General features: G+C 43.9%; 3 protein-coding genes across 3 annotated transcripts; all 3 read right to left on the bottom strand.

Moving 5' to 3' along the window:
- Positions 1 to 21,843: 21,843 nt before the first annotated feature.
- Positions 21,844 to 22,806, bottom strand: LOC115460556 (mas-related G-protein coupled receptor member H-like). The gene has a single exon (XM_030190322.1). The coding sequence runs from the start codon at positions 22,804 to 22,806 to the stop codon at positions 21,844 to 21,846; it is 963 nt and encodes a 320-aa protein (XP_030046182.1).
- Positions 22,807 to 65,560: 42,754 nt separating this feature from the next.
- Positions 65,561 to 90,972, bottom strand: LOC115482578 (proto-oncogene Mas-like). The gene is made up of 2 exons (XM_030222479.1): positions 90,898 to 90,972; positions 65,561 to 67,602 (listed from the first exon to the last, which is right to left on the bottom strand). The coding sequence occupies exon 2, from the start codon at positions 67,450 to 67,452 to the stop codon at positions 66,481 to 66,483; it is 972 nt and encodes a 323-aa protein (XP_030078339.1). The 5' UTR covers positions 67,453 to 67,602; positions 90,898 to 90,972; the 3' UTR covers positions 65,561 to 66,480.
- Positions 89,868 to 122,298, bottom strand: LOC115482571 (proto-oncogene Mas-like). The gene is made up of 2 exons (XM_030222466.1): positions 122,253 to 122,298; positions 89,868 to 91,138 (listed from the first exon to the last, which is right to left on the bottom strand). The coding sequence occupies exon 2, from the start codon at positions 90,986 to 90,988 to the stop codon at positions 90,017 to 90,019; it is 972 nt and encodes a 323-aa protein (XP_030078326.1). The 5' UTR covers positions 90,989 to 91,138; positions 122,253 to 122,298; the 3' UTR covers positions 89,868 to 90,016.
- Between the last annotated feature and the right edge of the window lie 16,174 nt (positions 122,299 to 138,472).

Below are 138,472 nucleotides of genomic sequence, written 5' to 3'. Positions count from 1 at the left end.
TGAATGGGGGCCCAGGGCAACAACCCTGATGGCCACTCCCTAATGCCGGCCCTGACTTATGCTAAACATTCTATAATGGAATCTAGGCACACAGATGCAGAAATAGAATTTGCACATAGTGCCTGACATTTTGATGCCTAATTTTGGCTCCCTTTATAGACTTACCCCCTATGTAGGCAAGAAGAAACATCTTAAACCAGATATGTGAGGACACAGACTGCCAATGTTTGGAGACTAAGAAAGAACAGGAAGCTCTGGAACTCAATGCCAGAGGATGTGGTAACAGCGGCTAGTGTATCTAGGTTTAAAAAAGGTTTAGACAAGTTCCTGGAGGAAAGGTCCATAGTCTGTTATTGAGGTGGACATGGGGGGAAGCCATGCTTGCCCTGGGACTGGTAGCATGGAATCTTGTTATTCTTTGGGATTCTGCATGGAATGTTCTGCCAGGTACCTGTGACCTGGATTGGCCACTGCTGGAAGCAGAATACTGGGCTAGGTGGACCATTGGTCTGATCCAGTATGGCTATTCTTATGTTTTTATGAGGTGTGACATGGTTAAATTCCCTTTCTGAGTGAAGAAGTTTGACAGCAATGTTTTGCACATTTTGAAGCCTTTTAAAAGTACACAGTTTAGCAGCACTATAAAGAATGTTGTGAAAGTCCAATCAATTAATCATAAAAGCATTGATTAGGGTGCTGTGTGTCTTTGTCAAATAATAACAATCTGTTCCCCCAAATTTGCACACTGGCCAGTAATTTCAATGTTCTAATTGTGTGCTTATTAGATATTCCATCACTATTATGCTTGCATCATATTACATTTCTATTATTTGAATTTAAGTGCTGTTAGATGTGTATATTTTTGATCCAGTTTCATGGTAGTCTTATTATTAGGTTTCAGTTTGCTGTTTTCAGGTTTTCTTCTTTCATGGTATTTATGCTTATATTTGTACATTTTACTATTGTTATGCTGTTAACAGAATTGTAAGTTTGATGTTAAACTGTACCTACTGTACACTGCCTTGGGTGAATCTCTTCATAAAGGTGGTTTATAAATTCCAATAAATAAATACATAAATACATACATTTCATACTAAAGTTAAAGGACCCTTATAGTAAAACCAAATGTAGTATAACAAAAACCCACTAACTCACTGGCTCACAAATATAATCATCAGGAGGGGAAGTTATCAGCATGGGCTACCGTTAAGACAGGGTTATTTTGCCACTAATTCATGCTGTTTTATCACAGGTCCCATTTTTTTTAATGAGATCTAGTAACTATTAACCTAGGTTAACAGTAAAATAATCCATTTTAATAGTAGCCCACATTGATAACTTCCCTCCTTAGTCCTTAAAGTTCTTTTCGAATGTTTCACATTTATCAAATCTAAGCAACGTAGGCTGCCACCTGAGTGCTGTCTGCCAATGTTGTATTTTCTTAATTCAGAATCCATTGAAACATGGGCCTGTGTTAGCACCATTGCGGTATTAAGGGTATAAACAAAAAAACAGCACCACAGGCCTTTAAAAATGGAACACAGTTCTTTAATGAATAAGCCTTGACAAAAAGACCCGACACGGGCCGTGTTTCGGTGACTAGCACCTACGTCAGGGGTCACAGTGATGACATGGAAAATGGATACAGAAACTGAAAGTGCCTTGTTGCTTTGTAGCTTTTACTATATGAAACGTGGGGTAAGGAATAATATATTGTAGAGGAATATATTCGAGTTATTCCTCGAGTTTTCCACGTCATCACTGTGACCCCTGATGCAGGTGCTAGTCACCGAAACACGGCCCGTGTCGGGTCTTTTTGTCAAGGCTTATGCATTAAATAACTGTGTTCCGTTTTTAAAGGCCCGTGGTGCTGTTTTTTTTGTTTGGACTTTAGTTGGTATTAAGGGTATAAACAAATGGATTTAAGCTAGGTGATTAAAAAAACAAGACATATTTGCAGTGCATTTTTTCTAGCAAAAAAGGTGCCGGTACTCAAATGTCAGGTCACCCTTCAGGGGTGGGATAATCACTGAGGGACCCACCCCACAATAACCAGGCCCCTGGCAACCAGTCACAAAATCTATGACAAGGAAGAAATGACCTCTTTCATTAAAACTTGGGGACCATGGGTCAATTTTAGCAGACAATGGAAAGGTGTCGGTACTCAGTACCCCCAAGTACCTCCTAAAAAAAAGCCCTGCATACTTGCAAATGTAAAACTTTAAACAGAAAAACGTAACCATAAGGAACGATAATTATCTGTGAACCTCTGAGCTGGTGGCTTGTACCATAAGGGTGGTTTGGTTCTGATATTAAAGCCTTGAACCCTTTATTGTGAAGAAATTATGATTTTGAAATTATGATTTTGCAAAGAACAAAAAAAGTTTTAATGGAAATTAAATAATGATATGAGGCAAATAAAATATAAAAAGGAAACAAAATAATATATTGGATAGGACTTCATATACTGCCTTTCTGTGGTTACAATCAAAGCAGTTTATTATTTAGATTGTAAGCTCTTTTGAGCAGGGACTGTCTCTTTATGTCAGGTGTTCAGCGCTGCGTGCGTCTGGTAGCGCTATACAAATGCTAATAATAATAATAATAATATATTATATACAGGTACTTATTTTGTACTTGGGGCAATGGATGGTTAAGTGACTTGCCCAGAGTCACAAGGAGCTGCAGTGGGAGCTGAACCCAGTTCACCAGGATCAAAGTCCACTGCACTAACCATTAGGATACTCCTCCATCCATACCTCAGGTCATAACACATCTAGGGCCCTGTTTACTAAGCCGTGCTAGAGGCATACTAATGTTTTTAGCTCACACTAACCATTAGTGCATGCTAACTATGTAGACACCCATAATATTCCTATGGGCGCATATATGGTAATTTTTAGCACATGCTAAAAATGCTAGCGCACCTTAGTAAACAGGGCCCCTAATTGGTTAAAGTCCCTCTGTTTTGCCTATCATGTCCTAGGAAAGCTAAGGTTATAGACCAGTGATTAAGTTCCAACCAATGAATTCAGTCTGCCCTAACCAGAGCCACAGTTCAGAGTTTCCCAGAATTTTTTTCCTTTTTTTATTCACATTCACTAAACCAAAAAGCAAAATCCAATCTACCTCTCTCTGCTCTCAGTTTTTCTGGAAATGATTAAAACATGAAATAGCTTTTTTTTTTAAAAAAGTGTAACTTATTTCCTTAAAGGCATTTTTTGTCCAGATACTCCCTAAGCTAATTTGAAACATTCAACTCCCTTTTAATTAATCCACTAAACTATTTCTAGTCAGTTGACCATCTTAAGTAGAGGAGTGTGGTAGCCGTGTTAGTCCACTCTTATCAATAGAAATCAAACAAAATAAAACATGGAAAAGAAAATAAGATGATACCTTTTTTATTGGACATAACTTAATACATTTCTTGATTAGCTTTCGAAGGTTGCCCTTCTTCCTCAGATCGGAAATAAGCAAATGTGCTAGCTGACAGTGTATATAAGTGAAAACATTCAAGCATTACTATGACAGTCTGACAGGGTGAGAGGAAGGGGGTGGGTAGGAAGTATGCATGGGGACATCAAAGCATATCATTGATATTCTAACAGGGTGGGTGTGGATAGGTGAGGGGAGGGGAGGGTGATCAACAGAGACATACAGCTTTATGGTTTATAATGGGCTAGGAACCCCAGATCCTTGTTAAGTCCTTTCTGTTGGGTGTTAAAATATTCAATCATTCTGACTTCAAAGGTCTTGCGTTCTTGTATGGTTTTAAAGTTACCTTTGAGGATTCTCACTGTGAAGTCACTGGTACAGTGTCCTGGTCCTGTAAAATGTTGACCAACAGGCGTGGGAACCCTGCTGGCACCAGTATTGTTCATATGATGTCTATGTAAATTGAATCTTGTCTTAAGCATCTGGCCTGTTTCTCCAATATAGCATCTTCGTTACATTTTTTACACTGAATGATATATACCACATTGGAAGATGCTCATCTTCCAATGTGGTATATATAATAACGAAGGTGCCAGCAGGGTTCCCACGCCTGTTGCTCAACATTTTACAGGACCAGGACACTGTACCAGTGACTTCACAGTGAGAATCCTCAAAGGTAACTTTAAAACTATACAAGAACGTAAGACCTTTGAAGTCGGAATGATTGAATATTTTAACACCCAACAGAAAGGACTTAACAAGGATCTGGGGTTCCTAGCCCATTATAAACCATAAAGCTGTATGTCTCTGTTGATCACCCTCCCCTCACCTATCCACACCCACCCTGTTATAATATCAATGATATGCTTTGATGTCCCCATGCATACTTCCTACCCACCCCCCTCCTCCCACCCTGTCAGACTGTCATAGTAATGCTTGAATGTTTTCACTTATATACACTGTCAGCTAGCACATTTGCTTATTTCCGATCTGAGGAAGAAGGGCAACCTTCGAAAGCTAATCAAGAAATGTATTAAGTTATGTCCAATAAAAAAGGTATCATCTTATTTTCTTTTCCATGTTTTATTTTGTTTGATTTCTATTGATAGTCAGCTGACCCAAATACCTTGATTTTGTGTTGCTTTAGAAAAAAATAAGTTATAATTTTCTCCTCACAGCTGTCAGCTTTAGACTTGCTATGGAGAATCATAAAGAAATGGGCACCTTTGTGCCTTCTCTCAGCCCCACTGTCAGCTGATCCAGTAAGTTCAATGGACTTCATTCATGCTCAGACTCACTGCTGCCACTTTTGTGTTCACCATCTGGACCAATGGCACTCACCAGTTCTCTTCACCGATACTTCTGGATTTGCCTCTCATATCCCCATTGACTAGCTGATGAGCCGTATATTTCCTGGCTAAGTTACTGCCACTAGTGTAAATCAAAACAAATGAATATAAAATAATAACAAAATAAACTGTCTCTGCCTACATTTCAGTGAATCTGAGACAGGTACATGTCCTCCTCTTCTGCTTTTCCTCAGAGCTTAGTCTAGAAATTTGTTCTCTTCTGCTCCTTAGTAAGTACAGCCTCAATTCTCTTGCTCTGTTGACTCTCAGAAGAAGTAAGCATCATGGAGAGAGAGATAATTGCTAGCTGTCGCTTCCTTTCCAGCCTTTCTCCCTTCAACGAGAGCTGGTCCATATCTCTTCTGTCTCTTATCAGTGGCTGCACAAATCCAATTTTATCTGTCTTAACCAGTATAAGATTATTCCCTGTAAAAAGTTAATCAAGTGACAGTGCACTGCAAATAATCTATGTTTATGTAGATGTAACCCTGGTCTCACCTCAAAGTTCCGGGTACCAGATAGCTCTTTGGTTCAGGTACCTGAACCAGGGCCACAAACAAAAGTTTTATTTCACTGAGCTGGGTGCAGGCCAGGGCCACAATATGTCCGGTAGGCTGTAGGGTTTTAAGCCACAGTTTATTATTACTCTTTATCAGCTTGGGAGTAAAATAACTTCACTTGCACTCCAAACAAACTTCCCACTCCAGGTGTTTATAACAAAAAGCATTAAATGTACTGCAACAGTGCAACAGGCAGTTATCCAAACTTCATACTTCTCTTCAATAAACAGGTTGCTTTCTATCACAACAGTTTTTATACTAACCCAAGACTTTTGGTGTAAACATTAATAGACTCATATTAATCCTAGAGTATCTACACATTTACAGCTCCAACCAGTACTCCAGTACCCATCCTTTCTGGCAGAACCATCCAAGGCTATGGCTTCCTGCATTTTCTGCAATAAGCTGTCCCTCTGGCCTTTCTCCCATCCACTGGACTCATTCAGGACCAGACCATCTGCTGGACTCACTCAGGACCAGACTTCCCTGTTTGTCCTTTCCCTCCAGAGTGGCTCTTCCATGAGCTGCTGCCTCTGGCACCAAAGAGGTTCTTCCTGCTCAGGTCCCAGGCTGGGTTGACCCTTTCTACCCGTCCGGAGCACTCCTCACAGTAGTACTTTTGTTGGCAAAAACTTCCTCTATATTCAGCCTTAGGTTATTGAGCCTAACCAGGATACCTCCTCTCCTTACGGGTCCTGGCGGGGGTGAAGGCAACCAAAGGTCATGTACTCACTAATCCTATCACTTTTAGAACCTTCCTTCCACCCCAATTATGACCCATTGTCACTTATTCTCTCCTAGACCTTCCTCTGGACTGGGCTCTACACCTCCCACTCATGCTGTTCTCCCTCCCCTCAGTGAATCTGGAGAGCTCTATACCAGGTCTAGTAATCCCCTGAGGAAATTCCCAAACTCAATTTACAAGGAGATTACATAAGAAGTAATCACATTCTACCTTGCTTAGGAGTGTAGAGACCTCTAGAGGCACTGGAAAAAGGGGCAGCCATTGTGTCTGGATTGACAGCAGTGAGAGGAGTCATTCCCTAGAGGAAAAATTGGGGTTATAAAAATACCTAGCCAAGGTGATGTTCTTTGCCTTTGGCTCCTGCCAAGGGGAAGTTTTTTGTCTTTGGCTCCTGCTCCCTGGCCACTGCACCATTATGGCCGGAATCTATAAATGGAGCTCAAAAATGTAAAAGATCAGTGTTAAGCGCTATTCTATAGTACAGAATAGCACTTAAGCGTGGATCTCATGCATAACTTTAGTGCCAGACTCATGCCTGCTAAAACTTGGTGTAAATGCTGGTGTCCAAGTTGGGCACACTGAGCCATTATTCTATATGGAATGCCCCTGACACACCCATGTTCCTCCCATAAACACGCCCCATTTTGGGTTGCACGTTATGGGAGTTAGACACCCTGCATTACAGAATAGCGTACAGCCAGATGCATGCACTAATTCTAATTATAGCCAATTAACATCAGTAATTGGTTGTTGGCACCCAATTATTGATTGTTAATGGTTCATTAAGCTACAAAATTGTGTGCGCGTCTTAGAAACATAGGGCCAGATGCACTAAACCTAACGAGCCAATAACGAGCCATTAACGAGCAAGTAGTAAACCTTGGCATGCACTAAAAGCCATTTTATGACGACGGTAGCAGCTAATGAAACAGAATGCAGATGAGCAAATTGTGTAGAAACCGTATTGTAATCAGATGCACTAAGCTTTTCCGATTGCCTTAACGCTGGAAACTCTAATGAGAGGTCCATACCTCTCGTTGGGGCTGCGCGGGATTGAAAACTGATGAAAAACCGCTATAAAAGTCATTCCTCCACCCCCCTCCCGCCGCAATAATAAAAACAAAAGTGCAGTTGAGGCCGGCCATCGAAAACAGCCGTCCGTTTTCGCCGTCATTCACCTCCGCAATAATAAAAACGTCTTTTTTTAGCCGTGCTTCACTCAGCTGAGAGACTCGGAAGTCTCTGAGCCAATCACAGCGCGTTTAGCTCAGCTAAATGCGTTGTGATTGGCTCAGAGACTTCCGGGTCTCTCAGCTGAGAGCCTGCAGCATCGGAGCCAGGGTTACCTCGCAGGAGGGAGAAAATATGGACATTTGACCGTGGTAGCAGCAATGAACAGACGGGTTTGCTGTGCTTCTCACCATGGGGGTATCTCAGCTGAGAGCCTGCAGCATCAGAGCCTGTTTTTTTTTTTTATACTACAGAACATCCATAAATGACGCTCCTGACGAGCACTTGGCACTTGAGGCGTATTTGGCATGCACAGAGCAGCCAGCATAATGCTTTGCTGCTCTGCACATGCTTGACCGGCCGATTGGCCGACTGTTTTACGATGGAATAGAGAATGCAGGTGAGCTACAACGAGTAGCCAATTTGCATTCCCTTTCCTTGATGCATAGCCGTTCCCTACCAATTCGCTATGGAATTCGGTACAGAACGGCTCTAACGACAACTTTAGTGCACCCCCCCTAGAAACATGACGGCAGATAAAGGCCACATGACCCATCCAGTCTGCCCATCCTCTGTAACCCCTAATTCTTCCTGTTCCTAAGCAATCCCACATGCTTATCCCATGCCTTTTTAAATTCTGGAACAGAACACCCAAATTTTGGCACCCAACAAGAGAGCTGCACAAAAAAGGGGTTTGCAGTATCCTACAGGTATGGAAGAAGTTGCCAGGGGATTCCTGCAGGGATGGAAAAAGTTACCATGGAATGCACACGGAGATGAAAAAAGATTGCCATGGAATTCCTAAGGGAGTATAGTCAAAATCTCTCGTAACTCCAGAATGAGGTTTGGAATAGAGTGAAAGAAGCAATTGGAGCACCAGTAGGAGGCTTCAAATGTATGAAGAGGGGCAGTTGGAGCACCAGAATAAGGGTTGGAACACTCATAGCTTCAATGGTGAATACAATCCAAAAACCCATGGGAGGCTGTTGAGGTTGGGATGAAACAGGAGGCTGTGAGCAAGTAAATAATAGCGTTGTGGGGATGGAGTGGGGATGGAGGAGATTATAACACCTTTGTATCGGTCCAATTCTGGTCACTGCATCTCAAAAAAGATGTGGAGGGGCATAATTGAACGAAAACGTCTATCTCCATGGGCGTTTATCTCCGAGAACGGGTCTGTGAAGGGGCGGACCGAACCGTATTTAAAAAAAAAATAGACGTCCATGTTTTATTCGACAATTTGTGAGCTGGGCGTTTTTGTTTTTCAGTGATAATGGAAAATGAAAGCGCCCAGCTCAAAAACGAATAAATCCAAGGCATTTGTTCGTGGGAGGGGCCAGGATTCGTAGTGCACTGGTCCCCCTCACATGCCAGGACACCAACCGGGCACCCTAGGGGGCACTTTTACAAAAACAAAAAAAAGGTAAAAGAGCTCCCAAGTGCATAGCACCCTTCCCTTGGGTGTTGAGCCCCCCAAATCCTCCTCAAAACCCACCGTCCACAAGTCTACACCATTACTATAGCCCTAAGGGGTGAAGGGGGGCACCTACATGTGGGTACAGTGGGTTTGGGGGGGTTGGACGACTAAGCATTAAGCAGCACAATTGTAACAGGTAGGGGGGGATGGGCCTGGGTCTACCTGCCTGAAGTCCACTGCACCCCCTAACAACTGCTCCAGGGACCTGCATACTGCTGCCAGGGAGGTGGGTATGACATTTGAGGGTGAAAATAAAAAGTTGTGAAACATCATGTTTTGTGGTGGGAGGGGGTTAGTGACCACTGGGGGAGTCAGGGGAGGTCATCCCCAATTCCCTCTGGTGGTAATCTGGTCATTTAGGGCACTTTTTGGGGCCTTATTCGTGAAAAAACAGGGTCCAGGAAAAGTGCCCTAAATTCTCGCTACAAACGCATATTTTTCTTCCATTATCGGAGAAAGGCGCCCATCTCTGATCGCCCGATAACCACGCCCCAGTTCCGCCTTCACCACGCCTTCAACACGCCCCCATCAACTTTCTCCGCATCCGCGACGGAGTGCAGTTGAAAACGTCCAAATTCGGCTTTCGATTATACCGCTTTATTCGTTTTTGTGAGATAAACGTCTATCTCCCGATTTGGGTCGCAATATAGGCGTTTTTCTTTTTCAATTATAAGCTAGATAGTGGAATTAGAAAAGGTACAGAGAAGGGCGACGAAAATGATAAAGGGGATGGGACGATTTCCCTATGAGGAAAGGCTGAAGCGTCTAGGGCTCTTCAGCTTGGAGAAGAGTTGGCTGAGGGGAGATATGATAGAGGTCTGTAAAGTAATGAGTGAAATGGAACAGGTAGACGTGAATAGTTTGTTTTTCTAGAGGGCATGCGATGAAGCTACAAAGTAGTAAATTTAATACAAATCAGAGAAATCTTTCTTCACTCAATGTGTAATTAAACTCTGGAATTTGTTGCCAGACAATGTGGTAAAGGCGGTTAGCTTAGCGGGGTTTAAAAGGTATGTGGACGGCTTTCTAAAGGAAAAGTCCATAGACCATTATTTAATTGACTTGGGAAAATCCACTGCTTATTTCTGGAATAAGCATCATAAAATGTATTGAGCTTTTCTGGGATCTTGCCAGGTATTTGTGACCTGGATTGGTGTACTGACCTGGTTTTACAGCCTACCTCACTGACACAGACTACTCAGTAATTACTGTGGATTCTTTTGGATTCGTATTAGGTAAATGAGACTTTTATTAGAGGTTCTAAAATACACAATGATTAAGATATATACAAGGACCAGGAAAAGCAATAATACACTATAATATAAACAATACCTATCATTACATCACTGGGCCTTACATCATCCAGGCTTTTTACGTCAGCTGAGAGAAGCCCCTTTTTCAGAGAAGCCAGAGTCTCATGACCAGGAGTCTGATTCTATGCAATGCGTCCATCTATAGATGAGCTTCTGGTTTCACTGTAAGAGGCCCCCTCTTTTTTATTTGGCTTAGAACTCATGTTCAGAGTTAAGGAAAATTACAGAATGCTTGAGAATTTCTCTGTTTTGGTAAACAAGCCATACAGTGGGAAGGTGGTCACTTGTTTCTCAGTCCAGGTGGCCAGTCTGAACTCGAAAGAGACTCCACCTCTCCCTTCACATACCAAATTAATTACAGCTGTGTCTTATCTTCTACATTCCAACTTATTTTCAGACAATCAAAGTTAAACAATCATTTTAATAAGCAAGTGCACTGTTGGTCAAGGCAGATTTGAAAAACAATCTTTAAAATTCACTTCTATTACATTCAGTCCTTGATTTTCAACTCTGTCTAAACAACAGTTCATACATAAGTTATTACTTTATATCAGGTAAAACAACAAAAAAAAAGGAACAAGACAGATTATATAAATGGGTAATATACTGAGCACTAGTTTCAACAAACATACTAAAATTAGTATGAAGTATAGTCCAAGGGCAAATGGTAATAATGCTGCCCACCAATAACTAACCAAAATTCAGTATTACAAATAATAAACTATCTGAGTATAATCAAAAAAATGTTATCATATTGCAAAGTAATAAGTTGATTAATGTTAGTTCTAATACATATTGCTTAGGCTAAAGTTTCGCCATACCCAAAGACACCATATACTGATTCTTACAAGGATCTATGAATAAAGCATATAAAAAGATCGGTTATTCTCTAAGATAACACTTATTTGCTGGGACATAAGTCCATTCTTCTTGCCCAGATCGGAGGATCAAGACAGTATTATATTATGACTTAAAGCATATTGTTATACTAATTAGCCTTCTATTACAATTGGAAACAGGATACTGGGCTTGATGGACCTTTGGCCTGCCCAGTGTGGTAATACTTATGTACTTATGTAATTGTGGGGATGGGTGGGGATGGTATGGGTGGGGATGGGTTAGATTCCATTTGGGATAGGTGGGGATGGGTGAAATTTCTGTCCCCCTGCAACTCTCTATGCCCAATTCAGGCACCAGTTATCTCCCGCTGAATATCTGCGATTAGCAGCTAGCTGCTAACCAGCTATATTATGCAACTTAGCTGGTTAGGCGCAGATATTCAATGCAAAACCAGCTATGTTTACGGCCACATAAATATCATACCTATCTTTAACCACTACACACTTAACCAGTTAGTACTGAATATCGGCTTAACCAGTTAAGTTTCCGCGATCAAAAATGAAAGCGGATATTCAATGCCTGTTGACGGAACGGTCCAGCATTGAATATTCAGGTTTAACACTGGTAGTGGACAGCAAAAGCATTGCCTGCTGAATATCAGGGGAAAGGATTTATAGAGGCAGAGGGGCCCAGAGAGGGTGAGGCTGGAAGCGGACTGTGGCGGAACCTTTATTCAGAAAAAGTGTTCTCAAGAAAAACTCTACTAAAACAATATAAATGTTACAACATTTTTCCTACTGCTGTATATAGTTGGTACTAAGCATTTGTCTCACGTTTTGACTGAAGAATCAAAGTTATAGTAAATCTTTTTGTTCAGAACATATATTCTGGACAGGTCTGCTTTAATGAGAGAAAGGAGAATGCTGAGTGAGTGGATTAATGTGCCAATCAGTCTCCCACTGTAAACTGGTCCCATCCCTGACCCCCATTCAAACTGTAAAAAATATTTATTTATTTTTATTTATTTATTGGGATTTATTAACTGCCTCTATGAAGAGATTCACCAAAGCCGGTATATAGTAGGTACAGTTTAACATAAAACATACAATTTTGTTAACAGCATAACAACAGTAAAGTGATCAAATATAAAACATAAATACAACAAATAAAGTAAACTTGAAAACAACAAATTGAAACCTAAAAATAGGACCACCATGAAACAATATCAACAATATATACATTTAACAGCACTGAAAATCAAATACCAGAGATATAATATGATGTCAGCATAATACTAATGAAACATCTAATAAGCACGCATTAGAACATTTAAATGATATAATATGATGTCAACATAATATTAATGAAACATCTAATAAGCACGCATTAGAACTGAAAGAACTAAAAACACAGGTCAGAAGACTAGAAAGAGCATGGAGCAAAAAAAAAGACGAACACACACTCAAAGAGTGGAAACAACTACAAAGAAAATACAAATACAGCATTAGAAATACTAAAAGAGCATATCACAAAACTATAATAGGACCAAATTATAAGGGCACACACAAACTCTTTTCACTCGTAAACAATCTCATAAACACCACAAGAGTCACCACGAATAGCGCAGACACCCCATCAGCAACCAACCTAGCCAACTATTTCAATGAGAAAATCATAAAGCTCCGATGAATGATGCCAAGTAACACCACTGAATTCACAAGTATCCTCGAATGCCTAGACCCAACACCCGGGGAATACCCAGCCGATCGATCATGGACCAATTTTGACTTGATCTCAGTAGATGAACTCACACACTGGCTCAGAAAATATGCCAAATCTCAATGCAAACTCGACATTTGCCCTATCAACCTAATAAGAGCCGCGCCCAAACAATTCAAAAAAGACCTCACGAACCAAGTAAACTATAGACTCCTAAATGGCCTCTTCCCCACTAAAAATGGAAATATCCTACTCACCCCACCACCAAAAGATAAAAAAAAAACCGCAATAGACCTAACCAACTACCGACCAGTCGCTTCTATCCCACTAACAACAAAAGTAATGGAAGGTATAGTGACGAAACAACTTACAGAATACCTAACCAAACACTCAATTTTACACGGATCTCAATTGGGATTCCGCTCAGACCATAGCACTGAAACTGTATTAGTGTCTGCAATGAACTCATTCAAAACAACAATTGCAACTGGCAAGAACATACTCATCCTACAATTCGATATGTCTAATGCGTTTGACATGGTGGATCATGAAATATTACTACACCTACTAGAATACTTCGGAATTGGAGGCCGAGTCCTCAAATGGCTCGAAGGATTCCTCACTACCAGATCCTACCAAGTAACAACGAACATTGACAGATCACCACCTTGGACCCCAGAATGTGGAGTTCCTCAAGGATCCCCACTTTCACCAACCATTTTCAACCTAATGATGACACCATTAGCCAAACTCCTAGCCAAGCAAAACCTGAACCCCTATAAATATGCTGATGATGTCACGATATATATCCCATTCAAATGTGATCTAAAGGAAATAACTAACGAGATCAACCAGAGCTTCCAAATCATGCACTCCTGGGCGGACTCTTTCCGGTTAAAACTGAACGTAGAAAAAACTCAATGTCTAGTTCTCACTTCCCAATATAACACGAATAACTATCCTACCATAACTACACCTTACTGCACACTTCCAATCTCAGAAAATCTGAAAATTCTCGGAGTCACTATTGATTGAAACCTTACACTAGAGACCCATGTGAAGAATACAACAAAAAAAATGTTCAACTCGATGTGGAAACTCAAAAGAATAAAATTTTTTCCAAGAAACATCTTCCTTACTCTAGTACAGTCATTAGTATTAAGTCATCTGGATTATTGTAACGCTCTATACGCAGGCTGCCAAGAACAGACCATCAAAAAACTCCAAACAGCTCAGAATACCGCAGCCAGACTCATCTTTGGAAAACCTAAATATGAAAGTGCAAAGCCCCTAAGAGAGAAACTACACTGGCTCCCGCTCAAGGAACGAATCGAGTTCAAGATCTGCACAACTGTACACAAAATCATTCATGCAGAGGCACCTCTATATATGCTAAACCTAGTGGACTTACTGCCCAGAAACACCAAAAGATCAGCCCGCAAATTCCTCAATCTGAACTTCCCCAGCTGCAAAGGAATGAAATACAAACAGGCCTATGCTACTACCTTTGCGTACAAAAGCACACAGTTATGGAACGCACTACCTATGGTCCTGAAATCCATGGACAACCTACCCAGCTTTCGCAAATCCTTGAAGACACATCTCTTCAATAAAGCTTACAAATAAAACCCTTCAGGATCTAAATCATTCCCTACACAAATACATCAAAAACACCTCCCATATGACATTAACTTACACATCTCCACCTAAATCACCTCATACCTCAGCTTGTTAGTGACAGTATATAAGATCATGCAATGTACATAAGAACATGTAATGACTGATTCATAACACCACTCTGTAAGCCACATTGAGCCTGCAAAAAGGTGGGATAATGTGGGGTACAAATACAATAAATAATAATAATAATTTAAATGACATAGATATGATGCTAATGATTTTCTACAGCACAGCTTAAAATATATCCAAGGGGTCAAGTGCAGATATATATAGATGGGGGCAAGATGGGTGGTACCGAGTCAGTTGACATGAATAGATTGGTGGCTAAACTCCAAGCAAGTTCTTTATACATTTAATAATGATATAAGGAAGCGATCTAAGTTATAGTGTGTGTAGCAATGCTCACTTTGATAAATTGGGTTTAATTTTAGAGTTCTTTCTTTGACCTTCAAGACTGTATATGATGGTATACCAGGCTATCTTTCGACTTTAACGGTTCCTTATGTTTCACTCTGTTTATTTCGCTTGATAAGTGATCACAGATCAATTATTCTCAGTCCCCATCAACGAGACATAGTGCTTTTTTTCTAACCCATATTCTTTGGAACAACTTACCCCTTGATGTAAGATCCGAATCATAGTATAAACAGTTCAGAGCCAAACTGAAAACTCATTTATTTCAAATGGCATTTGCAGCGGCATAATCGAAAGAGAAGGACGCCCATCTTCCGACACAAATCGGGAGATGGGCATCCTTCTCTCAGGGTAGCCCAAATTGGCATAATGGAAAGCTGATTTTGGGCGTCCTCAACTGCTTTCCAAAGTTCATGGGGGCGTGTCGGCAGTGTACCGAAGGCGAGACTGGGGCGTGGTTAAGAGATGGGCGTCCAAGGCCAATAATGGAAAAAAGAAGGGCGTCCCTGATGAGCATTTGGCTGACTTTACTTGGTCCAATTTTTTTCACGACCAAGCCTCGAAAAGGTGCCCGAACTGACCAGATGACCACTGGAGGGAATCGGGGATCACCTCCCCTTACTCCCCCAGTGGTCGCCAACCCCCTCCCACCCTAAAAAAAATTTTAAAACATCTTTTTCCAGCCTCTATGCTAGCCTCAAATGTCATACCCAGCTCCATCACAGCAGTATGCAGGTCCCTGGAGCAGTTTTTAGTGGGTGCAGTGCACTTCAGGCAGGCGGACCCAGGCCCACCCCCCCCTACCTGTTACACTTGTGCTGGTAAATGTGAGCCCTCCAAAACCCACCCGAAACCCACTGTACCCACATGTAGGTGCCCCCCTTCACCCCTTAGGGCTATGGTAGTGGTGTACAGTTGTAGGGAGTGGGTTTGGGGGGGGGGGGTCAGCACACAAGGTAAGGGAGCAATTTGTGAAGTCCACTGCAGTGTCCCCTAGGGTGCCCGGTTGGTATCCTGGCATATGAGGGAGACCAGTGCACTATGAATGTTGGCTCCTCCCATGACCAAAGGGCTTGCATTTGGTCGTTTTTGAGATGGGCGTCCTCGGTTTCCATTATCGGCGAAAACCGAGGTCGTCCATCTCTTAGGTCGATCTAAATGTTGAGATTTGGGCATCCCCGACCGTATTATCGAAACAAAAGATAGACACCCATCTTGTTTCGATAATACAGGATGCCCCGCCCCTTCACGGCGACGTCTTCAAAGATGGGCGTCCCCATTCGAAAATGCCCCTCTTGGTAACTCTGGAGTACTGAACAGGGAGCAATGACCCCAACCAATGGGGCTAGTGATATTTTGTATCCCTCTAAGGGGTCCTATTACTAAGGTGCACCAACCAATTTATTGCACACTAAGGGCCCTGTTTACTAAGCCATGCTGTAGGCGCGCTAACTTTTTAGCCCACGCTAAAAATTAGTGCATGCTAACGATAGAGACATCCATTATATTCCTATGGGTGTCTCTAGCATTAACATGTACTAAAACGTTTGCGCACCTACAGCGCGGCTTAGTAAACAGGGCCCAAAATGCTAACAAGGTATAAAATGGGCTTCTTACCATTTAGCGGGCACTAACCCCTCCTTTTTACAAAGCCACGCAGCAATGCTGACATAGCCCATTCAAAGTATTTGAAGGGGCCAGGGTCGGTGTTAGGAGGAGGCAAACAGGGCAATTGCTCTGGCCCCTATACACTAGGGGCCCCCAAACCTGCCTCAAGCTAAAGGAGGCATAGGCTGAAGTCCAGCTTTTGGGCCCCCTCCCTGGTTTCTGCCCTGGGCCCCTGAATGTCTAACACCAGTCCTAAAAGGGGCCATAATACTGCATAGTGGTTTTCAGGGAACTGTTTTTGAAGATTTGACCCCTCAGGCAGGCATTTGTTATGCCAAAACGTGGCCTGTGTCGGGTCACTAATAAAGCACCCCTGTTCCATTCTTGAGGGTCCTTTGTGCTTTTTTTTCTGGACAGCTTGTGCTGCGTACTTTGACCCTCTCTGTTGTTTGTAGGACCCTCAGCAATCAGAAACACCCATAAATAGTGGACAAATAGGCTGCAGAAATCAATATCTCCAGTGTTAATATCCTTGTATCAAAAGAAAATATTTTCACTTTTTCTTCTTTTAGGTATAATAAAATAATAAAATAGATAATGTAATAAATTTCCCCAAATTAAGAAAAACACAGACCTTAAGAAAAACACAGACCTAAATTAACCTTGTGTATCATCCCCACTGCCTCAGGGGTCAAAATGTTCATTTTCAGGGTCAAGCTCAATTTCTCTAGCAGGACTATAGATGCAGGACTCCCGTTCAGGGGGAACAGTGGATGACTGTTCCTTCAGGGGCAAGGTGGAGGTGGAACAGAGCACAATAATGGAATATAACAACAATCCAATTTCTGTGTACATTTACCCCGATGTGCATAACATAGAGGGGCATTTTCAATATGACATCCAAATCCAATTTTGGACGTTTTGCTATAATCGTCCAAAAATTAAGTGGCAAACACAGAGATTTTTGAACCCAAAAAAGTATTTTTAGTTTCAAAAATGGACATTTGTTAGATGTTTTGTAGGCTTTTGTGCTTAGTGCATTGTTCTTTTGTGACCATTACTGGAAAAAAAAGCCATTCAAGGGGAAAACGCTCATCATTCTTAATAGAATGGCCACACAGACATTATAGCAGAGCAGTGGGACACCCTAGGGGGCACTGCAGTGGACTTCACAAAAAAGGACCCAGGTACACACTTCCTTATATTGTATGGTGAACCCTCCAAAACCCACCAAAAACCTACTGTACACCACTACAATAGCCCTTATGGCTGCAGGTGTCATCTATATGTGGGTAGAATAGGTTTTTGGTGGATTTTGGAGGACTCACACTTTCCACCAGAAGTGTAACAGTTAGAGTGGGATAAGGGGCTGGGTCTCTGTCTCTATAGTGTATTTCACTGACCACTAGGCTATTCCAGGAACCATCATAGAGGCTGGTACGTGTGTTTCCTTCACATCTTTTGGGGGGTGGGAAGGGGTCAGTGACCACTGGGGGAGTAAGGGGGGGTCATGTCAATCCAGTGATTGTCAAACCTGGTCCTGGAGGCACTCCAGCCAGTCAGGTTTTCAGGATATCCAGAATAAATATTCATAAGAGAGATTTGCATACCAAGGAGGCAGTGCATGCAGATCTCTCTCATGAATATTCATTGTGGATATTCTGAAAACCTGACTGACTGGAGTGCCTCCAGGACCAGGTTTGTGAATAGAAAGTTGCACGGGGACAGAAATTTCACCCATCCCTGCTTGATTCAGCTGGAATCTAACCCATCCTGTCCATCTTCACTGGAATCTCCTCCATCCCTGCCCATCCCCACAAGTTATCTCCTCCATCCCCACCTGTCCCCTGTTCTAAAATAACCCTACATGTGGTAAAATAACTCAGCTTAACAGTTGCCCGTGTTGATAACTTCACCTTTCAGTGCTTATGGGGATTTCAATGCTATCGACCATATTCATTAATTATTTTAGTGTTATTGTATTTGCCATGACACAAGGAAAAGATAGGTAGGCTGGCCTGGCACTACACTTCCACTGGAACCCTGCAGAACCTGTATCCATCCCTGCAGGATCCCCACAGGACCTGAGTCCATCCTTGCCGGAGTCCCATGGACCTGGAGTGGAATCCTGTGGGAATCCAACAGTAACTATGGGATTCCTGATAGCTCATTCTCATGCAGCTCTCTATTTGGGAACCACTGTCTTAATCCCTCCAGTGGTCATCTTGTCCTTTAGGACACCTTTTTGTGGCTTAGTTGTGATCGTACCCTGACTAGATCAAAATGTCTAACATTTAGCCCTTGATGTTTTTGCCTTGTTCCATTATGCAAGAAAAACATCCAAGTTCTGGGAATGCCCAAACCCCGCCCCCCCCCCCCCAACACGCTTCTAACATGTCCCCTTGTGACTTGGATGCACTGCAAACAAACTGCATAGAAAAACATCGTAAAAATTAGTTTCAAAAATAGCGATTTAGACATTTTGGCAAAAACAAAAGACCATCTGCCACTTTTGGAACCTTTTTCTGTTTCAAAAATGAGCCCCATCATTAATGAATTGGCACTAACTTGGCCAATAATTGGTGATAACTGCAAACAATTGGCATTAGAAGCACTTGTTGGTGCTAATTTGCAATTGCACATGTAATAGACTTATCTCAATATTCTATAAACAACCTATTCATGGAACTTGTAAGTCTCATACACACGGAGTAACATGGGCTGCACGTACTGTAGCAGGACATGTTTATCTGCTCCTACCCTAGCTGAGATAATATTTAATCACCTCTCTGACCTCATCTGCAACTTTCTTTAAATTAGTCCCCATATTTTCTATCTTTAGCATTTAGCACATGCTAAAAATGCTAGTGCGCCTTTATAAAAGACCCCCCTATATGTTCCATCTTTGCTTATACCTTACGCTGTCTATTAAATCATTTTATTGTGTATTATGTTGACATTGTAAGTAGTATATTATATCATACTTTGTATTGTTGTTTGAATATTTTTACTGCTGTAATTGTCAATTGCTTATGTTTGATTTATTTTTAGCGTACACCACCTTGACTGAATTCCTTCAAAAAGGTGGTAAAAAAATCCTAATAAATAAATAAATAAAATATAAAATAATGAGTGGAGTTGAACGGGTAGTTGTGAAGCATCTGTTTACGCTTTCCAAAAATACTAGGACTAGAGGGCATGCGATGAAGCTACAATGTAGTAAATTTAAAACAATTCAGAGAAACGTTTTCTTCACTCAACGTGTAGTTAAACTCTGGAATTCGTTGCCAGAGAATGTGGTAACGGCGGTTAGCTTAGCGGAGTTTTAAAAAGGTTTGGACAGCTTCCTAAAGGAAAAGTCCGTAGACCATTATTAAATGGACTTCGGGAAAATTCACTATTTCTGGGATAAGCAGTATAAAAGTTTTGTACTTTTCTAGGATCTTGCCAGGTATTTGTGACCTGGATTGGCCACTGTTGGGAACAGGATGCTGGGCTTGATGGACCTTTGGTCTTTCCCAGTATGGCAATACTTATGTACTTAAATAATAAATAAATAAAATTTAAACAGCACGCTTAACTTCTGTTGCATGCTAATGGAAAGGGGACATTAACATAGGAGGGGCATGGTCATATCAGGGTGTTCTGACTATTCTTGAGCGCATTTTATAGAATTGTTGCATTTAAGCGCCCAACAAACGCATTTAGGCACCACCATTTATGCCAGCCATAGACACATCTTTTTCAGTTAGCTTTTGCCAATTAAACTTGTTTTCCCTAACTGTGGGTCTGCATTAGCCTTTGGGGTCCTGTAAGATACAGCAGGTTTGCTTATTTGTGGTCTGTTTGGTCTTGTTTTCTATTCCTTCTATTGTTTTATTTTTATTGTTTTCTGCTTATATTGCTTTTACTGTAAAATTGTGAGACAAAATGTATTGTACTGTGTGATAATGCTTTTATTATATGTAAATCACTTAGACGGCATTGCCTTAGGCGATTCATCAAATAAACATAGCCTTGAACCTTGATGAATGGTCATGCCTAAACTTTGGGGCCTAAACTGCAGAATTGTGCTAGTATTATATAGCAGATATGGTGGACAACTCTGCCGTTATAAAATTACTACCTTAGTGCCCAGATTTTTAGTGCTTTTTAACACCATTTGCTATTTATAGAATTGCCCCATTAATATCTTTCTTTGTGCCCTTTGGCTTAATTCTTGGAGTGTTAGAAACATATCATATAGTGGCTGAAGATATTTCAAAAGACTGCCGAGGCTCAGAGACAGGCAATTGGAAACACGCAAGCATGTTTAAGAAGGGGAGAAACAAGGCATGTGGAAAAAAGATACTGAAACACCTAGAGCTATAGAGACAATGTGTATATATAAAATAAACATGGAATAATGTGCCTGCCAATATAAAATGAATTAACAGGGAACCAACAAAGCAGAGCTGCCAAGATACTCAATCCAGGCGGGAGATTTTTTTTGGCTGGTCCTGGTTTCAAACTTACATCCCAAAGCAGTGTGGTATTTGTAGTTCATGATTCTGTCCATTGAAATCAGTGCTGCAGGTCCCATAATGCATCAGGATGAGGTTCACAAAAAAATCCAGAATTGGCCATAAAGTTTCCCTCCTGGAATGGGTAACTTGGCAGCTCTGACAAAGCGAGATGCATCACTCCAAGATAATTGTTTCATTAAATATCAGTAGTTACTTATTTTGGTAGCAATAACAAGACTCAAAAAAGCACTGAGCCATGAAGATTCTTTTGAACAACCTAGGAACGTGAGAAAGTCCATGCTGGGTACTATTTCCTCTATCCTGAGAAGGAGTCCTTCAACTGCATTGCTGCCATTGGGGGGTGGTGATTCAATATTGTGTTTTCAGTCACTAAGGACATGGAGATTCCTAGGAATCTTGTAGAGCTTGCCGGTTCTTCATTATTCAAAATGTGATGCTAAAACAGCACCACCCACTGGAAGGACTGTAGGAGCAGGACTGCTGTTTAGCTTAGAGGGAAGAGTGATGCTGGGTCAGACCAAGGTCCATCGAGCTCAACATCCAGTCTCTGACTATGGTGAGTCCGAGTCACATGTCCGCTGGAGATCCCAAAGAACTAGATATGTTTATTGTAATAATGTACACTTTTGCAAATAGCTTTGGAACTTATCACCAGAGGATGTGGTAAAAGTGGTTAGCATATCTGGATTTAAAAAAAGGTTTGGACAAGTTTCTGCAGGAAGAGTCCATAGTCTGCTATTGAGAAGGAAATGGGGAGAGCCACGATTGTCCCTTGGATTGGTAGCATGGAATGTTGCTACTATTTGTGATTCTGCTTGGAAATTTCACCTCGATTGATCACTGCTGGAAGCAGGATACTGGGCTAGATGAACTATCGATTTGCTCTAGTGTTGCTATCATGTTTTTATGTTTAGGGTTTTAGAGTTAACACTTAAATGATAGAATTTTCATACTTCAGTCTCTGTTCCGTTGGAATCAGTGGTCTTCTTTTCTTCCACCTCTTGCTTGAAGACCCTCTGAAGAGCAACCTTGATAGAGCCCTGGCCCCTCTGTTTGCTCTGACTTCCTACCATAAAGTATACAAAGGGGTTGGCAGTACTGTTGATGACAGAGAATACGATAGCTGAGAGGATAAAAGTAAATGAAATGTAAGAACTACTGGTTTTTAAAATCAGCATCACCACCTTGAAGGGCAGAGCAAAGATGAGGAAGATGAGCACTGATATCACGATTACCACATAGAGCTTCAGTGGGTACTGGTGCTGGGAGCTCCTCTGGATCTTGATGAACAGAGTCAGGCTGGAGAACACCATGACTGGGGTGAAGAAAAGGAAGTTTAAAACACCAGTGGAAAGAAACACAGATTTTTCACAATTTAGGTACTGGTTCCAGGAGAGTGGCTTGCAGAAAAAATGTTCTATTCCAGTAACTGAGCATGACAGTACCCATAGGAGGATACATACAACAGTGGACTGGTGCTTTGAGCGCTGAGAGTGGTACCAGAATGGATATAGAGTGCACAGACAGCGCTCCAGGCTGATGGCTGTCAGGAGGTACAGCCCTGTGGTATATGCCAAGTCTTTGCTGACAATCAGGCTAATTTGGTGAAAATGAGCCGGTGTAGTCATTAACAACATAAATAGTACTATAACACAAGAGCAGAGGAGGGAGAGGAAGTCAGCCAGGGCCAGGTTCAAGATGTAGATAGTGAAATTATTCCTCTTGATTCGGAATCCGAGGAACCAGAGAACAATCCCATTCCCAACCAATCCCAAGACAGAGAAGACCAAAGTAAGAGAGAGTAGACTTATATCTAAGGTCAATAAATATTCAGTAGAACTGTAATTTCCAGTCCCATTTGATTCTAATGTCACTGTGGTACTGAGGGAGATTGTGCTCAACTCAGCCATGATAAAGTTTTTGTTAGGAATCAAGGAAATAAGTGGGGTGAACTTCTCTCCTAGGTCTTGGAAGTTCTGCTGTCAGATCTTTCTTCTTCTGTCTTCTAGGTGGTGCTGCAGCTCTCTCTGTTTCTCTGTCTGTGTCCCTCTATCCTGTACATTCTGCTGCCAGTCTCCCTTGCTCCCTCTTTCATCTCCAGACTGTACAGTTCTCCCTTTATGCTGTGAAAACATAAGGAAAAGAGTCATGTTCATTTTTATTTGAGACTCTAAAGACTTTCTTCAGCCATTGCCAACTTGAAGATGCAAGAGCCTTACAATCTCAAGTTCACGAAAACAGCTTTGTAAACAAATTACAAAAATATCCTTAAGTGGAGTGTTTGCTTAATTCAAGTGTAGCATCAGTGGAACATCACACATTTCTAAAGCCACTGTAAGACATAAACTCTTATGTCCATGCACTTGGGGTACTTTTCTGCTCTTCTGCAAGCTTACAGTAGGAATCTGGATAGACACTAATATGATACAAGTTTGCTCATTTTTCTAAAGGAGATGAGATTTAATGGAGAAAAGACTCTAGCAGTGATATTCTAAATCTAGATGGTAGGATGTGATATAAATTCTGTATCCTCTTTAAAGATTTTGGGGCCCTTTTACTAAGGCGTGCCGAAAAATGGCCTGCACTGGTATAGGCACATGTATTGGATGAGTGCAGGTTCATTTCTCAGCGCCTGCAAAAAAGACCATTTTTTTTTGGCTGAAAATGCATGTGCGGCAAAATGAAAACCAGTGCTCATCTATTTTGGGCCTGAGACCTTACTGCCACCCATTGATTTAGCAGTAAAGTCTCACATGTTAACCGGGCAGTAATCGTCCGTTAGTGTTCACTGACAATTACCACCCAGTTAGCGTCACGTGGTAGAAAATAGAAATTATTTTCTGTTGCGCGTTTTGGATGTGCGCCAAAGTTAGAATTACCGCCCGGGGCATGCGGTAGCTGGGTAGTAGTTCTAATTTGATGCCTATTGTACGCACCATAGTGAAAGGGCCCCTTTGTATTTATACGAAGGACTCTGAGTGTTCTGGACACAATGGTGAATGTTATTGCGATTCACCTTAAGTGAAGCTGATTTCATGTGTGTGAACGTTTGGGACTGGAGGATCACAGTCCATCTAGAGGAAGAAGTAATGGACTGAACTGTTTTCCGCTCGCTTGGCGTGTGGGTTTTGAAAATCCAGTCTCGGAGATCCTGTGGGAAATTTGTTTTTAATGTTTTACAGGGTGAAGTGGGAACATTATAGTGTGTAAAGATATAATTTTGTTGTTATTGAAGGATTTTATAGTGTGATTTACATGCATATTTGCAACAATTTATGAATTTAGTATATTGTTGTTTGTATTTATTGTTAACCCATTGTGATACTTATATCTTTAAGCCACATTGAGCCTGCCATGAGTGGGAAAACGTGGGGTACAAATGTAACAAACAAAAAAAAAGGTACTGGGGATATTTTTAGATGGGGATTCTTTATTTAACCCCTGAATAGGTAATGATATTATCCTTCTATTGCAGTTTTTTTTTGTTTTTCTGTTTATTTTTACTTGTATATCATAAATTCAAAAGTAGCTGGGTCAAATATTTCACTAGAACCCGTCACTTATCTTGTCTGTTTATGATGGACTCCAGCTTGCGCGTTGATTCCAACGGTCCCGTTTCGTTGTCTTCATCAGGGAACCACACCGCAAGTCTTTGACAATCAATGTTTATCACTGGAGAACTTGTGTGCATACAAATTCTCCAGTGATAAAAATTGATTGTCAAAGACTTGTGGTGTGGTTCCCTAATGAAGACAACGAAACGGGACCGTTGGAATCAACGCGCAAGCTGGAGTCCATCATTAACAGACAAGATAAGTGACGGGTTCTAGTGAAATATTTGACCCAGCTACTTTTGAATTTATGATATACAAGTAAAAATAAACAGAAAAACAAAAACAATTGCAATAGAAGGATAATATCATTACCTATTCAGGGTTTTTTTCAGTCGATGATGACTTTTTCTGTATGCCATCCCGAGAATCAAACAGGAGGCAGCAGTATTTGAGACTTTCCCCCTTTTCAAACATAGACACGGCTTTACTGCTTTATAGTTTTTTTTGAGTATACCAATATTCTACAAGCAGCTTTTTGATCAGTGTGAGGTTCTTTATTTAAGCCACATCTCTCTATATAAAACGCACCTCCAGCATTCTAATGAAGCCTCCACAAGTCCCAACGTTCTAAATCCGTGGTGGTGTAGATCAAATTTTTCCCATGAGTGTTCACCCCGCCCTCACGTCCAACGTGATGACGTCGAGGGCGGAGCACTGACAACCAACGAATCACATCGCTGGCAGCCATGTGGGGAGCTGCAGCGCTGCGCAAGTGGGAGAGGGGAGGAGAGACAGGCACTGGAGGGCTGCAGGGCCGTCGGCGAAGAGGGAGTCGGCTGTTCTGCGGGAAGGGGGTTGGCAACGCTGTTGAGGGGCCCAGCGAGACCAGAGTGGCGATTTCAGCGGCCGCGTTGGGGAGGCGGTTCGGAGGAGAGGGCTGCAGGGCCGTCGGGGAAGAGGGAGTCAGCTGTTAGGCGGGAAAGGGGTTGTCCACGCGGTTGCAGGGCCCAGCGAGACCGGAGCGGCGATTTCAGCAGCCGCGTTGGGGAGGCGGTTTGGAGGAGAGGGCTGCAGGGCCATCTGGGAAGAGGGAGTCAGCTGTTCGGCGGAAAGGAGAAAAGCAGCCTGAAAGAGGGAGGGATGGCGCGAGCAAGCCTGAACGTGGGAGGAAGGGATGGAGGCAGGCACGTAGGCAGGCAGCCTAAACGTCGGAGGGAGGGAGCCAGCCAGCCTGAACGTGGGAGGGAGGGAGCCAGCTGGAACGTGGCAGTGGGAGGGGGGGCACGACCCTGAAAGGCGGAGGGAGGGGGGCCACGACCCTGAAGCTGGGAGGGTAAGGGGAGGGGGAAGGAGGGTGGGAGATGGAGGGGGCGCCCCTACCGCACACTCTCATTCTCACACACACACTCTCACACAGACAGCCTCACTCTATGTCACACACTCGCACATTCACTCTGTCTCTCTCTCTCACACAGTCACTCGCACACACACTTGCTCAAACATACATACTATGATGAAAACCTTGCTAGCGCCCGTTTTATTGGTCTCAGTAACGGGCCTCTTTTACTAGTATTTCATATTTTGCAAAAATGTGTTCTTATAAATTGCACATGATATGATCAGTAAGGTTTCTCTTTACTGTGACTGCATTAAGAATGATAACTTTTTCCACAGTATTAAGTAATATTGATTACTGTAATTCCCTGTTGAAAGGAATTTGGGTTCTTGTCATGCGTTGCCTACAACAATTTCAAAACACTGCTCTTAGGTTAATGAAAGATTCATGTAAGTAGGATCATATTACTCCATTGTGTTTGAGCTTTTTAAAAAAAATTTCTGCGCACAGTAATTCAGAACAGAATTATATATATTTAATTGCCAGTTTGAACATATATAGGAGGCTAGTCTTTTGGTAAAATTCATACTGATTTTTTTTTTGAGCTGTAGTTTTTTTCTTTTGTAAAGTATTCTACTGTGTCTTTTTATTCTGCAGCTCTTTTTCCAGTTAAGATTGAAACCTGTGATAGTTCTGACCCCCTCTGTATAGGGTATGTTGTAAAAAGTCCTTGGTGACTTTTCCCTAGCAGTAAAGTCTCATGCGGTAACCGGGCGGTAATGATCTACGCCTTTAAAATGCTGATTACTGCCAGATTACTGCCCGTGTGCCAGAAAATAAAAATATTTTCTGGCGCTCATAGTGGGTGCGCACAAAAAATGAAATTACCACATGGGCCACGCGGTAGCCGGGTAGTAACTCAGAATTGCTGCTCGTTGGGCGCACGTAGGTGCTTACACGGCTTAGAAAAAAGGGCCTACATATGTGAAACTGTATAGAATTTAAAAAAGTAGACAAGCAGCTTTAAACCTGATTCTTTCAGGTATAGGAAGCCAATGCAATTTAACAAGATATAAGGAAACGCTACTATATCTGTTCAATTTGAAAATCAAGCTTGCTGCTGTGTTCTGTATTAACTACAATTTTTTGTGATATTGTTTCTTAATATCAAAAAATAAAACATTACAATAATCTAAATGTGGCAGGATCAGCATTTGGACCAATAATGCAAAAGCTTTCTGGTCAAAAAATTATCTAAGTAAGGGCCCTGTTTACTAAGGTGCGTGTAGGCACCTATAGGGATATTGAAGGCACGTACATGGTTAATGCGCATTAAGAATGTTACAAGCCTATAACGCTGCTTAGTAAACAGGGCCCTAAATGTAACTGCCTCATTTTAAACAAGGTTTTCTTCCATAATTGATTAATATGAGAGGAAAATGTTAGAGAAGAATCGAGAAATATCCCAAGCACTCTGGATTCTGATTTTACCATTAAACAAAGTTAAAGAAGATGGAACTTCAACCTCCTGGTTTCTAAACCACAGAATTTTTTTTTTTGCACATTCAGTTTTAATTTATTTATCAATGCCCAATTCTGAACAGCATTCATCCCAGCTGTTACAAGCGGAATCAGATCTCGATGTGAAGAAGCTACTGGTAGGAGAACCATAATATCATCAGCATTAGATAATATAAGTTCACCTAACTCAAACTGTATTGAACCAAGAGAAGACATAAAGAAGTTAAACAAAATTGGGAAAAGCGGGGATCCCTGAGGGACCCCACATTTCAGAAACCAGTAATTAGAAAGTTGTTTATTTAGTTTTACAGAATAACGTACCTTTTTGAACAAGTGTATTCCATTAGTGACTCTGCTGTTTAGTCATCCTAATTGCTGTTAACATTTTATCCTTATTCTACTGCTAAATTCATGTGCTGTATCTCTTAACTTTTGTAATTCATGGAAGCCACATTGTGTCTGCATTTGTGGGAAAATGTGGGGTAGAAATGAACCGTAAATAAATAAAATAAATAAACTTTTATTTGATAGGAATTCACTGAACCATTTAAAAACAGTTCCTGTTATTCCTATCTGATTCAACTGTTCTAAAAACAATATATGATTGACTGTGTCAAACGCCACAGAGATATCAAACAGAAGTAATATTACCTGGTCACCCTTTCAGAGATATTGTTTAACATAGGTAGTAAATCAAGCAATAATGTTTCTGTACTATGTGCAGTTCTAAAACCAAATTGTGGCCAATGTAAAATGGAGAAACGTTCAAAGTAGAAAGAAAATTGCCTATTAACATAGGCTTCTAACATCTTAGTAAAAAGAGGAATACTAGCCACTGGGCAGTAATTTACAGCTCAAGTTATTTTAGTACATGAGCCCTTCAACAAAGATGTGCCAATGTTAGGTGGGCCTGAGCCCAAAGTGGGTGGGTCTGTGCCCGCCTAGGCGCACCTGTGGCTACACCACAGCTCTAGGTTTACATCCAGGTAATGACTCCTTGAGGTACTTCCCTATCTTGACAAAATTGTTTTCCTGAAGTCTAGGACCTTTTCTTCGAATTAACCATCACCACCAGTAAACTTGAATCCGAGATAACCACTCACTATAACATCCCAGAAACACGATTCTTATTTCTAAGCACCAGGTACAGTATGTCACTCTCCCATGTGGGCTCCATGACCAGTTTCTGGAACAGCTCTCTCTGCAGAGAATTTAGGATTACTCTACTTCTAAATGACATCACAGCTAGTATATCAATCAACATCTGGCAGAATGAAATCATCTAGCAATAGCTCCTCCCCTTTCATAGCAATTTTGTGAATGGATCCTCAGGAGCTTAGTCGAGATCGGGTGGCAGAGCCGGTGGTGGGAGGTGGGGCTGGTGGTTGGGAGGCGGGGATAGTGCTGGGCAGACTTATACGGTCTGTGCCAGAGCTGGTGGCGGGAGGCGGGGCTGGTGGTTGGGAGGCGGGGATAGTGCTGGGCAGACTTATACGGTCTGTGCCCTGAAGAGCACAGGTACAAATCAAAGTAGGGTATACACAAAAAGTAGCACATATGAGTTAACTTGTTGGGCAGACTGGATGGACTGTACAGGTCTTTTTCTGCCATCATCTACTATGAGTAAATCATAAGACACAAGAATTTAAGCATTTCCATACTGGGACAGGCTGAAGATCCATCAAGCCTGGTATCCTGTTTTCAACAGTGGCCAATCCAGGTCACAAGTACCTGGCAAGATTTCTTTCCATTTTTCTGGATGAGAAGGAGATCAGTATATTACTTCTGTTGCTTTAGCATATCTTTTTTGTATAGTACCTCTCCTATGTTTCTTCCAATCCTGCCTTTCCTGAATAGTTCCAGTATAACTATATCCCAGTCATAAAAGTATTGCCATATTGGGTCAAATCAATGGTCCATCAAACCCAGAATCTTATTTCCAGCTGTGGTCAATCTAGGATACATGTACTTGGCAGGATCCCCAAAAGTAGCAAGATTCAATGCTGCTTACCCCAAGGGATGGTTCTTTGTTTACCATATCTCCATGGCCACCACTAAACCCAGAGTCAGGATTTGATTTTGGATACTATGAGAATTTGCTTACATCGCTATCCAAATGGTGCCCTTTTTATTCTTTCTTCATAAGTGTTTAATGCATTTGCTACATTCAAACATGCATGTGGGATAAACACAAAGGAATCCTGTTTAGAAGGAATGGATCCACGGAATCTTAGCGGAGATTGGGTGGCAACACAGGTAATTGGGAAGCAAAACCAGTGCTGTGCAGACTGGCCAGACTTCTAGGGTCTGTGCCCTGATAGTGACTGAATAGATATGGATGGGCTAGAGTAAATTCTAAGGGGCTTCAACGATAGCTTCAGAACTTTTAGTATAAGAAGAGTGCTGGGCAGACTTCTACGGTCTATGCCCTGAGAATGACAAGGACAAATCAAACTCGGGTATCGCATACCATGTAAAATGAGTTTATCTTGTTGGGCAGACTGGATGGACCGTACAGGTCTTTATCTGCTATCATTTACTATGTTACTATGATGGCTTTGCTCACCTATTCTTGATGCATTCAGGTTAAATCTCTCTCTTTTTTTACCTTAAGGGGTCCTTTTGCAAAGGTTCACTAGTGTTTTTAGCATGCGCTAAAAATAACCTTGCGCTAAACGTTAGAGATGCCCATATATTTCTATGGGTGTCTTTAGCATTTAGCATGTGCTAATGATTATTATTCACTAAAAGCGCTAGCGTGGCTTTGTAAAAGGACCCTAAGTAATTATTGAGATTTATTATTGCTAATGAAGAGGTGAAGTTCCAGGTATGATGTTTCAGGGTTAAAAGCATTGTGAAGGCTGGTTTGGAGTTCTGTAATGAGAGAAGATGTCTTTCAATGATTTAGTTTCTCTTCTATTACTGTATTGGTATTTCCTTTACTTGGCTCCATATTTCCTGTTTGTTTGGGTGGGGGTGGGGGCGGGGTTGGATAAATAATTTGGATTTTCTTCTTCTGCTGTATGAATTTCTCTATACATTATTGCTTTATTTCTGTAGTCAGAACTAAATGATGTGCATTTGCAATTTGCCCTCACTTTTACAAAGCCGAGCTGGTAGATGCTTTGTGGCAATGCCAACAAAACCCATTACCACACCAGCAGATGCTAGTACGGCTTTGTAAAAGGGAGCATTGGAAAGTAATAATAATAATCAGCTTGAAAAGCTCTAAATGCTTATTTTTTCACTTATGTGTTTTGTTTTTTTTAATCACTTGCACATGTCAGCACGTGGAGTTGGTCCAGGGGGCAGCTACAAAATTGGTAAATGGTCTCTGTCATAAAACATGTAGGGACAGGCTCAGGAACCTCAACATGTACACGCTGGAAGAGAGGCAGGTGAGAGGGGATATGATAGAGACATTTAAATACCTCAGTGGCATTTATGTACAGAAGGTGAGCCTTTTTCAAATGGAGGAAAACTCTGGAATGAGAGGGCATAGGATGAAGTTAAGAGGAAACAGGCTTAGGAGGAATCTAAGAAAATATTCTTTCACCGAAAGAGTGGTGGATTCATGGAATGGCCTCGCGGTGGAGGTTGTGGAGACAAGGACTGTGTCATCCTATATAATAATACTCACCTCCAATGTTCTAACCTGCCTGGGACCGTGGATCCCTCAGAGGTGGTCTGCTAGGCAGCTTAGAACACACTGACGTCAGAAATGTCACTGACAGCTCATTCCAAGGCAAGGGGAGGAGTAGGGAAACACGCGTTTCCCTACTCCTTCCCCTGCCTGGGAATGAGCTGTCAGTGCGCCACTCCCTACCACTTCTGAACAGGTGACAGGGAGCGGGGCAACACAGACCCCCCCCCCCCCGGCGCATCACCAAAGCACCCCCCCCCCCCACATCCGAAGAACATCAACACCCCCGCCCCCACACACACACGTCACTCCCTCCCTCCCATCCTGTTCAAGACTCCCCCCTCCCTCCGATTTTAACAACCCCCCTCCGCGTAACTGACCCCTGGACCCCCTTCTGCGACCCTCTCGACCCCCCACCTTTCCGCCGAAAACCCTCCCCCGCCGCCGTCACGTTCCTCTGCTGACGACAACCAAACTTCTCTTCTCGGCTGCGCCGGGGCGTTGCTTGATGAATGATCATCTGTTCAAGTTTCTGTGCGTGTGTCTGACATCAGACGCATGCACAGAAACTTCAACAGATGATCATTCAACAAGCATCGCCGGTGCAGACGAGAAGAGAAGTTTGGTTGTCGTCAGTAGAGGAACGTGATGGCGGTGGGGGAGGGTTTTCTGCATGGGGGGGTCGAGAGGGTCGCGGCACAGGGGTCCAGGGGTCAGTAACACGGAGGGGGGGGGTTGAAATCGGAGGGAGGAGTCTGGAACTCAGTGGGAGGGGCGTGAGGGGGCCTTGAACTGGGAGGAAGGGAGGGAGGGAGGGTCTGGAACTCAGAAGGGAGGGAGGCAGGGGGTCTGGAACTCAGAAGGGAGGGAGGGAGGAAAGGGGGTCTGGAACTCAGACGGAAGGAAAGGAAGGAAGGGAGGGAGGGGTCTGGGGAGGGGGGTCTGGAACTCGGGAGGGAGGGAGGGGGTCTGGAACTCAAAAGGGAGAGAGGGAGGGAGGGGGTCTGGAACTTGAAAGGGATGGAGGGAGGGGAGGTCTAGAACTCGGAAGGGAGGGAGGGAGGGGAGATTACCTTGCTAGCGCCCGTTTCATTGCCTACCGAAACGGGCCTTTTATACTAGTAATTTAAGAAAGCATGGGGCAGGCATGTGGGATCCCTTAGGAAGGGAAGAGTTAGTGGTTACTGAGGAAGGGCAGACTGGATGGGCCATTTAGCCCTTATCTGCTGTCATGTTTCTATGTTTCTTAGCAATTACTCAGCATATTTGCTGATATCCTTCTAGATATTTTACGAAAAGACTGCATGGTCAGCAGAGCCTTTTGTGAAATCCTGGGGGAAATAAGCATATCCTGACCAGTGGAGGCAGTGCATCTAAAATACAAGTTAGTTTCTTAAATCAGAGTAAAGAGATGTGGTAGCCATGTTAGTCCACTTTTAAAGGTAATCAATAGAAATAAAAGAAAATAAGACATAGAAAAGAAAAAAAGATATTACTTTTTTTATTGAACTAACTTAATACATTTTTTGATTAGCTTTTGAAGGTAACCCTTCTTCATCAGATCGGAAATAAGGAAATGTTGATAAATAACAGTATATATAAGTGAAACATCAAAGCATTCCAGTGACAGTCTCGCAAGTTGAGGGTGGGGTGGGTTAGGTGAGAGACAGGGACATATGCATGGTGAAAAGACGGTGACAAAGCAGTAGAATTTTATGGTTTCTAATGGGCTAGAAAACCCAGATCTTTGTTAAGTCCTGTGGATCTTCTTATTTTCCCCTCTACTTATAAAGATGCACTAGTGGCTGCCGTGTGGCATTGCCGACACAGCTCATTCAAAGTGAATGGACCATGACAGCAGTACTGCATCGCCAGCCACTAGCGTGGCTTTGCAAACTGGGGCCTTTGTATTTCATAGAAATCTGAAGACATGCTTGTTTAAAAAGTTATTATTTTAATTTCTTTATTTTATTTTTGTTTTGTTTTCTGTTTGTATATTAGTTCCAGTGATTTTTTTTATCTGCTTTGAACCTAATCGAGAGTTGCCAGAATACAAATGTCAGGTTACATTACATTACATGTAAATGTATCTCATGCATAGTCTGTCTGGATATCCTGATAACCAGACTGGCTGGATGTGTGTTAAGTCCTGGATTGAGAAGCCTTGCGTTAAGGGCACTCTGGTTCCCCTCTACCTCCTTCTCTTCAGTCCTCCTGACTGAGCTGCCAAAATCTTAATTCTGGTCCATGTTGAGGCAGACTATGAACTGCTTATCACCATCATGCAACAGGAAGTGGGGGATACTGCCCCCCCCCCTCTAAATACAGAGGCTACTGTGGAACACAAGCTTTGAAAGAATCTAATGGAGGCAGACAATAGCATACAGAAGATGTATCTATTTCTTGGTAAAGTCAATGTTCAGAATGAGGAATTGCCCTCTGGGCACAAATAATAGAGGCTGAGCGAAGTGATGCTACATTACAGTAGATTAAAAGGGCAGTGGAGGATATCACTGCGATCTTCAAGTGAAGAGCAAGAAACTGTCTTTATTGGTTCAAAATGAATAAGGATATAGATAGTTGATTATATTGGCCTTTGCTATGCATGTTAGACATTTTACCCAAGACAAACAAAACTTTTTCGATGAATACCCCCACTAGGTTTGTATCAAGTCACCCAAACACCTGCAGCAGCCACTAAAGACCAGAAGGTAGTGCGGGACCTCTTAGCTGTTTCTGTGGGAGCAGTAGCAATGTAGGAAGGAGGAGGTTGAGAGGAAGCACCCCCTGATTCCTGCAGTCTGTAGAAAACTGATTTCCTAGTCTGTCTGACTTCAGCCTCCCCCTGTGAAAGCCAGCCAGGCCGGCTGATGCTGGGCAGTCCTGAGCCAAAAGCCCAGGCCCTGTAGCCTCTAGCGTACCTAGGGTGGGGTGGTGGGGGCAGGCTCCCCCGGGTGCCGGCAGCAAAGGGGTGCATGGAGCAGGAGCGAGGCTGTCAGCTCTGCTGGTCCCCTGCCTCCTCTGTTGTCAACTTCCAGTTCCAGGGCAAGGGACCGGTAGAGCCGACAGCCACGCACCTGCTTCACGCACCCCCTTGCTTGGAAGAGGGAGTGTGCTCCACCAAGGGGGAGGAGGTTTGCATACTCCGTCCCAGGTGCCATATAAGGTAGCTCCACAAAGCCATGGCAAATCACCAACCTAAATTTATTTGGTCAGAAGACAGTTAGTGGGGTATCTTCCATGACCACAATCTCCAGTGCCGGATTTACATATAAGCTAAACAAGCTATAGCCTAGAGCATCACATTGCAAGGGGCCTCATGTTGAGAAACTCCTAAAATGTACTTCCTACTTAATTAAGGGGGGGGGGGGGCGAGGCTTTCACATATTACAGCTTAGGTCCCATAATGGACTAGATTCTATATATCACGGCTAAAAACTCAGCACCAAAACGAAATATGCCTAGGTGTATTCCATAAAGTACACCTAAATTTAGGCATATTTTTTAGAAAAGGCCTAAATTTCTACATGCTGAGCACCCGTCCACGTGACTAAATTTAGTCGCGGGCAGTTATGCCAAATAAAACTTGGTGTAAAAGTCAACGCCTAAATTAGGCGCAAACTTCGTGTATTCTATAATAACAAGCATAGATTTTAAAAATGCCCCATGACCCATCAATTGCATGCCCATGACCATGCTCCCTTTTCAACTATGCAATTTAGAATTTATGGCTATCATGTTACAAAATATGCTGAGACAATTGTGCGCGTAAATTAATTAATGCCTATTAGTGTCAATAATTGTAATTGGCAATTATCGGCACTGATTGGTTTGTTAAATAATTAAGTTGCACATACAAATACAGAATACACCTGGATTTGTACATAAATCCAGCCCTGCCTACTAGATACAGAGAAAGAGCCAATCACAACAAACCTCATATGAAGTATTCAAGAGTTTCCCACCTATAGAAGAGAATTTCATGGTGCACATTCAAGGATGTAAAATCCCGGGAAGGCTCTTAAAGGGTTCTTGAGAGACTGAGTACCAGATTATAAATGGTAAACACTGACTCAGAACACACATTCAGAGGAAACAGAAACTATCTCCTCCAGTAACCATCAGATGAAAACTCACTGATGTCAGCAGATGCAACTCAAGCACCAGAGTACAAAATGAAAGCCATCTACCCGACATCTGTTATTGCAGAAATCATGACTCCTACATCCATGACTGAAATAGCCAGCATGATGTTTGTGGCTAATGGCTCTGTCCAAAAGGACCACACTGATATCAGATATGGACAAGTTAGCTGCAAGCCAACCTGACTAACTGAAAGGTTCTAATTTAATGGACTTTTAGGACAAAAGTGATTTGGTGTGAGATTATGACGTAGTCCTTGGGAGAAACCCAACCAGTCAGGTTTTCAGGATCCCAATACATCAATGGAGGCTGTGCATACAAATTTATATCATACATATCCATTGTGCATATCTTGAAAACTGGCCTGGTGTGTCCCAGAGATGAGGTTTAGAACCTCTATTTTAGAATCATTGCCACTTGTAAATAGCAGCTTTTACATGTGAAAATTGGTATACACATATAAAAGCAATTTTAGAAAAAGGGCTGTTTCTTTGTGCTGATGCTCACCATCCTTACTTTACTAAGAGGTATGGTAAGCAAAGGGAGAGGGAATGGTTTATGTAGGCCTAACATATCAATGTGGATTCCCCATCTTACATTGGGAATTTACCTGTACAACAAAAAATCTGGATGTTGGCATTTACACTGCCCCAGGCATACATAAGTGCCTGCTTTAAGGGGCAAGTGTCCGCACCCCTCCCATGAATCACCCCTGTCAGCCTCTGATGTCCCCCTCACAGGATATCAGATCCCCACCTCTACCCTTCCAATACATCCAAATATCCCAGGTGTCTTACCCCAGAAAGAAGCCTCCCATGGCAATAAGAAACCCCCTAAAGCCTATCCCAGCAGGCCCCCTCCACCACCCATGGCCTTACTGGGATCCCAGAGAAGAACAAATCACCACCTATCACAGTTGTTGCTCACAGTCCACAGGACAAGGAAGAATTTAATTTGCCTTCTCTTGCAAAAGTTGTAAAAGAATTCTTCCATGATGATGATTATTCTTTTTTTAAAGAGAGTCAGCATTAAAAGTTCTTACTCCAAAGCCTGGTCTTGTTTCAGTAGAAGACCACTTGCAGGAAACAAGACTGAATTCAGAAGGAAAGGCATTGTCAAGAACAAGACAGTAAAGTACAAACTGGTTTATCTTCCAAGAGAGGAATACTACATCATAAGAAAAATGACTATTACTGTTGTTTACAGAAGATGCTCCCGGGATTCATAAGTACATAAGTAATGCCATACTGGGAAAAGACCAAAGGTCCATCGAGCCCAGCATCTTGTCCCCAACAGTGGCCAATCCAGGTCAAGGGCACCTGGCAAGCTACCCAAACATGAATCATATAATAACCTCTTTCAGAAAATTGAAGCTCTGAATAAGAACTCTCTTAAAAATAAGAAAGATGAATGTAAAAAAAAAAAAAAAACACCCAGAAAGCCATTCATCTCTCTTGTCTTTAAGAAAGTTCTCCTTGTCTTGAATTAATCCTGGGAGCTTCTTCTGTAACAACAGCAATAGCTGTAAACCATCGTGATCACATATGTCCAGGTGGTATAACAAATTTTATTTAACAATAAATGATAAATGACATTCTCATAGGATGGTTCTCAAAAAATCCAATTTCCTCAGCATACTTGGTAGGTATCGGTAATGCTAGTACCAGTACCAATGCCAATCCACAGACAGCAGTCCAGTAACGAGATTGCTACTACCTAGTCTTTTGCATTGAGTGCCCATTTTTATTTATTTTTTGAGGTTTATTAACTGCCTTTATGAAGAGATTCATCCAAGGTGGTGTACATAAAGGTATTCTACAATTAGTTTTGTTAACAGCTTAACAATAGTAAAATGACCAAATACAAGGCTACTGTGCAGTTAGTGTGTGCCAAATCGGCCCTACCCCTGGGGTAGCCCGGGAGCCAGTGGTAGTTCTGAACTTGGCACGCTCAGTTTCCCATGGTAGAAAACAATTTTCTATTTTCTACCACAGGTGACATTGGCAGCGTGGCCACATTGCCACGCACTTCCTGATTACCGTGGGATTAGCGCATGAGCCTTTACCACTTATTAAATAGGTGGCAGAAAGGGCTCAGGCAGTAAATGGCTACACGCTAATTTGAATATCAGTTCATGGACATTTACCGCCCCATTTAAAAAAAAGGCCTTTTCCCTACCATGGTAAAAAGTGGACCAGAGTGCACCAATTTCACGGACCAAAACTAACGTGGGTCACTGTTTGCTGCGGCTTAGTAAAAAGGACCCTAAATGAGGTAAACTTGAAAACACCAAATTTAAACTTAATAATAGGACTACCATGAAATAGTATCAAAAATACAGTTTATAGTTATTAAGATTTGCTAGATCGCTCTAACTGTCACAGCAGAGCAGAGCGGCGTACAATCTACAGTTTATTTAGAACATAGTAACATATAGTAATATAGTAAATGACGGCAGATAAAGACCTGTACGGTCCATCCAGTCTGCCTAACAAGATAAACTCATTTTACATGGTATGTGATACTTTATATGCATACCTGAGTTTGATTTGTCCTTGCCTTTCTCAGGGCACAGACTGTAAAAGTCTGCCATGCACTGTTCTTGTACTAAAAGTTCTGAAGCTAACATCGAAGCCCCTTAAAATTTATACTCCAGCCCATCCTTATCTATTCAGTCACAGTCAGGGCATAGACTGTAGAACTTTGCCTAGTCTGCCTAGCACTAGTTTTGGGTTCCAGACAGAGTACAAATTAGTTATAGGACTCTTCATAGCTTTTGAATAGTGAAATAAGGATTTTCATTTATTTATTTATACCTTGAGGATTTATTTACTACTACTACTACTACAAATCATTTCTATAGCGCTACCAGTCAGAAATTCACCCAAGGGAATGTTCAACAAGAACAATCGACATTTAGAACTTTATACACTGCCTTCATTTTTAAATCTAATTTTTCCTTTGCATACTTTGTTTGGCAATACATCATATAAAAGTGATTTTATGTGAAAGCTATCCTTTTGTTGAAAACTGTTTCTTTTTGAGCCTTTTGAACTATGAGTGTCATTGCAGTGAAGGCCTTGGGACATCCTGACTCCCAAATCCACTAATACTCTTCTACTTAGTTTTGTCCTTTCTACTAAATTTATCTTTTATATGTACCCTTCAAGGATTAACCCCACCCCCTTACTGAGAGGTGGCATCTGAGAAATCTTTGAGCAAGGTAAGAAGAGTTTCATTGGCTATGTGATTAGTTTAGACCAGAAGAAATCTTTGTGATAGGATGAACCATAGCCATCTTTAAGATGTTATTATATAATACTAGCTGACAGCCCTGGAGGAGACTTCAGTCCCTTTCTTTCTGCCAAGTCACATGCCTGTCCTCCATTCTGACCCCATCACCTCTATCCTGCAGATCTGGCTCCCTTCCACCCCAATCCCTGACTCCCAGCTCAAGCCTCAGCCCTAACACAAACGCAAAACAACATACTTTCCTTTCCTCTATGATTAGTCTGTATGCCAGAATAAGCCAGTATAGTAAATATGAATAAATAGCAATAAGACACAAACAGCTCTCTCTCTCTCTCTCTCTCTCTCTCTCTCTCTCTCTTTCTCCCTCCCTCCCTCCCTCCCTCAGTTCTCCCTTTTTGTCCCTACCGATAATTCTGTTTCTCTGTCTCCTCTCCCTACTTCTATCTCTCTCTCTCTCTCTTAATCCTTTTCTTCGACCCACCACTACTGTCTCTCTTCCTCAATCCCTTCTCCTTGTCTTCAGTCTGTCTTCCTAGCTCTCTCTCTCTCAACCTTCTACTTTCTGACTTGCTCATATTTGTGTCTCATTCAGTTATCTTGCTCTCATGAGCTCTTCTGATCTTCTGAGTCCCCTCTTCCTGTGCCCAGCAGCCTATTTTATTTCCTCTCTATTATGTTAAACCTGCTACCCTGTTCCTTTTTCTCTTTATACAGAATCCAATCCCTCCCAGCAGGCTTGAATGACCTTCTCTTCTTTTTTCATATCCCCCCATTACTCAGTACTCTATACGCAGTTCTTTTCTGTAAGACGCCGATGCACAAAAGTTCTCATTAAAAACTTGTTGCATTTAGATCCTTGGTAAAAGTTAACGAGCTTGAAATAGCAAACGATGCTCAAAGGAAATCTCATGCAAATGAACTGCTCGGTAGGGAAAGCACCAGCACATGCGTAAAACAGCCACCCGCTAAGTAGTGCATACAGTGGTGGAAATAAGTATTTGATCCCTTGCTGATTTTGTAAGTTTGCCCACTGACAAAGACATGAGCAGCCCATAATTGAAGGGTAGGTTATTGGTAACAGTGAGAGATAGCACATCACAAATTAAATCCGGAAAATCACATTGTGGAAAGTATATGAATTTATTTGCATTCTGCAGAGGGAAATAAGTATTTAATCCCTCTGGCAAACAAGACCTAATACTTGGTGGCAAAACCCTTGTTGGCAAGCACAGCGGTCAGACGTCTTCTGTAGTTGATGATGAGGTTTGCACACATGTCAGGAGGAATTTTGGTCCACTCCTCTTTGCAGATCATCTCTAAATCATTAAGAGTTCTGGGCTGTCGCTTGGCAACTCGCAGCTTCAGCTCCCTCCATAAGTTTTCAATGGGATTAAGGTCTGGTGACTGGCTAGGCCACTCAATGACCCTAATGTGCTTCTTCCTGAGCCACTCCTTTGTTGCCTTGGCTGTATGTTTTGGGTCATTGTCGTGCTGGAAGACCCAGCCACGACCCATATTTAAGGCCCTGGCGGAGGGAAGGAGGTTGTCACTCAGAATTGTACGGTACATGGCCCCATCCATTCTCCCATTGATGCGGTGAAGTAGTCCTGTGCCCTTAGCAGAGAAACACCCCCAAAACATAACATTTCCACCTCCATGCTTGACAGTGGGGACGGTGTTCTTTGGGTCATAGGCAGCATTTCTCTTCCTCCAAACACGGCGAGTTGAGTTCATGCCAAAGAGCTCAATTTTTGTCTCATCTGACCACAGCACCTTCTCCCAATCACTCTCGGCATCATCCAGGTGTTCACTGGCAAACTTCAGACGGGCCGTCACATGTGCCTTCCGGAGCAGGGGGACCTTGCGGGCACTGCAGGATTGCAATCCGTTATGTCGTAATGTGTTACCAATGGTTTTCGTGGTGACAGTGGTCCCAGCTACCTTGAGATCATTGACAAGTTCCCCCCTTGTAGTTGTAGGCTGATTTCTAACCTTCCTCATGATCAAGGATACCCCACGAGGTGAGATTTTGCGTGGAGCCCCAGATCTTTGTCGATTGACAGTCATTTTGTACTTCTTCCATTTTCTTACTATGGCACCAACAGTTGTCTCCTTCTCGCCCAGCGTCTTACTGATGGTTTTGTAGCCCATTCCAGCCTTGTGCAGGTGTATGATCTTGTCCCTGACATCCTTAGACAGCTCCTTGCTCTTGGCCATTTTGTAGAGGTTAGAGTCTGACTGATTCACTGAGTCTGTGGACAGGTGTCTTTCATACAGGTGACCATTGCCGACAGCTGTCTGTCATGCAGGTAACGAGTTGATTTGGAGCATCTACCTGGTCTGTAGGGGCCAGATCTCTTATTGGTTGGTGGGGGATCAAATACTTATTTCCCTCTGCAGAATGCAAATAAATTCATATACTTTCCACAATGTGATTTTCCGGATTTAATTTGTGATGTGCTATCTCTCACTGTTACCAATAACCTACCCTTCAATTATGGGCTGCTCATGTCTTTGTCAGTGGGCAAACTTACAAAATCAGCAAGGGATCAAATACTTATTTCCACCACTGTACATAGGACAGTCACTCACTAAGCGTTGACGCTATGCGCGTGCTCAGAACAGCGTGTGCTATGGGATGTGGCTCCACAGCGTTCCATTGCTACACGCAGCTTTCATTCATGCATATCAGCAATAAACCACCTGGGACATGAAAGTTTCTCTTTGTGGGGTTGTACGCCAACATTCACGCCCTGGGGGGGGGGGGGTTATTTTTTTATATGTGCGTGAATGAGTGTCTGTGTATCCTTCCCATGCATTCTATCATGGGCTTCCCATTCCTATCACCCCACCAGAACTGAAGCAGGGCCCCCAGTCTAAGGATAACATTGTCTCCAGAAAGTAGGCTGTCAGGAGATTGTTGCAGGTATATTCTGATGTATACCACTTCACTCTTCCCACTTGTGGTTATGGAGGACTCCCTCTGTTTCCATAATTGACCCTCAAGACTATTTTTATGCATACCTATTTTGTATTTATGTTTCAAACAAATAAAATAAATTATTCTCACACTGGATTGTTACTCAAAGCAAATGGAATCTGGTTTCAAGTGTCCTTTCAGTACCTGGCTTCTCTTACCATCTTAGTACCAGTCCCTCCAGTCCAGGAAGACAAAACCTTATATTGTATTATTGCCTACAACCTTTCGGGGGGGGGGGGGGGGGGGGGGGGGGGGGGCACAATTTATACTTTCTAACATTCAGAGGGCCAAAACACACATGTACACACACACTCATGCTTTCTTTCTGAGAATCACATATGTGCTCCCCCACCTTCACCCATTCTCTCTCTCTCATATGTACCCCCCCCCCCCCACCTTCACCCATTCTCTCTCTCTCATATGTGCTTCCCGCCTTAGGGTTACCATATGGCTCCAGAAAAAGGAGGACAGATTCAACCAGTCTGGGTTTTAATGGAAGCAAAACCCGGACTGGATCGATATGTCCTCCTTTTTCTGTAATGTATTATTATCATTATGACCCATTTTTATCATTGTTTTGAGTTAATATAATTCATTGTATACCATTTTAGGGACTCCTGAGGCAGGCCTGAACAGCCGAAACACGACTCGTGTCGAGTCCAGTTTTTTAAGAATAAACTCTTGCTGTGAACTTTTTCTGAGTCCAGTAGAAGTTTGTTTGGCATCATCCATCTTGTCACCTTCGCTGTGTTCTTTTCTTGGTTCTTCCTCCTTTTTCTGGAACCATATGGTAACCCTAACCCGCCATGACCCATTCTCTTTCTCTCTCTCATATGTGCCTCTCCCTCCGCTGTTACCTATTCTCTCTTTCTCCCTCTCTCTTATGTGCCACTTCACTGTCACCCATTCTCTCTCTCTATCTCAAATGTGCTCCTTCCACTTCTGTCACCCATTCTTTTCTCTCTCTCTCTCAAATGTGCTCCTTCCACTTCTGTCATCCATTCTCTCTCTCTCTCTCTCACTCTCTCTCTGTGCCTCTCCCCCACTGTCACCCATTTTCTCTCTCTCTCTCATATGTGCCCCCCAGTGCCATCACCAATTTTCTCTCTTTCTCATATGTGCCACCCTGTGCCTTCACTCATTCTCATTTTCTCATATGTACCTCCTGCCTTTACCCATTTTCTCTCTTTCTCTCATATGTGCCCCCTGCCTTCAGTTATTCTCTCTCTTTCATATGTGCAATGCATTTTTTTCTAGCGAAAATGGTGCCAGTACTCAAATGCCAGGCCACCCTTCAGGGGTGGGGTGATCACTGAGGGACCCACCCCACAATAGCCAGGCCCCAAGCAAACAATGGAAAAGGTTCTGGTACTCAGTACCCCCAAGTAGCCCCTCAAAAAAGCCCTGCATATGTGCCTCCCTGCCGTAACCCATTCTTTCTCTCTCTCTCTCTCTCATATGCTCCACCCTGTGCCTTTACCCAGGGGTGTAGCTACAGGGGGCTTGGGGGATCCAGACCCTCCCAATAATGGATCAGGCCTTCAAAGTTGAATGCATAGGCATACGGCCCAGTATCTCTCTCCCTCTCCACATGTGGCCTGGTATCTTGGCATTTGTCTCCCTTCCCTCCACCTAGGATTACCATATGGCTCCAGAAAAAGGAGGATAGATTGAGCCAATCTGGGTTTTACTTCCATTGCTTTCAATGGAAGCAAAACTCGGACTGGATCAATGTGTCCTCCTTTCTCTGGAGCCATATGGTAACCCTACCGCCACCCACCCACAGTCTGGCTTCTTCCCCTTTTCTCCATGCCCCCCGGCGCTGCAGTCTTCCAACCATTCCAACAATGTCACAGATTCAAGACAGCCTCATTGTCTGCTGGCCCGAAAGTCTTCCATCTGCACAACTTCCTGTTCCTGCATAGGCAGGATGATGCAGAGGGAAGAATTCCGGGCCAGCAGACAACAAGGCTGTCTTGTCTGCAGTGCTGCTGGAATGGTCAGAAGACTGCAGCGCTGGGGGACAGGGAGAAAAGGGGAATAGACAAGACTGCAGGCAGGTGGAGGGAAGGTTGTCAGATGCCGGGCTGTGTGTATATGTGATTTGGGGTGGGGTGGGAAGAGAATGCACCATGGGGGGGGGGGGGGTGCAGTGAGGAGGAAGAGAGGTCTGGGGGGGGGGGGGGGGAGAAATGGATAATGCAGCCAGAGGGGTGGGGGAAGAAAAAAGAAGTGCCAGATCATGGGGAGTGGAAGTGGGAGTGAAAGGAGAGGGCTTAAATGAGGGCATGGAGAAGGTGGGAAAAGATGTTGAACCCACAGAGGGAAAGAGAGAGAAAAATAGATAGGGAGGGGGCTGGGGAGAGATGCATACCTTGGAGTGGGGGATGCAGAAGACAGAGAAGGGGAGAAGCTGAACACTGGTATTTCAAAGGTATTTATCTGTTTTTTTAATACAGTCTAATAAGGTGTTTATACTTGTTATAAAGCACAATTGAAGGATATGTACCATTATAGTAATTATTTTGCAGGTCACTGTGATGTGTATTGACATGTTGACCAGACTCAAGTCTACCATGATAGCAAAGTTTAGGTTATGGGATACTGTGACTATATTTACAAATGCCATTGTTTTCAAAGTTTCCGTAAGTGTGCATGGGGTTTATGTTGATGCAGGACAGGTGTTGGGCAGACTGCTTACTCAGAAATCCATCATCAAGTGCACTCTAAGGCATTATATAGGAGTATACCAAGCACTACTCACACCTATATGCCTAATGTCCCCCCTATGTTAAGTCTGGGCCCCCCAAAATGTCAGGTCTGGCTATGCCACTGCCCTGCCATCACCATTCTCTCTCTCTCTCTTTCGCATGCAACACCCTCCCCTGCCTTCACCCCTCCCCCGCCTTCACTCCCCCCTCCCCCCCCCCCGCCTTCACCCTTGTTTGGTTCATTTTTCTATCAGTTAAGCATAAACTAGCAGAGGAAGACAAAGCCTAAAAAAATGAAGAATCGTCTTTTACTTTAGTTGGACTCATCATGCCTCATCTTTCTTCAGCTGCAAAGTCCTCCAGTGAGATCCCTGATTCCCTGCTACGAATCCTCTAAATTCGAGCTTGAGCCACTGGGCACTGAAAGTTTTGGTTGGTCTTGCAGTATCAAGTCTTGTGACAGGGAAGCAGGGATGTCGGAGGAATTTGTGCTTCTACTGAGCTTCTGTGGGCCAGAAAAATTTAGTTCGCGGGCTGAGTTTTGGCTGCGGGCTGTGGGTTGGACAAGACTGGTCTATAAGAGATTTAAAGGGAATTAATCTGTACTTTACCTGTTCAGTAATTTCTCCCATCACAGGTTTGGAAAGTTCAGTCAGACGTATTGCCAGAGAAATCAATATTTTTCTTCTATCTGAAGGAAATGTGGAGATCTGGCAACTTGTGTATCCTGCTGTTGGTTCATTTTCAGAGACATATCCTTCAAAATGGATTTGGAAAGGTATGTGCAACTGCCTGGAAAAGACCAGCGCTAGACTCAGCACTCATAATGGAGTGTGAGCGGTGCCCTGCCTCCTGTCCTATTTCTAGATGTGCGACTGAGCAGAACTATGTCCTCCAAATCTTTCTACATCCCAGGGGAGAAGTTACTGAATGCAATCAGATTCTCTTTCCCAGCATTATATGTAGTGGTAAGAAAGGAAGGGAAAAACAGGGACAAATGAGCTAAAGGGTTTTTCTCATTGTGTATCTATGAGAAAAATGCTTCACACAGTCAAAGAGACCAATAATGATACAGAGATATAATTTCCCCATGGGATATAGCAACCAATAGATACAGGAAGAGAGAACAGAGAGAACTTTGAAGAGAAAAAGGGAGAAATATAGTTATTATAATGTATTTTCCTTGCTGTGTCCGTCTTTACCAAGGGGTTTTACTGTAGGCCTGACTGAAGCCTGACATATTCACTGCTTTCCCAGCTAGTCACTTGGGTTTGTTCTGGATACAGGGTGAAGATAACCTTCAGGGCCCTTGGGTAGTAAAATACTTTACTCTGTTCAATGAAATAATCTTAAGACTGAACATGGACTTTCAACAAATACATCTTTTACTTAAGAATCAAGCAAGTAGTTATTCAAAATGATTTGTATGGCTAACTGCAGAATTAACTGCACAAATAACGAGAGCTGAACATTTCAGATTAACGTATAGCTTTTGGCAGGTCATGTTGACATCCGGCCAAAAATTATGTGGAAATAAGATGGTGAAGTAGGCATGCTGGATGTGGGGCTAAAAGATAAGCAGACAGAGGTCAATTCTATAAATGGATGCCTGAATTTAAGCAATTAGAGGGTGCCTATTTGGAATCTATTTTATAAAGGAAGATAGGTGCCTACTTTCCTTTGTAGAGTATTAGCATAACTGGGTTTATATACTCCTATGTGTTCAGGCATAATTACTTTCACCACCTATAGAGTGGTGTAAATGCTCACGCCAAGATTCAGGAGAAATAGAGGCCGACAAAAACTGCTTTTCTCAGTTTCGGCCAAAACCGAAACTGCAGCCAAAAATGTCAAAACATTTTTTTTCCGGCTCAAACCGAAACTGCCGAAACTTATCGTCTGGTTTCAGCCAATGCTGAAACCGAAAACTAAAGATTGATTATGTGAATGTAAACCAATAAGGCCCACTGGGTATTGTCAGAGCTTCTCGTCGGCTCTCTGCTAAACCCACAAGAGATTATTACCCTCCAGTCCCAGGAACTAAAGTACAGGCTAACAACTTAGGAGACGATATTCAGATCGTGGGAGGGATCCTGGCTAACTCCTGCAGTCGGCGATCAGCCTGAAAATTGAATGACAGGCTGTTTCAAGTGATAGGCATTGAATATCTAGAGGGTTGTTTGTTGTTTTTTTTTTTAACCGGTTTAAAGTTAGCGGGCTAAGGCAATATTCAAAGATAGCCAGTTAAAGATATGACAGTTATTTAAGTGTCCCGAGGTGGCTGCTTACAATAGCCGGATATGGATTGAATATTCAGGGATAGACAGCAATATCGTGTGATATAGCTGGTTATCTCCTAGGCGCTATCTGGTGATATTCAGCGCCTGATAACCGGCTATCCCCCCACCGGTTAAGTGCCATTTAACTGGTCAGGTGTCATTCCCGGCCGGTTAAATGGTTTTGAATATTGGGGGGGTAAGTTCCCAAGTCAATGAAAATATAGTTAAATGTCCTCAGAGACAGGAACTTTGTGAAAACATGTAAAAAAATAATGCTTATTATGCTACCAAAACTATACACACGTAATAAGTGAAAAGTAGCATTGTGATGTTTCCTGCTTTGTATTTATTTTTAAAACTGATTAAGGACAAGCGTGATATAGATATAGTCTGTAATGACCTGTTCCTTGCCAAATCCAGAGGCCACTACTCCATCCTCATCCTCCTCGATCTATCCGCCGCTTTTGACACTGTCAATCATGACTTACTTCTTGCCACACTGTCCTCATTTGGGTTCCAGGGCTCTGTCCTCTCCTGGTTCTCCTCCTATCTCTCCCACCGCACCTTCAAAGTTCACTCTCATGGATCTTCCTCCACCCCCATCCCCTTATCTGTTGGTGTTCCCCAGGGATCTGTCCTTGGACCCCTTCTCTTCCCAATCTACACCTCTTCCCTGGGCTCCCTGATCTCATCTCATGGTTTCCAGTATCATCTCTATGCTGATGACACCCAACTGTATCTCTCCACACCAGACATCACCGCGGAGACCCAGGCAAAGGTATCGGCCTGCTTATCCAACATTGCTGCCTGGATGTCCAACCGCCACCTGAAACTGAACACATGTGTCCAAGACCGAGCTTATCGTCTTTCCACCAAAACCCACTTCACCTCTTCCTCCACTTTCTATCTCAGTTGATAACACCCTCATCCTCCCCGTCTCATCTGCCTGCAACCTCGGAGTCATCTTTGACTCCTCTCTCTCCTTCTCTGCGCATATCCAGCAGATAGCCAAGACCTATCGCTTCTTCCTCTTTAACATCAGCAAAATTCGCCCTTTCCTCTCTGAACACACCACTCGAACTCTCGTCCACGCTCTCATTACCTCTCGCCTGGGCTACTGCAACTTACTCCTCACCGGCCTCCCACTTAGCCATCTATCCCCCCTTCAATCTGTTCAGAACTCTGCTGCACGTCTCATATTCCACCAGAACCGATATACTCATATCACCCCTCTCAGGTCACTTCACTGGCTTCCGATCAGATACCGCATTCAATTCAAGCTTCTCCTTCTTACCTACAAATGCACTCAGTCTGCTGCCCCTCACTATCTTTCTACCCTCATCTCCCCTTACGTTCCCGCCCTTAACCTCCATTCACAGGATAAATCCCTCCTCTCAGTACCTTTCTCCACCATCGCCAACTCCAGGCTCCGCTCATTCTGCCTCGCCTCACCCTATGCTTGGAACAACCTTCCTGAACCCTTACGCCAAGCCCCCTCCTTGCCCGTCTTCAAGTCTTTGCTTAAAGCCCACCTCTTCAATGCTGCGTTCGGCACCTAACCCTTACCTACTACTACTACTTAACATTTCTAAAGCGCTACTAGGGTTACGCAGCGCTGTACAATTTAACATGGAAGGACAGTCCCTGCTCAAAGAGCTTACAATCTAGGAGACAAGTGTACAGTCAATCTGATAGGTCAAGCAGATTTACCGTTCAGTGAATCCAGACTGCCCAATTTGACTGCCCCTATCGGACCGACCGTTCACTTGTCTATTAGATTGAAAGCTCTTTGAGCAGGGACTGTCTCTCTTTGTTAAATTGTACAGCGCTGCGTAACCCTAGTAGCGCTCTAGAAATGTTAAGTAGTAGTAGTAGTAGTTTAGATCAGTGATGGCGAACCTATGGCACGCGTGCCAGAGAGGGCACGCATGCCCAGCCACTTTCCCTCCATCCAAGATGTGTGCCTGGGTGAATTTTATGAAGTCCACTGCAGTGCCCCCTAGGGTACCCTATTGCTCTCCTGGGATGTCAGGGAGACCAGTGTACTAAAGATGCTGGCTCCTCCTACATCTCAATGGCTTGATTTTGTGCATTTTGCACTTGGACATTTTTTGTTTGAAAATGGACCAAAAAAACACAAAACGTCCAAATCACAAAACCTTGTATTTTCAAAAACAAAAGATAGACATTTGTCTTTTTTGAAAATGACCTTATTTCCTATTCAGATTTTAGATGTTTTTTGCAAAACGTCTAAAGTTGGACTTAGACGTCATATCGATAATGCCCCTCCATGCACCACATTTGGTCTGACAGCTGATGTCATATCTCCACAGTGAGGCTAATTCCTATGGAGTTTATAATCCCAAATTTAGGGACCTTTAAACTAAACTGCAGTAAGCAAGGAGTGGGTTTGGGGGGCTCAGCACACAAGGAAAGGGAGCTATGCACCTGGGAGCTTTTTCTGAAGTCTACTGCAGTGCCCCCTAGGGTGCCCAATTTGTGTCCTGGCATGTGAGGGGGACCAGTGCACTACGAATGCTGGCTTGGATTTGGTCTTTTCTGAGATGGGCGTCCTCGGTTTCCATTATCGCCGAAAATCGGGGACAACCATCTCTAAGGTCGACCTAAATGTTGAGATTTGGGCATCCCTGACCGTATTATCAAAACGAAAGATGGCCACCCATCTTGTTTCGATAATACAGGTTTCCCCACCTCTTCGCAGGGATGTCCTGCGAGGATGCCCTCAGGAAAACCTGGGCACCCTGTTCGATTATGCCCCTCCACGTACTCTCTTCTCCTTGTAGTATTAGCCCAAAGGTAATGAGGTGGCTCCCCTATTTCCAGCCCCACACCATAGGCAAGAAACAGCAGGTCAGAGGTCTGGGTGACACTTCGGAATCCTGTCTGTAAACAGCTTAAATGTATTGACTGGTATAACATTGTAAGTAGGTCTTTTGTATCTAAAAGGCTAGAGTCATCTTGTTGGAGGGCTCTCCCTCTTATATGGGTCAGGGACTGTGAGGCTGAGACCAACAGACAAAATTCAAAGCTAGGAGCTCCTTTATATATTTTTCTAACTTTCCCTCCAGGACTGAAACTCCTCCTATTTTTTGAGTTTTCACCAATAGAATTTAGGATGCTCCCTTTTCCCCCAATATTTAGCGCTATTTAACCAGCCAGGAATGGGAGCTGGCTGGTTAAATAGCGCTTAACTGGCTATCCATGAATATTCAGCTGGAGATAGCCCAGACTTACCAAGTCTCCCGCACTTCCGCCAAAGCAGGAAATGCTGAGACACACTGTCACCACAGCTTCTCCCAATGAGCAGTAGTGGCGGCAAAACAACAGAAAGCAAGCATGGAGCTGCAGCCTTCAGGCATACGCTGTCAGCTCTGCTAGTCCCCTGTCCCCGCTGATATCAACTTCCCGTTTTCGGGCAGAGGACTGGCAGAGCCGACAGCGTGTACCTGAAGGCTGCGGCCGCATAAGTACATAAGTAATGCCATACTGGGAAAAGACCAAGGGTCCATCGAGCCCAGCATCCTGTCCACGACAGCGGCCAATCCAGGCCAAGGGCACCTGGCAAGCTTCCCAAACGTACAAACATTCTATACATGTTATTCCTGGAATTGTGGATTTTTCCCAAGTCCATTTAGTAGCGGTTTATGGACTTGTCCTTTAGGAAACCGTCCAACCCCTTTTTAAACTCTGCTAAGCTAACCGCCTTCACCATGTTCTCCGGCAACGAATTCCAGAGTTTAATTATACGTTGGGTGAAGAAACTTTTTCTCTGATTTGTTTTAAATTTACTACACTGTAGTTTCATTGCATGCCCCCTAGTCCTAGTATTTTTGGAAAGCGTGAACAGATGCTTCACATCCACCTGTTCCACTCCACTCATTATTTTATATACCTCTATCATGTCTCCCCTCAGTCTCTTCTCCAAGCTGAATACTACTACTATTCTAAAGCAGCCCTACCAGCTTATTTTCGAAAGAGAAAAACGGCTATAGTGCGACCTAAATCGGGAGATAGACGTTTGTCTCGTAAAGCCGCCCAAATCGGTATAATCGAAAGCCGATTTTGGTGCATTTCCAACTGCACTCCGTCGCGTAAACAAATAAAGTTGATGGGGCGTGTCGGAGGCATGGTGGAGGCGGAACTGAGGCGTGGTTATCAGCCGAGGAGAGATGGGCGTCTGTAGCTGATAATCGAAAAAAAAAGGCGTTTTGACCGCGATTTTGGGTCACTTTTTTTTTTACCCTTATTTTTTTCACGAACAAGTCCCAAAAAAGTGCTCCAACTGCCCAGATGACCACTGGAGGGAATCGGGGATGACCTCCCCAGACCCCCCCCAGTGGTCACTAACCCCCTCCCACCAAAAAAAACCCACTTTAAAAACTTTTTTCCAGCCTGTATGCCAACCTCAAATGCCGTACCCACCTCCATGACAGCAGAATGTGTTTGATCCTGTCACAGCCTTTCCCTGGGTCAGATGTGGCTCTTGGGTGCAGTACAGGGTCACATCAGCATTGCATTGTGGTGGGTGTAGGGTATTGGGCTCTGTGATTTCATTAGCTTGTGTTACAGTCTCACGATGTTGGTAGTTGGTAGGCTCTTCTCCCATGGTGCTTTTCCCCCTGCCTACTGGGTCAGAGTGTGCCCTGTTGTGTTTCCTGTTGTAGTCCATGCGGTAGTGGCCATTTTTGTAAGCCAGTTTTAGTTCCCTTTCCTGTGTTAGCCACGTTACAGAACTTAGTTCTTCCCTTGAATGTGACTGAAAGAGGGCATTGTACAGCATTCTGCCAGCTCTGACCTACTGCTCATCTCAGTACCAGGGAGACTCATTGCCAGTGGGGCACAACCTCTGATCTGCAGTTAACTGTGAGTAAACGCAGTTATTCCAATAAAGGACGTTTTCGGAGAGATTAGTCTTCAGGTGTCAACTGGTGTAACAATGTTATATTGCAGCAACCAGTCCTAGAGACCTGCATGTATGCAGGTCCCTGGAGCATATTTAATGGGTACCGCAGTGCACTTCAGCCAGGTGGCCCCCTCACCTGTAACACTTGTGCTGGTAAATGGGAGGCCTCCAAAACCCACTGTACCCACATGTAGGTGCCCCCTTCACGCCTAAGAGCTATGGTAGTGTTGTACATTTGTGGGTAGTGGGTTTTGGGGGAGGGGGGTTGGGAGCTCAGCACCCGTGGTAAGGGAGCTATGCATGTGGGAGCTTTTTCTGAAGTCTACCGCACTGACCTAGGGTGCCCAGTTGGTGTCCTGGCATATCATGGGGGCGAGTGTACTACGAATCGTGGCCCCTCCTACGACCAAATGGCTCGGATTAGGACGTTTTTGAGCTGGGCGTTTTTAGTTTCCATTATCGCTAAAAAAAAACAAACGCCCAGCTCAAAAACGTCCATTTTTTCGAAAATACGGTTCGGCCCGCCCCTTCATGGACCCGTTCTCGGAGATAAACGCCCATGGAGACAGGTGTTTCCGTTCGATTATGCCCCTCCTAGCCTCCTTAATCTTTATTCATAGGGAAGTCGTCCCATCCCCGCTATCATTTTAGTCGCCCTTCGCTGCACCTTTTCCAATTCTACTATATCTTTCTTGAGATGCGGTGACCAGAATTGAACACAATACTCAAGGTGCGGTCGCACCATGGAGCGATACAACGGCATTATTGATGGGGAGAACTGAAAAAATAGACTTTTACTTCAGCAGATTTAGCCCATACGCAGCAGAGCTTTAGAAGTGTTAACTCCCATTTTTTTGTTCTCTCTCTCTCTCTCTCTCTCTCTCACACAGATTCTTGAATAAAAAAAATTCAATTACTCTCTCTTCTTTAACTTCCAAACAAAAATGATGTTTACTTACAGTTTCTTCAGATAACTATTTACATCATACTTGCAGTAGACATGGTAAAACTACTGAATACAAAATTCTGTCAGTTGGTTATCATACAGTTTGAAGAGAGATTGCTAACACCATCTTATGCTGACACAGACTGACTCACTCACAGAGCAACTAGAGTGACTCAGACACACCCACAAGACATTACACTATATCCAATGACATCATAGCTCATAGAATTGTTGACAGTTAATGCATGCAGCACTTGTGTTTCACATATTCCTACATACCCCTTCACATGCATTATTGTCCAACAATTCAATTCTTATATATATATATTTATTTATATACATACAGTCCTAGCTTTTCTCGTAGATTTTCAAAATTTCTTACAGCTAGCGGTTTTGTCAAGATATCAGCAATCATTTGGTCAGTTTGTTTATATTGCAAACTTATTACTCCTTGCCTTGACAATTCTCTGACATTATGGAATTTTGTTGCAATATGTTTTGTTCTAGACTGTACCCTGTCATTTATTGACAACCTTATACAGCTTTGATTGTCTTCAAAAATCTGTATCGGTCTCTGCTGTTCTATACCAAAATCTATACACAGTTTTTCTATCCACATTAGTTCACGACATGCTTCAGACACAGCAACATATTCTGCTTCTGTGGATGATAAACTTACAATGGTTTGTTTATGACTTGCCCATGAAATAGATGTTTTTCCATACATAAACACATACCCACTTGTGGATTTGTAATCTGAATGATCTCCAGCCCAATCAGAATCACAGTAACAAATCAATTTCTGATTACTATTTACCGGAATCACCAATTTACAGTCAATTGTACCTTTCAAATATCTTACCACTCTTTTTACAGCAGTCCAGTCAGTCTTAGTAGGCTTGTTCACTCTTCTACTTAAAATTCCTACAGCATTAGCTATATCAACTCTGTAAGTGGTAGTTAGATACAAAAGTTTTCCTATTGCAGATCTGTATAGAATGTTATCTGGTAATGGTTCCCTTTCAGTTTCATCCCTCTGAAAATCTGTGGTCATAGGTGAACCTACTGAGTGTGCTTCCTGCATACCCATACTTTCAATAAGATCATTAATCTTTTGTTTCTGACTTATTAAATAAGAACCATCTTTCTGTTTTTCAATATTCATACCTAAATAGTATGACACATTTCCAAGTTCAGTTATTTCAACATTCTGATTTAAACACTTTACAATGTCTTTATACTCTTTTTCACTTTCACTTGCTATAAGCAAATCATCTACAAATGCTAAAATGTACACACAATGACCTTCCTTTTGTCTAGTATACAAGCATTTATCTGCTTCTCCTTGCTTAAAATCTAAATCAGTTAACATTTCATGCATTTTCTCATTCCAGCATTTTGCACTTTGCTTTAAACCATATAAACCTTTGTTCAGTTTACACACTAAATGACTGTTATTTGTATCTATGAAACCTTCTGGTTGTTTCATATACAAGTCTTCAGATATATCTCCATGAAGAAATGCTGTTTTAACATCTATGTGTTTCACTTGCATTTTCTTTGATGCAGCTATGCTTAGGAGAGTTCTGATTGTTGTGTGTTTCACTACTGGTGCAAATACTTCATCATAATCTTCACCATATTTTTGAAGATAACCTTTTGCTACCAGTCTGGCTTTATATCTTTCTACTTGTCCTTGTGCATTTCTTTTCAACTTAAATACCCACTTGCATCCTATGGCCTTTTTGCCATGGGGTAATTCAGTTAAGTTCCATGTTTTGTTTTTATGCAACGCGTCGATTTCATCTTGTGCAGCTTTTTTCCATTCTTCTGCTTCTTTTTCAGACATCTGATCAATTTCAGCCCAAGTTAAAGGTTCTTGTGCATCATCAGAAGTTGTTAAATAAGATAGTCTTTGGGGTGGATTACCTCGATTTTCTCTGGATGAGCGTCTGACATTTTGTTGGTCTGACCTCTCCGTGTCATCTGAGATCGAGATTTTATCTCCAATCATTTCCCCTTCATCAGTGGTACTGTCTTCAGTATAAACACTTTCTGTATCTATTTCATTTTCCTGTTCCTCATTAGAATCAGAAAAATTATTATCAGACAATTCTGGTATGTTAGTGTTTATAATCACCGGGATACTGATTATTGGTTTCTTTTCATATTCTGGATGATAAGGTTCATTTGGAATTTTCCAGTCTTTATCAATTTTTTTATTTTCATCAAAATATGTGATGTGTTTTACACCAACAAATCCAGTGTTTAGATTCAGAATTCTATAACCTTTGTGACCTGAACCATAGCCCACTAGAATTCCTTTTTCTGTTGTGGAATCCAGCTTATGTCTCTTCTGTTTCGGCACATGAGCATATGCTGTACTTCCAAATATTCTTATATGTGACAGATTTGGCTTTTTACTATGCCACATTTCATGTGGGGTGCGATCAGTCCCTTTTGTAGGTAGTCTGTTCTGTAGGTATACTGCTGTGAGAATTGCTTCTCCCCATAATCTCTTTGGAAGATTACTATCAGATAGCATACATCTTGTCATTTCTACAAGCGATCTGAACTTTCTTTCAGCTACAGAATTTTGTTCTGGTGTATATGCAACTGTCTTTATGTGCTGAATACCTTCTTGTTCTAGAAATGTTTGTATGGTATGTGAAGTAAACTCACCACCGTTGTCAGTCTGTAGAATCTTTGGTTTTTTATCAAATTTATTGCTTACCAAGGCTACAAACTTCTTAACATATCAGCAACTTGATTCTTTTCTTTTAATAGATAGACCATACAGTATCTAGAGAAATCATCCACAAATATTAATGCATATTTGTTATTCCCTAGTGATGGAATATTAAATGGTCCACATAAGTCACTATGTATCAAGTCCAGTATTTTACTACTTCTTTTTCCTTTATATGATGGAAATGAGGGTCTTACCCCCTTTTGAGTAATACAATCTATGCATTTTTTCCATCTTACCATTACTGGCACTTATTTTTATGCCTGTTGCAAGTTGCTTACTTTGCAGCTCCAAGATCACCTTTGGATCTCTGTGTCCCATTCGACGATGCCAGGTCTCAAGATTACATTCTGTATTCTTCTTTGTTTTTATAAGATGTGATGATTCACCTGTAATGTTTAACTTATAGACATTGTTATTCATATAACCTTCAGCATAAATTTCATTACCATCAGAAATTGTACATTTACTATTTTCAAAATGAATTGAAAAACCTTTCTTGTCTAATGCTGATACACTGAGCATATTACAAACAGCTCGTGGAACATATAATACATCTTTTACAAGAGTTTTTTTGACTCCATCTGATACTATGCATTTTAAATGTCCATCTCCTTTGATCATTGTTGAGCCAGCATTTGCTGTGTGAAGACTACCATCTTCTGGTCTCATATCTGTGAAAAATTATTTATTATTGGTTATGTTTTGTGCTGCCAGAATCTAATATCCAACTATTTTTATCTGAAGTGTTCTTCATTATATTAAAAGATTTTTCTGTCATTATACAGCTCTTATTCTTACTGTTGTCATGGTCATAATTTTTTCTTTGACCATGCTTATTCTCCATTGGCTAGAAGGGGTGTGGTTTTTCTTGTTACAGTATTTTGATACATGTCCCTCTTTACCACATGAATAGCAAATCAGCTTGTTTCTGGGCAGGCTTTTTTCATTATAGCTCCGCCTTCTACTATGCATCGCTGAGAAAAATGTTTCATTCTGGTTAATCTCTCTTGGTGAACAGATCTCCTCTGTTATAATACATTCTTGTCTAAGCTTAGAGACAGCCTGTTCAAAAGATTGTCCCTCAATTGCTTCATTCACTGTCCTGAATACTTCAAAACGTTTAGACAGAGATGTAAACATAAAAGCTTTCTTTAAAGCATCGCAGATAGGTATTGTTTATTTTCTCAGAATCTGCCTTTGCTAATCAAGCAGCGGAAGCAGTGGCCCGTCTCATCTCTCTGGGCAAAGTTACATATGCCCTCCAAATATCTAGCTTTCCCAACCTTGAATCTGCTCATGGCAGTTCAGTACAGGCTCGGCCGTAGCTAAGTCTGTAATTAAAGAGGAACCCAGTTTCAATTAGTTAAAGAGATATAGTTTATTAGTATTAATTAGCATTGATACATTACCCAATAATGAGGATACCAGCAATTCAGTCAATCATACAGTGGAACAGAATCACACGACACATCAGCCCTCGGTGGTACTCTGTCTCTCCTTCTGCGCCTTACACTTCTCGGGGTGCTTCCTTTATACTGTCTCAACCCAATGGATTCCAATGGGATCCAGCTATGTCAGCAGAACTTGCTATCCCTTATCAGTTGATAAGGAACTGACAAGGGTGACTTCATTAGGTCCCAGGTTCCAACTATACACAAAAGGGGTGCAGAGCACAGGTGGCGAGATGACTTAATCAGTCATTCTGCTCTTCTCAGCTATTCTCAGCTCCCCCTCCCTCTGAGTACTCTCTAACTACGTACATCTACCCCTTTATCTACTTTCATTAGCCCAAAACATCTTTCATGACTCTTCACTGATGCCAGTCCCAGGCATGTTTATAAGAGCAAAAGACCCCCTCCCGTGCCAGCTCCCTGAGAACTCAGTTCAGCTTGTGCTGCAGAAAAATGTATTTTGTATCAGAGATGACTTTGGATTTTTAAGAGAAGCCCAGCTCTTATTATGAGCCATTTGCTTGTAGAGGCCTAGCTCTTTAGCCTGAGCCATTGACCTGTATTTTACTGAGAGCAAGGGCGGCCATATATATATACAGTATACCCGATAATTCTAGCTTCTGAAATAATGACATTAAATGTGTTATATGATCATTACATTTTTTCTTGTCATTCAACTTCAATTGAATTATTTCTGATAACCATATAGGCTGTTGTTTTGTATATGAAGTACCATACATGGTTTTCAATTTTTGCAATATTTCTTTTGAGGTGTCTGTTCCATCAATCAATATTGCCTGTTTCTCTGTCAGAGCTTCATATAGCATACTTCTGACATAACAGTCTGCAGTATTCCATTCTTCAAAATTGTCAGCATTTCTTACTTGATCCAAACATATATTTAGCTTCTTTGCTTCAATAATACATTTAAATCTCATCTCCCACTGAATATAGTTATATTCATTCAGTTGGGGCACTTTGAGAGAACATAGTAATGGTGCAGCTGCCATCTTGTCTTTTGTGTGGAGAGATAAAAAAAAAATTTCTTAATGTTTTTTTTTATTTTAGTAGTCTGGGCCCATAACCCAATATGATGGGGAGAAATGAAAAAATAGACTTTTACTTCAGCAGATTTAGCCCATACGCAGCAGAGCTTTAGAAGTGTTAACTCCCATTTTTTTGTTCTCTCTCTCTCTCTCTCACAGACTCTTGAATAAAATAAATTCAATTACTCTCTCTTCTTTAACTTCCAAACAAAAATGATGTTTACTTACAGTTTCTTCAGATAACTATTTACATCATACTTGCAGTAGACATGGTAAAACTACTGAATACAAAATTCTGTCAGTTGGTTTACAGCTTGAAGAGAGATTGCTAACACCATCTTATGCTGACACAGATTGACTCACTCACAGAGCAACTAGAGTGACTCAGACACACCCACAAGACATTACACTATATCCAATGACATCATAGCTCATAGAATTGTTGACAGTTAATGCATGCAGCACTTGTCTTTCACATATTCCTACACGGTGACCAGAATTGAACACAATACTCAAGGTGCGGGTGCACCATGGAGCGATACAACGGCATTATAACATTCTCACACCTGTTTTCCATACCTTTCCTAATAATACCCAACATTCTATTCGCTTTCCTAGCCGCAGCAGCACACTGAGGAGAAGGTTTCAGTGTATTATCGACGACGACACCCAGATCCTTTTCTTGGTCCGTAACTCCTAACGTGGAACCTTTTTCCCCACATGCATCACCTTGCACTTGCTCACATTAAACGTCATCTGCCATTTAGCCGCCCAGTCTCCCAGTCTCGTAAGGTCCTCTTGTAATTTTTCACAATCCTGTTGCGATTTAACAACTTTGAATAACTTTGTGTCATCAGCAAATTTAATTACCTCGCTAGTTACTCCCATCTCTAAATCATTTATAAATATATTAAAAAGCAGCGATCCTAGCACAGACCCCTGAGGAACCCCACTAACTACCCTTCTCCATTGTGAATACTGCCCATTTAACCCCACTCTCTGTTTCCTATCCTTCAACCGGTTTTTAATCCACAATAGGACATTTCCTCCTATCCCATGACCCTCCAATTTCCTCTGTAGCCTTTCATGAGGTCTCTTGTCAAACGCCTTTTGAAAATCCAGATACACAATATCAACCGGTTCCCCTTTGTCCACATGTTTGTTTACTCCTTCAAAGAATTGAAGTAAATTGATCAGGCAAGATTTCCCCACACAAAAGCCGTGCTGACTTGGTCTCAGTAATCCATGTCCTCGGATGTGCTAGCCTCTACCATTTTCCCCGGCACTGACGTCAGACTCACCGGTCTATAATTTCCCGGATCTCCCCTGGAGCCTTTTTTAAAAATCGGCGTTACATTGGCCACCCTCCAATCTTCCGGTACCACGCTCGATTTTAAGGATAAGTTGCATATCACTAGCAGTAGCTCCGCAAGCTCATTTTTCAGTTCTATCAGTACTCTAGGATGAATACCATCCGGTCCAGGATTCTATTTGTCGTTTTGTCGGGGCCACATCGAGAGAAGCAGCAGTGGCCAGGAAACAGAAGATACCAGGTGGAAGGGGAAGGGGGGCATGGAGAAAGGCTGAATGGAGAGAGGGGAAGAAAATTTGATAGAAGAGCGGGGTCACTGGATAGAAGAGGAGTAGAGGGAAAGAGAGTGAGAGATGATGAGAGGAAAGATGGGGACAGAAAGTGGGGAACATGATATATGGAAAAGGGCTGGACACAAGGTGCTTGGGAGAAGGATGGGGAGAAAGGGGAAGACCATGGCTAGAACATAGTAAATGACGACAGATAAAGACCTGTACGGTCCATCCAGACTGCCCAACAAGATAAACTAATTTTACATGGTATGTGATACTTTATATGCATACCTGAGTTTGATTTGTGCTTGCCATTCTCTGGGCACAGACCGTAGAAGTCTGTCCAGCATTGTTCTTGTACTAAAAGTTTTGAAGCTAACGTCAAAGCCCCTTAAAATTTACAATCAAGCCGATCCATATCCAGTCACGATCAGGGCGTAGACTGGGCTCAGCGCCGACCGCAGTCTGAATATCAGTCCCAGGTTCCTTTGGGATCAGACGAATAAATACTCTCCTGTTTGTCAGTGATGTCATCACTCTTCAGTAATATAATGGGAGTTTTGTATGCACAATGGCTGGGCAAAAATCCATAGGTTACTACATATATTCTGGTTTGGATATTATTTTGATGATTCTAAAGAATTTTCAGGCTCTGTTGGGTATGATGAAGATGCAGCGTTTTAATCAATCTTGAGGTGCAGAACCTGAACTCTATGAGAAAGGAACCTGCAGTGATTGTTTTCAAGCACAAGTACTGGTCAGCTTATAGTGTTAGTAGGGAATTGATAATACATGAAATTAAGTTTATATATTAGAAAATAATTTGAGAAATGTATTGCTCTTGATTATAATTTTTCAGAGCGTATAGTCCTCACATTCAGTAACATCAATGGGCATTTTTATTCTGGATCAGGCTGGTATAATGTCCACAGTGTAGACCAGTGTCTGGACTCCTTCACCCTATTTTAGTAATAATCTACATCATGCTTGTCCTTAATCAGTTTTGTAACTAAATATAAAATGGGAAACATCTCAATGCTACTTTCTCGTGTTACTTGTTCACATTTTGGGTAAGTATAAAAAGCTGGTAATCATTAATTTTTTACACATTCTCACAAAGTTCCTGTCTCAGAATAACTACATCTGCTTTGACTTGGGAGCCTAAATGTGCCAAACTTGATGAGAAGTCCTTGTTAAAATGGCTTTCCCAGTTGTCAGCCTGTGCTTGTAGTTCCTGGGACTGGAGGGAAGTGGCGTATGTATACAAGGTTCATGTGTTGCATATACACCGCCTGTCAGACAGTTTATGTGCATTCTCCATCCTGCCCTCAGAGGCAGGAGGGAGAATGCAGATAAGCTGTCATACATCTCTAACTTCCCTTCCTGGCAAAGCTCTGCAATTCCCCCTTCCCCCCCCCCTTCCCCGCTGTGTGCCTTCAAATCACCTGTGCTCCAGTCTTCTGTTGGCCAGCGGCATCAGCACTCAGGCTGCCTGCGCCTGCATTGCGATTTTCTCTCACTCTGAACGTCCCGCCCCTACTGACATGACTTCCTGTTTTGTGAAGGGCGTGACAGTTCACAGTGAGAGAAGTCTTGGTGCAGGCACAGACAGCCTATGAGTGCCACTGCTGATGCCCGGTCAAGACTGGGGTGGAGGTGATTTGAAGGTATGGATGGGGGGCAGTGCGGGGGGTGTGGGGGTGTCATGGGAAACACAGGGGGAAACACACCCCCTGTAAAAAAATTCCTGGACTCTGCGGACTGCAAGCTCTGACAATCCCCAGTGGGCCTCATTGGTTCACCTTCACACAATCAAACTTCAGTTTTTGGTTTCAGATTTGGCTGAAACCAGGCACTAAGTTTCATCTAGAATTTTGGTTTCAGCCGAAAATGTTTAGATAGTTTCAGTCAGTGCTTTTTTTGTAGGAAAAAAGGTACCGGTACTCATTATGGGCGGATTCACCATCTATGGCCCCACCCCTATGGTGGCCCCACCCCTATGGTAGCCACACCCACAGTAGCCACACCCCTTATACCAGCTATGGTGCATATAAACAGGTATCATTGAAAATACTATACCAGTATAGGAGAAAAAAAATCACGTGATTTTTTTCATTATAAATAATTTTTTTTAAGCTGTTACAAATCCAGTATACCTAGTGCAAAATAAGACAGCAGATGTACATTCTCAAATTGGATTGGGACTTTGCATGAGAGTGGTGGAGATTGCGTAGGTGCATAAAGGGCATTCCAGAAGGGAAAAGACCTAGGGAAGAAGGAAAAAGCAGATTCCATTTTGTGAGCAGTGTGGGCTATTAGGCCATGTGATAGAATGGTGTTTGAGACCTTCAGAGGAAGACAATTACCCAGAAGGGGTTGGGTTATGTGATTGTAAGGGACTCACTGTTAGTCATTATCCTTTTAAGGAGGAACCATTAATAATAGGGACTATGGGGAGGGAGGGATCTAAAGGCAAGGTCAGATGGCGCTAAGGGCGGGCAGGTGAGCGGGCCTTGAGAAAAAAGGTGCCAGTACGCTGTACCAGCGCGTACTGGCACAAAAAAACACTGGTTTCAGTAGTAGTTTCTAATTTGGCCTAGTTAACTCAAGGAATTCCATGGTGTCATTAAGAATTCAAGTCTTTTGCAAGTTCGATGCACTGGAGCGCCATCTTGTTGAAAAATAAAGTAATCAGAAATGTCTCGAATTTCAGGCAGATCCTGATTGCATAGGATGTTTTTGGAAAAATGTTAGGGGTCCCGTTTTTTCCAGACATATTCATTCATTCATTCATTCATTCATTCATTCATTTATTTCCATCCACTTTCAGTCAGTTAATAAAGTACCCAGCCTTGGTTAGAGGGTAAAAATGATGGAGGAAGGCAATGGCAAACCACCCTGCTAATAATAGTCTGCCAAGAAACCATCAGACAAGTGGTAGCTTCCATAAGTCATTCACAACTTACTACTTGCATACAGGGGATAACCTTTACCTATATGAAACTGTATTACTTTAGGACCTGAAAAATCACTTAAGGTAACAAGGTAAAAAACTGTATCACCCTAAGACCTGTAAAATTGCTAACAAAATAAGGGGCCTTGTGAGGGAGTCTATAGGAAACTGCCACTCCACCTTTATACTCTCTCACATTTGGCCGAACTACCTTAAACCTCATATTCTCGCCCAGGGGGAGGTGACACAGGATGGATGGAGCCAGGAGGACATGATCCAAGGAATATAAAAGCTCAGGGCACAGCTAGGTTGAAGAGGCCCAGAGGGATGCAGTGAAGTTTCATTGCATATGCCTCCACCACATAAGTGTGAACTGCTACCACAACAGTCAGGTAGGCCAAATTCAACTTGGGACCTTGCAAAACTGTATCTTTGACCCAGCCGGATACCTGCTGGCATATGTTATTTGCTAAAGACTGTGTTGGTAACTCTAGGGACCCTGGCTAGAGTCAAGTGGAGTTTTCTGCCTTGCTGAGAGACAATAGTACATACCGTGGCCCTGTAGGGGCAGGCCACAACAGGAGGTTCTTACATCTAAGGGCTAGATTTTTTAAAAAAATTGTATTTTATATATTTTGGGCCCGATATTCAAAGCAATTTAGCCAGCCGCTGACCAGTTAAATCATTTGGACAGGGCTAGCTGCTAATACTCAGCAGTTAACCAGCAAAGTGCCACTGAATATTGCGATTAGTGCCAAACAAAGCCGACTATGTTGGGGGCGTTCTGGGGGTGGAGTCAGCATTTCACCACTTAAATGCTGATATTAACATGGCGCTTAAAAACTCAGTGTGGTAAATATTTCCACCTAATCATATTCTATAAACGGCACCTAGATTTTGGCACGGTATATTTGTTACATTTGTATCCCACATTTTCCCACCTATTTGCAGGCTCAATGTGGCTTACATAGCACCGGAGAGATGTTTACAGGCTCCAGGGTAAACAAATACAAAGAGATGTTGTGGTAGGATAGAATACGGTTGGTTGATATCCCAACGTCTAAAACTAAGCGCCTCCATTTACACCAATGAAAATGTGGCGTAAATCCCTGCACATAAATTTACACACACTGGGCCATATTTTATAACTATGCCCTTAAATTTTGGAACGTTAACAAAATGGCCATTTCTTCGCCCATAGCCATGACCCTTTTGAACTGCATACATTAGCATTAAGGCGCAATACGTTACAGAATGCACTTAGGGATTTGTGTGCGTACATCCTAATTATTGCCAATTAGTGTTCATTATTGCTTATTAAGTGGTTATAAAATGCTGATTAGCTTGTTAAGCCGATTAAGTTACGCGCATAGTTAAAGAATATGCTTGGATTTCGGCGTGGAACACTAGGTGCATTATATACAATCCGTCAATAAGCGGCCAGGTATACTGCATAAATAAGTCTGTCCTATTTTTATGCGGTAACCCATGGCCCCTTAAGTGCTGAATATCGGCTTAAGCGGCTATGTGTTAGCCAGCTTAAAAATATCCGGATATGCAAAGCTGAATCCCACGTGGGTTCCAGATTTGAATATCTGGGAATAATGCCGTCAGTGGTGAGCAAAATGCTGACTGCCAACAGCTAAATATTGACCCCTCTTCATGTTTATGATATCCCATACCTGTGAACCGAACAGGACCCCTTACCCGGCACCTTTAATAAACTATTATTTTTGTGTTATCTTTAACCCGCTGTGTGACTCCGTTTATGACAGGCCTGTTTATTAAAGTATACTCAGCAGTTAGCTCATGAGCATGGTAACTGTTACTGCGGTAGCATATGAGTGAGCATGTACTAATTCACACACTAACTGCATGCTGTATTAGGGGCAGGAACCAGATGGGTTAATGGGTGGAGAATGGGTGTGGACTGCAGTTACACAACATATGGTAAAACATTTCTTTTTATTGAAATCATTTTATTGATCACAAGCAATAGCATACAGAACAAGTCAAACAGTAACTATAACAGTCATCAAAGTTTTCAATATATATCCCAACCTCCCTCCCCCCCCCCCCCATCCCACCCCTTCTGAGAACAAATGAAATTAGAAGTCAGGGGGCCTGGGTTCTTATGACCCCTTGATAGATGGTAAAACTTTTCTGTGCAGTAACTGAATGGAGACCTGCTGGGAACACCCTCAACAGAATGCAACATTTGCACTTAGCATATGCTAATTTTGCCTTTAACCTACAGTAGGTGTAAAAATAAGACCCTAAAGGGGCTTTATATTAAGCTGTCTTAAGTAACTTGCATGGGTTAGCATGCAGGACATCAGACTCACAGAAACAGAAGCCTGCGCGGCCGCATTGCTGATCTGCAAGGGCAGGCTTCCACATGGAGTGTTGCTAGTAGAGGAGTAGCCTAGTGGTTAGTGTAGCAGACTCTGATTCTGGGGAACTGGGTTTAAGTCCCACTACAGCTCCTTGTGACTCTGGGTAAGTCATTTAACCCTCCATTGCCCCTGGTACAAAATAAGTACCTGAATATATGTAAACTGCTTTGAATGTAGTTGCAAAAACCTCAGAAAGGCAGTATATCAAGTCCCATTTCCCTTTCCCTATTTATTTGTTGCATTTGTATTCCACAATTTCCCACCTCTTTGCAGGCTCAAAGTGGCTTACAATACATCATGAGTAGTGGAAGAATGCTGGAAAATAAACATTTAGTATTACAGAAGGATCTTGGTCAGCATGATGATAATAAGACATAGTAATAGTATACAAGCAGATATTATGAAACAGTTCTGAATATAAATGGGCGAGTTGTGCGTATTCACATTGGTTGATCTTTGTGGTACGATTTATTAAAGAGATAGGTCTTCAGTAGTATGCGGAAGTTCGTTCTTTCGTAAATCGATTTCAAGCTGTGCGGCAACGCGTTCCATAATTGTGTGCTCAGGTAGGCAAAGTTTGACGCATCCATTAGTTTGTATTTCATACCTTTGCAGTTGGGGAAGTGCAAATCAAGGAATGTGCGGGATGATCTTTTGGCATTCCTAGGTGGTAGGTCACCATGGATAATTTTGTGAACTAGTGAGCATATTTTGAACGTGATGCGTTCTTTAAGTGGGAGCCAGTGTAATTTTTCTCATCTTAGCACTTTCAAATTTTGTTTTGCCAAATATGACTCTAGCTGCAGTGTTCTGGGCTGTTTGAAGTTTCTTTATTATTTGTTCTTTGCAGCCGGCATATAGTGCGTTACAATAGTCTAAATGACTGAGCACTATTGATTGTACCAGGTTATGGAAAACACTCCTTGGGAAGAAAGGTCTTATTCGGTCGCGCAGGCTTCTGTTTCTGTGAGTCTGACGTCCTGCACATACGTCCAGGATGTCAGACTCACAGAAACAGAAGCCTGCACAGCCGCATTGCTGATCTGCAAGGGCAGGCAAGGAGTAGCCTAGTGGTTAGTGCAATGGATTTTGATCTTGGGGAACTGAGTTCAATTCCCACTGCAGCTCCTTGTGACACTGGGCAAATCACTTAACCCTCCATTGCCCCTGGTACAAAATAAGTACCTGAATATATGTAAACCACTTTGAATGTAGTTGCAAAAACCTCAGAAACCATCCCTTTTGGATGCTATTATGCACATACACATATGAAAATCTATAAAAATTATTAAAATTGAAATTTTTGGAGGATTTGGCCAATGACAAATTATAGCTGGGTGCTCAGTTTGAATGTGAAAATAACACCACTGGCTGGCTTGAGGTCTTTTTCCCCTCCGTTTTTCTGATATTTATTAATTTACGACTTTATATGATCCACGGTTGGTTTTCCAGTGTCTTTAGTTTTGAGTGGAACGCTCAGTTTGAATTTTGAAGTTACCCACTAATGGCAACATTAGCGCTTGGCCATTAATACAAAAAATAGAACATTGGCCATTTTACTGCTGCAGTAAAAATGGCCTTAGCCTGCTGGAAAGTCCTGCATGTGGGTGTGCTAAGGCCACTTTTTACCGCAGTTTGGTATAGAAATGCTTAATAGTAGTAGTAGTAGTAAAAGGGCCGCTTAGAAAAGTAGTAGAAGAAGGTGAGATACATCAGGTTCACTAGGTATTTCCCTGTTCCCAGAGGATTCCAGTAGTTAATGATGGCTTGATAGTAGTTTGCTGGCTTGATCATTCTATGATGGCTTCTGAAGTAGAATAGCAACAAAGTTATATTTTATAGCTATTATCATATGAACACAATTAGGCAAATTGAAGAACAAGAAAATAAAGTGACATGCTTGAGGTCGGGCTGAAAGTTAGTTGTAGGCTGGGAGACAGAATTCGTGTGCAAGAGCTCTGTTCACTCATAGATCTGTACTTGTATTAGCAGAACTCATGGTCTACCTTCTCAGGTTAAACTGGATACTGTCTCACTATGTTTCTGTAGAGGATTTAGGTATGGGTATCCCACTTCTCCTTGGGAATCCCAGACCTCTTGAATGCCTGAGCTTTCACATTTTGATCTCAGATGCTTCAGTGTCCTGAGCCGTCTCTTGAGATATATCAGAGTCCTCTTTGAAGACCTTCTGGAGTGCCCCCTGGATAGAGACCCCAACACCTTGCTTTCCCATGCTTCCCACAAAGAAATACACAAAGGGGTTAGCAGCACTGTTGATTACAGAGCAGAACAAGCTCCAGGTGTACACGATGAAAAAGTTCTTCACATGGATAATATTAAAGTAGAAGAGGAGTGACAGGAGTCTTGGTGGGGTAGTGAAAAGAATGAAAATGATGACTGTCACCACAATGACAATGTAAAGTTTGGATGAGTGCTGGCACCATGTTTTTGTCCAGATTTTGATGAAGAGGATCAGACTAGACAGCACCATGGCTGGAGAGAAGATCAGCAGGCTCAACGTAGACGTGCCTATGATCATCACAGTGCACTTCAGCTCTCTGTTTTTGTAATCTGTTCCATTGCAGCCAAAAATATCAATATATGTCAACAGGATGGAGACAACCCAGAGAATGGCACTGGTAATGCCTGACTGGTATTTTGGACGTTTACAGCGGTACCAAAATGGGAACGTGAGGGATAGACATCTCTCCACACTGATGGCAGTCAAAATGCAGAGGCCAGCATAATAGGTTACAGTCAGCAAAAGAGATATACTCGGTCCCACACTTATTTGTTTCCATGCCCCACACACTATATACAGGAACACAACTTTACTGATTAACAGTAGAAGAAAGTCCGCTACAGCCAGGTTCAAGACATAGACAGTGAAGGGGGTCTTTTTAAAGTGGAAAGAAAGAAACCAAAGGACTAATCCATTTCCTACTAAACCGAAAAGAGTGATAAGCATAGAGAAATAGACCACAATGAACTCACTTGTGGAGAATGTCGTAGTGGAATTGTTCAGTTCTGTGTCATTAATCATTTCAATATCTGTACAGTTGAGGGATAAAGTTGGCTTTGTCATGATGGTGAGCTCTTCAAGATGCTGTAGTTACATTTCTTTCTCTCCTCCACGAGTCATTGTTATTTTCTTTCTTGCTCGTTCTTCTCTAAGAGTTTTCTTTATTTCTGGGTTTGCTCCAGGAAGCGGCACAGTTCTCTTTTTCTCTTTGTCCTGCAGACATGGAACAAAAGACAAGGATATGAGTACTGTGAGAACACGTTTTAGAAAGGGTGGAGCCTTCTCAGAGTTTCAGGGGTTTCAGTTGTAGAGGAAAAGGATCAGTAAGTTTCTAGGGGTGCAATTTAGTAAATAGTACCCAAAGTTGGGCGCCGGGATGATTCGTGCTAAGAGAGTATTCTGTAAAGGTTGCTCTGCGCAGGGTCCCCTTTACAGAATAGTAGCTTGATGTGCTCACCCCCCCTAGTTTTGGGCATAAGCACATATGCTTGCCAAAAGCTGGTGTAAACACTCATGCCCAACTGATGGCAGTTAGGCACACAAATTCATTTATTCTATAACATTGCGTCTAATTTCTGAGAACACTCCTGACCTGCCCATGCCCTTGCCATGGCCATGCCCCCTTTTGAGTTGCACACTTTTTATAGAACAGAGCATAGGGCAGGTACGTGCATAGCTCCAAAAGACTACCAATTAATACCAATTATTGATGGTTAAATTCTCATTAACTAGATTGCAAACAGATCTGTAATCTATGCTCAAATTTGCACACCCAATTGTGGGCGACCTATATAAATCCAGGAGTAGATCTCTAAACTTTATTCTATGTAGCGGGATACTGGACCATTTAAATTGACTTTTTTTAATTTAAAGGCCTGATACTGAGCCTGCAACCACTGTTCCCTCTAATCTGAGCAGGAGTCCTCCACCTACAGTCCTGCCAGTAGGGGGTGCTGTTTCACTATCACATTTTCAATAGTGAAGGACAGGAAAGCTCTGCAGGACTTCAGGGAACCTCCCTGTCTCTAGAGACTGAAAGCACAATATTGAAACACTGCCCCCACTGGCAGCAATGCAGCTGGAGGACTCCTGCTCAGCTTAGAGGGAACAGTGCCTGCAACTCTTACTGATTTCTTCAGCACTGATCACCGCAAGCATGAAAAAGACCCCAGTATTCAATGCTGAGCCTAATCTAGGTACTAGCATTGAATATCTCCTGGAAGTTATCTAAGTGTGGTCAGCATTCAGTCCATTACCCCGATAAGAGCACAGATAAAGTTAGGACAGCCTCTTTGCTGTCCTAACTTTACCTGAGGACTTGAAGTTAGAGAACTGAAAATCGCCGCTAACTAGGTAAGCCCTGGCTCCATCTTGACTCTACCCCGTGGACCACCAGGCAATATCCAGTTATGTGTAGCTGAAAATTTGGGTAGGACTCTGCTAGAGAGAGATAACCAGGAAAATAATTTTGCTCACATCTTAAATTAAAAGGTAAAGAATTCCACAGTTTTGAAAATGCCAAGCTACAAGGTTTCTTCTGAGTGGAGGCAAGGGGTAAAAGTAGCCGGAGGAAGTTCAAATTTATTTTATGAACTGACCTTTAAAATAAAAAGCCAAGTCTCAACCCCCTCATGTACATCATATAAGATGAACACTGACCATATAGTGTAGTGGAAAGTATGGTGGGCTTCTCATCCAGTGGCCCATCCAGACTCTGGTCTTCTGACTCAGAGGCCGGGAGGAGAGGAGAAGGGAAGGGAAGGGACAGGAGTGGGATCTGATCTCAAAGAAGAGGAGTGCGGAGAAAAAGGAGGGTTTAAATCTAACCTAGAGCTATACCGTGGAGACCTGGTGTGATAGGACCCAAGCCCGGGATGCATCCTGCTTGCTTACTCCAGATAGGTTGAGATATGGTGAAAGGAAAGGAGGACTGAGTTACAGGAAAATGGGAGAAAGAAAAGACTTTACCAGATGGACAGAGAGAGGCAGGAAAGGATATATTTTATGATCTGTACATCAGATCCTTTAGTGTATTGGAGAAGGAGCTGTACAGGGGCTGCCATAGACCATATTAACTGAGAGGCATCTACAGAAGAACAGAGAGACCAAGAGACTTCAAAACCACTCAAAGGAGTAGACCAAAAGATGTAGGAGAGCAGGTGTGACTGTACGGCAATGCATGCACCAAAGAACACCAAAGGACGGTAATATGGTAAGCAAACTAGGGAGGTAAAATTCCTTGACGAAATCAAGGACTGCTTTATGGAGCAGCTGATACAGGAGCCGACGAGAGAAGGAAAAATTCTTGACTTAGTCCTTAGTGGAGCACATGATCTGGTGTGGGAGGGGAGGTAATGGTGCTGGGGCCGCTTGATAACAGTGATCATAATATGATCGGATTTGATATTAGCTTTGAAGTAAGTATACATAGGAAATAAAATACGTTAGCGTTTAACTTTAAAAAAGGAGACTATGATAAAATGAGAAGAACAGTGAAAAGAAATTTAGAGGAGTGGCTGCGAGGGTCAAAAATTTACATCAGGCGTGGATGCTGTTCAAAAACACCATCCTGGAAGCCCAGGCCAAATATATTCCGCGTATTAAAAAAGAAGGACGGAAGACCAAACGACAGCCAGCATGGTTAAAATATGAGGTGAAGGAAGCTATTAGAGCTAAAAGAAAATCCTTCAGAAAATGGAAGAAGAAACTGATTGAAAATAATAAGAAACAGCATAAGGAATGTCAGGGCAAATGCAAAGCGCTGATAAGGAAAGCTAAGAGGGACTTCGAAGAAAAGATTGCATTGGAGGCAAAAACACATGGTAAAAATTTTAGGTATATTAAAAGCAGGAAGCTGGCAAAAGAATCGGTTGGACCGCTAGATGACCGAGGAGTAAAAGGGGCAATCAGGGAAGACAAAGCCGTAGTGGAGAGATTAAATGAATTCTTTGCTTCGGTCTTCACCGAGGAAGATTTGGGTGAGATACCGGTGCCAGAAATGGTATTTGAAGCTGACGAGTTGGAGAAACTGAATAAGTTCTCTATAAACCTGGAGGATGTAATGGGGTAGTTCTACAAATTGAAGAGTAGCAAATCTCCTGGACCGGATGGTATTCATCCCAGAGTACTGATAGAACTGAAAATGAACTTGCAGAGCTATTGTTAGTAATATGTAATTTATCCTTAAAATCGAGTGTGGTACCGAAAGATTGGAGGGTAACCAATGTAACACCGATTTTTTAAAAAGGTTCCAGAGGAGATCCGGGAAATTATAGACCGGTGACTCTGTCGTTGGTGCCGGGCAAAATGGTGGAGACTATTATAAAGAACAAAATTACAGAACATATTCAAAAGCATGGATTAATGAGACAAAGTCAACATGGATTTAGTGAAGGGAAATCTTGCCTCACCAATCTACTACATTTCTTTGAAGGGGTGAACAAACATGTGGATAAAGGTGAGCCGGTTGATATTGTGTATCTGAATTTTCAGAAGGCATTTGACAAAGTACCTCATGAAAGACTCCAGAGGAAATTGGAGAGTCATGGGCTAGGAGGTAGTGTTCTGTTGTGGATTAAAAACTGGTTAAAAGATAGAAAACAGAAAGTAGGGTTAAATGGTCAGTATTCTCAATGGAGAAGGGTAATTAGTGGGGTTCCCCAAGGGTCTGTGCTGGGACTGCTGCTTTTTAACATATTTATAAATAACCTAGAGGACCATAGAGGGAAACAATTGGCCATTGACCTGAGGAACCATAAAGGGAGAGGAGCCCATGGAATGGGAGGTAGAGAATGAGGTCGGAGAGGAGATCCAAGCCCAAGATGACTGGGGAAGTGAGCCCATGGAGATTGCTGCTCTAGCTCAAGTACAAGGGAAGAAGTTGATAGGCTTCATAACAAACCTTCTTCAAGGCTGGGGAAAGCTTGGAGGAAAAGTTAAGCAGCAGTTCCACTCAAGGGGGAGAGAGGTGCCTTGCTGTAAAGCAATGAATGATTTCAGCTGTGGCCAGAAGTCAGACCCGGCTGGAGAAACGGGTAGTGACTTGAACTGTGTCCAGGAACCTGGCCATGTTGGGGAAGCAGTGAGTGATTTGAACTATATCCAGAAGTCATGCCATGGTGGGGAAGCAGCGATTGATTTGAACTGTGTCCAGAAGTCATGCCATGCTGGGGAAGCAGTGAGTGATTTGAACTGTGTCCGGAAGTCATGCCATGCTGGGGAAGCAGTGAGTGATTTGAACTATGTCCAGAAGTCATGCCATGCTGGGGAAGCAGTGAGTGATTTAAACTGTGTCCAGAAGTCATGCCATGCTAGGAAGCAGTGAGTAATTTAAACTGTTCAGAACACTGCCATGCTGGTGAAACAGTGAGTGATTTAAAACTGTGTCCAGGAATCAGGCCATGCTGGGGAAGCAGTGAATGATTTAAACTGTATCCAGAAACTGTGGACGGCAGAGAGAAGGAACAAGGGGTGATATGTGCTGTAACCAAGGACTGTGTCAGGAAGAGGAAATGTCTTGGCCTTGCTGATGGAATAAAGCGGTTTTAAGCATATTTTGGGAGTCTACTTCTGGGAGTGCTGTGTCCAGGGAAGGGCCCTTCCAGAGTCAGCTGAGTTCATACCTGCAGGAAGGACTGAAGGTGGTGGCCTGCTGACAGGATGTAAAAAGAATTGAAGCATTGCAAAGAAAAGCTACAAAAATGGTATGGGATTTGCGTTACAAGACATATGAGGAGAGACTTGATGACCTGAACATGTATACCCTGGAGGAAAGGAGAAGCAGGGGTGATATGATACAGACGTTCAAATATTTGAAATGTATTAATCTGCAAATGAACCTTTTCCGGAGATGGGAAGGCGGTAGAACTAGAGGACATGAAATGAGATTGAAGGGGGAGCAGACTCAAGAAAAATGTCAGGAAGTATTTTTTCACAGAGAGAGTGGTGAATACTTGGAATGCCCTCCCGCGGGAGGTGGTGGAGATGAAAACGGTAACGGAATTCAAAAATGTGTGGGATAAACATAAGGGAATCCTGTTCAGAAGGAATGGATCCTCAGAACCTTAGCGGAGATTGGGTGGCAGCAACGGTGGTGGGAGGCGGGGCCATTGGTTGGGAGGTGAGGCTAGTGCTGGGCAGACTTCGGTCTGTGCCCTGAAAATGGCAGATACAAATCAAGGTCAGGTATACACATAAAGTAGCACATATGAGTTTATCTTGTTGGGCAGACTGGATGGACCGTTCAGGTCTTTCTCTGCCATCATCTACTATGTTACTATCAGGCTTATTTTCGAAAGAGAAGGACGCCCATCTTTCGACACAAATCGGAAGATGGGTGTCTGTTATGACTTGGAGAAGTGAGCCCTTGTGCCCCGACTGAGCACGGTGTAGATAGAGTGAAACCGCACTCAGTCAGGCAGCCAGACAACCCCTAGCTTCACTTGGGCAGCAATCACCGTTCCCCGGGAGTTGAGCCCCCAGGTGCAGGCGGCCACCAGGACGTCCGGAACCGCCGGGGTTGAGCAGCCACTGACCAGACAGGTGGGAGAGCAGGCACAGTCCAGGACCTAGAGAAGCAGCAATACAGCGGATAGTCAGGATTCAGTCCAGGGTCTAGGCAGGCAGCAACATAGCGGATAGTCAGGATTCAGTCCAGAAGTCGGGGATGGCAGCAAAGCAGAGAAAGTCAGGTCCAAACCAGAAGTCAAAGCCAAGCCGGGGAAAGACAGCAAAATCCTCAGAGCACGCACCAGACCTCTACAACGATAAAAGCCGAAGCAAACTGATGACCGTGTTCAGTTCTTAAATAGGCCTCTCATCAGGGGATCCCTGCCACAGCTGACAGGCAAGGAACCTCATTGGGCACACCCAGAGGAATAAGCCTCTCAAGATGGCTGCCCCTCAGGAACCGATGTAGATGCTCTACTCAAGATGGCCGTCCTCAGGGACTGATCAAATGCATCTCTCAAGATGGCTGCCCCTTCAACTGAACCTTCCAAGATGGCCGCCGCCAGGAGCAGCCAGGTAGGAGTGTAACAGAGTGTAACAGTACACCCTCCAGAAACATCTCCCCCCTCACCAATTCGGTCCGGGCTTAGAAGGATGATGAGCGTGGAACTCGCGGATCAGTTCTAGAGCATGACCATTGTCCGCCGGCTCCCAGAAGTTGTCCTCCGGACCAAAATGTTTCCAAGCCAGGAGATAGAACAGCTTCCTTCCACGCAGCTTCGAGTCCAGGATGTGATCCACCTCATACTCCGGATCGGGATCGCTCTCAGGTTCGACCACTCTCCTGGGCTCTGGGTGCCACTTGGACCTGCGGAAGGGTTTAAGGAGAGAAACATGAAATGCGTTAGTAGATGTAAGGAGCTGACTGGGTAGATATAATCGGTAAGTCACTGCCCCTATCCTGGAGCACACTGCGAAAGATCCAATGAACCGTGGAGCGAACTTCAGAGACGGGAGCCGAAGTCTCAGATACCACGTGCTCAACCAGACCTTCTCCCCTAGCAGGAACGTGGGAGCCACTTGTCTCTTGCAGTTGAAGGTCTCCTTAGCTTGACCGCTGCTCGTCTTAATTGCTCCTGGACCTTCTTCCATGCATCTTGGAGAGAACGGACAGTAGGTTGCACCTGAGGCGGAACCTCCACAGGGGAAATAGGCGGAGGTAGGCGCGGATGCTGTCCATAGATGGTGAAGAAAGGTGTAGTCTGTGAGGCAGAATGCAGACTATTATTATATGCAAACTCGGCCCATGGTAGCAGAGTAGTCCAGTCATCCTGGCGCTGGTTGGTATATTTTTATTTATTTTTTTTTTATTTTATTGCATTTGTATCCCACATTTTCCCACCTCTTTGCGAGCTCAGTGTGGCTTACAATACATTGTTAATGATGGAAATACAATTTGTTACAGTACTGCTATGGTTACATAGTGAGGAGTTATGTGAAGGCAAAGTGAAAATCAAAATATCATTTGGGGAAAGAACAGTGGAATGTATCAATGGGGAAATGATAGGGCGATAGAATGTAATTTGGAAGTAGAACAGTGGAATGTATCAATGGACAAAATATCATTTGTGGATAGAACAATGCAGTGTATCGATGGGGAAATGATAGGGCAATAGAACAATAGCAAGAGAGCATTAGGGTATAGCAATTTTATCTGAGGGTAGAGTTTTACGTGTGGTGAAAGTACGGGGAAGAGAATTCAGAAGAGAGTGTATTGATGCATTTTTATTAGTGTGTATGGAATTCATGTGTTCTGATCCTTGCAATAGATTTTTTCGAAGAGATGAGTCTTCAGTAGTTTGCGGAAGTCGGTTAGTTCGTAGGTCATTTTCAGGTTGCATGGTAATGTGTTCCAGTAGTGCTTGCTCATATAAGGGAAGGTTGATGCATGCAGTACTTTGTATTTTATACCTTTGCACTTCGGGAAGTGGAGATTGAGGAAAGTTCGGGATGATCTTTTAGCGTTTCTGGGTGGTAGGTCTATTAAGTCAGACATGTATGCAGGGGCTTCACCGTGAATGATTTTGTGAACCAAGGTGCATACTTTAAAGGTGATGTGTTCCTTGAATGGGAGCCAGTGTAGTTTCTCACGTAAGGATTTTGCACTTTCGTATTTTGGCTTTCCGAAGATGAGTCTGGCTGCTGTGTTCTGGGCAGTCTGAAGTTTCCTCAGTATACGCCCGTAAGAAGGCCTTCATGGTATGATTTACTCGCTCCACCATGCCATTGGTCTGCGGATGATATGCGGACGAGAACAGAGTGGTCACCCTGAAAGCAGAGCACAAAGCTCTCCAAAAAGCGAGAGGTAAACTGCAAGCCTCGGTCGCTGATAATACTCTGGGGCAGTCCATGGAGCTGGAAGATGTGCATGATGAAGTTGGCGTCCAGAATGGCAGCAGTGGGTAACGACTTCATAGGGACAAAATGGGCCATCCTGGAGAACCGGTCAATAACAACCCAGATGACTGTGTTGCCTTGTGAGGGAGGCAGATATGAAGTCCATAGACAGGTCCTCCCACGGTTGCTGCGGTACAGGCATGGGCTGCATCAATCCCCACTGCTTGTGGTGTGAAGCTTTGGTGCGGGCGCACACCGGACAGGTGGAGACGTACTGAAGAACATCCTACGCCATCCGGGGCCACCGATAAGACCGAGAGATTAGATATAGGGTCTTACGGAACCCGAAGAGGCCAGCAAATTCAGAAGCGTGTCCCCAATGCAGCACCTTCCTTCGTAGACCAACGGGAACGGTCTTCTTGTAGGAAGTGCTAGCCCCGGGAATGGAGGGAATACAAGCCGGATTCAGCAGTGGATAGGGCTCCTCCTGGTCCTCGGGAGCCTCAAAGCTGTGGGAGAAGGCATCCGCCTGGACATTCTTCTCGCCCGGCCTGAAGATCAGGCGGAAGTCGAACCGGGCAAAAAACAGCGACTACCGGGCCTGGCGGGGGTTCAGTCTGGAGGTGTTCTGCAAGTACAGGAGGTTTTTGTGATCCATTATCACCGTGACTGGGTGCGCTGCTCCCTCCAACAAGTAGCGCCACTCCTCAAAAGCCAACTTAAGCGCCAGGAGTTCCCGGTCCCCCACCGTGTAGTTCCACTCCGCTGGGGTCAACTTGTGGGAGAAAAAGAGGCAGGGATGCAGATGTCTGGGAGAGTACAGCCCCCGTTCCCAGGGATGAGGCGTCCACCTCCACCAGGAACGGCTTGGTTGGGTCTGGACTGCGGAGTACCGGGGCAGAGAGGAAGGCATACTTCAAGGTGGCGAAAGCAGCGAGGGCCTCCGCCATCCAGTTCTTCACATCGGCCCCCTTCCTCGTGAAGGCCGTCAGCGGAGCCGTGATGAGGGAATAATTTCAGATAAACTGCCGGTAGTAGTTAGCAAACCCCAGGAATCTCTGCAAAGCACGAAGCCCCTGGGGTACTGGCCAGTTGCGGATTCCCTTCAACTTATTGGAATCCATCTGCAGTCCGGTGGAGGAGACAATGTATCCAAAGAATGGAAGGCTTTGCTGGTGGAAGGAGCACTTCTCTAACTTGGCATACAGCCGATGCTCCCTGAGGCGCTGTAGCACTGTGCGGATGTGGTTGACATGTTGCGGCAGGGAGGATGAGAAGATCAGGATGTCATCAAGATATACAATCACAGAGGTGTAAAGCAGATCCTGGAATATAAAGTTGACAAAGTTCTGGAACACTGCAGGGGCATTGCAGAGGCCGAACGGCATCACCCGGTATTCGAAATGCCCCTCGTGGGTATTGAATGCCGTCTTCCACTCCCTGATCCGCACCAGATTATAGGCTCCTTGTAAGTCCAGCTTCGTGAAGATCTTAGCCCCCTCTAGGCGGTCAAACAATTCTGGGATGAGTGGGAGCGGGTAGCGGTTCTTCATGGTGATTTTGTTCAGGCCCTGATAGTCAATGCAGGGGTAAAGAGACCCGTCCTTCTTGGATACAAAGAAGAACCTGGCCCCTGCTGGCGAGGTGGAGGCCCGTATAAACCCCTTGAGGAGATTCTCCTGGACGTAGGGCCTCATGGGCCGGGACTCCTCCCGGAACAAGGTGTAGAGGCGCCCCCTTGGTGGATTGGTTCCGGGCAGCAGGTCAATCGCACAGTCGAAAGACCGATGGGGAGGAAGCGTGTCAGTCACCCGAGCACTGAATACATCTCGGAAGTCTTGATACTCTTTAGGAAGCTCGGGCAACTTCCCCTGCAGAGTCTGAAGCTGGACGGAGCAGACAGGAATGGGTGGCTTGACCTGCTGAAGACAGTGCTGGAAACACCGTGAACCCCATTGCCCGATCTCCCCGGTGGACCAGTTGATAACGGGGGCATGAAGTCGGAGCCAGGGCAGTCCAAGGATCACCGGGTGAATGGCTTGGAAGAGCACCAGAAACTGGATCTCCTTCTGGTGAAGCGCCCCAACCTGCATACCCAGGGGTGAGGTGATTCGGGTGAAGACTGTCCCCCTGGATGGCGGTAACCCTGAGAACTGGTTGACAGGGCACCGAAGAGCCACCCAACTGGAACAGGAACTCGGCATCTATTAAGTTTCCCCCAGCCCCGGAATCCAGCAAGGCCATCGTCTGGGCCTGGAACCCCTCTCCTCGGAGCAGTACGGGGACCGAGAGCAGATTGTCAGGAAGGGAAGATAACCAGCCCAGAGCCACTCCCTTCACGGGGCTCGGGCCGGAGCCTTTCCTGACCTCCCTGGCTTATTCGGGCAGGTATCTGTGGAATGGCCCGGTTGCCCACAGTACAGGCAAAGATGGTGCCTGCGGCGATGGGCCCTTTCTTCCCTGGACATTCGATGCCGCCCCATTACCATGGGTTCTTCCTCAGTTCCTGCCGAACCCTCCTCGAGGTCCTTAGGCATCTATGGTCGGCAGGTGTGGAACCTGGGTCTCTGAACGGCTTGCCGAGTGGCCCTCTCCTGGGCTCACTCCTGGAAGCGGATGTCAATCCTGGTGCAGAGTGCGATGAGAGCGTCCAGAGTGGCAGGAATTTCTCTACCAGCCAGTTCATCCTTTATCTTGCCGTTCAGACCCTGCCAAAAGATGGCCTTTAAGGCCCCCTGGTTCCACCTGAGTTCTGCGGCCAGGGTTCGGAACCAAACAGCATATGCTCCGACCGACCTGGTGCCCTGCTGGATACGCAACAGCTCTCCAGAGGCAGATGAGGGCCGACCAGGCATGTAGAATACCATTCGGAACTGCCGCAGGAACTCATCCAGGTCCGCCAGTACCGGACTCCGCAGCACCAGAGAGCAAGGAGATAATATAGGTCACCTTCACCTTGTCAGACGGGAAGGCCTCTGGCTGAAGCTCAAAGAGTATCTGACATTGGTTCAGAAAACCTCGGCATGCTGAAGAGGTTCCATCGAACCGGGGCGGCTCCAGAAGCCGCAGCCACGATGCGGATGCCTCTGCCCTAGGGCCCGGAGGAGCCGCAGTAAGCTGTTGCTGGAGCGCAAGTAGCTGAGTGCAGACGTCCTGGAGAACGCTGGACAAGCAATTCAGTTGAGCCTGCTGTTGCTGTAAAACCTGAGCCAGGTTGGAGAGCTCCGACTTGTCCGGCGAGCTCATGGCTTCGGCTTACTGTTATGACTTGGAGAAGTGAGCCCTTGTGCCCCGACTGAGCACCGCGTAGATGGAGTGAAACTGCACTCAGTCAGGCAGCCAGACAATCCCTAGCTTCACCTGGGCAGCGACGGCTGTTCCCCGGGAGTTGAGCCCCCAGGTGCAGGCGGCCACCAGGACTTCCGGAACCGGCGGGGTTGAGCAGCCACTGACCAGACAGGCGGGAGAGCAGGCACAGTCCAGGACCTAGAGAAGCAACAATACAGCGGATAGTCAGGATTCAGTCCAGGGTCTAGGCAGGCAGCAACATAGCGGATAGTCAGGATTCAGTCCAGAAGTCAGGGATGGCAGCAGAGAAAGTCAGGTCCAAACCAGAAGTCAAAGCCAAGCCGGGGAAAGACAGCAAAATCCTCAGAGCACGCACCAGACCTCTACAATGATAGAAGCCGAAGCAAACTGATGACCGTGTTCAGTTCTTAAATAGGCCTCTCATCAGGGGATCCCTGCCACAGCTGACGGGCAAGGAACCTCATTGGGCACGCCCATAGGAATAAGCCTCTCAAGATGACGGCCCCTCAGGAACCGATGAAGATGCGCTACTCAAGATGGCCGTCCTCAGGGACTGATCAAATGCACCTCTCAAGATTGCCGCCCCCTCAACTGAACCTTCCAAGATGGCCGCCGCCAGGAGCAGCCAGGTAGGAGTGTAACAGCGTCCTTCTCACAGGGTCGCCCAAATCGTCATAATTGAAATCTGATTTTGGGCGTCCCCAACTGCTTTCTGTCGTGGGGACGACCAAAGTTCACGGGGGCATGTCGGAGGCGTAGCGAAGGCGGGCCTAACACATGGGCATGCCTAACACATGGGCGTCCTCGACCCATAATGGAAAAAAAAGGGCATCCTTGACGAGCATTTGGACGACTTTACCTGGTCCTGTTTTTCTTACGACCAAGGCACAAAAAGGTTCCTGAACTGACCAGATGACCACCGTAGAAAAATCGGGGATGACCTCCTCTTACTCCCCAGTGGTCACTAACCCCCTCCCACCCTCAAAAAACAACTTTAAAAATATGTTGTGCCAGCCTCAAATGTCATACTCAGGTCCATCGTAGCAGTATGCAGGTCCATGGAGCAGTTTTAGTGGGTGCAGTGCACTTCAGGCAGGCGGACCCAGGCCCAACCCCCCCCCCCCACCTGTTAAACTTGTGGTGGTAAATGTGAGCCCTCCAAAACCCACCACAAACCCACTGTACCCACATCTAGGTGCCCCCCTTCACCCATAAGGTCTATGGAAGTGGTGTACAGTTGTGGGTAGTGGGTTCTGGGGAGGGGTTGGGGGGCTCAGCACATATGGTAAGGGAGCTATGTACCTGGGAGCAATTTCTTAAGTCCACTGCAGTGCCCCCTAGGTTGCCTGGTTGCTGCCCTGGCATGTCAGGGGGACCAGTGCACTACAAATGCTGGCTCCTCCCACGACCAAAGGGCTTGCATTTGGTCATTTCTGAGATAGGTGTCCTTAGTTTCCATTATTGCCGAAAATCAGAAATGACCAAATCTAGGGACGACCATCTCTAGGGATGACCTAAATGTCAAGATTTGGGCGTCCCCGACCTTATTATCAAAATGAAAGATGGACGCCCATCTTGTTTCCCCTTCGCGGGACATTTTGCGAGGATGTCCTCAGCAAAATGTGGGCGTCTCTTTCGATTATGCCCCTCCACATTACTATGTATACTCAGAAGATAGCTCATGAGCATGGTAACTGTTACTGCGGTAGCTTAAGAGTGAGCATGTACTAATTCACACACTAACTGCATGCTGTATTAGGGGCAGGAACCAGATGGGTTAATAGGTGGAGAATGGGTGTGGACTGCAGTTACACAACATATGGTAAAACTTTTCTTTTTATTGAAATCATTTTATTGATCACAAGCAATAACATGCAGAACAAGTCAAACAGTAACTGTAACAGTCATCAAGGTTTTCAATATATATCCCAACCTCCCTCCCCCCCCAACCCACCCCTTCTGAGAACAAATGAATTTATTTATTTATCTCATTTGTACCCCACCGTTTTCCAACAGTGTCAGGCTCAATGTGGCCTACAGCGCACCACAGGGCAGACGCCAATGCAGTGAAATGAAGCTAATATAGTAGAAAAACCTACAAGAGATAATGGGGAAGAGTAGGAATGGACGGAAGGAGTAGGGAAACCAGGAGGGAAGAGGGAAGGGGAATGTGTCCATAATGTCTGTAGATCGATGCGCATCCAACAGTGGAGACACATGCAGAGGCCGTGGGATAAGCATTTCCAAATAACATGGTCTTTAGAGATTTCCTGAAAGTTAGATGGTTGGGGATTGTTTTTATGGTTTTCGGCAAAGAGTTCCAAATCTGAGTGCTGATGAAAGAGAAGGATGTAGCATATGTGGATTTGTACTTGATGCCGTTGCATTTTGGATAATGAAGGCTAAGATATGAACGGGAGAGTCTGAATGTATTCCTGAGAGGTAGGATGATGAGATCTATCATGTAGCCAGGTACGTCACCATATAGGATTTTGTGAACTACAGAGCATTTTAAAAGAGATTCGATCCTTGACAGGAAACCAATGCAGTTTCTCTCGGAGGGGTGTGTCACTTTCAAATTTTGACTTTCCATAGACCAATCTAGCCGCTGTATTGTGGGCCGTCTGCAGTTTCTTAATTAGGTGTTTTTTACATCCAGCATAAACTCCGTTACAGTAATCCAGATGGCAAAGAATGACGGACTGTATGAGGTTGCGAAAGATCTCTCGAGGGAAAAATGGTTTTATTTGTTTGTTTCCACAGTGAGAAGAACATCTTCTATGTGGTGGCGTTAACGTGTTTTTCGAGTGAAAGTGAGCGGTCAAGGGCGACTCCCAAAATTAGAAGTCAGGGGGCCTGGGTTCTTATGACCCCTTGATAGATGGTAAAACTTTTCTGTGCAGTAACTGAATGGAGACCTGCTGGGAACACCCTCAACAGAATGCAACATTTGCACTTAGCATATGCTAATTTTGCTTTTAACGTACAGTAGGTGTAAAAATAAGACCCTAAAGGGGCTTTATATTAAGCTGCCTTAAGTAACTTCCTGTCGCGTCTCTCGCGCTTGCCGCGCTCTCGAGGACCTTGGCATACCTTCAGGCTTCTTCCCTGGAAGCGCGGGGTTTGTGAGTCCTTTAGGCAAAATCACCTTCCAGGTAGAGAGGAGATAAGACTGGACCGGAACTCCGGACTGGAGTTCTACACCGGAACACTCGGAACTGGAACGCACCGGACGGGTGCGCACTGGAGTGGGGCCCACTGGACTGGACACACTGGACTGAAACATACAGGAGTGAAACCCGCTGGACTGGAACACACTGGAGCGGAACCCGCGGAACTGGAACACCCTGGACCTAGGCTTCACCTACACTTGACTGCCTTCCCCCTCGGGTTGAGCCCTCAGGTTCTGGCAGCCGGTAGGACTTACAGGAACAGCAGGAATGAAGGTCCAGGGGTGCCCCCTGGCACCTAGGCGAAGGCAAGGCAGACAAGCAGGGTCTGTCCGGGTTCTGGCAGTCGGCAGGATTCAACACTGTCTCTGGAGGTGGCTAGCAGGACGGCTAGCTGAAGTCACTGTCTCCGCAGGAGGGCTAGCAGGACGGCTAGCTGAACGGAACACAGTCTCTGGAGGTGGCTAGCAGGACGGCTAGCTGAAGTCACTGTCTCCGCAGGAGGACTAGCAGGACGGCTAGCTGAACGGAACACAGTCTCTGGAGGTGGCTAGCAGGACGGCTAGCCTAACACTAGGAACAAACACAGTCTTGGGATAGTGGCTAGCAAGGGCGGCTAGTCTAACACTAGGAACAAACACAGTCTTGGGATAATGGCTAGCAAGGGCGGCTAGTCTAACACTAGGAACACAGTCTTGGGATAATGGCTAGCAAGGGCGGCTAGTCTAACACTAGGAACAAACACAGTCTTGGGATAGGGACTAGCAAGGGCGGCTAGTCTAACGCTAGGAACAAACACAGTCTTGGGATAGTGACTAGCAAGGGCGGCCAGTCTAACACTAGGAACAAACACAGTCTTGGGATGGTGACTAGCAAGGGCGGCCAGTCTAACACTAGGAACAAACACAGTCTTGGGATAGTGACTAGCAAGGGCGGCCAGTCTAACACTAAACAACCACAGTGAACTAGTAGAGCTATGCACAGGCTACAAGCCACACGGTGCCTAAGCTGGCTAGTCTATCACTGGAAACGAACACAGAGAACTAGCAGAGCTAGGCACAGGCTACAAGCCAGACGGTGCCTAAGCTACTAGTCATGCACTGGAAACAAACACAGAGAACTAGTAGAGCTATGCACAGGCAACAAGCCAGACGGTGCCTAAGCTAACTAGTCATACATTGGAAACAAACACAGAGAACTAGTAGAGCTATGCACAGGCAACAAGCCAGACGGTGCCTAAGCTAACTAGTCATACATTGGAAACAAACACAGAGAACTAGTAGAGCTATGCACAGGCAACAAGCCAGACGGTGCCTAAGCTAACTAGTCTGAACAAACATAGAACACTAGCAAAGCTATACACAGGTGCCTAAGCTAGCTAGTCTAACAAACATAGAAACTCACACAGAGCAAACACTGACACCGGGTACAGAGCACTCTATACACCAGGATCTTTAGATGAGATGCAAAGGCCAGGACTGTAGTCTCCAAGTCACTAATAAAGCTCATCAACACCAGAGCCACAGCTGCAGCAATTACCTTGCAACCAAACAGAGGCTTGACACACAGAGCAGTCATCCCATAGGAAGGAACAGCGTGAGCCATCTTGGATACTGGCAAGGAGGAAGAGGCGGCAGCCATCTTGGAAGAGGCATAGCCCACACAGGTGAGGTTCAGTAGGGTAATCAGCACACAGAGCCAGAGAGAACCTAAGACAGACACAGACACAGAGACAAGCAGAAGCCAGCACAGACACTGACTCCCAGAAACAGGGTAAGTCTGAAGGTTGGCACGGCCACGGACGGGACACTTGCATGGGTTTTACCACATGGTAAATGTTAGCATGAACCCACACAAACGTCCACTGCATAAATCCAGCAGCACAGTAAAAATCCTATGCTAGCTGTCTAGCAGAGGTAGAGGTGGGAGCTGGGTGTGACATGGGTAGGTCAGAGGAGTTGCTGGTTCTGATAGCTAGCATGCAAGTTGATACTGTGTGTTAGCTGTCATGAATGCTGATCGCGTGATTGCACTTACAGCCACTTCAAGAGGTCAGTCTGGTAGTGCAACCATAGACCTAATGGTGCAGATCCTCTGCCCCCATTGCCATCCCTCTCTCCTGATTCCGATCTCTCTCTCCCCCAGCTCCTCAATCAGAGCCTCTATCTTTCTCCAATCAAATCCTCTAACCCCCCTCAGCTGCCCACTTCAATCCCCTTATGATAATCCCCTTCAGGTCTCCCAACCCCTGATGTGACCCTGATAAGCTCCAGACCCACTACCACCCCTGGGACTTACCCAGAGGTGATCCCTGGTAGTCCAGTGGGCCAAGGTGGGAGCATCCCACTTCTGTTCCTACCCATGGTGGCAATGACCCCTAGTGGTTGTCTCACATTAGGAGGCTAGTGTACTATACAAGGCAATTTGAAGCCATAATATAATCTATCTATCTATCTATCTATCTATCTATCTATCTATCTATCTATCTATCTATCTATCTATCTATATGTGTGTGTGAGTATAATTGGAAAGACTTTTTTGATACACATAGTCTCTAATAATGTTCTTTTCTGTTTTCTGTATTTTGACCCAAGGAAAGGAATGTGAAAGAGTGGCCTAGTGGTTAGGGTGGTGGACTTTGGTTCTGAGGAACTGAGTTCAATTCCCACTTCAGACACAGGCAGCTCCTTGTGACTCTGGGCAAGTCACTTACCCCTCTATTGCCCCATGTAAGCCACATTGAGCCTGCCATGAGTGGGAAAGCATGGGGTACAAACGTTAGTTCCCAAAAGCTGGTCAACAAATGTGTTATTATTCCAATAAAGAGATACAACCTTACATTTTTGTTTTTATTTGCACTCCATAAACTTTACCCATTTCTCCTGTGTTTAAATACTTAATTTTATTCAGTACAGCTTTCAAGGTTAAATGTGTTTTGCCAAAAGATACAATTTCTAATAAAACCTCTCCTTTTCAATAGACAATTTCATTTCTGGCATGGAAGTCTATACTAGGAAGTTTAATGCATTTCAAAAATGAGTAAACATATATGCCATTTTGGTGCATGACAGCACATTTATCTATATGACTTGTCACATATTTTCCAGTTTTCTCCCATTAAAAAATAAAAATTAATGATAATGGTACTAATAAATATTCCAGTGTGCTGTAAAGTGACATCATTTCTGGAAGACTTATTAATTCATGTATTTATTAGGATTTATCTCACCCCTTTTTTATTAAGCTGCATTAAACACTAACGCATGCTTACTGCAGTTTAAAATGATATACTGTGGGGTGAGCTTAGGTGTCCTGTGATAATTGTAGCATGTGCATGCGCAAACTGCACACTAAGGGCCTGTTTTACTAAGCTGCGGTACACGGGGGTCTGCATTAGCCTCAGCACGTGTGTTTGATGCACACTGAGGCCCCTTTTACCACACCAGATAAAAGGCTGTCTTTGTATTTCTCTTTTTTTAAAAGCAATGTGGTAACTGAACCACTTTAGGACCTTTAAGGTAACAAGGCAAAAAACTGTATCATCCTAAGACTTGTAAAAATCACTAACAAAATAAGGGGCCTTGTGAGGGAGTCTATAGGAAACTGCCACTCTCCCTTTATTATACTCTCTCACATTGGCAGAACTATCTTAAACCTCACATTCCTGCCTAGGGGGAAGTGACACAGGAGGAGCAGAGCCAGGAGGGCATTATCCAAGGCGTATAAAAGCTCAGGGCACAGTTAGGTTGAAGAGGCCAGGAGGGAAGCAGTGAAGCCCCAATGCATATGTCTCTACTAAATATGTGTGACCTGCTACCACAACGGTCAGATAGGCCAAGTTCAACTTGAGGCCTTGCAGAACTTTATCTTTGACCCAGCTGGATACCTGTTGGCATATGGTATTTGCTAAAGACTGTACTGGTAACTAATTTCAGGGGGAAGCACTTACTTCCACCCATTGAGGTGGCGGTAAGGGCTCCTGAGCTAACATGGCGGTAACAGGACAGCACGCAGCACTGGCCGATTACCACCAGGAAAACACCGGCACTTCAAAAATAATAAAAAGTTTTGTAGCACCAGAAATGGTGCACGCTGGACGTGGGAACTACTGCTGGGCTGCTGTAGTAGCCCGGCGGTAGTTCCAGAATAGCGAGCGGTAAGCCCAATGCAGGTTTCCGCTGCTTAGTAAAAGAGCCCCCCCCCCCCCCAAATATTTTTCTAATACTTTTGCGGAGGGGAATGTCTGGGGGATGGAGAGTTGGCGTGTCTGCATTAATCAGTTAGTGCAGGTATGTTGCTGTGTGGTAACTGATTAGCGTGTGAGCCCTTACCACCTACAAAGTAAGCGTTGGTGTTTGCTTGAGACCCCCACCCAGCTCTTATTTCCTGTCTCTGAACAAGGCCAAGGGAAAGAAAAACTCGCACACAAATTACTAATAAATGGCAAAGCTTTTATGAGCAGAGTCACAGCGTTTACTTAACCTCAGCGAAATAACACCTGACTGGCTCCGCTTGATAAGCACTTTAGCTAATTTTTAAAAATGTCCACTCACTAATGCAGTGGCATAGTCAGAAGGGAATTTTTGGGTGGGCCAACAGGTTGGATGGGTGGGCACTAGAGTTGCCAACTTTTTGAAAGAGAAAAAACAGCAACCTGATGCACTCATACTCTGTCCCTACCCCACTCCCCATAACTTCAATGAGGGTTGCAGTGCAGGCTTCAGTGGCTGCAGGCCAACTGAGAGCTAAGGGAAGTACAATAGACTGCACTATTCAGCCCCATTGAGCCACACATTCTGCATCAAGAGAACCTCCTGGCCCTCCACCAACAATGGATACAGAGCACAGCAAGGACAATTCTCCATAAAACTCATCATACAAAGAAATTTTGTTTTCTAGTGTAATCTCAATTACAGACATATTATAAATTAACTTTAAAAAAATCTATAAAACAAAAGTCACTCAGAACCTAGAGCAAATCTACCATGCCAACACTAACTTCCAAAAACAAAGATCCTAACTATGAAAAAGAAGTGCCTTAAATATTATAGTAGGGCCCTAAAATACAAATACATTTATCAGGAAAGCTGAACAAGCCAAATTACTACAGAATGCTACATGGAAACTTCATGATAACAGAATACCTCAGTCACACACACAAGACACAAATGCCAAATACAGAATAAGTGACCACAAACTCTAGAAATATAAATTAAATGGAAACTCCAAGAAACTAGACCTTGCATGTAGTACAACACCAGAGAAACAAGAAAGAAAGGCATTTGCTCCTGTGCAAAATATAAAGATGGCACATGCCAGGGATGATGTTAGGGGATGGAACTAGGGCAATTGTGCTTGGTTCCTTGACCAGAGAAAGCCTGCATGCTGGAAGCTGAAGGCGCAGCCTGGTAATGGACTTTGGGGTCCTTTCCTAGATTTCTGTCCTGGACCCCAGCCATGTTTAACATCAACTTTGGCAAGATGTACATTTCAAATCCAACATGTTATATTCACAACATTGAAAATAAAATAATTTTTTATACCTTTTGTTGCCTGGTCATTTTTTCTTAAATCATATTGGTCCCAGTCTCTGGTTTCTGCTTCCCTCTGTCTTCTCTTAACTCACTTGCCAGTGTCTCCTATTTGACATTTCTTCTTTCTTCATGTCCATCATCCATCTCCTATCTCTGTTTTCCTATATTTCCTTGTCCAGCATCTCCCCTGTGTTCATATCCCCTCATCCATCATCATTCCTCTGTGCACCTATGCACCCCATGCCCAGCATATCCCTTCTGTGTTCCTATTCTCCTCCTTGTCTGGTATCTCCCCCCCCCCTCTGTGTCCATATACCCCCCTCTCCAGTGTCCAGCATTTCATCTCTATTCCATATCCCCGTCCCCCCCCCTTGTCAGGCATTATCCCTCTGTGCCCATGTGCCATCCCCATACAGCATCTCACATTTGTGTCCCTGTCCCCATGCTCCCACCTAATGCCCATCATCTCCCTTCTGTATCTGTATACTTCCCTATGTCCCCTTTCTCCCTCCTCCACACCAATGTGTCCCTCTCCTCTCTGATTTCACCCCCCAACCAGCTTCTCTTCCTCTCTTTCCTTCCCCTTATGCATCTGGCTCTTTCTCCCTGCACCTCTCTCCGTTCCCTCTAACCCCTCCCATAAGTCCAGCACCTTTCTCCCTTTGCTCCAGCCCTCCTTGCAGGTCCACATCTGTCTCCTTTCCTTTCAGCCATCATCTGCATATCCAGCACCTCTCCTTCAGCCCCCCCTACATGTTCAGCACCTCTTTCCCTTTCATCCAGCCCCCCTACATGTCCAGCACCTCTCCCCTTCACTTCAACCCTCTGCGTATCCAGCACATCTCCCCTTTCCCTCCACCCCCCTGCATATCCAGCACCTCTCCTCTTCCCTCCACCTCCCCCTGCAAATCCAAAACCTCTCCCTTACCCTCCAACCTCCCCTCTGCAAATCCCAAACCTCTCCCCTTCCTTCCAATTTCCCCTCTGCAAATCCCAAACCTCTCCCCTTCCTTCCAACCTCCCCTCTGCAAATCCCAAACCTCTCCCCTTCCCTCCAACCTCCCCTCTGCAAATCCCAAACCTCTCCCCTTCCCTCCAACCTCCCCTCTGCAAATCCCAAACCTCTCTCCCTTCCCTCCAACCCTCTGCCCCTGGCAAGTCCAGCACCCTTCACCCTGCCCTGGGCCAGCACCCCACTGACTTCCTCACCCTCTCCCACCCCTGCAGCGCTTCTTTTAATGCTGTCAGCTGCTGTGCGCAGTCTCCCACCCCCGTGGCAGCGCTTACACTTCGCTATGGCGCTGCCTGCCTGACAGCAACTCTACAGATGCGGCACCGACGTCCTGCTCCGAGGCCTTCCCTCTGCCGTGCTGATGTAACTTCCTGTTTACGGAGGCGGGACACGGAAGGCCCCAGAGCAGGACGTCGATAACGCATCTGTAGAGTTGCTGTCAGGCAGGCAGCGCCATAGCGAAGTGTAAGCGCAGCTGCGGGGGTGGGAGACTGTGCACAGCAGCGCCAACAGCATTAAAAGAAGCACTGCGGCAGGGGTAGGAGAGGGTAAGGATCTTTTCTGGAGGCCCTGAGGCTAAACTGGGTGGGCCTGGGCCCATCCAGGCCCACCCGTAGCTACGCCCCTGCACTAATGGCTGCTCAGTAACATTTTTTTGTAGAACAGCAAGCGCCACTATCTGAAGAGGAACCCAGGATGTAACAGCCGCCCGATGATGAAAATAAGGATAATGGAATAACATTAACTATAAGTATGGCATCTCGCATATGTAATGTAATGATTGTTAGTAGAGAGAGTTATGTCAATGCTAGTTGCTGATACTGATTTTGTTTTTCAGATTATGAGCACATTTACCCCCTTGAAAAAGCATGAGTGAAACGGGGCCCCATTGGGTTGAAATTAAGATAAGTGTTTTTCCTTTTGGATACTATTATGCACATATACATATGAAAATCTATAAAAATTATTAAAATTGAAATTTTTGGAGGATTTGGCCAATGATGAATTATAGCTGGGTACTCAGTTTGAATGTGAAAATAGCCCCACTGGCTGGCTTGAGGTCTTTTTCCCTCCATTTTTCTGATATTTATTAATTTATGACTTTATTTGATCCACAATTGGTTTTTCAGTGTCTTTAGTTTTGAGTGGAACGTTCAGTTTGAATTTTTAAGTTACCCACTAATGGCAACATTAGCGCTTGGCCATTAATAGTAGTAGTAGCCTGCTGGAAAGTCCTGCATGTGGGTGTGCTAAGGCCACTTTTTACCGCAGTTTGGTATAGAAATGCTTAATAGTAGTAGTAGTAGTAGTAGTAAAAGGGCCGCTTAGAAAAGTAGTAGAAGAAGGTGAGATACATCAGGTTCACTAGGTATTTCCCTGTTCCCAGAGGATTCCAGTAGTTAATGATGGCTTGATAGTAGTTTGCTGGCTTGATCGTTCTATGATGGCTTCTGAAGTAGAATAGCAACAAAGTTGTATTTTATAGCTATTATCATATGAACACAATTAGGCAAATTGAAGAACAAGAAAATAAAGTGACATGCTTGAGGTCGGGCTGAAAGTTAGTTGTAGGTTGGGAGTCAGAATTTGTGCCCAAGAGCTCTGTTCACTCATAGATCTGTACTTGTATTAGCAGAACTCATGGTCTACCTTCTCAGGTTAAACTGGATACTGTCTCACTATGTTTCTGTAGAGGATTTAGGTATGGGTATCCCACTTCTCCTTGGGAATCCCAGACCTCTTGAATGCCTGAGCTTTCACATTTTGATCTCAGATGCTTCAGTGTCCTGAGCCGTCTCTGGAGATATATTAGAGTCCTCTCTGAAGACCTTCTGGAGTGCCCCCTGGATAGAGACCCCAACACCTTGCTTTCCCATGCTTCCCACAAAGAAATACACAAAGGGGTTAGCAGCACTGTTGACCACAGAGCAGAACAAGCTCAAGGTGTACACGACAAAACTGTTCTTTTCATGGATAATTTTAAAGTAGATGAGGAGTGACAGGAGCTTTGGTGGGACAACGAAAAGAATGAAAATGATGACTGTCACCACAATGACAATGTAAAGTTTGGATGAGTGCTGGCACCATGTTTTTGTCCAGATTTTGATAAAGAGGATCAGACTAGACAGCACCATGGCTGGAAAGAAGATCAGCAGGCTCAACGTAGACGTGCTTATGATCATCATAGTACACTTCAGCTCGCTGTTTATGAAATCTTTTGTATTGCAGCCAAAATAATCAATATATGTCAACAGGATGGAGACAACCCAGAGAATGGCACTGGTAATGCCTGACTGGTATTTTGGACGTTTACAGCGGTACCAAAATGGGAACATAAGGGATAGACATCTCTCCACACTGATGGCAGTCAAAATGAAGAGGCCAGCATAATAGGTTACAGTCAACAAAAGCAATATAATCAGTTCCTTACTTAGTTGTTTCCCTACCCCACACACTATATCCAGGAACACAACTATACTGATTAACAGTAGAAGAAAGTCTGCTACAGCCAGGTTCAAGACATAGACAGTGAAGGGGGTCTTTTTAATGTGGAAAAAAAGAAACCAAAGGACTAATCCATTTCCTACTAAACCCAAAAGAGTGATAGGTATAGAGAAACAGGCCACAATGAACTCACTGATGGAGAATGTCGTAGTGGAATTGTTCAGTTCTGTGCCATTAATCAATTCGATATCTGTAAAGTTGAGGGACAAAGTTGGCTTTGTCATGATGGTGAGCTCTTCAAGATGCTGTAGTTACATTTCTTTCTCTCCTCCACGAGTCATTGTTATTTTCTTTCTTGCTCGTTCTTCTCTAAGAGTTTTCTTTATTTCTGGGTTTGCTTCAGGAAGCGGCACAGTTCTCTTTCTCTCTTTGTCCTGCAGACATTGAACAAAAGACAAGGATATGAGTACTGTGAGAACAAGTTTTAGAAAGGGTGGGGCCTTCTCAGAGTTTCAGGGGTTTCAGTTGTAGAGGAAAAGGATCAGTAAGTTTCTAGGAGTGCAATTTAGTAAATAGTGCCCAAAGTTGGGTGCCGGGATGATTCGTGCTAAGAGAGTATTCTGTAAAGGGTGCTCTGCCAGGGTGCCCTTTGCAGAATAGTAGCTTGACGTGCTTCCCACCCTGTGTTTTGGGCATAAACACATATGCTTGCCAAAAGCTGGTGTAAACACTCATGCTCAACTGATGGCAGTTAGGCGCACAAATTCATTTATTCTATAACATTGCGTCTAATTTCTGAGAACACTCCTGACCCGTCCATGCCCTTGTCGTGGCCACGCCCCCTTTTGAGTTGCACACTTTTTATAGAACAGAGCATAGGGCAGATACGTGCATAGCTCCAAAAAACTACCAATTAACACCAATTATTGATGGTTAAATCCTCATTAACTAGATTGCAAACGGATCTGTAATCTATGCTCAAATTTGCATGCCCAACTTTGGGCAACCTATATAAATCTAGGAGTAGATCTCTAAACTTTATTCTATTTAGTGGGAAACTGGACCATTTAAATTGAATTTTTTTAATTTAAAGGCCCGATACTGAGCCTACCTATATGTTCCATCTTTGCGTACACCCTATGCTGTCTATTAAAATGTTTATTGCATATTGTGTTGACATTGTAAAACAGCATACTATGCTGTACCTTGCATTGTTCATGTGAATATTTTTACTGCGTAATTGTCTATTGCTTATATTTGACTTATTCTTGATGTACACCACCTTGAGTGAATTCCTTCAAAAAGGGGGTAAATAAAGTCCACATAAATAATAAGTAAATAAACATCAAGACATCCCCTGTACCACTGCTTGCCAGAAGGTGGCAGCAAAACCTTGATGATATCAGGAACGCTTTTCTACAAGCCCCTGATTTCTCATTATTGATAAACTAGTAAAAAAAAGGCCCGTTTCGAAAAAAAATGAAATGGGCACTAGCATGTGGTTTTTTTTTTCTTTTTGTTTGATATTAAGGGATATAAATTTTTTTTAGGGATCCCTTGCAGGCAGGCAGGAGGAGGAGTAGATATGGGTTGGTTTGAGTGTGGAATGTGGGTGGTGTTCTGTAGGGGGGGAGGGGGTTGTGGGAGTCTCTTTGTGTCTGTAAGAGTCGAGAGATGTTGGTTTTTACTGTTTCAGTTTCTGTATTAAGGGGGTTGGGGGAGGGAGTATGTGTGTATGAGTGTGAAAGCAAGATGCTGTCTGTCCTTGGCAGTGTGTGGCATTTTGGGGGGTGGGGAGTTTGGTTGTATGTATGTGTGTTAGTGAGTGATGCTGATTGTCCATATTAGATGTGTTTTTTTTTTTTTTTTGTGGCTGGTAGGGGGTGATTGCGTGTGAGTGTTAGACAGTAATCTGAATTCAGCAGGGCTATTTGTAGGCACTTGTATTTTTGATGAGACCGGAGGAATCCGTTGCAGGCAGGCAGGAGGTGGAGTAGATATGGGTTTGTTTCGAGTGTGGAATGTGGGTGGCGTTCTGTGGGGGGGGGGGGGGGCTGAGGGCGCATGTGTCTGGAAGTCTCCATTGTAGGCTCTGAATTCTGCACGGCACTCAGGTGGGCTGTTTGTATGTGCTTAAAGTTTTCATTAATCCGGAGGGATCCTTTTGGCTGTTGTTTGTTGGGGGGGGGGGGGGGGGGGGTTGTGCGCCGGAGGGATGCTTTTGTCTGCTTTTGTTTGTGTGTGTGTGGGGGGGGGGGGGGGGGTTAAGCGCGGTTAGTGTGCATGGGTGGTTGTAGTGATTCAACGGGTCAGCGATCCCTTGTTTGTCAGCTGGTTTTCATAGGTCCTTGGTGCATCTGTCGTCATGTTTCGTTGCATGGCAGCGGGTTGGCGATCCCATTCGTTCAGTGTCAGTGCTCCGCCCTCGACGTCATCACGTTTGACGCGTGGGCGGGGCAGACACTCATGGCTAGAAAGTGGTCTCTGCCGCCTCACTTTTAGAATGTTGGGAAAGTGAGGCTTCATTAGAACGTTGGAGGTGCGTTTTATATAGAGAGATTGCTGCTTATCAAAAACCTTTTGGTTCAGCTTCCTTCTCTGTTTCAAATCCATCATGTGGCTGAAATTATTGTTGAGTGTAATCTCCTTGCTCTTTGGAGCTCTCAAGAATAACTTGAAGTGTCTAAAGGTTTGTGGCAAATCACTATAATGATTGTTAAAATGCCTGCATTAGCAAAATGACCATATACATGCCCTGTGCTTAAGAGCATAGGGCTGGTGAACTGATATGATTAATCACATATAAAAGGATCAGATGATTGCCATAGAGAGGATGGACAAGGCTGTGGATATATTGTTTTGCGTTTGGGAAATTTTAAGGTCTTTTATTAAAGAACGTTAAGCCCTGATGCTCACATAGGGCCAAATTCTATATATGATGCTATGTTACTTACATTAAATTGGGTGCAATTTACACACAAAACTTAAATGAGCCAATCAGCGCTAATAATCAGGTGATAACAACTAATTATCAGCACTAATTGGCAATAATTATAATTTGCATCATATAGTATTCTATAATGATATGCGTGTAAATCCTAACACGCATACACATTTGGGGGAGTTGATAGGGACGTTTCTGGGGGTGTTCCAAATTTTTATGCGTGTTGATATAGAATCAGGCCAAACTGCACCTAACTTAGGTGCTAGTGTTTAAAATCTGCTTATAGCAGGCCTAATTGCAGGCACCTATAGTTTAGCTCTGAGCGCGATTCTATAAAAGATGCATAGTCTTTATAGAATTGCACTAAGCGTGTTAAATTTTCAGTGCCGATTTTTAGGCGCTACTTATAGAATTGTGGCATTTTGCCTCTTTGCATTGTAATAAATATAGGACATGCCCTGACATGACCTTGCCACCAGAGGGATCTCTTGTGGTGGAAGATCGGTGTTGTGACCTGAAAGAGGCCATTATAGGCCACTCATAGGTTGAAAACATCCTGCTTAGATGGGAAAAGACCACTAGAGGGCGCTCTGGCATTGGAGGGGCTTGAGCTGTGTTGTAGAAGCCACTGGAGAGAACCCTATCTCAGTGATTACCCTGTCCCAAAATAGCTGGGAGGGGGAGGGGTGAATGTTACCCTTTGCTAAGTGAAAAGGTTAGGGCTCGTAACAGTGGGAAGGAAGTAGTTCCCTTTAGGAGGTAAGCCCCTGGAGAAGGTTCTGGACTTCTCCAGAGCTGGTAGGAGGAGCCCAAGAAAGGTGGCATTAGTAATGAGCAGCCCTTTAAAAATGCACTTCCCCAGGTAGCCATCAGAAGGGGAAGGAAACAATGCTGAAGAAGGAAGGATGCTGAGTGACTGGTGAGCAGACTCCAAAGAGATGGACCAAGTTGAACTGGAAACTCCAGGGCATGGACCCCAAAGGAAAGGTCCATAAGGAACTTAAAGATAAGGCACTTACCTAGACTCTATGATAATGGGAAGGATAAAGGTGATTTGACCCTAGTGTGAAGGTAACACTGTGTCCTGTGAAGTAAGATTCTGATACTAACAACCGGTGGTGATGGTGGTGTTTGGGGAGGGGGGTGGAGGACAGGACTGTAAAGTTAAAGTGAAAATAAAAGTCCTAAGGGGTAGTGGCTGTTCTAAACTGAAACCCAGGTCCCTACAATGAGGGCTCAGTTAGTGTGTTTGATGAACTGTTTGGTGAAAGAAGAATTCCTTTGCAGAGTGGTTAATGAAGCCTAACTAATGCTAGCTGGAATGGATTATGAAGTGCCTAATTTGCATATCTGGTGAAAAGCCTGCTAATCCAGTGGTGTAAAAGGTGCCAAGGGGGCGTCACAAGCGTATGAGAACTGTAACCTGTTGCCAAGGGATGCCTCAAGGGGGGTTTAGAACAGGTTGGCTGGTAATTGAGAAGTCACCCCCCTACCTCTAAGCCTGAAGGTATGAGCAGCTATAGTTGAGAGCTGTTTCTTTCATCTCTAAATAGGTGGCAGTAAGGGCTCCAATGGTAATGGAAACTTACTAACTGGGAAATGTAGCACGTGACCATTATAAAAAAGCAGCCATTTTACTGGCACGCTAAAGATGGGCGCAGTACATGGCAAACCCACGCTATAAGTAGCCCAGGCCACGTTTTAGTGCACCCTAGGAAAAGGACCCCTTAGTGTGCAGGAAGGTCTCACGTTAGAACAGGTTAAGCCAAGATTTCTGCACATTTAATAAAAGAGTCTCTTTATAGAAAAATAAAGCAAACCATAGTCTATGTAGAAGATTTTAACATCAGTATGCACCTCAGTCATAGGACTACTGACTGTACACATGACAGATGAACTTTTCACATGGATCAGAGCTGGTCACGCTTTGCTCTAGGTTGACTTACATGTTTTTCTGGGAGAAAGTGTTCTGGTAATTCCTGAATGCTTGCGTAGAGCATATGTGCTTGCCAGAATATTGCAAGAATATATTGAGCAATGCAATGTTTTGTTTGTTTAGGCCAGCCAATAAAAAGATATTTCAGGAAAAAGGCTTTCATATACTGCAAAAGGGCAAAGGAGCAGGAGCAACAAAGATACTGCAAGGTTGCTGCAGTTTAATTTCACTCACTGTCAAGTTACTACAAGAATGAGCGGAAAACAATCTGTATGATTCCAAGGAAAACAGCATACTCAGGGCAGGTGTAACTATTAGACAGATTAGGTTGAAGGGGGGCAGACTCAGGAGTAATGTCAAGAAGTATTTTTTCATGGAAAAGGTGGTAGATATGTGAAATGCCCTCCGGCGGGAGGTGGTGGAGATGAAAACGGTAATGGAATTCAATCGTGCGTGTGATAAACACAAAGGAATCCTGTTTAGAATGAATGGATCTACAGAATCTTAGCAGAGATTCAGTGGCAACGCTGGTAATTGGGAAGCAAAACCGGTGCTGGGCAGACTTGTACAGTCTATGCCCTGATAGTAACTGAATAAATATGGAAAGTTCAAGAACAGTGCTGGGCAAACGTTTACGGTCTATGCCCTGAGAAAGGCAAGGACAAATCAAACTCAGGTATACATATAAAGTATCACATACCATGTAAAATGAGTTTATCTTGTTGGGCAGACTGGATGGACTGTACTGCCATCATTTACTATGTTACTATCCTGCTTATTTTTTAAAGAGAAGGCCGGCCATCTTCTGACACAAATCGGGAAATGGCCGGCCATCTCTCAGAGCCGGCCAAATCGGCATAATGGAAAGCCAATTTTGGCCGCCATCAACTGCTTTCCATTGCGGGGCCGGCCAAAGTTCAAGGGGGCGTGTCGGCAGTGTACCGAAGTGGGACGGGGGCGTGGTTAAGAGATGGCCGCCTTCGCCCCATAATGGAAAAAAGAAGGCCGGCCCTGACAAGCATTTGGCCGACTTTACTAGGTCCCTTTTGTTTCACGACCAAGCCTCAAAAACGTGCCCCAACTGACCAGATGACCACCGGAGGGAATTGGGGATCACCTCCCCTTACTCCCCCAGTGGTCACCAACCCCCTCCCACCCTAAAAAAAAACAAATCAAAAAACATTTTTTGCCAGCCTCAAATGTCATACCCAGCTCCCTGACAGCAGTATGCAGGTCCCTGGAGCAGTTTTAGGGGGTACTGCAGTGCACTTCAGACAGGCAGACCCATGCCCATCCCCCCTACCTGTTACATTTGTGGTGGTAAATGGGAGACCTCCAAAACCCACCCGAAACTCACTGTACCCACATGTAGGTGCCCCCCTACACCCATAAGGGCTATGGTAGTGGTGTACAGTTGTGGGGAGTGGGTTTGAGGGGGCTCAGCACACAAGGTAAGGGAGCTTTGCACCTGGGAGCAATTTGTGAAGTCCACTCCAGTGCCCCCTAGGGTGCCCAGTTGCTGTCCTGGCATGTGAGGGGGGCCAGTGCACTACGAATGCTGGCCCCTCCCACGACCAAATGCCTTGGATTTGGCCGGGTTTGATATGGCCGGCCTCGGTTTCCATTATGGCCATCTCTAAGGCTGGCAATCTCTACATCTTGACTTAAATGTTGAGATTTGGCCGGCTCCGACCATATTATTGAAACAGAAGATGGCCGCCCATCTTGTTTCGATAATACGGCTTGCCCCGTCTCTTTATGGAGCCGGCCTTAGAGATGGCCGCCCTTATAGATGGCCGCCCCCGTTCGTTTATGGCCCTCCACGTTACTATGTGTTTGCCTAGGTCAGCAGCTTCTAGGAGGCAGCAAAAACACAATAATTGGCCTTGATGCCAGTAACTCAAAGAACCATAATCGCATGCTCTTACTGCAGGGAGGATGGGCAGTTCTCAGATAGCCCTTGTAATGTGGAGGGGCATTTTGGATATGATGTCTGACTTTGGACATTTTATGCTGAGTGGGTGAAGATTCTATATATGGTGCCTAAAAAAATCCACGCAGAGAACATTTTTGCCTACGCGTATTCTATTAAGTGGTGTCTAGATTTAGGAGCCGTATATAGAATACTGTGAAGAATAAGGGACTGTCCTGTCCTGGGTAGGCCACTAGAGGGCGCTGGTCCCATAGAAATAAGGGAAAAATGTCCAGGTCAGGTCATTATTGAGGAGTCCACCAGGGGAGCCGGTAGGGGAATGTCCAGGTGGAGGTTGCTAGGACCAAGGAGAGTCCTGGGCTGGAAACAGGTGTAGGTAGTTATGGGCTGGAGCCTGCCTGGAATTAGGGGGAAGAGCCTGAAGGGGTGGAGAAGCTAATTAACCACCTTATACCTGCCTGAGTAGTGAAAGAGAAGCGAGAAGCTGGGACCTGGCAGTTTGAGGAAGAAGATCCCCGTTGAAGGTGCTGGCTGAACTCTGTGGACTTTTGAAACTCTCTGCTGAAAAGGTGACAGCTGCACTACCAGCTGAGAAAGTCTTTAAATGAAAAGTAAAGGCTTTGGTTTGGCTGTTTGAACTGTAAAAGTTTGAGGAACTGCTTTAAGTATGGAAAGGGTTTAATTAGAAGACTCTGAGTAACTGCTTTTTTTGCTATGTTTAAGTTGAAGAAGAAATGTTTGAGTTAAAGAAGAAATAAGCCATGAAGATTATGTTAAATGGCAACTAATAAAACCTTTGGTTATAAGAAGCCTGGTGTTGGTGAATATTTGTGAAGGAAGCTAAGCAGGGTCAGCCCTGGCCAGGTCCTGGAAGGTGACTAATTCACAATATACTTAGTTGATATCCCAGTGCCTAAAACTACATGTGTCAATTTACACCAGCAAAAACATGGTGTAAATCCCAGCATGTAGATTTAGGCGCACTGGACCATATTCTATAACTACATGCACAAATTTCAGAATGCCTACAAAATACCCATTTCCCCGGCCATAACCATACCCTTTTGTCTGTGCATGTTAGAAATTAGGCGTAGTGTGTTATAGAATCCACTTAGTCAGTTGTGTGCATAAGTTTTAATTCTTGGCAATTAGTGCTCATTATTTGTCAAATGCTATTGTCAACGCTAATTAGCTTGTTAAGCCAATTAAGTTATGTGTGTTGTTATAGAATCCACCTGGATTTCGGCACGGATCTCTAGGCGTGCTATATAAAATCCAGGGGTAAATGTCCCAAATCTGACTAGCAAATGTAACCATTTTTGAAAAAGCAAGATGTCTATCTTTATGATATCAACACAATATAAATTAAAACATCTTAATAGACAACAGAGGGGACAAGTAGAGGTGGAACATTTAGGAGAGTACCTCTAATTCTATAAAGTTGTGTTTACTTCTTTCCTGTTTCTAGATGTTCATATGACTATTAATTACTAATATATATATATATATATATAAAACAATTGCTGCGTTGAATACTGGCTGTGCGCTAGCTCTGGTGGTTGGTTCCGACTTATTTTCCAGAATGAAGTGGTTATCACTGTTACTCCCAGCCTGAGAGTTTTGGACTCCTGACGCAGGCTGTAGAGCCGAAACACAGCTACTGTGTCGGGTCCTTTCAATAAAGGTTGCTTGTTGAACTGCATATCATTTCACTTGTCTTCACTCTACCCCTCATTTGCTGTTGTTCTTTGTGGAATTTTGGACTTCCTGTGTGCACAATTTGACACTTAGGACTAGATTCAGTGAACATTCCCAGGTCTTTGAGGCAGGATCTTGATTGTAGCTGCATTGTTCACTGGCGAGGTATTTGATTTGTTTCTGTTTTTATTTATTTACATATTTAGACACGATTGCTCCCTTGAAACAATCCTTGATCTCTTCTTCAACAAGGAAGCAATGGTACCATGGTGACTTGTGTTTCTTAAAAAGGCAGTTACTTAAAGCTGAGCATAAGTGGAAGAAAACCAAAACAGATATTGATCTATTAGCGTATAAATCCAGACTCATAGACTACAACTACTACCTACAGAAGTCTAAAACTTCATACTTCACAAATCGAATAAAAACAGCACCAAGCCTCTTGAAAAACTTTTCTCAAATTTTCACAGCCTGACTACTCCTCCAAATAATAACGCTAAGTCCATGAACAGTGCACTCTACCCATTGACTGATGTCCTCTCACAGTACATCACTACAAAAATTCAGGATCTCAGTCACCTTGCCTGGTACTGCTCCCCTTATTACACCCAATCCTTCAACCTCCCCCACTTCCATTCTGCCTGGCAAGGTCCAGGCTTCTTCCTGCCCATCTTCATCCGCTTACGAACAGTTATTACCCTCCCTTGGTCTACCCTCCTGGTCTTCATTCCAAATGCAGTCACTACATTCACTGTCCCAGATATTTTCAGGAATGTAGCCTACTTTCTGCTCTCTAGATCTTATTCCACTTTCCTGGTTCAAAATCCCCAAATTACAACTCCTACCATAGATTCTGTCTTTGATAAATACCAGCTTATCAACTGGTCAAGTCCCATCTTGGAAAACAGCTGTAGCCCTATCTTGAAAAAGTCCTTGCTTGACTCACAGATCCTGGAAGATTACCACTCCATATCAAATCTATACTTCCTCTCCAAAGTTCTTGAAAAAATAGTTTACGTTCAGATGTCTTCTTTCATTGAGAAATCTCTTGCCCTGCATCCCAAACAGTCTGGCTAAAGAGCACATTACAGCACTGAAATGGTTAATATCACATTGTTCTTGCAGTGTCCCTCAACGTTTCTGCTGCCTTCGATCTGGTTGATCATTCCCTATTACTAGCTCGATTTTCCTCCCTTGGTCTCACAAGCTCAGTCCTTACCTAGTTTTCTTCGTTTCTATCAAATTGCTTCTATAAGGTCACTACTGTACTGTCTCATCTACTGCATTGCCCTGCTCACTGACCTGCGGTGTTCTGCAGGGTTACATTTTTTCACCCCTTCTTTTAAATGTATTTATAAGTCCCCTTGTGACACTGATTCATTCCACATGCATATCCTTTCATTTTTATCCAGATGACATTTTGTTGCTGTTTCCCAATAATCCATTTATCCAATCCATTGGCCCCTCAAATTGGCTCTCTGAGCTCATATTAATACTAAACAAACAAAAAAGGGTGACCTGCTGATTTACCAGCAGCCACTCTGTTCCAACTACCGCTTAAAACCTTTTTGGGACCTCTGTCTCTCCAGTGGACTCTTTTCACTATTTGGGAATCATTCTTGATTCCCAGCTTACCTGCTCACCACAAATTAACAATCTGTATAAAATGGCCTTCTTCATCCTTCACCAGTTGCAGTCAGTACAACATTATTTCGACCATGCCTCCTTCCACTCCCCCTGGTTACCACTAGGCTGGACTATTGTAACATTGTTTATTTAGGTTGTTCACAAACAAATCTGAAAAACTGCAACCCATCCAAAACATTGCAATTAGATTGTTGTGCCATGCTGTAGATATGATCATGTTTTGCCACTGTTTAAAAGCCATCATTGGCTTTCTGTAGAGCAGAGTATAGTGTTCAAGCTTCTGACCCTTACCTTTAAAGCTCATAGTGTAAGGGGTAGCTTTTACTGTAGCTTTTATTGAACCTGGAGATTCAGGAATTTTTGCTATAAACTACACTATATTGTGCTTGGCTAAAGGAAATTTTAACTTGTAACTGAACTGAGCTACAGCTCCTTGCGAACAGGATGCTATGGAAACCAGAAAAGATAAGGGCCCTAACTTGCTGAGTTTCATTTCTGCCTAAGATCCTTTGTCTGTGAACTATGTGTAGAGATAAGTATCGATTTCCTGAGTTCTGTGTAATAGCTTGTATGAACTAAATGCGCATGACTGCTGATAAAAGTGTATAAGTATCTGTGGCAAATGATACACATCACGCAGTATCCTGAGACTTAACTCAGTGCTGTGTCTTGGCTGCCAATAAAAGTTTGCTTGCTTTAGATCTATTTGCCTCCAGTCCCATGATTGACTGCTAATTTTCCTGTTACAATAGGACTGGTCTCCCCCCTCTACCTAACTTTCTTTACTATTCCTTATTCCTCTGGTCATCTTCTCTGCTCTGTCAACGATCACCGTCTGGTTCTTTCCGGTTCATGCCTTTTATTTCACAGCCCCCTTCTTCTGGAACTCCCTGCCATTAGTTATCTGTGCTGAACTTTCATTCAAGAATTTCAAAGCTGCATTGAAGATCTGACTGTTTAGACAGGCTTTCAACCCAGATTAACTAAAGACAGGTGCTATGACTGGTGTTTCCCATCGTTTTTCCAATAACCGTCTTCCCATCCCATCCCCTCCCCCTCCTACCCCTACATTTTATCTACTCTTTATTGTTGATGATTACTATTTTGAGTGTCTCTTGGATGTTTGATTATATTCTTTCCTGTCTAAGATTGTATTTCCTTTCCTACTTTGAAATTTTGTCTTAGTTTGTAAACTGCCTAGGTCTGCGTGTTAGCCCAGGAGATATATTAAGTCCTAATAAACCATAAACCATATTTATTTAAAATACTATAACCTGCTCAATCCAAATTTGTTCTAGGTGGCTTATAAATAAAACATTCATAATAAAAATAATGACAATGAAAAAATCAACAATAAAACAAATAAAACAGCATTATCACCTCAATTGAAAATATCATTCATACTCGGCTTTTCCATAAATATAGTTAGCAAAGTGTGCTTCAAAATAATTGATTTGATAACCATCCAGTGCTGACTCAATCTCCGCATGCTCGTCAAAATAGTAATGTTTTCAATTTGTGCTTAAACTGGTCTACAAATGTTATGGATCTCATGGCCAAAGGCAACTCATTCCATAGTTTAAGTCCTCAAACTTTGAAAAATGACATACGATAATCCTCTAATCTAATAACCTTAAATGATGCTTATCTAAAAGATTTGTGTTAGAGGACCTCAAGGACCTTTCAGGTTCATCAATCCATAAAGATAATGCAATATAGGGAGAGACTAGATTATTCTGTACCTTAAAAACTAACAGTGGAATTTCAAAAATAATGATGGGAAGCGTGAAAGTGGAGGACTTGTAAAGATTTTCCAAGGGGTCAAAGGAAAAGCCCCACTGGAAACAGTAAGAGGTTCTAATGTGCTGCTGATGTAGAAGTTGTACTGTGGTGGATATTGGACAGTAGAACTTACAGATTGTTACCAGTCTTTTTGGATTTTGTAACTTTTCTGCTAATTTTCCTTCAATAAAATTCCTTTCTGCTTTGGAGCCAACACTCAAGAATGTGAACTGTTTTTCTGCTTGAAGTGACTGACTTGCAGGCTTATTTTCGAAAGAGAAGGGTGCCCATCTTTCGACACAAATCGGGAGATGGGCATTCTTCTCTCAGGGTCGCCCAAATCGGCATAATCGAAAGCTGATTTTGGGCGTCCCCAACTGCTTCCTGTTGCAGGGACGACCAAAGTTCCCGGGGGCGTGTCAGAGGCGTAGCAAAGGCGGGACTTGGGCGTGCCTAACAGATGGGTGTCCTCAAGCGATAATGGAAAAAAGAAGGGCGTCCCTGACGACCACTTGACTGACTTTACTTGGTCCTTTTTATTTTACGACCAAGCCACAAAAATGTGCCGTAAATGACCAGATGACCACCAGAGGGAATCAGGGATGACCTCCCCTGACTCCCCCAGTGGTCACTAACCACCTCCCACCCTGAAAACAACAACTTTAAAGACTTTCGTCCCGGGGGGAGGGAGTATGTGTGTGTCAGCGGAGGCATAACGAAGGCATGGACGTCCTTCTTTCAAACATTTTGGACGCCCTCAACTGCCCCCCCCCCCCCCCCCCCCCCCAGGGATGGCCAAATTTCAAGAGAGTGGAGTGGAGGAGTGGCCTAGTGGTTAGACGTCAGCTTGATTCTATGTTTTCTTTCCAAGGTATTATTGTGCGGAATACTCTACCAGGTCTAGTTCGTTCTGAGCTACACTATAGGCGATTGCACAAGAAGTTGAAGACCTTTTTTATTTGTTACGTTTTATAATTAGTATTTTTTTATTTCTAGCTTTATCTGTTATTCCCCACTTTTGCATTTGTTCTTGAAATGTAAAGTGCCTGGAACCTCTTGCTGGAACAAGTGTGGTATATGAACTGCGGATTAGATTAGATTAGATAAGACATTCAGTCTTTAGATTGTAAGCTCCTTTGAGCAGGGACCGTCCTTCTTTGTGTATTTTGTACAGCGCTGCGTAACCCTAGTAGCGCTCTAGAAATGTTAAGTAGTAGTAATAGCAGTCTGTTCAAGAGCCATAGTTACTATCAAATTGTTACTGAACCATCAATCCAATATATTATTAGATTTTACTCACTAAGTTCCACTTTATAATGTCTTCCTCCCCCCCCCCCCCCCCCCGAGATACACAGCACCTGCACTCATAGCATACAATATGAACGTGATATAAAATATGAATACTTGAACCTGATCCATTCTTGCCATTTTCACGGCTCAGACCATAACGTCTGCCCAACACTGGCCCCACTTCCCAACTACTGCCCATGGTTTATATAAGGGGCCAATGGTTACAGACAGCACTGATGTAAGAGACCACACAAATAGTGATTTTAACTTTTACAGATAATTTATTCATGTAAAGTTAGGACACAACATTAAGTGGTCCAATTTATACATGTAAATTGACTGATTGTACAGATAAAGATATCCATCTGACTTAAATAGCTGTTGTTATATTTTCAGTGTTGTGCTGTATATCGCCCCTTTAGAACACCTGGTCCTATTTGGGGGATGGGCAAAGGGAGAGTTGCTCCAATAAAATATGTACCCCAAGATGTGCTCTCAACCCTAGGTGGAGGAGTGGCCTAGTGGTTAGTGCAGTGGACTTTGATCCTGGGGAACTGAGTTCAATTCCCACTGCAGCTCCTTGTGACTCTGGGCAAATCACTTAACCCTCCATTGCCCCTGGTACAAATAAGTACCTGAATATACTATGTAAACTGCTTTGAATGTAGTTGCAAAAAACACAGAAAGGTGGTATATCAAGTCCCATTTCCCTTTCCCTTCCCTCTTCATACTCTGCCTGTGTGCTGTTCATTAGCAGAGGCAGACTGAGAGTGGCAGCAGAAAGAGGGCAATAACAAGCAAACCTACCTGAAAACACCCAACAAACAAGATAAGCATGACAACTAGCATAACAATATAATTATTGAATGCTGGTTAACAACCAGAGGAGTTTTGGACTAATGAGGATTCCCACGTGAGTCTGCACTGGGAATAGACCGCAGAGCGGAGTAGTGCTGCAAAAAATTTGATTTAAGCAAGCACTATGGATCTGAAGTCTTTTCACCTCTTCAGGCAGAGACTGTGTGGAATAATATAGTTTGCGATAGAGATAGTGGATGTTTGAATTCTTATAGCAAACACAGGGTTATTTGAATTAACAAAATTGACATAATGGAACAAAGCAAAAATGTCCAGGCTTAAAAGTTAGATGTTTTGGTCTAGACCTGTTTTAGTCACACCTAATGTAAACCATGGTTAAAATTAATTTTTTTACTTGGGGAGGACTCAAGGAGTTGGGGCAGGCTTCTGGGGTGCCCACGGGTGGGGGTTGTGGTGGTAGTGATCCCGCCGCGAGGTGCACCCGTTTCAAGCTGTTCTGGGGTTGAGAAGAGCCAGCGTCAGCTTTTAGGTGGTTTTGGGCTTTAGGATTGCAGCAGGGGCAGGTGCGATGCTGCACTGAGCGGTGACATCTTTGGTGACATCACGCATTCATGCACAGTTATTCTAATAGTCCCGATGGCTCCGGAGGTATTGTGCAGCCTGGGAATCACTAAACCACCAATGTTTAATTTAAAAATGAGTTGGGAATATCTGTTTTGACCCATTGAAGGGTCTATTTATTGTAAATATGTATCGTGGCGCGATCAGCGCTATTGCATAATCACGTATATACGAATGGCGCATTTTAGAAATTTGTGTCTCTAAGATTGATGGGAAGTAAAGGGGGACTACAGAAAGCCCTTATATGTTACAAAAACGTGATTTCGGGCACATGCGTTGTAGGCTCAAAGGAGACCTGCAAGGACACCTTCTCACTTAAATTAATATTTATAAATTTCTGAAGTGTCTACAGAGTTTTTAAATAAGAAGTTAAGGTGCAGGGAGCTTATAAATGTGTGCTATGATGTAATTTGAGCTCTGTCTGAATATTAATGAAGGTAACCGTAGAGAGTTCTTGTGGGGAGTTGCAGATTTTAATATAATACTGCTTAAAGCATGGCTGTAAGGTATTCTAAGTAATTAAAGTTTAAAAACGAGGGTTTTAAATAGTGAAAATTATAATGTTTTTGAAAAGTTAGGAGCTGTGCAGGCAAGCTATTTCCATAGAATCTTATGGCATGAATCTGATTGGCTGCCCTGCTGACAGCCAGAACCTGTTTCTAAAGGGAAGTTTTAGAACTTCTGGGGAGATGACAGTTGGGCTGGAAAGAGGAAAGGTGTTGAGAGATTGTGGTCTGTGAGACTGATGTGAGGAAATTTAGTAAAAGTAAATTTGAAAATTATGTAGAGAAAAGAGTTAAGGATAGTGGGTGTCTGTTAAAGTAAAGTGTTAAATAGGTAAATTTCTTAAAATTTTAAGATTACCCTCTCAGAGGAAACGTTTGAATAAACTATTCAGAAAACTCATAATTTTCTCAGAGGTTGAAGAGTGATTGAAAACCCATTATTTCTAAGAAATTATAATGAATTTGGGGAAAGTGTTGATGTGAGAGAGAAATGCAATTGACATTTTATTGTTAGTCTCTCTCTTAAAGCTCTAAAAACATTTCAGGAAAGATATTATTCCATATCATCATGCTGATCAATCCATAGACTGGTGGGTTGTGTCCATCTACCAGCAGGTGGAGATAGAGAGCAAAGCTTTTGCCTCCCTATATGTGGTCATGTGCTGCCGGAAACTCCCCAGTATGTTCTCTATCTCAGCAGGTGGTGGTCACACACAGCAGCAGCTCTGGCTAGGTCCCGAAGCCTAATCTTTAGGTTTTGTTGAGTACCTGGGGTTGAGGGCTCTTCTTGAGCAAGTGCAAACCTGGTGGCGCCAGGTCCCTCCTTTTCTCCCCCCTCCCACTGGCTCCCTTAAAAAAAAAAAAAAAAATTTTGGATGTCCTTAAGGGCGTTTATTTCGACGTTTATTTAAACGTTTATTGCAGCTACTCACTGGGACACCAGGTTGTTACAGCTCGGAGCGAGAAGCAGGTAATTTTTACCTTTTTATAGCGGGCAGGGGGTTCCCCGATCGATCTCCACGTGGCCTATGCGTCGGAGGGTGAGGGCGCGAAGAATCGCTCCCCGGAACGCATGTGCGCTTCTAGCGGGGATGCGGGGGTTTTAAAGTCTGATTCGCCCTTGTTGGGTGTCAGTTTGGAGGCCGGTCAGTGTCCCGGGTCTTCCTCCGGTGCGGCGGTTTTTCTCGCCATAAACGCCCATCCCCCGCTGCTCGCCTCCGCCATCTTGGCCGGCCACTCTGCTCGGACGGCTTTTTCTTGGGCCGCCCTTGAGCTGGGAGATGTTCATGCCATGGACGCCCTTGATTTGGGCGATGGCAAAAAAGCGGCTAAAGTTAAGCGCCGTTCTTCCCGCGCGGCTCCTTCGCGGAGTGTCGCGCCGGACGCCATCTTGGATGCGCAGCATGTTTCTCCCCCGCTCTTGCGAGCGCCGGTTGAGGGTGCGTCTAGGGCTGTGGCCCAGGCTGCTGAAATACAGAGTCTGGGGGGTTTCTCCCCCGAGTTTATTTTGCTGCTGCATCAGGCCTTCCTTATGCAAAACGCTGCCCCTTCTCCCTTGTCCGACAAAGGGGTTGAGGCCCCCGGAAGTAAATGCCCTTGGGTGGATTCCCAGGACTTAGAGGACTCTGTCTCCTCTGATGTAGATGAGGGCAGCGTATCTGAGTTCTCCCAACGGTCCTTTGGGGATTCCTTGGAGGAGACGGATTCCCGCTCGGATGGAGCGGATGACCCCTCTGCAGCACGGATCTTTCGCTCAGAGGATTTGCCCAACCTGTTAGTGCAGGCCATGAGCATTTTGAAGATTTCCTCTCCAGAGGACGTCTCTCCCTCAGCCCCTGTTGGCTCCGCCATTATGCTGGGGACGAACCTTCCATGCACACCTTAATTTCGGCTCAATGGGATGTCCCGGAAGCGAGCCTCAAAGTGGCTAGGGCTATGTCCCGCCTCTATCCTTTGCCTGAAAGTGAACGTGAGGCCTTTCTTTGGCCTACCGTGGATTCTTTAATCACTGCGGTGACTAAGAAAACAGCGTTGCCGGTGGAAGGTGGCACGGCCCTAAAAGACGCCCAAGACAGAAGATTGGAGGTGGCTTTAAGGTCGTCCTTCGAGGCGGCTGCCTTAAGTTTGCAGGCCTCAGTTTGCGGCTCCTATGTGGCCAGGGCGTGCCTGACGATTGTGCAGCGGGCTTCCCCCTCGGATCCTTCCTTGAGGGCTGATTGGCCGGCCCTGAAATCGGGCTTGGCTTATTTGGCAGACTTACTGTATGATGTCTTGAGAGCCTCGGCTAAAGGTATGGCTCAGACAATCTCTGCGCGGCGCTGGCTTTGGCTGAAACATTGGTCTGCTGACCACGCCTCTAAGTCCCGCCTGGCTAAGTTGCCTTTTAAAGGCAAGCTGCTCTTTGGGGTCGAGCTGGACAAAATTGTGACCGATCTCGGCACGTCTAAGGGCAAGAGGTTACCAGAGGTCAGGGCTCGGGCCAGTGCTCGCCCCGGTAACTCCAGAGGACGGTTTCAGGAAGCCCGTCGGTACCGCCCGGGCAAGTCGGGCTCCTCTGCCCCCTCTTTCTTCAAGAGGAACTTCTCCCCCAAGCAGCATTCCTTTTGCAGAGACCGCCGTCCCGGAGGTGCGCCCTCCGGTCCTCCCCCAGGGTCTCATACCCAATGACGGGGTCCTGGTCCATGGCCCAGTGCAGATTGGAGGACGCCTGTCCTCGTTTCTGGGCGAGTGGACCAGGGTAACTTCAGACGCTTGGGTGCTGGAAGTCTTCAGAGACGGCTACAAGCTAGAGTTCTGCCGACCCTTAAGAGACGGGTTTGTACTCTCTCCCTGCAAGTCTCCGGTCAAAGCTGTGGCAGTGCAGCAGACCTTGGACAATCTGATCTGCCTGGGTGCGGTCGTTCCGGTGCCAGAAAATCAGCTTGGCAAGGGACGTTACTCCATTTACTTTGTGGTACCAAAGAAAGGAGGTTCTGTACGGCCTATCCTCGACCTCAAAGGGGTCAATCGGGCCTTGAAAGTTCGGCACTTTCGCATGGAGACTCTCCGCTCTGTTATAGCGGCAGTGAAGGCAGGGGAGTTCCTGGCATCCTTGGACATCAAGGAAGCGTACTTGCATATTCCCATCTGGCCTCCTCATCAACGCTTTCTGCGTTTTGCAGTCCTGGGCCGACACTTCCAGTTCAGAGCCCTCCCGTTCGGGTTGGCTACTGCTCCGCGGACCTTCTCCAAAGTAATGGTGGTCATCGCGGCCTTCCTGCGAAAGGAAGGAGTACAAGTCCATCCTTATCTGGACGACTGGTTGATCCGAGCCCCCTCTTATGCAGAGTGCGGCAAAGCTGTGGACCGGGTGATTGCTCTTTTGAGCTCCCTGGGGTGGATCATCAACTGGGAGAAAAGCCAGCTGCGCCCGACTCAGTCCCTGGAGTATCTGGGAGTTCGATTCGACACCCAAGTGGGCAGAGTGTTCCTGCCGGACAATCGGATTGTCAAACTTCAGGCTCAGGTGGACCAGTTCCTAGTAGCCTCTCCGCTTCGGGCTTGGGACTATGTGCAGCTGTTGGGCTCTATGACGGCCACGATGGAAGTAGTGCCCTGGGCCAGGGCTCATATGAGACCACTACAACACTCTCTGCTGCAGCGCTGGACTCCGGTGTCGGAGGATTATGCTGTGCGCCTTCCCTTGGACCCAGCAGTGCGCAAGGCGCTGAGCTGGTGGCTGCAGACAGACAAGTTGTCTGCAGGGATGCCTCTTGTGACCCCGGAGTGGATTGTCGTCACGACGGATGCCTCTTTGACGGGCTGGGGAGCCCACTGCATGGGAAGGACAGCGCAGGGGCTCTGGTCTCCTGCAGAGGCAAAGTGGTCTATCAACCTCCTGGAACTCAGAGCCATTCGGTTGGCGCTTTTGGAGTTCCTCCCGGTACTGGCGTTGAAGCCAGTACGGGTCCTGTCGGACAATGCCACGGCTGTGGCCTATGTCAACCGCCAGGGAGGTACCAAGAGCGCCCCTCTAGCCAAGGAAGCCATGAATCTATGCCAGTGGGCGGAAGCGAACCTGGAACAGCTGTCAGCGGCCCACATTGCCGGAGTCATGAATGTCAAGGCGGACTTTCTCAGTCGCCATACCTTGGATCCCGGAGAGTGGCAGTTATCGGCTCAGGCGTTCTTGGACATCACGAAGCGCTGGGGCCAGCCGAGCCTAGATCTGATGGCGTCATCGGCCAATTGCCAAGTGCCGCGCTTTTTCAGCAGAGGACGGGACCCTCGATCTCTGGGAGTAGATGCTCTTCTCCAACAGTGGCCGACACAAGAGCTTCTCTATGTGTTCCCGCCCTGGCCCATGTTGGGCAGGGTACTAGACCGGGTGGCAAAGCATCCGGGCCGGATAATCCTGGTGGGTCCGGACTGGCCTAGACGTCCCTGGTATGCGGACTTGATCAGGCTCTCAGTGGATGACCCTCTGCGGCTGCCAGTGGAGCAGGGCCTGTTGCATCAGGGTCCCGTGGTGATGGAGGATCCCTCCCCCTTTGGTCTTACGGCCTGGCTATTGAGCGGCAGCGTCTGAGGAAGAAGGGCTTCTCAGACAAGGTCATCGCCACTATGCTGAGAGCGAGGAAGCGCTCTACTTCTACTGCTTATGCCAGGGTTTGGCGTACCTTTGCAGCGTGGTGTGAAGCAGGCTCACTTTCTCCCTTCACTGCTCCAATTTCTTCAGTGCTGGCGTTCCTGCAAGAAGGTCTGGAGAAAGGCCTGTCGCTCAGTTCCCTTAAAGTCCAGGTAGCGGCTCTGGCTTGCTTCAGGGGCCGCCTGAAGGGTGCTTCCCTGGCTTCGCAGCCAGATGTGGTACGTTTTCTCAAGGGAGTTAATCACCTGCGCCCTCCTCTGCGCTCAGTGGTGCCTGCGTGGAATCTCAACCTGGTGCTAAGAGCCTTGCAGAAGCCGCCTTTTGAACCCTTGTCGAGGGCATCTCTGAAAGACCTGACGTTGAAAGCAGTCTTTTGGTGGCTATCACTTCAGCCAGAAGAGTTTCCGAGCTCCAGGCACTCTCATGTCGAGAGCCTTTTCTGCAGTTCACTGAGGCAGGAGTGACTATTCGCACAGTGCCTTCCTTCCTGCCCAAGATTGTTTCTCGCTTCCATGTGAATCAGCAGCTCTGTCTCCCTTCCTTTCGTAGGGAGGACTACCCAGAGGAATACTCTGCTCTCAAATATCTGGATGTGAGACGAGTCATCATCAGATACTTGGAAGTGACCAATGATTTCCGGAAATCGGATCATCTGTTTGTCCTGTTTGCAGGTCCTCGTAAGGGTCTGCAGGCTGCTAAGCCTACAGTGGCAAGATGGGTCAAGGAAGCCATTGCAGCGGCTTATGTGGCCGCGGGGAAGGTGCCGCCTATCCAGCTGAAGGCTCACTCCACTAGAGCTCAGGCGGCCTCGATGGCAGAGGCCGGGTCCGTCTCCTTGGAAGAGATTTGCAAGGCGGCAACTTGGGCATTGGCCCATACCTTCTCCAGGCAATACCGCTTGTCTGTGGCTGCTCGGGCGGAGGCCCGGTTTGGAGCTTCAGTGTTGCGGTCAGGGATTTCTATGTCCCGCCCTGGGTGAGTACTGCTTCGGTACATCCCACCAGTCTATGGATTGATCAGCATGATGATATGGAAGGTAAAATTATGTATCATACCTGATAATTTTCTTTCCATTAATCATAGCTGATCAATCCATAGCCCCTCCCAGATATCTGTACTGTTTATATTCTGGTTGCATTTCAGGTTCAAGTTTAGTCTTCAGTTCCTGTTCAGGAGGACTTCGTGTTCAAGTTTTTTCAATTGGATTCTTCAAGAGTTGAGACGAGTTTGTGTTACAGTGAGCTGCTGCATTCCTTTCCCCTCCGTTTTACGGGGCTGGATTGAGACATAAATTCTGCTGGCGCTCCCTCCCGCTTCGTGCGGCTGTAGGGCAGCTTTGTACCCCTCCTGCTTCGGCGGTGTTAGGGTCAGTCAGCTCCTCCCGCGGTTGCGGTTGCAGGATAAGCCAGATCCCCCCGCATCGGCGGGGTGGTGTCCCTCCCCCGCTCCGCGGGGATGAGCTGGACGGATTCCCCTCCCCCACTTGTGTGGGGATGAGCTGGGTTAATTCCCCTCCCCCGTTTCGGCGGTGGTGAGCTGGGCAGAGTGTCCCTTTGTGGGTGTAATTCTCTAAGTGCTGAGTCCTGCGGATGGAGCTTTGATATCGACATACTGAGGAGTTTCCGGCAGCACATGACCACATATAGGGAGGCAAAAGCTTTGCTCTCTATCTCCACGTGCTGGTAGATGGACACAACCCACCAGTCTATGGATTGATCAGCTATGATTAATGGAAAGAAAATTATCAGGTATGATACATAATTTTACCTTTCTAGTGGTGGATATTGAAATTTTTCTGACTAAGCTTAGTAAGAAGTGACTGAGGTGAGAGTGAAAGCTGACAGAGAGAAGAAAGACAGGTGGAGGAGCATTTTCGATAAAAGTCTAAGTCTGACTTTAGACGTTTTGCAAAAAATGTCCAAAATCTGAATAGGAAAGAATTCCATTTTCAAAAAAGAAAAACGTCTATCTTTTGTTTTCAAAAATGCTGTTTCTAACAAGGTTTTGTGCTTTGATATTTTGGTCCATTAAAAAAACAAACATCCAAGTGAAAAATGTAGAAAATGAAGCTATTGGGATGAAGGAGGGGCCAGCATTTTTAGTAAACTGTTCTCCCAGACATACCAGGATATAAATGGGGCACCCTAGGGGGCACTGCAGTGAACTTCAAAAACATGCTCCCAGGTTCACATCTCACCATTGCTCCCTTATCTTGTCTGCTGAATCCTCCAAAACTCACCCAAAACCCACTGCCTTATGAGTGAAGGGGGCACCCATATGTGGGTACAGTGGGTTTCTGGTGAGTTTTGAGGGGCTCACAGTTTCCCCCACAAATGTGACAGGTAGAGGGAGAAAGGGACCAGAGTCCCCCACACCATGGTGTACTGCACTGACCTCTACAGTACTCCAGGGACCTGCATGCTGCTGTAATAGACCTGGCTCTAACCTTATTCATTATAAAAACAGGTCTAGCTCAAAACATTTAGTTTTAGTCCTGGACACTTTTCTTTTGTTCCATTATGGATGAAAAACATTCAAGTGTTGGGAACACCCAGATCCTGCCCTTAACATGCCCCTGACACGCCCTCTTGTGATTTAAACACACTTTCTGATGGACTTCATAGAAAAACATCTAAAAATTGGTTTTGAAAATACCAATTTGGACGTTTTTGTGAGAAAAACGTCCAAATGCAGATTTATACCTCTTTTTGGATGTTTTTCTCTTTAGAAAATGAGCTCCATAGTTTAAGACAGGGATTTCAAGTAAAAGATAGTACAGGAAAAACAGTGAAGGGATTAACATTTATTTTATTTTTGAAAGTAAGATTTGGTACAGTTTAGGAATCCATATCCTGTCAGGAAACATAAAGTTAATTGAAACACATAGTTAAGAAGACAGTGTTCTTCTTTTTATTTTATTTAAGAACTAGTAAAAAAAGCCCCATTTCTGATGCAACTGAAACAGGGGCTAGCAAGGTTTTCTTCTGTGTGCATGTGGGAGTGTGTGTCCCCCTGCCCTCTCTCCCTTCTCCTGTGCTGTCTGTCCCCTCTGCTCTCTGTCCCCTCCCCCCTCGGAGTCGATTCCTTCAGTGTTAAGTTTCCTGCTGTGCTGTGTTTGTGTTACAGAGATAGTGAGGGCTTCTGCCCTCTCTCCCCTCCCCCCTCTGAGTCATTCACTGTTACAGAGAGAGCGATTTGATTTCGTGTTTTGCTGTGTTTTCCTTCACTGTTTGTGTAACAGAGAGAGCGAGGGCGGGGCAGGCACTCATGGGGAAACCGGATATCTCTCCCCCTTCACACTTCCGGCTGGAGGCTTCATTTAGAACATTGGTGGTGCCTTTTATATATAGAGATAAGCTTAGGTGCAGAAGATCATCACCTGGAAGAGGGCTGGCCCCAACTCTGAATTTAAAATGAGAAGTCTGAAGACAGATAAGTTAAATTATACAGTGTGCACACACAAACTTCACATACAAGACAGCCACCCAACTTAAAACACAAGCTAATCAGAAGTAAACTTCCATCACGGACTGAAAAGGAACAGAAGGGCACACTTCCCTGTAATTTATCCAGTTGCAAACTATGCCAAAATATTTCACAGGACCCTACAGTCATCCACAAAGGAAAGATATTCAACATAAAGGAATCTTTCACTTGCTCATCTTCCAATGTGGTATATATCATTCAGTGTAAAAAATGTAACGAAGGATGCTATATTGGAGAAACAGGCCAGATGCTTAAGACAAGATTCAATTTACATAGACATCATATGAACAATACTGGTGCCAGCAGGGTTCCCACGCCTGTTGGTCAACATTTTACAGGACCAGGACACTGTACCAGTGACTTCACAGTGAGAATCCTGAAAGGTAACTTTAAAACCATACAAGAACGTAAGACCTTTGAAGTCAGAATGATTGAATATTTTAACACCCAGCAGAAAGGACTTAACAAGGATCTGGGGTTCCTAGCCCATTATAAACCATGAAGCTGTATGTCTCTGTTGATCACCCTCCCCTCACCTATCCACACCCACCCTGTTAGAATATCAATGATATGCTTTGATGTCCCCATGCATACTTCCTACCCACCCCCCTCCTCCCACCCTGTCAGACTGTCATAGTAATGCTTGAATGTTTTCACTTATATACACTGTCAGCTAGCACATTTGCTTATTTCCGATCTGATGAAGAAGGGCAACCTTCGAAAGCTAATCAAGAAATGTATTAAGTTATGTCCAATAAAAAAGGTATCATCTTATTTTCTTTTCCATGTTTTATTTTGTTTGATTTCTATTGATAACCTTAAGAGTGGACTAACACGGCTACCACACTCCACATACAAGACTGAAAGAGAAAAACTGAAAAACGAAAAGTTACTTAAGTGAGAAAAAGACTATAAGACCAAATAAATAAAATACATACCTGAAAGGAGATTATTTAAAAATACTTACCTGTAAAAAACAACTTATTATTAATTTATAGAGTGTAATATCTTTTCTCTGCTATCTATGCATTTTAATTTAGATATTTTAATTCCTCCTTTCTTTGAGAGAGAAGGAAGATGTTTTTTTTTAAGTGTAAAGACCTATCTCAGAGAACTGAAAACTGAGGTAAACAGACACTGTGACATCTTCAGTTTTTAAATTGGTAAGTAAGGCTTCCTTTTCTGAATATGGGTCCTCTTACACTAAGTCACAAAAAGGTGTCCTAAATGACGAGATGACCATTAGAGAGATTAAGACATTACCCCCCTTACTCCCCTAGTGTTCACTGACCCCCATCCCACACCCCAAAGATGTGAAATAAACAGTACATACCAGCCTCTATGATAGCTTCAGATGTTATGGCCAGTCCTATTAGAACAGCAAGCAGGTCCCTGGTTAGTGTAGTGGACTGTAGAGAAGGAGACCCAGGCTTATTTCCCACTCTGTTACACATGTGTTAAAAAGTGTGAGACCTCCAGCCCCCCCCCCCCAAAAAAAAACCTACTATACCTACATATAGATGGCACCTGCAGCCATAAGAGCTATTGCAGTGATGTACTGTTGAGTATTGTAAGGTTTTGGAGGGCTCATCATACAATATAAGGGGGTAACAGTAAGATGTGTACCTGGGATCTTTTATGTGAAATCCACTGCAGCGCCCCCTAGGATGCCCCACTGGTCTGTTGGGATGTCTGCGTGGCCAGTCTACTAAGAATGTTGGCTCCTCCTACACCCCAATGGCTTGTTTTTATGCATTTTTCCCTTGGATTTCTTTTTCAAAAATGGTCCTAAAAGATAGATGCGCTGAGCACAAAAATGTCTAGCAAATGGCTATTTTCGAAACAAAAAGTTGAACATCTTTCTGGCTTGAAAATGGCCATGTTCACTACTGGAAGTTTAGAAGTTTTTCGCACAATGACTAAAATCGGCTTTAAATGTCATATTGAAAATGCCCCTCTATATATATCTGATGCAGTGCCGGGTTTCATTTCCTGACTCAGATCACCACTAGTTGCAAGAATCGCCAACACACTCACACACACACTGTATGGAAAAAACAAGACCCTCAACATTTTCCCAAATAACTCAAAAACAAACTTACTATTATTGACGGGTGTTAGTGCAAGATGCTGTACAAACTGGATAATCCCTGTTTTCAAAATGACATCATTCAGGAAGTGACCATTAAGATCCATTTTAGCAAAATGGCATTTAGCAAAGAAAAAGTTGCAATTACATTTTTGTGACAAAATAAGTGTGGAGAGAATACATTAGATTATCTCCCCATGCATTGGTCAAACCGCTACGCAGCAGATGCAATAGAAGCCATAGAAGGACCTGCAACTATTTAGTAATATGGTACACATGGGATTACTGATTATTTTTAAGTAATGCTAAACGTTAAACAATGCTAAATCAATATGTAAACCTGCAAAAACCATATAACCAGCTTAAAGAAATAGTATGATTTTATAGCAATATAAGGATATGTTAACTTAATCTTATTCTCTGTATATATATCATGTAATCATGCTTGCAAAATTGATAGAACGGATGGTTTTTGTGGAGTAATAGATGGACCTTTTCTCTTGCCTCACCGCAGATGTGAATGAGCGCCTAGAGGGGAACTATCGAGTATAAAAATTGCCCCGGGGGAGGATAACGTGAAGGGGAACTCCTTAGTTTACTATTGTCCACCCTGTCTGAGATTCCTTGTTCTGCACTATACCGTTGTACTAAAGATTTCTGAGGATAATTGTCCCCCCAGTATGGAACCTTCTGGAATAGATGGTGACAAACTTGGTGCTGCCCCCAGTTAGTAGGGGCAGCAAGAGGGGAATGTAGAGATATGATACAGCCAAGGGCCACTACTAGAATGGTGGGAGCTCAAGTGTAAAGGACCAGGCCTTTTGGTAACTTATGGCAAGCTAAAAATCAAGTGGCTGGTACAGCTGGAAGCCTGCTGGAAAAGCAAGGCCCAGCCTAAAGCCCAGACTGAGGCCTAATTGGAAAAAGAATGGTCAAGGAATCTGAAATCAAAATGGAATCTCTCATCTGTGAAATGGCTTCCTTTATCTCTGTATCAGAGTTAGAGGAGACTTGTTTTTACAGTTGACAGTTGATTGTGAAATATCCTAACTCAAGAGAAGAAAAATTTGGAAAGTACCCAAGATTATCAGGTAGCAACAGGGGAATAGAGAAGTCCCAAATTAAGATAGGGGAAAAAAAGTTGGACCATCTGTCCGAAGGGGAGGGAGATCTTCCTGAGGAGCATCTTGCGGTTGGGCATGAAAAGGGGGGTCATCTGTGTAAACAAGTTTATCATAGAAGTGTATGAGAGCCTATTGATTTGAATGCAAGCAGAAGGGTATATAAGACTGACAGCAAATGTATGTGGGTGGAGATCTCCAAAAGACATGCTGACCTGCGAACCTCCACACCTTGATCGCATGGAGGGGCATAATCGAACGTGAACGCCTATGTGTAAGAACTTCCATCTCCAATAACGGGTCCGTGAAGGGGTGGGCCGAACCGTATTTTCGAAACATATGGATGTCCATCTTTTTTGTCAAAAATACGGTTGGTACCAGGCGAATGCATTGGATTTGGGCGTTTGTATGAGCTGGACGTTTTCGTTTTTTAGCCATAATCGAAACCGAAGCAGCCCAGCTCTAAAACGAACAAATGCAAGGCTTTGGGTCGTGGGAGGGGCCAGGATTCGTAGTGCACTGGTCCCCCTGACATGCCAGGACACCAACCGGGCACCCTAGGGGTCACTTTTAAAACATAGGAAAAAACATTACAATACCTCCCAGGTGCATAGCTCCCTTCCCTTGGGTGCTGAGACCCCCAAATCTCCCCCAAAACTCCCTCCCCACAACTCTACTACATTACTATAGCACTTAACGGTGAAGGGGGGCACCTACATGTGGGTACAGTGGGTTTTTTTTTGGGGGGGGGGTTGAGAGGGCTCCCATTTACCACCACAAGTGTAACAGGTAGGGGGGATGGGCCAGGGTCCAGCTGCCTGAAGTCCACTGCACCCACTAAAAACTGCTCCAGGGACCTGCATACTGCTGCGATGGAGCTGGGGATGACATTTGAGGCTGGCATACAGGCTGGAAAAAAAGTGTTTAAAGTTCTTTGTTTTTTGGTGGGAGGAGGTCAGTGACCACTGGGGGAGTCAGGGGAGGTCATCCCCGATTTCCTCCGGTGGTCATCTGGTCATTTAGGGCATTTTTGTGGCACCTCTTCATGAAAAAAACGAGTCCAACAAAAGTGTCCTAAATTCTCGCTAAAACGCCTTTCTTTTTTCGATTATCGGCCGAGCACGCACATCTCTGCTTGGCCGATAACCACGCCCCAGTCCCACCTTCACCATGCCTCCGACATGCCCCCATCAACTTTATTCGTTCCCGCGACGGAGTGCAGTTGGAAACGCCCAAAATCGGCTTTCGATTATACCAATTTGGGCACACGCGAGAGAAAGACGTCCATGTTCCGATTTAGATTGGAATATAGGCGTTTTTCTCTTTCGAAAATAAGCAGGTTTGTGTATCACCTTATCCTGCATTGTATTGGTGAGTTGACAAATAAAGCTATATATCTTTGAAACCTATCTCCTTCCTTTCTTATATAACATCTAAAGGTATAACTACTCCCTTGGGTTGGAATGGGTATTAGGGAGCACTCTCACTCCCCTACACAAACCCCGAGTCAGATGATATCAGGGTTAAGCCTTCTAGCTGTTCTCTCTGGTGAGTGGAACACCAAATGGCACTACCACCAGACTGAACCTGGGGGGGAACAGATAACCCCCAATAAAATTCATAAGGCCTATGGCACAAAGCATTTGCTAAGAGAGTTTCCTAATAAAGGTTGCATTAATGTATTTTCAAAGGTCATACTAAATGTGGATTAAAAACTGGTTGAAGGATAGGAAACAGAGAGTGGGGTTAAATGGGCAGTATTCACAATGGAGAAGAGTAGTTAGTGGGGTTCCTCAGGGGTCTGTGCTAGGACCGCTGCTTTTTAATATATTTATAAATGATTTAGAGATGGGAGTAACTAGCGAGGTAATTAAATTTGCTGATGACACAAAGTTATTCAAAGTCGTTAACTCACGACAGGATTGTGAAAAATTACAGAAGGACCTTACGAGACTGGGAGACTGGGTGGCTAAATGGCAGATGACGTTTAATGTGAGCAAATGCAAGGTGATGCATGTGGGAAAAAAAGAACTCGAATTATAGCTACGTCATGCAAGGTTCCACGTTAGGAGTTACGGACCAAGAAAGGGATCTGGGTGTCGTCGTCGATAATACACTGAAACCTTCTGCTCAGTGTGCTGCTGCAGCTCGGAAAGCGAATAGAATGTTGGGTATTATTAGGAAAGGTATGGAAAACAGGTGTGAGGATGTTATAATGCCGTTATATTGCTCCATGGTGCGACCGTACCTTGAGTATTGTGTTCAATTCTGGTCGCCGCATCTCAAGAAAGATATAGTGGAATTGGAAAAGGTGCAGCGAAGGGCGACTAAAATGATAGCGGGGATGGGACAACTTCCCTATGAAGAAAGACTAAGGAGGCTAGGGCTTTTCAGCTTGGAGAAGAGACGGCTGAGGGGAGACATGATAGAGGTATATAAAATAATGAGTGGAGTGGAACAGGTGGATGTGAAGCGTCTGTTCACGCTTTCCAAAAATACTAGGACTAGGGGGCATGCAATGAAACTACAGTGTAGTAAATTTAAAACAAATCGGAGAAAATCTTTCTTCACCCAACGTGTAATTAAACTCTGGAATTCATTACCGGAGAACATGGTGAAGGCGGTTAGCTTGGCAGAGTTTAAAAAGGGGTTAGACGGTTTCCTAAAGGACAAGTCCATAAACCACTACTAAATGAACTTGGGAAAAATCCACAATTCTGGGAATAACATGTATAGAATGTTTGTATGTTTGGGAAGCTTGCCAGGTCCCTTGACCTGGATTGGCCGCTGTCGTGGACAGGATGCTGGGCTCGATGGACCTTGGTCTTTTCCCAGTGTGGCATTACTTATGTACTTATGTAAACAGTTGCAGAGTATGTTGAAACTATGCGAGGTCCCCATTTTTCTGGACACCATGTATATGTATGTTACATCCAATATAAAGGCAACATATGTACCTATGTGCCTTTAAAAAGTAGCCCACCCACAAGCTCCTGCATAAAGCTACTTATATATATTTACGTGGCTTTCATGCCTAGGTGCCCTGGTATAAAGCTACCCACCCTGTGTGCTTGGCATAGACCTGGGCTGAAGCTTATAGAAAGGGTAATTGCATTGCTATTGCCTTCACTGTCTCTGATCTGTGTGTGTCAGGTTAGTGCTCATACTGTGTATGTGCAATGCAGGGGCAGTGTGAGAGGTATGTGGAGGAATCTGATTATCAGAGACGGTGACAAATGCTGGTACGAGCTGCTTGATAGCTTGGTAGGACTTAGATGAATTTTCTTTGACAAGCAGTTTCACTTACACACTTACAGCCTTGCTACACAGGCAGTAGAAATCCTCAAATGTGCAATTTAAAGCCTGCAAAGTTTCAGATCATTTACAAAAACATATCCACTGAGTACAATATTAATCTAATGAATCAAGAAAGAGAGTAGCTAGAAACTAGAGACTTGCGCCAGTTTTATTTAACATCTATTTGGCCCCTTTGGCCGTCCTGATTCAAAAATTGGCATTTACACCATACCTCTATGCAGACAATGTTCAAATTCTTGTGCCTCTGGATACCATAGATAATTCTTCTCTGGTAGAAGTTGTAATTAAACTTAACAGATAGAGCTGTGGTTGCAACAGAATTAGCTAGTTCTTAATTTACAAAAAACATGCTTTCAAATTTTTAGTAAATCTTCAATACCTCCTTTACTTAAACTTGATTCTGGCAACATTGCTTTACAGCCCAGTGATACAGTAAAAGTTTTTGGCTTAGTGCTGGACTCCGCCCTCTCTTTTATGGTCCATATTTCAGCAGTTGTTAAAGCATGTTTCTTCAGACTTCGCCAGATACACTCAGTTCAAAATATGTTTGATAAAACAGCGCTACTGTAGTAATTCATGCTTTCATTATGCAACACATTGATTACTGCATTGGCCAGAGGGAAACCAGACATCTACAACTGATCCAAAATACAGCTGTGAAATAACTTTTTCATGCTAAAAAATATGATCATGTGACCCCATTGTTGAAGGCTGAACACTGGCTGCAAGTAGAATACCGCATCACTTATAAAGTGTTACTTTTGGTATTTAAAAATTTTCACTCAGGACTGCCGAAATTTCTGTTGCCTCAGGGGCCCTTTTCCTAAGCTGCGCCAAAATGGAGTCATTAGTGCATGAGCCACTACTGCATGTCTCTTATCGCATGTCTCTTGGATGCGTGTATTGGACATGTGCCAAGTTGCATTTGGTGCACGTAGATCATTACCACCTGGTTACCGCGTGAGACTTACCGCTAGATCAATGGCTGGCGGTAAGGTCACAGACCCAAAATGGACACGTAGAAATTTTGATTTTGCTGCACATCCATTTTCGGCAAAAATTTTAAAAAGGGCTTTTTTACAGGCGCACTGAAAAATGGATCGGCGCACGCTCAAAGCCCATGCCTACACTACCACAAGCCATTTTTCAGCGCACCTTAGTAAAAGGATCCCTTACAATCTAATGTCCCTGAACGGGCTTTAAGTTCTAGTCAACAATCACTACTGTCTTTTCCAACATTGCATGCACTTCTGTCTTCTTCATTTCTGAAGGTAATGTTTAGTACAGTAGGACCTACACTCTGGAATAATTTACCAACTTCTTTACATACAGAATCTTCTCTTTCCTCATTTAAAATTCTACTTAAAACACATTTGTTTCAGTCCGCTTTTGTTAGATAATTCAATTTTCTTTATCTATTTTCTTTTTTTCACAACTGAATAGCTCTGCTGGACCACCTTAGCCTAAGCCCCTGGAAGATGCAGTGGGTATGCTAATTTTATTCATGTTTATTACCATTGTTGATAATTTAAGTATCTTTTTGTAATGCATTAGTGCTATGTATTGACTATTTAATATGCAAATCACTTTGATGGCACTGCCCTAAGCATTTCATCAAATAAAGATAAACTTGAACCTTGAACCTTGAGGAAGGCAGACTATGGAAAAGTCAGCTCATCAGAGAATAGGTATAAACTACAAAGTCAAGCAGATTGTTAAGGTTATACTCACTGTGCCTTTTTGAGCTGTTTCAGTGTGCAGTAGGGCTTTTTCTGTATATCTCTTGCAAGAGAAAGTCCAGTCACAGAGATCCTATTCTTTTCTTTGTAGGTTACCCTTCCTGAGGTGGTCTCATCTGAGAACCCTTTGACTACACACCCGCACGCACTTCCTTCTTCTGTAATGCTCACACAGAGGGTTTCTTCTTCTGTAATGCTCTCACAGAGGGTTTTTAAAGATGTTTCTAAGTGGGAGGTCTGGAGAAGTGCTTTAAAAGTCAGTGAATACCTAAAGACAAGCCACAGCCCAGCTTCTCCTGGAAATGAATAATGGAAACTCTAAAATGCCCGGAAGAATAGTGTCGATGAAAATGAAAATACATTTCAGATTATGCTTTTGTTGCAGAATCTGTGGGCTGGGGATTTTAATATATGAGGGGTGGGGGAGGGGGCTCATGGAGCTTTCTTGTTTTTTAAAAGTTTTATGCAATGTATGGTAAATTTTTTTTTTTTAGCTTGATTTTTATTGACTGCAGGCTTATCTGATGGCTGGCTGCTGAATGTTGAGGATATAAGTCACAGCTGAACAGTGGAAAATTGCTTTAACAAAATGAGTAATTTCACAAATTACTGTAAGGCAGTGAAGGGGGTAAATGTCATAGGAAGCTCAGGCAGGTTCAGGGAAATATAAGGATTGACGTAGCACAGAATGCACAGTTATAACTAGCTGGCTTCATTTTAGCAAGCTAGATTAAATGACGTATCAGCCATGATCTTTATGTGAGTAGCTTGTGGCCCAAAAATTTGCAGCCTGTTATCCTTTCACATAAGGATGACTAACTAAAGCTGAGAATTTGTACTAGCCTGAAAAGTAACTAGGGATGTGCATTCATTTGACATGACATGGAAAATGTTGAGAACGTTTCCAATGTCATTTCATGTCTTACCTTCTAACAAAATGAAAGTGAGTCCTGCTGGTTCGGATAAACGTTTGGACTACTGAATGAATGTTTACAGGTAGAAAATATGTGGACCCTTTTACCAAACTTTCATAAGTGGCTGTAGCACATGCTTACGCGAGTCATTCTTGCACGCTAATGCCTGCAGGGGTAAAATGGATGGTTTTCCCATTTTCTGTATTAATGGCCATGCATAATTTTGCTATTAACATGTGGCCATTAGTGCATGAGCCGCTACCGCCACCCACTATGTAGGTAGTAATGGCTCACGTGCTAACTACATGCTAATTGGTTAGCACACGGCAATGTAGCTGCCCTAATCGATTAGCAAAGAACATACCCACTCTCCACCTCCTGGATACGCCCCCAGCACTAAAAAATACAATTAATTTTTTAATGCATGGGTAGCACGTGCATATGCAAAAATTACCATGGGACACCTGAGTGTGCCCTGCGTAAGCCCTGTTTTGCTGCAGTATGCATGCATTAGTACTTACCACACCTTAGTAAAAGGACCCTTTGTGTTTTTTTTCCTGTGTCAGAAACAGTGCAAACTCTTCAGAAATAAAGTTTGCAATGGATGCCTTTGCAGATAAGTAAATTGTGATGTTTTAAAATCGAATGCTAGATTTGTTCTCAGTAAGAAGCAATATTTGAAGTATGAAACTAAAGTATTGGACTGATGAGATTATGGAAGACCAACTAACACAAAATACTGCAGTGAGAGTCTTAGTTCTTCCCCCTCCAATATTCTGCCTGCAGCAGTCATATTTGAAAGCAGCGGGTTGAACTGGGCCTGGATATTGAATGTTGAGGCTAATCTCTGTCTCTACACTGAATATCTTGGATTTTTTGTGAGTGATAGAAGTTTTCTGGGTCTGGCCAGTATTTTATGCAGGTTCCTAGAAAACTATCTGTTTAGAAGTGGGAAAAACATGAAAGCATAGCTCATGGGTTTCTTTTCAACCCCTCTGTAAGTAAATGCAAGTGCACGTGTGTGGGCTTTTTGGGGGGGAAGGAAGGGTAGGCGTAGATGTTTGTGTCTGTGCATTTAGGAGTGGGCTGTTTGAAAAATGTGAATGATATATCTCATATCGCTGTATGTCATTAACTAATGAAGTGAGCAGAACCCCCTCCCCCCCCCCCCACACACACATTTTATGTTTTTTCTTTTGCGAATACTAGTTAGCACTCTTAAAAGAGCACACTCTTTTCTTGATACTGTTTTCAATTGAACTGCTGTGCATGTGCAGACCACTGTGTATACACAAATTATCAGGAAAAGAATGTGCATTCTATCTGAAAGAATGTAGCTTCTTTGCAAATAGAGCTCACACGTGGAGGGGCATTTTCGATTTGACGTCTAAGTCCAAGTTTTGCAAAAACATCTAAAATCTGAATAGGCAAGAAGTTAATTTTCCAAAAACAAAAACATCTATCTTTTGTTTTCGAAAACACTGTTTCTAACAAGGTTTTGTGCTTTGGATGTTTTGTTTTTTGGTTCATTTTCAAAGAAAAAAACGTCCAAGTGAAAAACGTAAAAAGTCAAGCCATTGGGATGTGGGAGAAGTCAGCATTTTTAGTACTCTGGTCTCCCAGATATCCCAGGAGATAAATAGGGCACCCTAGTGGAGTTCAAAAACATTCTCCCAGGTACACATCTCACCATTGCTCCCTTATCATGTCTGCTGAGCCCCCAAAAACCCACTGCCCACAGCTGTACACAATAGCCCACATGGGTGAAGGGGACACCTATTTGTGGATACAGTGGGTTTCTGGTGAGTTTAGGAGGGTTCGCAGTTTCCACCACAAATGAGACAGGAAGAGGGAGATAAGGACCAGAGTCCCCCACGCTATGGTGCACTGTACTGCACTGGCCACTACACTACTTCAGGGACCTGCATGCTGTTCTAATAGACCTGGCTCTAACATTTGAGGCTGTCATAGAGGTTGCTAAATCATATTTGTATTCACATGTTTGGGGGGCTGGGATGGGCTCAGTGACCACTGGAGGGATATTGGGGGTCACCCCTGAGTCCTTCCAGTGGTCATTTAGAGCACCTTTTTGTGCCTTATTCATTATAAAAACAGGTCTAGCTTAAAACGTCTTAGTTTTAGTTCTGAACGGTTTTGTTTTGTTCTGTTATGGCTGAAAAACGTTAGGAATGCCTTTAACACGCCCCTGACACACCCCCTTGTGATTTGAACGCACTTCTGATGGACTTCATAGAAAAACGTCTAAAAATTGGTTTGGAAAATACCAATTTGTATGTTTTTGTGAGAAAAACATCCAAATGCAGATTTATGCCACTTTTTGGATGTTTTTCTCTTTTGAAAATGAGCCAATAAATGACTTTGCTCCTGTGATGACAAAATGGCCAAACAAAAACACATAACATGAACATTCCTGGAAATGACACAAGTCACGACAAGAAACAAACATTTTTGACTGTCCATCCCTAATATGTGTGCATGCTTGAATGTGTATTCTGTATCTGTAATCAGGAGAGGAGATATGACCAGAGCTGCCAATGGGACTCAATTTTTGAGTGGGAGATTTTAGGACACACCGCAGCTCTGCCCAGCCCTACCCCTCTGCCTCCTGGCTGTACCCCTTGACATACTTCAATTTCTTCATGGCACCAATAAGCTGCCTCTTCCCCATCATCCCCTGCTGCTGTGGGACCAGCCTCACAATAAAAGCTGTGAGATTTTGCAGCAACAGTTTTAGTCTACTATCATATTAAGGACTAATTTGCTTATGCTTTTGCCATGCATTTTATAGTATGATAATTGATTGTTGATTATATTTTCATGCGTTAGGACATAACTGCTAACACCCTATGATTTGTTCCTGTATTAATGATCTGCTGTTTTAGCATTTGAATTTACGTGTAAACATAAAGCCATGATTCATGAAGTGCATTAATAGATTGTTAGTATGGAGTTACTGACCTTTACAGTTCTTGTTTTATTTGGTCCTGACCATGAGTCTTGATGTCAACCCATCTAGTTATATTGCTAGTTAGGTTGGAGAAGGCATTTACTCCTTTGTCGTAAATTCCATCTCCAAGGGGGGGAATCTGTAGGGATATTTCCCTGTGATCTAGCCTGAGCTGGTCTTGGCCTATACAAGCCTATGACATCTTGGTACAATAAGATGGCTGCTGCAACCCTCTGACCCGCACATCTCTGTGTCAACAAGATCCAGCTTCAGCTTGTGGAAAATCACTGACAGGCTTGCTGAAGCCAAGGACATTCTGTGTTCCAACCATCCCCCTTCTATCTCTGAGACGCTGGGAAGGGAGTCATACTCATGGCACCAGAAGTTACCATCTCCAAGGTCACAAAACAAAGAACTCTTCTTGCCCATGCACTGGACTGTACGAGAGCTAATTGGTCCAGGCTATCACCCGACAGAGAGGTCTGGAAGAACGTGGGGAGAGTTGGAGAAGTTAGTCGGAGACCCTCGGAGGAGGAGTACCTGTGAAGGACCTGAGAAATCCAGCAAGGCTCGGTGTGAGCTAGAAACTGTATGATACCAACCTTGTGACCTGCATAACTGATGCAAATACCTGTGGCAGAGATTTTGGCTCTGATAACCAACGGAGAGACGGAAACCTGCTTGTTTGCTGAGAAAGACCTGCACTACATAAGACACAGACAGCTGAGATAGCGTCTGGGGAGATTCTGCTCTGGTCTTATCTGAAGCCCTCATCAGGACAGCGTGGTAAGATCACAGTGATATATTTCCTAGTCTGGGGTTAGGCAGTGGTTTTATCTAAGTACGACTGGTTTATGTCAACTCTTGGTCAGGGAAAGCTGCTAATGTGTATTTTGCATAAGATGTGATAAGTTTTCATAAGGATCATTAGGATATCATTTGTACTGTTCTAATCATTACTGTACGTAGTCTCAGGATAATCAGAGTGTAGTTAGCCAATATATTTTGTTAGTGTGCATATCAGTAAGAGATATTATATTGCATATAAGCTATTGCAGAGTGTCTATTTTTGTACCTGTAATAAATAATAATAATTATCATCTGTGACGTGGCTTTGGTTCTTTGGCGGGGAACAAAACACTGGCAGGGTGCTAGCAACAAGGTTCCTGTATAATATTTCCCCTAGGCTGAGCGAGGAACCTTGTAATAAGTATTATCAGGGAATAATTATTGCCTAATTACTTATTTTCACTCTACAATCTTACCTACACTCAATGCAACTAGAGCTTCATTCCAGTGATCCACCCCCACTGCCTTCCCATTGGCTGTATCCTACCTACTGTCTCTGCTGGTAGTTACAATGGAAGCAGGCAGGACAGGGTCACTCACACAGGTTGGAGGAGTGGGGGCGGTGAAGACAGAACTACAGGTAGAGTTTTGAAACTCAGATAAATGTCCGTATATATTTCTCATCCTTCTACCTTCTGTTTGCAATAAATTTTTATTGAATTTTAGTGATATACTGTAACAAAACATTGATGAAATCAGAATATCCATTAACATAGCACAGACATGCAGTCGAGTGATAACATTTATGCAAGAATAAACATATTTTGGTTTAATAAAACAAAACATAACAGGGAACCAACTAAAAAAACCCAGTGGTAAAAACTGCCCAGTCTGATATGTCCAAGGGTATTGGTTCACCTTCAAGATTCTGTTTCAAATAATACCAAGAATTTTTAATAGTAAAAGATTATCAAAGCAAAACTAATATACTGATGTTACGTTTTTGAGTATGATGATCCAATATTACAAACTGGAAGATAAAATTTACATTTTAAAAATAATCCTCTAAATCTACTAGGAACATGTTACAATCTTTACCGTCTTATAGTTTTTCATGTATCAATCCTTTATTTCAAGGAGGAAAAAGGCTTCAGATGCTCGGCTAGTTTTTTTGCTTTTGCAGTTTGCCGGGCGGACTTCTTCATCAGCCTTAAAAACCTCCAGAGAAAGAACCTTTTTATTTTTTTATTTTTATTTTCTTATTAATTAGTGCTATATCACTTTATATATTTCTTTGATCCTCTTCTCGAGTTTTTGAAAATAATTTTCTTTTTTTTTTATTTACGAATTTTCATCTTTACATTTATGTAATAAACATAAATCTTGAAATATGGAAAATACAAATCAATGAATTATATCAAAATTAGGCAATTATATAAATGCAATTTTGTCCACAATTAGTGATCCAAGAACTAGGAAAAATAAAACTTATACAAATTTCAAATGAATTATAAGAAACTAGTAAAAAAGGCCCATTTGTATATGAAATGAAACGGGTGCTAGCAAGGTTCCCCCCCCCCCCCCCGGTCTCTCCCTGTGTCCCCTCCAAGTTGCATGTGGTCCTCCCCTCTGTTTGTAGACAGGAGTGGACGTAAGGTTATGTAGTGCAGTGTAAGCAAGGAAGGCAATCTGGTTAATCTGTGTTTCCCCTGCCCAGTGCAGCCGTGATCGCCATACACTCAAACGAAAGCAAACCTGTGAGGTGCTGTATCTACGTTGTCGTTGAGGTGTTTGCAGACTCGCAGTGTCCGAAGTTGAGTCTCTCAGGCTGCCTGTTTCTTGGAGAAATGAAACGGGCGCTAGGAAAGGGATAACTTTCTTCCATTAATGTTTGTAATGAAAGTGTTATTATAAATAAATGTGATCTGATCCTAATGAGAGACTGTGTTTGACATATATAGACTGTGTGTGTGCGTGTGTGTGAGAGTGAGAGACTGTTTTTGAGATATATAGACTGTGTGTGTGTGAGTGAGAGAGAGAGATTGATATATATAGACTTTGTGTGTGAGTGAGTGAGTGAGTGATTGATTGAGGGAGAGAGAGAGAGTGTGTCAGACAGAGTGTGTGTGTGTGTTTCTGTGTATGTGTAAGTGTTTTAAGTAGGTGGTGCATTCCCCTCCCCTTACCATGCCCGTCTTCTTCCCCCTCCTCTCACCGGCCCCTTCACCCTCCAAGTTCCAGGCCACCCTCCCCCCCCTCAAAGTGAGTGTATGTGTTTGAAAGAGTGTGTGTGTGTTTGTGTGTATGTGTGAGTGTTTTAAGCAGATGGTGCATTCCCCTTTGCCTTCTGTGCTCCTCTTCGTCCCCCTTCCCTCACCACCCCCCTCACCAGCCCACCCTCCCCCAAGCCCCCCTCCTCCCTCCCTGTTCTGTGCTCGCAGTGCATCCAGCAACATTCAGACATTGATTGTCTGCTGTGCTGCTGCTGCTCCTCTCTCCTCTTTCTGTCCCCATAGGAGCACAGCTACCAGGAAGTTGTTTTCAACTTCGTGTTCCCGCGCTCCAGGGCCAGTGAGAGGAGAGATGAGTGGCTGCACAGCAGACAGGCAATGGCTGAAGGCTCCGTGTGTTTTTTTTTGTTTTTTTTTCCAGATTAGCGGCGATCTTCGAGGGGGGAGGATAGAGAAATGGGAAGCGGCGACCTCGGGGGGTGGGTTTGAGAGGGGAAGCGGCGAACTCGGAGGGGGGTGGAGTTTGAAAGAGGCGACCTGGGGGGGGGTGCAGAGGGGAAACAGCGACCTCGCGGGTGGATGGAGAGGGGAAGCGTCGAACTGGGGGTGGGGTGGAGAATGGAAGAGGTGACCTTGGGGGGGGGGGGGGGTGGAGAGGGGAAGCGGCGACCTCATGGTCGAGTGGAGAGGGGAAGTGGCGACCTTGTTGGTGGCAGGTGGAGAGGGGAAGCTGCGTCCTTGGGGGGGGGGGGGGGGTGGAGAGAGGAGGTGGCATGTTACCGTACTGCTCCCTTCCCGTAGCGTTTCTTTCTTTCATCGAAGTTGCTCCGCCGTCGACGTCATCACGTTCGATGTGAGGGCGTGACAGATATGCACAGATGGTCAGTCGAGAGGCTTCACCACCACGAACTTACGAACCCTTCACGGAAGTGGGTGGAGCTTGAGTGCCTTCATTAGAACGTTGGGGTTGTGAATTATGTCCGGAAGGAGCTTGGCTGAGGGCGGGTGTATGAGTGAGAGTGAGTGGTGCTGACAGGCTACAACATTACAGGGCTTCACTGTTTCCCTGACACACTGAGCTTCAGTGAGCTTCAGAATTGGAGGTGAGAATTATTTATATAGATAATATATCTAAGCATGGAAGGAATTAGAGCTAGTGCAGCCGACTTATAACGCTTGATCCAAGAAATATTCAAAAACCCTACTCTAGAAATAAATTCTAACAACTTCCCTGGATCAAAGAAAATATAATTAGTGGATTGCAAGGAAATATAACATTTACATGAAAATTTAAGTTAAAAAGTCCCTCCTAATTGGAGAAGTTTTGTTTTTGTAAGCAGAAACTCTTTCCTTATCTTTTGTGTGTCTCTTGAGAGATCAGGAAAAATGTGAATTTTTGATCCCAGGATCGGAGTATGAATGTGGCGGAAATAAAGAAAATAATTTTCTTAAGGGCATCACAGAAACTTCTTTATAGATGTGCTGTTTGCACAGGTTTACTCAAAGTAAAGGAAACTATATGAGCTTATGGACCTTTGCTGGGCAGACTTCTACAGTCTGTGCCCTGTAAATGACAGATGCAAATCAAGGTAAGGTATACACAAAAAGTAGCACATATGAGTTTACCTTGTTGGGCAGACTGGATGGACCGTGCAGGTCTTTTTCTGCCGTCATCTACTATATTACTATGTTCCACGCTTTGGAAATGAGAGAAACTACTACTACTACTAGTATCATTTATATAGTGCTATCAGACGCACACAGTGCTGAAACAACCATGTATGTCAGCTTTTTAAATATGGCGCTGCTGGTTTTAAAAGGACGCTAGCCAATCAGCTGTTGGTTTTGTTCACTTTCAGGCTCATTTTAGAAAGAGAAGGATGCCCATCTTTCGACACAAATCGGAAGATGGGCGTCCTTCTCACAGGGTTTGGATTTCCCCAACTGCTTTCTGTTGCAGGGACAGCCAAAGTTCAAGGGGGTGTATTGGAGGCGTAGCGAAGGCGGGACTGGGGCATGCCTAACACATGGACGTCCTCGACCCATAATGGAAAAAAAAGGGTGTCCCTGATGAGCACTTGGATGACTTTACCTGGTTGTGTTTTTCTTACGACAAAGGCACAAAAAGGTGGCTGAAATGACCAGATGACCACCGGAGAGAATCGGGAATGACCTCCCCTTACTCCCCAGTGGTCACTAACCCCCTCCCACCCTCAAAAAAAATCTTAAAAAATATTTTGTGCCAGCCTCTAATGTCATACTCAAGTCCATCACAGCAGTATGCAGGTCCCTGAAGCAGTTTTAGAGGGTGCAGTGCACTTCAGGCAGGCAGACCCAGGCCCATCCCCCCACCTGTTACACTTGTGGTGGTAAATGTGAGCCCTCAAAAACCCACTACAAACCCACTGTGCCCACATCTAGGTGCCCCCTTCACCTGTAAGGACTATGGTAGTGGTGTACAGTTGTGGGTAGTGGGTTTGGGGGGGGGGGGGGTTAAGGGGCTCAGCACACAAGGTAAGGGAGCTATGTACTTGGGAGCAATTTAGGAAGTCCACTGCAGTGCCCCCTAGGGTGCCCGGTTGGTGTCCTGACATGTCAGGGGTACCAGTGCACTATGAATGCTGGCTCCTTCCATGACCAAAGGGCTTGCATTTGGTCGTTTCTGAGATGGGCATCCGTGGTTTCCATTATTGCCGAAAATCAGAAACGACCAAGTCTAGGGATGACCATCTCTAAGGACGACCTAAATTTTGTGATTTGGCAGTCCCCGACTGTATTATCGAAACAAAAGATAGACGTCCATCTTGTTTCAATAATATGGGTTTCCCCGCCCCTCCATCGGGACGTTTTGCGAGGACGTCCTCAGCAAAACTTGGGTGTCCCTTTCAATTATGCCCCTCAAAGTCAACAAAAAAGAAAACAAAAAAGGCAACAGTCTACTTGCTACATAAAAGTCTATTATAAAAAGTAGACCGATACACATATATAAAAACAAAGAAATAATTTATTCAAACCAAGATAAAAGCAGTACCCGACATGGCTACGTTTCGCCCTCAGGCCTCGTCAGGGGTAAAACTACAAATAAAAACATAAAAATAGTAACGACATCATCTCAAGTTATATATATATATATATATATATATATATATATATCTTCTCAAATATATAAAAGGTCATAACAGCAAAAGATAAAATAAAGTACAATAAATGCATTCAAAAGTAAAATGGAGGAGGAGATATGACAAACACATATAAAAGTGTAATCAAAACGTATATAGTCATATATAAAACGTTGAATGGATTTAATCAAATCCAATAATGTATCAATACATACCTAAAAATCAGGGGTGATCAACATACTCCTTCAAAAAAAGCCTAAAACAAAATTTAAAAGATCAAGATGGGTTTAATGTATATCTTTTTAATTTTGTTTTAGGCTTTTTTTGAAGGGGTATGTTGATCACCCCTGATTTTTAGGTATGTATTAATACATTATTGGATTTGATTAAATCCATTCAACGCTTTATATATGTTCTATGTGGGGTTTGCAGTGGAAACAAGATTGCAAGATACTATTTGATCACATCAACACAGTAACCCAGGTGCCCAAAGGATTTAAAGAATTTGTAAGAAGGGCAGTTATCACAGCGAAAAAGGTGATTTTGTTGGAATGGCTGTCCAGGCATGCTCCCACAATACACTAGTGGAGAACCCAGATGATTCATTTAATGAGAATGGAAAGGATAGAAACCTCAAAGATGGACACGAAGAGAGGCCAACAATTTCAACAAAGATGGTCTGCATGTTGGCAGACCTTGACACCAGCGGCAAGAGGACATTTACTGAACATTTAAAAATCTTAGATGCATTTAGGGGAGAAGCGAAAGCTAATAGCAACTAAGACCCGGGAGGGATGGGGGTGGGGGGGAGGGGGAGAGATAAAGCACAAATAGACAAATGTACATAGTGTTGCTATCAGCATGGAACAGTGCAATTGAGGTTGTAACCTGTTAGCTTCAATGTATAAAATGAGAATTTGGCACATTTGTTAATAAAAATGATTGAAACTTAAAATGAATTGGAGAAAATATTTATTCACTCAACGTATAATTAAACCATGGAATTTGTTGCCAGAGAATATGGTAAAAGTAGTTAGCTTAGCATGGTTTAAAAATGGTTTGGATATCTTCCTAAAAGAAAAGTCCATAAGCCATTATTAAAATGAGTTTGGGAAAATCCACTGCTCATTTCTAGAATAAGCAGCATAAAATGTATTTACTGTTTTGGGATCTTGCCAGGTACTTGTGACCCAGATTGGCCACTGTTGGAAACAGGATATTGAGCTTGATGGACCTTTGGTCTTTTTATGTACTTATGTTTCCTCCTGTGTGTGTGTGTTTCTACTACTACTACTACTACTTAACATTTCTAAAGCGCTACTAAGGTTATGCAGTGCTGTACAATTTAACATAAAAGGACAGGCCCTGCTCAAAGAGCTTACAATCTAAAGGACAAGTGAGTAGACGATACGATGGGGGCAGTCCAGATATCCTGAAGGTAAGAGTTAGGTGCCGAAGGCAGCATTGAAGAGGTGGGCTTTAAGCAGAGACTTGAAGATGGCCAGGGAGGGGGCTTGACGTAGGGGCTCAGGAAGGTTGTTCCAGGCATAGGGTGAGGCGAGGCAGAATGGACGGAGTCTGGAGTTGGCAGTGGTGGAGAAGGGTACTGAGAGGAGTGATTTGTCCTGTGCACGGAGGTTTCGGGTGGGAACATAAGGTGAGATGAGGGTAGAGAGGTAGTGAGGGGCAGCAGATTGAGTACATTTGTAGGTAAGAAGGAGGAGCTTGAACTGAATGTGGTATCAGATTGGAAGCCAGTGAAGTGACCTGAGGAGGGGTGATATGAGTATGTCGGTTCTGGCGGAATATAAGACGTGCAGCAGAGTTCTGAACAGATTGAAGGGGGGATAGATGGCTAAGTGGGAGTCCGGTGAGGAGTAAGTTGCAGTAGTCAAGTCGGGAGGTAATGAGAGTGTGGATGAGAGTTCGGGTGGTGTGTTCAGAGAGGAAAGGGCGAATTTTGCTGATGTTGAAGAGGAAGAAGCGACAGGTCTTGGCTATCTGCTGGATGTGTGCCGAGAAGGAGAGGGAGGAGTCGAAGATGACTCCGAGGTTGCGGGCAGATGAGACGGGGAGGATGAGGGTGTTATCCACTGAGATAGAAAGTGGAGGAAGAGGAGAAGTGGGTTTTGGTGGAAAGACGATGAGCTCAGTCTTGGACATGTTCAGTTTCTGGTGGCGGTTGGACATCTATGTAGCAATGTCAGTTAAGCAGGCCGATACCTTTGCCTGGGTCTCCGCGGTGATGTCTGGTGTGGAGAGATACAGCTGGGTGTTGTCCTCATAGAGATGATACTGGAAGCCATGAGATGAGATGAGGGAGCCAAGGGAAGAGGTGTAGATTGAGAAGAGAAGGGGTCCAAGGACAGATCCCTGGGGAACACCAACAGATAGCGGGATGGGGGTGGAGGAAGATCCATGGGAGTGTACTTTGAAGGTGCGGTGGGAGAGATAGGAGGAGAACCAGGAGAGGACAGAGCCCTGGAACCCGAATGAGGACAGTGTGGCAAGGAGTAAATCATGATTGACAGTGTCAAAAGCGGCGGATAGATCGAGGAGGATGAGGATGGAGTAGTGGCCTCTGGATTTGGCAAGGAACAGGTCATTACAGACTTTAGAGAGTGCTGTTTCTGTCGAGTGTAGAAGGCGAAAACTGGATTGAAGTGGATCGAGGATGGCATGAGAGGAGAGAAATTCAAGGCAGCGGCTGTGAACTGCACGCTCAAGTATTTTGGAGAGGAAGGGTAGGAGGGAAATGGGGCGGTAGTTGGAGGGGCAGGTAGGGTCAAGTGATGGTTTTTTGAGGAGAGGTGTGACTACAGCGTGCTTGAAAGTGTCAGGGACAGTTGCAGTGGAGAGAGAGAGGTTGAGGATATGACAGATGGAGGGGGTGACAGTATGAGAGATGGTGTTAAGTAAGTTGGTGGGGATGGGATCAGAGGAACAGGTGGTACTTTTCGAGCAGGAAAGAAGGCGAGCGGTTTCCTCCTCGGTGATGTCCGGAAAGGAGGAGAAAGAGGCCTGGGATGGTTGGTCGAGGGTTGAAGGGTGAAAGCCAGTGCTGAATATCAACTTAGCTGATTAAGTTCAAACTGGCCAAAAATAAACCAGATATTCAATGCTGGTCACCAGAAACAACCCAACATTGAATATCCAGGCTCAGCACTGACTGCAGGCGGCAGCCCAGCTACTTCCTGCGGTGGAGAGCATTGTTTTGCTGACCGCCACTGGCAGTATTTCTGAAAAATAAATACCGGGCCATGTCCAGGCTCCAGCATTGAATTTTCGGATATAATGCAGCCGGTGAAAACACTACTACTACTACTATTTAGCATTTCTATAGCGCTACAAAGTGTACGCAGCGCTGCACTGCTAGCTAAGTGGAGTGGAGGAGTGGCCTAATGGTTAGTATTGTAGGCTTTTCTCCTCACAAACTGGGTTCAATTACCACTGTAGCTCCTTGTGACCTTGGGCAAGTCACTTAAACCTCCATTGCCCCAGGTACAAAAACTTAGATTGTGAGCCCACTAGGGACATGTAATGTGTACAGTACTGCATATGTCTAGTAGCGCTATAAAAATGATTAGTAGTAGTAAGGGGCACTTTTACTAAGCCACAACAAAACGTGGCCTAAGGCAGTGCATGTGCCGGGCCGGTTTTTGCTGCATCCTGAAAAAAGGGCCCTTTTTTTAAGGGGCCTGAAAATGGACATGTGGCAAAATAAAAACCATTGCATGTACATTTTCGGCCTGAGATCTTACCGCCACCCATTGACTTAGCAGTAAGGTCTCATGTGCTACCCAGGCGGTAGGCATACAGCACGCACCCACTGCCATTTACTGCCGGGTAAGCGCCAAATGGTAGAAAAGAGAAAATATTTTCTACTGTGTGTTTTTGGCATGCGCCAAATTCAGAATTACCACCTGAGGCAGTAATGCTGATTTGATGCACGCTGGATGCACGTAGGCCATTACACTCCTTTGTAAAAGGGCCGCTAAGACTAATAGTCATTTATTGCCATATTTGTGCAGTTACCCTGGCCGGGTAAGTGTTGAATATCAGCACTTAACCAGCCAAGTGCTGATTCCAGCCCTGGAATGCCCCCAAAATAGCTGATTTCACGTTGGGTGCTCACTGGCCATTTTCAGCAGCAATATCCAGTTAAGTGCTGCTGAACATGACCAGTTACCTCAAACAAGGACTTTAACTGTCCAGGAGCCATTTCTGGCCAGTTAAATTGCTTTGAATATCCACCCCTAAATTATTATTTTTTTTTTTGTTACATTTGTACCCCACGCTTTCCCACTCATGGCAGGCTCAATGCGGCGGGCAATGGAGGGTTAAGTGACTTGCCCAGAGTCACAAGGAGCTGCCTGTGCCTGAAGTGGGAATCGAACTCAGTTCCTCAGTTCCCCAGGACCAAAGTCCACCACCCTAACCACTAGGCCACTCCTCCACCAAAAGTAGTGCCTGAGGATATTATTTATTTGTTGCACTTGTACCCCACATTTTCCCACCTATTTGCAGGCTCAATGTGGCTTACATAGTACCGTCAAAGGTGTTTGCCCAGTCGGTTAATAACAAATACAAGGTTGTATAGTAATCAAATGAAGTATATGTGGAGGTTCAGAAGGGATGAAGATTGCGTGTTGTCCAGTACGATCATTTGTCATGCTGTGTTTCTGGGTGAGGAGGTTTACGTAGGGTTATTGGGGGTAGGCCTTTTTGAAGAGGTTGGTTTTTAGTGATCTCCTGAAGTTCAGGTGGTCATGGATTGTCTTCACAGCTTTTGGGAGGCCATTCCATAGTTGTGCGCTTATGTAGGAGAAGCCGGATGCATAAGTTGTTTTGTATTTCAGTCCTTTGCAATTTGGGTAGTGCAGGTTTAGGTATGATCTTGACAATCCAACTCTGTTTCTTGTAGGTAGATCAATAAGTTTTATCATGTATCCTGGGACAACGCCATATATAATTTTGTGGACTAAGGTGCAGATTTTGAAGATGATCTGTTCTTTGATTGGGAGCCAATGTAGCTTTTCTCAAAGGGGTTTGGCACTTTCGAAGCGTATTTTGCTGAATATCAACCTGGCTGCTGTATTTTGGGTGGTCTGGAGATTTTTTGTGAGTTGTTCTTTGCATCCCGCGTAGATTCCGTTGCAATAATCTGCATGACTTAGGAACATTGATTATATTAGGTTTTGAAAGGTTTCCCTTGGGAAGAAAGGTTTTAATCATTTGAGCCTCCACATTGAATAGAACATGTTCTTTATTACAGAGTTTACTTGGCTCTCGAGGGTAAGGTTGCGGTCGAGTGTGACGCTGAGTATTTTCAAGCTGTCTGAGATAGGGAGGGTGTGTCTTGGGGTATTTATGGTTGTGGGTTTGTACTTGCTGTGTTGAGAGGAAAGCATGAGGCAGTGTTTTTTTTTCAGTGTTCACTTTCAGTTGGAATGAGTTTGCCCAGGAGTCCATGATGTTCAGATCATCGTTGATTTTATTGGTTATTTCTGTCAGGTCATGTCTGAAGGGGATGTAGATTGCAACATCATCTGTGTAAATTAATGGGTTGAGGCCTCGATTGGATAAGGACTGTGCCAGTGGGATCATCATCATGTTGAAGAGTATTGGTGATAATGATGATCCTTGAGGTACTACGCAGACTGCTTCCCACGGTGGTGATATGTTTGTGTTTGATTTTACTTGATAGGTTCTGGTGGTTAGAAAACCTTTGATCCAGTTAAGTACATTTCCTTCTATCCCTAAGTGGCCAAGTAGTCTTAGTAGTATGTTGTGGTTAACCATGTCGAATGCGCTCGACATGTTGAACTGGAGGAGGAGTATACTTTTACCTATGGCTATCTCCTGCTTGAATTTGGCCAGGAGGGTGACTAAGACAGTTTCGGTACTATGGTGGGGGCGGAATCCTGATTGTGAATTATGTAATATTGAGAACTTGTCCAGGTATTCCGTAAGCTGTTTGGTCACCAAACTCTCCATCATTTTTACTACAAGTGGGATACACACAACTGGGCGGTAGTTGGTAAGATCGTTTGTGCTCTTCTTGGCGTCTTTTGGTATTGGGGTGAGTAGGATGTTGCCATATTCCTCAGGGAAGAGATCTTGTTGTAACATGAAGTTTAGGTGGGATGTGAGGTCTGCTATGAAGCGGTCAGGGACGGATTTTAGTAGAT

This window comes from Microcaecilia unicolor, chromosome 1 (assembly GCF_901765095.1).
Source record: "Microcaecilia unicolor chromosome 1, aMicUni1.1, whole genome shotgun sequence".
NCBI lineage: Eukaryota > Metazoa > Chordata > Amphibia > Gymnophiona > Siphonopidae > Microcaecilia > Microcaecilia unicolor.
This window is presented reverse-complemented; position numbering and strand designations above follow the sequence as displayed.

Coding starts and splice junctions, on each gene's coding strand:
- LOC115460556 (XM_030190322.1), bottom strand. CDS start 22,806: ATGGCTGAGTTGAGCACAATCTCCCTCAGTACCACAGTGACATTAGAA.
- LOC115482578 (XM_030222479.1), bottom strand. CDS start 67,452: ATGACAAAGCCAACTTTATCCCTCAACTGTACAGATATTGAAATGATT.
- LOC115482571 (XM_030222466.1), bottom strand. CDS start 90,988: ATGACAAAGCCAACTTTGTCCCTCAACTTTACAGATATCGAATTGATT.